A 144,179-nucleotide genomic window follows, 5' to 3' on the forward strand; every position below is an offset into this window, starting at 1 on the left:
TCTAAGTGCTGTTATATGTATTCTTTCATGCCTCAAATTGACACGTGTTCGTAGAGATAGGTATATAAGAAACGTCCGTAAACCTAGTGTTAAATAATATGGCGTTATCAAAGGTTTAATTACTTGTTTTAGTTTAAAATATGGAGCTGAAAACATAATTTTCATACACTGTTAAGGAGATTAATTTGAGCTACGAAATTCGCAAGAAGACTTAAGATATGCTGGATAATTTTGTTCTAGCACTTTAATTCAATTTCATATCTATCATATAGGTTTTTTAAGTGAAAACCTTTTGAATTAACTTTTGCTTCACTTAACCATTGTATAGAAAAAGATTCTCGGTAGAAATATTTTAATATTTCTATTGTTTTAAACAATTGATGACGCTTCAGAGATAAAAAGAAACTAAAAGACTAAAAAAAAAAAAAAAAACATTGTATTTTTAAAATTTGAAAAGTGTTTATAAGTGATGATTGAAGATTTGTTGTTATGAGTGTTTCAGAGTCATAAAATGCTCTCACAGTTAGTGTACTAAGTGTTTTATTTATCACAAAAATACAAGACAATTATTGAAAAGTTATTGAGAGAAACCATGCAAGGTATAAGAATGTGTGGTTCAATACATCCAATAACACCAAATACTAAAAAAGGAAGGAAAAAAACTGACTAGATCATTTGGCTATTTTTTACCAAAGTAGATTTTGCAAGTTACATATATTTTCTTTATAACAAACAGAAATAATAAATTCCTAATTCATAAAAAATCACTTTCATAAATATTTTTTTCACCTTTTAAATACAAAAGTATTGACAACAGATAAGTTTTTTTTTCATCCTGTAAATGATAAAGAGCATCACACATTTTTTTAAAACCTTATTCACTTCAAAATTAAGTACTCTGTATCAATTATCAGTACTTTAAAAAGAAAAGTAACATCGAACAAAATGCTTCCTTTTCTTTCAAACACAGAGAAAATATTTTCATGCATAAACCATATTGCACAACTAATATTCTTTTTAAATAATTCTGCTAGTCTGGGTCAAATCCGTAACACCCACCACAATTTTGAATCTGTTATTAATATGGACAAAACAGGTATTATTAGTACAAATTTGCATTCTTTATTTCATTTATCTGAATTGAAAGAATTTATTTAAAACAATGTGTTTGTTTGATAGATAAAACGAGTGTAAACTTCAGCTGTTTGTTAAATATAAATAAAACCAGATTGCTATAAAGGAGGAACACCATTTCACAAATTATTTTTTTAACAAATTCACATTGTAACAAAAATAATATAAACTCAGATGAAACTGGTCATACAATTTAAGATTCTACTGGGATTTTTAAAAAAAAAATACACGAAAAGAATTTTTTTTTCAATATCTATACACAGTTATACAAGTCTGTATAATGCATAAAAGCAAATATACTTTAATAACAATAAGTACTACAGAGCATCACTAGAGCCACAACAAGCTATATAACATACTGAAATAGAATTTCAGTTTTCTATTTTTCTATTCAATATGCATCTACACCTACACATTAAGGTTAATTCAATATTTTAAGAGTTTACAATTTATGAAATGCATGGTTAAGATACACTTTTCAGATTTAGTTTCAATAAACAAAAAATGGAAAAAATGTTGAGCAAGATAAGCTATTCAGTAGCCAATTATATTTCAAGATTGCTGACTATTGAAAATAATGAGAAGTTCAAACAAACTTAACTTGACTTCAGATATTCAACATTATTTGAAACATTGCATAAGAGAAATTGCATATTTTGTTAGATAAAGCACCTTTGTTTTGCCAATATTGATAATACATTATATACTAAATACTTCTTCACAAATAATTTGCTGACAATATTGCTGCCTGTTATGTTAAGATACAAATCTTTATAAAATTGAGTAAGAATCTGTGCAGAAAATACTTAAAAAATAACATAGGACAGCCTTATATAGGTTAGATGAAAAAATACATTTAATTCGATATACATCACAATAAGAGATGCCAAAAAACATCTGTATAAGTTTGAAACAGAACACATAGGCTTTATAACTTTTTTGCTACTCAAAAGTATTGGAAGGTACTGCTTAGAGCCAGAATAACTGTTATTTAATGTACTGTAATTCTTTATGGTTTAAAACACATAAAAATCTATTATACAAATTTAAAAAGATTAATTTAAAATATTTTAAATAATTTATTTTAAATGCATTTTGGGCTATTTATTATATTAATGGTATTAATTATATAAAATTATATTATAGCTCTTGTCATTTTAAAATTATTAAGAATTTAACTTAAATTTTATTTTAGCAATTATTAAATGATTTGTTGGACTAATATTTAGCATAGAGAAAATGATGTGAATAGAATTTTAGAAATTTAAAATAAATAACATATATATAACATTTAGCATGTAGAAATATATATTTTTGTATACATAGATAGCTGTATATTATATAATAAAATTTAAAATAAAACACAAACCCAAACATTTATAATATACAGATAAGAAAATAACATAACTTTTAAATAAAATATTTCTTCTCAATTTATAAGAAATATGTTAAGATAAGAAGTAATAGCTAATGCATCTGAAAAAACTTAATTTTACACAAGTATAAATAACACTTGCGTCAAGGAATATGTAATACTTTTTGCATTAAGTTTAGAAAGTTAATTATGTACATTTCTAAATAACTTTCTTGGATAAATAAAAATTATTCCTCACAAAGAACCACCATCACTACAGAGTTAAGCAAAAATTGTTTTAAAATAAAACAAAAATTGGTTGCTGTAAGGATAAATATAATCTCTTGAAAAAAGACAACATTTAGTAAACAACATTACATAGTTTAAGTACAATTTCTTAGTTTCAATTCCTTGAAAATAATTATTTGCCTTAGATTGAAAACAACTTGAGGCATTTTAAAATTAGGAGTAAAAAAGAAAATAACAATTACGCAAGACTAAAACAATAATAAAATTTTTTAAAAACTTATAAAGTTTCTCTTTCTATGAAACTTTACTTAATATTAATTTAACTTAAGAAAAAATTTATAATTATGTTGCTGTAAAACTTAAAATGCAGAATCTATATGTTACTAATTCAAAGAAAAGAAGAAAAAAAATTGTCACTGTATTTTTAAAAAAAATTATTAATAACATAAATACAGCAACAAATAAAAAGGAATTTAATAAAATACACATTTATTTTAGGTTATAAAACCGTTACCCAATTAATCCTTTCTGTCGATTTACCCAGGGTTTGATGTATTCAATAACAATAAAATGATATAAGCTATTAATGTAGTAAAAAGTTTAGCACAACAAAAAACATAAAAATTAGCCCAGTTCTGGATTTGGATGATATTTGCCTTTTGTGACATTTTTGTTCAACAGGGGAATGCTTTGAAGGCATTTTGTTGTTGTTGAGATATTAGAAATGAAGTAGTATAGTAGAATCTTAGAGTAAAATCTTGCATATTAATTCCCTTTTTTAGAATTTTTGAGAATTTCCTAAAATTTTTGCTAATTTTCTAAAATTTTTATGAGCACTAGAATTACTGAATTAAACAATTTAATGAATTATCACTTATAATATTCCTCTAAAAAGTAGAGTAATTCAAAATTGTGTTAGTTTTTATAAAGAAACATTTTTCATGTTACACCTGATGAATCAACACAACACAAAAACTATATTGACAGTATTTTTGTTTAAAGTCTGAACAAACAGGGAACTTCTTTTTTATTTTAATGAATTATTTTTGCTATTTTTAAGGTCATTAGGGCATCAAAATCTAGGTTATAAAAATAACCTAAAATAAATGTATGAAATTGAGTTAATCAAAAAAAAAAAAAAAAAAAAAGAAGAAAGAAAAAAAGAAATAGTAGTATTATTTATCTTTTTTTAAAAAATATTTTTTGGATGTTTTGCAGTAGAATTAATATTTTACAGTTAAACTGTTTCTAACAATAACCCACAAAGTGTGCATAGTGTTGAATAAGCGAAAAGGCATATTTTAAATACATTGTAATAAAAATGCATAGGTCAGTTAACACAAAAAGTATGGTCGAAAAATTGGCAACAACAATATTTGTAATAACAATTTGTAAAACATTAAAAAAAAAAAAAAAACTTAGTAAACTTAAAAATAAATGCAGTAAAAATAATCTTAAGTATAAATGCCTAAAAAAATAGGAAAATAAATCCTTCCTAAATAAATAAATACATAAAAATGAGGAGTTTACCTAAAAGTTCATAATTGAAACAAGTAAAGTGATAACACTTTAAAGTTACCACTCCTAATAACTGATGTCACCAGGAACCGGTGGCAATTCACGCCTTTGAACAAAACCATTTGCATTTACTGCATTCCTAGCTTGTACACTTGATCGCAAGGTTTGGGATCCAAAGATATTAGCATCTTGAACTACGGGGTTGATGAAGCCATGAGCACTGCCTCCAAACGTCGAAAAACGTGAATTGGGAAGCTGGATGTTACGCATCATCGAAGAGTGAAATCTTGCATTTGATGCGCAATCTTGATTTAATTGAGATGGGAAGCCTCCTTTCCCATTCCTGTTGGCAGCATTATACGAATTTTCCAGCATGACCACACCATAAGGAGAACATTCCGATCTAGGACCAGGTCCCACTTCTTCGTAGAGAGAATCTGGCGACGGTGGGGAGCATACTTCGTAGATGTTTTCTGATTGCAGAGATCGAGAAGAAGTGTGCCATTGTCGTTTGCCATCGGAATCCTTAAGTTTCTCCATGCTAGGCGAAGGGCTTGGAACAGAACTAGGTGCAAGCTCAGTGTGTGGGAGGACATTTCGAGGAAATATCCAGCATATTGCTAAAAGGCATAGAAAAAAATTCAATACAAAAATCTTAGAGAGGTGTAAGACAAACAAAAATTTTAGTGAGGTATAAGTCTAAAATAATAATAATACAGGGTGCGTCGCCAAATTTTTCAACAAAAAATAAGCACCTTTTAAATACTTTTTCAGCACTATATACATTAACGAAATGCCAAAATAATTTTTACAGATTTTACATGATCATGATAAAATAACTAGCTTCTGACAAAGAACTCTTTTCTTGATTATATTAGCCACCATAAAGATATCAAGAGATTTTACGGTTTGATTTCAGAGTTTTAAAAATGAAGCCTGAATTTGAGAATATCTTTCAAAATGCAGCAGAGTTGCACACGAGAGTGCAAGAATCACACTGAACTCAGCTCAGTATACGCACATGCGGACCCACAAGTATTTCATCAAACATGTAAAATAATTGGCTCTTTCATACGCTACAGACTGACAGTATATCGGAATGGAATATATTGTGGTTGAATGAATCGCGAAACTGTTGAATAAAACAATGTAAAAAGCACGCTTTTGCATAATAGGTGTCGAAAATCGACTTAATAAAGAAAAAAAAATCTCTTTTTCGAAAAGAGAAAATTAAGCACTTTTTAAAAATGCTCAATAAAAAAAGCACCTATAAGGGCTTTCAGAAAACAAAAATCGAAAATAAGCACCTTTAAGTACTTTTTAAAAACGATACACACCATGTAATAATAAAAAAAGACAATAACAGGAAATGAAAGATAAATTTTGTCATTCTATTAAATTCCGAGAAACGCTAACTAGGTGCAAGCTTAGTGTGTGAGTGGACATTTCAAGGAAATGTCCAGCACTTTGCTAGAGAGCATAGAAAAAGCTTCAATGCAAAAATTTAGTGAGGTATGAGTATAAAATAACAGTTACTATAAAAAATGCCCATAATAAGAAATGAAAGACAAAATTTTATAATTTTATTAAATTTACAGGTGATGATTAAAGCTTAAATGCTGGTACATATTATAAAGAAGAGCCTCATTATTTTTGTAAGAATACCATAGTTTCAGAAAGCCTTAATCTTTCATAAAATGTTCAAATATTGACCAATCAAAGCTGAATTATTAATTTCGATGAAATAATGATTATTAATGAAGACAGTTATAAGAAAAAATTATAAGTTCCTTCCTGTACACTGGGAAGAGCTAATATTTTTATAGATTCATTGCGGAATACATTGAAACTTCCATTTCATGATAAATTTTTTATTCATTTATTGTTGAAATAAAGCCAAACAATGAAAACTCAAACTTGCTAGATTCAATATAAGTCTATTTTTTTTGCTGAAATTTTGCATAAGAATGGGAAGAAAAAAAAAATCACACATAATTTGAATTCTTTGAGCAATCGCAGTAAAATATTATGATAGAATTTGTTACTGTGATGGTTTTTCAAAGAAATATAAAGCAAAATTATCTACTCTCTCTGCTGTATTCATCGATTTGTCACTTAAAGCCTGTCATTGCTGAAAAAGAACTTGAATAACCTTTTCAACAGAAGAATCTATATGAAATAAACATAAGCTTTCTTAGATAAAATATTAGTAAAATCTTTAATCATGAAGTAAATCTTTTTTTCTTCTCCTCAGTTTGAAAGAGTATACTTTGTTTGAATTTTTGGACGCTCTGGATATTTTCTCTTAATTCTTTAACTTCAAATTATCCAAGTTTGACCATATATGACAACATCCTCCTGTAAGTTTTGCAGGGTTATTACTGTAACCATTAGGAATAATTTTACAATTTCGTGTTTTATAAGTATTGCAGCTTTTGCATATAAATTGTTTATTTTAAAATAATGACACATATTTAAGTAAATAAATGAAAGAGTTAAATTTATATGTATTTATACATGAGTATAGACAACATAAAATGTTATATTTACCATGAGGCATGAAACTTTGACACCTGCAAAAGAAAAAGGAACTTGTATAAAATTTTATAAAATACATTAAAGTAGTATGTTTTTATCATGATAGTTGCAAGACATTTTTATGTGGTCAAAATGCTCAGTAGTTTAATAAAACTATCTAGTTTGTGAATCTATTTATACTAAAATTATGAGATTAAATTAAATTTTATCAAAATTTATATCTAAATATATTTTATCTATAATAATATATATATATCTAAATATATTAACGGGCACTTTTAATACAAAAAATAACATTATACGCCGAATATAAAAAAAATTATAGATTAAAAAAATTTTAATATAGAAAAATACTTTTATTTTAAATAAATAACATACCTTTACCTATATACTTTATTGATTTTCGTTATTACATAAATAGTTCATTATATTCGTCTTCCGTTATTTCTTCAGGCATATCATCACAATCTGTTTCGTCTTCATCATCTGTGTTACCCTCATCCATAAATAAACAGTCATCTTCTGATCCGTCCAGATTATTTGAAATGCTGTATTTTTTGAATGATTTTCTAACCATCTCAGGCTTAATTTCAACCCATGCTTATAATATCCATTCGCACACTGTTCCAAACTAGCATAAGTTTTCTCGCCCTCCAACATCCAAGTGTTCCACTGTTTTTTTAAATTTGCTTTAAATGGTTTGTTTAAGCAGACGTCCAATGGCTGAACTAATGGTGTCAATCCGCCCGGATTAACTGCCATATCGGTAATACATTCTTTCAACAATTTTTTTGTATTATCTGTCAGCTGGGTCCTTAAAAAAACTTTTTATTTACGATCTTGAAAGACTAGATATTGCACATGTACAACCCAAATTTTCGTGCGCGTTATATGAAGAGTATATTTTAAAATTTAAAAAAAGCATTTGAAATTACGGGTGCGCGTTATGCTCCGGAATATACGGTAATATTATTTTATCTAAAATTATGTGAAGGATAGAAGGAAAAATAACTCTATTATAAAAAAATTAAAAAATATCAATATGAAAATAATTAGGATAAAGCAAAACATAGTTTTAAAAAGTTGGTTTAACTTCATGTAAATATCTTAAGTTTGTCCCTATCTTCAAGATGAGCCTTGGTCATCATCTTGAGTTTAGAGATGGGAAAGAAAATTAAACATTGTTGGTGTCTAAACAAGTTAGGCATTGTTTGCAACTTACTTTTTTGTATACAGAAACAAATTAAATACAGTGGAAAGTCGCGTATCCGGAATCGGCGGGACTTTCCGAAGTCCGGATAATCGATTTTTCCGTATAATAGACCCCCAAGGTAAACAGAGATTAAAATGATCTGAATCTAAGAAGCAAAAATTAAATAACATTATTTTTAGGGCAATAATGATTTAGAATTAGAATGATATCTAATCAATCAAAAACAAAATATTTAAAAAATAATAATTATTGCTATTATAAAAATAAATATAGGAAACTAAAAAAATTTACAGTTATGAAAATATTAATTGCTCTCTCCGCCATTTTGAACTAGAACGTTTCAAGCAAGAAGGGGAAATTCCCGTCATTCATTCATTAAGGTGGGTAGGTGAAGAAGCAAAATTCATTTCCTTCTTACTTGTCATTCAAGTTGAAGGGGGGGAAGTGACAAGTTCTTAATTTCTCTCCTGTCATTGGCTATCAATCAAGCATAAGGGCGTGGCATGCTGATTGGGTTCTCTTTATTTTTTCTTGTGTGACTAAAGGGGATTCCCCCTCCACTTTAACGTTCGCTGTGTTTACCCTTTTTCACAGTACTTCTTTCCCTAACACTTTGTCAAAAAGGTTCCAGGAAATGCCTCTTTTACTAGCCAGCTGCACAGGAAAGAAGGGGGGAGGGGACTCAATTGTGCTCTTTTGAAAACAAATCCCCCCCTTCCCTGTATTCCAGAGGAGGAGCGTTACTAATGGTACGGTCTTGGTAGATCTTCTGTTCTCTTTTCTGTTGATTTATGGGTTTAATGCATAGATCACTAGAAGCTAAGAAAGGAAAAAACCTGTCAAAATACTTTTTTTTTTTTTTAAGAGAGTGGGGAAGATGAAGAAATGTTTGTTTATTTTGATTGTTAAAAAGTGTCCGGGAAATTGACCCTTCCGGAAAAGGGACGTCCGGATATGGGACGTTACACTGTAGTTACTATTTCATATTTATCCTAAGCTTAGTTTATAAGTTACAAGACCTTTTTCATGCATAAAAAGAAAATTTTTTTCATGAAAAAGGTATAATAATATATATTTATTCGATATAAAAATCTACAGAGTGAGGTAATGTTTCCCTTATATTTTTTTTAAGCAGAATTATATGACATCAAACCGTAATTGACAAATCTAATAGTTTAGATATTATGGCGGTTTTTGGGCATAAAATTTTAATCTCACACATAAAACTTTGAACTTATCAACTACTTTAATGATAGATATTAAATTGAATTTTTGATAGATATTTTTCTTTTTTTATTTATTATCCAGAATTAAACAAGATTGACTTTTCCAACCAATTCCTGATAGGCAATAAGCAACTTTTACAATTGACTTATAATCATTTTAGAATAATAACAATTAACAAATTAGGGATTACTAAACAAGGAGAAACAAGGTCTATTGCTTTAATGCTTAATACGTTAAGTGCCCAAAAAGGCATTCAGAGGATAAGCAAGTAATCAAGAAGTCATAATTAATATAATTCCATAAAACATGATTAATGAATGTTATTTGACTACTTTTTAAGTTTCAAATTTAGTATCCCTGCGACAATGTTCTCCAGTACTAACACCTTCCTGAGAGACATTTTTAATAGTAGCAAATCTATATGTTACTAATTTAAAGTAACAGAAGCGCTTTCTGATTACAAAAAAGAGCCTCATGTATTGAATAGTACAGTATATAATTTTTTAAAATTATAAATGCAAGATTTTTTTTTTTAAATCTACATGTAAGAGAATACATATTATAATATTACTGACAATATTCTCCTGCTATAAAAAAAATATTTGTATAGTTAACTTTTTTTAAATTTTTGCTATTTGGAAATATTTTTTATATCAATCTAAAATTCTAGCTAAAGCCAGTCATTGTGGAATTTTTTTTTTATTCTCAGAAGGAAAAAAAAAAAAAAAAAAAAAAAAAAAAAAAAAAAAAAAGACAAAAAAAAAAAAGAAAAGATCACGAGCGTTTTTTCCACTTCCGACATTCGAAAAAGGCATTTTTTTAAATGTAATTCTGTAGAAAGGGGAAAAAAAGTTCTGCAGAAAAAAATATTATTAAAATCTGCAGATGAAAAAAAAACCCAAACTACTTTGCTTCCCAAATAAAAAATCCCTCTGTAATGTTCTGCAACATTGTCGCCGTGTTCCCACGATTCTGAATTTCTTGGAAAGCAAACGCTCTATCCTCTGAGCCACCACGGCTCAGATAAAAAAAAAAACTATCAAAAAATATTATTTACAATCTTACTTCTTAATCTTGAACAGCAATACAATAAGTGTCAAAAGCACAAACAGAATTCCAACTACAAAAGTGGCAGCAACTGGTAGCAATGAAGCATCTGTTACATCTACATAGATATCAGAAATACAACATTATTTTACTAAAAAAATAATAATGAATAATAAATGAAACAGGAAACAGACTCCTTTGACTACATTTTAAGTAAGGTCATGGAGTACAGCTGCAGAGATGTAAGAATTAATTTTGATTTGTTTAATTAAAGGACTTTAGTTTTATAAACTTTCTAAACATAATATGCATAATACAAATTTAATTTCTGTAGAAAAAAGTGATGAGATTATGTAACTAACTCATAAAGGATAAACATTGCATATATTATTTATTTATAATGAATAAGAAATATCACCATTGCTCAAATTAAATCGAAAAGAAACTATAAACTTGAAATAAATAAATATATATATATATAAATAAAAAAACAACATAAAAACAAAAAGACACAAACTTAAGTAAAGTAAAATAGAATTAAAAAAATTAATTAACCAAAAAAAAAAATAAATAAATAAAAAAATAAATAAATAAAAATAATGAAGGTGAAATTTATGAATCATTGTTTTAAGCTTTTGCCATTAGCAGATACAACATTTGTACCAGATTAGCATGCTAAACAAAAAACACAATAAGTAAAATGTTAGTAAGATTTATAACTAATTCTTAAAAACAGTTCTTTTCTTGTACAAGATTTTTTTATTTTAATAAGATCATACAATATTATTAAATTTTTCCCCCCGCTTGCAATCTAAAATGATAATCAGATTCCAATTATTTAAAATTACTAATAAATTTACTATTAAAACATGAAATTATTAAAATAGAAACTAACATCACAGTTTCATATTGTATAAATTACAACCCTTCTCATATTATAAGTATATAAAAGTCTTACGTATTGGTCTGATTTCAACATCTGATAGAACACTGCAGACATTGCAACTGCCAGACAAAATGGCTTTATCTTGAAAGCTGGCAGGGAGAGGTGGAGGTGGACCAATATCTAATGGAGGTCTGCATATATCACACTCATTACGAGGAAGCATTTCTTCAAAAATGTCACTCCAGCCAGCAGGAAAAGGATCCATCATACTATATCTACAAGAACTACAAGAGGGAGTCTTCTGGAAAAATAAATAAAAGTCAAATGAGTTATTATTATTAAATATTATTATATATGCAGACATTATTATTAAATTACAGATACAGTTATTATTAAACATGTAGGAGTTTAAAGGTAAGAAAAGTAATGATTTTGGTTTGATATGAAATAGTTTAATATTAATTTATTATTAAACCAAAAGCAGACATTACTAAAATTTGAGTTAAAATCATCTATTGAGTTATCATTATACATGTTATAATCTGCTATGATCTACGTGGAATCTTAGCAAATAACTAACAACTGAAGATTTAAATTCTGTAATCCGCGGAATGAAAGGAGAAATGACAATAGAGAAATTCTAAAAAGTGAACCTGATAGCACATATAGCATATATTGACATGGTATTTCTAAAAGCTAAATGTTTACTAATGACATAATACTTAGATTAAAAACAACAGTTCATAGACATAATTCCTGACAGCAAAATAGCACACATTTGGTTGACATCCCCAAAAGCTAACTAGGTTAATTTGTTTGTTCTTGGCTTTAAAGCTGATATTAATTTTTGTATTTTATAAGTAATTCAATAAAAAATAATTTTTCAGAGCAAAAATAAATAAAAGCAGATAAATAACTACAAAAAAAGCATGGATGTTTCTGAAATTAATTGCCTCAGTTCTGACAAGAAACTAGATAGATAAATTTTGTTCTATCAATAAATTTATAAATGTAGCTTGTTATAAATAAAATATCACAATATATTAGAAAAAAATCTCACTTTTAGTCACACAATAAAAATTAAAATCACTGACAATTGCATAACTATAAGATAAGATCACAAAATATTTTAATATGTTTGTATTTGTATCTCATTATTACATTTTACAATAACTCCATTTACTACAATTTATAATGAATAAAATATAGAAATTACATTAAAAGAAATAGAAAAAAAAAAAAAAACAGAACACTAAAACGAAGATAAATTACAAATTAGAATAAAAATTGACTAAATTGATACTAAATTCAACGAAAAACATAAATCTTGCATGTAAAAATTTGGAGATTTTCTTTAAACTTTGTGGTTAGTATTTCATGGAAAATAAAATTTTGACATATTTTGTTCTAGGTAAATAAATTTTCATTGTAAATAATTGATAATTTAGTTTCTTTAAATTTTTAAAAAAAATTTTAATCAATGAAGCATAAAGAGGTAATTTGAATAATGAGAGTAAAAATAGAATGGATTTAAATCTAAAGTAATAGTTAAAATAATAAAAAAATTTTCTTAATAAGTATTATTCCATAAAAAGTATTACTAACTAACTAAAAGAAATGTTAACATTTATTATAAGAGATAAAATATGCAAATGACAATATTGTGTATCTTTCATTTAACTTAATTTATATTTACAACCTGAGTGCAACAATGCAAACTGCTACTATGAGAAAATTCCTATCCACAAGAACAGAGTAATGTTACATTGAATTAAATCCTCAAAGTTTTTAATTTGGGTGCTTTTAAGTTAAAACAATTTTGATGGAGAAATGTACACAACCTACATTACATTTGAAAACATTTTAAATCCTTTCTATTGATTTTCAAGAGCTGCAATTCATAGTAATAAAAAATGTTCTTCTGCCTAATGCCATTGAATTTAATTCTAAAAGCCTTCTATATAAAATATTTTTTCCTCCAATTCAAAATTTTCGTTAACACAAATCTTTGTTTAACACAATTACTCGACATGTTTGTGGATGTTTTAAACGTGCTTGACAATTTTAATATTCATATCAGCATTAACATTTATAAAGGTCAAAAAGTTTTCATTCATTCGTAGTCAATAAATACAAGAATGATGGATCGCATACACGTAAAAAATTCGATATTTTATATGAAATCTGGAAATTATAAAATTAGTATATTATAAAGCCCTATAAAGAAATAAATGCATCTATATAGCTAGACAGACAAACAATTGATTAAGATAGTTTTAAAATCCAGTAGACAAAATCTAATAGAAGAAATTCATAATGAACATAATATAACAATACTGTTATGATAAAAATAAAAGAAAAAACTGACTTATAATATAGAAATATAAATTGTTAAAAAAAAAGTTACTTTTAGTAAGGTATCATTAGCAATATTATGGTATCAACCAACATATTGACCTACCCTTTTCGCCTACTAACCTGTGACTGGAGGTATACATCAAATACCAATTTAAGCGACGGACATATTTGCTGTAAGAGATTTTTTTATAAAAATGAAAATATTTAGGATCTATTTGTTTAACATTTACAGCAGAATTATTTGTTAATAAATTTCCGCGAAATTAATTGCATCTGACATGTAAACAACATCCACCACATATAATTAATTTTTAGTTGAAGTGAAAGTTTTGTAATGTAACCAAAAAAAAAAAAAAAAAAAACAAATTTTTTTTCCTTTTAAATTTTGTTTTTCCAATTAAAAGGAAAATTTTATAAAAAGATTTCATGATTTGAGTATTTGAATTTACTGTGCATGGATGCATGGATAATTCTTTTGCCTCGAAAGAATAAAAAACAGTATCTTTATTTGATATGCCAAAATTTGTTTAAGGACAATTTAGTTTTTGGCATCAATCAAGTAGTAGGTTCTGATTTGCTTTTTTTTTTTACGGTACGGTTTCTGGACACGTAAATAATAATAATAAGATTATAGCAGAAAATGTTGTTAACAGGATAAATTCATATTAAATTAATCTATAAAGTTTTAATAGTAAAGAAATTTTATTAAAATTACTATGGCGTCTGTTTTGCGAGAAAAGCAGATTTGTAAGTTATATTATTTTGCTATTTTTTGTGTAATTTTTAATTGTAAGATAAAATAGATAATATTTTATTAATACACTTCAATAATGCACTGCTGAAAAAGCCACCGTTAAGAACTTTATCTTTCTTTTTTTTGCTGTTGTAAATTTTAATTTCCTTGTGTAACATATGTTTCTGTTCTCTAATTTCTGTTATTATGTTTGTATTTCAGCTGCATTGAAGAGAATGCTGAATTTTAATGCTAATATCACTAAAGCATCAGTTTCTGAACCAGTTTGGAAGGTATCAAGAATCGAATTAATATCTTACCTTATGAAATAATTTTCCAAACAACATATTTGATCATAAATTATGTTTAATAATTTATTATAAAGTATATTTGTTAAATGGATTTAAATTTTCAACACAAAATCAATAGCAGTATTCTTATTAATCTTAAAGATTGCTAATGATACACTTATGTTTAATTTAAAAATAATAATCTGAAAGAAAGAAAATGTTTTAGTAATAGATATTACTGTCATTTATTGATGCTGCTTTATTTATATACTAATATACCTACCTGGATATTTGTTATAGGTACTGTGAAAATAGGTTTTTTACGGCCTATCTCATTCAGGATTTTAAAGCAGGGTAACCTGGTAAACACAGGGAATTTAAAAATCAACCAAAATAACTGGGAAAATACAGGGAATTTTTAGTTTTTCTTTGCAAACTTGGAAAATTTCAGGGAATTTTGTTTCTTATTTTAGTCTTTTAAAAAATGGTGACCACTCAAAGCGAAATCTATGGCATATTTAAGGATGATATTTCAGCTATACTAAACTATTTAATTTACTCTAGCATTATTTGTTCTAAATATGTTCAGCTGTACCTTTTTTCTTTAAGTTTCTCCAGCAATTAAATTTAGTATAGTTTTAACAATATAGCTCACACAAAAGCACAGTGATAGTGTGTTTCCTCTTAATATATTGTGTAGTATAATATCTACAGGGAATTTTATTTCTTCCAGATTCGAATGGCGACCATGTAAAGTTAACTTTGAATTAAACTTAAGAAAGTCTGATTATTTTGAAAATTTTTTTTTTATATATTTTTTTTGTATTTTTTGAATTTTTTTTTTATATATTTCAGATTTTGGTGTATGATCGGTATGGACAGGACATAATTTCCCCTATATTGTCAGTGAAGGAGTTACGAGATATGGGAGTCACACTTCATCTGTAAGTATTAATCCTTAGTATAGATTTTCTTTCCTTAAAGTTTTTAATTTCAATTTTAATATTTTTGACATATTATTAAGGAAATGTGTCTTTGTAGCCTTTTACACTCGGACAGAGATCCTATACCAGATGTACCTACTATTTATTTTGTTATGCCAAATGAGGAAAACATTGTTAGAATATCTCAGGTACTGATGGTTTATTTGTTTTTAAATAACTTGAGTGTTTTGATCTTCATTATGTTATTTTTAAGTGCATTCATTCATATTTAAGAAAAAAAGTTAACTCCTTTTTTGTTGTTGTTTCTATTAAGAAAAAATTATGTTAAATATCTCTTGATAATTTAATTCTTTGAGTGTTCTTGTTTTTTCTGAATATAACCTGATAACTACTCTGTAACAACTAATGAATTCCCCTCTTGTTGTTGAATGAAACAATATTGTTCTGTAGAAAAAAATTCTGTATAATTTTGTTTAGTCAAAATGCTTGAGTGCTTTAAATCAATTAAAATCTTTAAAAGCATAAAAGAGTAAAAAAAATTACTTTAAACTTCAAGTTTAAAATAATTTTTTACTAATAAAACCTTTTTTTGATCAAATATTTTTATTATATATATATATATATATATATATATATATATATATATATATATATATATATATATATATATATATATATATATATATATATATATATATATATATGCATATCTTTTATGTTTTGTGAAAGTTTTTTTTAATACACTGGTGTGTTTAATTCAATAATCAGTAATTCATTAATTAGCATCAAGACTCAGTGGATTTTTCAAACATTTAGAAAATTGATCATCAACACAACGATTATTAAATAACAGAAAAATGAATACAACTTGACACTTCCGTGTCTGTAAGCTCACTGTTTTAGTTATGCTCTCACAGAGCCCTCTTAGTAAGGGGATTTCACCATTCTCCCCACTTAAATTTCGATGAAATTTACCAATCAGATAATTAAGCAATAATTAATTAATGCACAAGTTTTGCCTTGTCAGTATATATAAAATAATGAATGGCCATCGAATCGGCAATGGAGCAACTTTGTTGATGGCTCATACCAGAACACTTTGAGAGATCTTAACTGGCTTCTCTTTTACAGGTTAAAATTTCGTGATACATCCCATAGGCCAGTTCATAAGCTTAGCGTTGGAATCCTTTAAAGGGATGAGCTGATTCACTTTCTGATTCACCAAAAAAATGGTGTGTTCAATTTGATAAGCCGTAATTCATTAATCAGCTTCAAGGCTCTGTACTCAGTGGATTTTTCGAATATTCAGAAAATCAATCATGGATAAAATCAAATATAACGAAACAGTTATTTAATAGAGGAAGAATGAACACAACTTGACACTTCCGTGATTATAAGCTCACTGTTTTTGTTATTATACTCACAGCGCACTCTTAGTAGTTTTTTTTTTATCATATACATTAGAGGTGGGTCTGTATCATGTATCTGATATTTTGTGCTTAATTCTTAAAATTATCAAGTACTCTAAAGGAATACATCTGAATATGAATCTTTAAATGAATGAGTTCTAATAGTAATACTTCCCGAAACAAGAAATTTAGTCCTAGTCTTACTACAGTAGAGAACCAATTATCCGGGATGCTCGGGACAATCGCTATCCCGGATGTCTGAATTTCCCGGTTTTCTGGATCGACCAAAAAGTGTCGTTAATCGATGTTTTATCGAACCCGAATTACAAGGAAAAAGTGCAATGCATAAAGTAAGAGAAAAAAGAAAGGTACTCCTAACTTTAAAGAGAAAAATAACATTTAAAAGAATAAAAAAATTTGCAAGTTTAGACAGGAAAAACAAGATTAAAAAAATACGAAATTCTCGTATTTATATTTTAAAAATAATTACAATTCCTAAATTAACTAATATAAACAAAACCAATGGTTAAATAATGCAATATATTTCATACCTAATTATACGGGGGAAACGATAAAATAAAAGGAAAACTTATTGATCTAAATAAAAACACTTGAAAATTATCGAACCGAAACGATAGTTAAAAAAGGCACTAACATAAATATTGAAACCCGGAACAAGGCAAGATCAACGGAATTAAAAAAAAAAAAACTAATGATAAAACTTATGAATAAAAATAATTAATTTATTGAGTGTGAAAAGAAAAAAAAAATCAAACGTAGTGGAATCAGAAAAGCAAAACTGCAATCTGCTTCATAAAATAATCGTATGTTTAAATTAATAAACAATTCTCCTTTTATTTATTTATTTTTTGTTGATAAAAACACGATATTTAGTTGCAGCAGATGTGATTCCACATCAATAAAAACTTGCAAATAATACCGCACTTGAATTTATTCAGAGGAAAAAGATTTTATTTTTATTAATCAATGTCAAATAGATAAACATATTTTTCTCTTTCATCTTCTGTTCACTGATCTGAAGGGCATGCAATGCATTTTCTCCACCCCCCTCGTAAATTAAACAGATAACACACCCTTGAGCTTGATTGACGGCCTAAAGGAGAAAATTAAACATTCCTCCCTTCCCTGCCTTCAAAGTCACGGAGGAAATGATGTTTCTCTGGGTAAATGGGGAAAAATTCTCCCCTTCCTTACATTTTCCTCTACTCAACTTCAAGGATGAGTTCATTTCCACTTTTTTTTCATAATCGTTCTAGTTTAAAATGGCGGGAAAACCGATCAAAATTTTTCCCGGTTTTCTGGTTTCCCGGTTATCTGAATACCGGATAAATGGTTCTCTATTGTACTTACTTATTATTACTTTTATGATGCATGTGAATCTTAGTCTTTTTTTTTCATTATATTTATGAGTAATTTTTATGTCAGTGTTTCTTGTTTTAGGATTTTAGGAATCAGCTATACGATAGTTATTTTTTAAATTTTATTTCACCAATTTCTCGACAAAGATTGGAGGATTTAGCTAGTGCATCTCTTAATGCTGGATGTGTTTCATCTGTTAATTCGGTTAGTACACATGACTTATGACTTTGACACATGACTTTGCTTCTTGTTACATGTTAATATTCTACTGTTTTTCTAGGTGTTTGATCAGTATCTGAACTTCATCACTGTTGAAGATAACCTTTACTTTCTTAGGCATCAAGATCGTTCTTCATTAAATTATTTTGGTAAATACCATTTATCAAGTAGCATAATAATAATTATTCAGTTATTTTAATTTTTATAATTCATTACGCTTAGTAAGTATTTGAACACTTTATTCAAGCAATTCTTTGCTTTCTATATTTATAATAGAGTTTTCTATATTATAACACCAGTATTTTTTTTCAATATTTTGGCTTTAGTTTTATGTACACAGTTTTAAGAACTGTGCTCTTTATATTGTATTGTTTACATTTTCATTCGTATTGTGGATTGACTTATTTATTTTTGAAGCGTGTCTTTCTGCAAAGTAAATTATTTAAATTTTTTAATGTGTTATTACTACACTTAAGTTTTATGTATAAAACTTAAATAAATATAATAACACATTTATTATTTTTTGACCAAAATTGTTATAAATGCTGCTGTTATCATTATTTTGGATAAAAACTTTATTATATTTTTACAATTTATATTAATAAATTACATTTTTCATATTTTCAGCGGTTAATAGAGGAGATATGAAAGATACAGAGATGGAATTTTTAATTGATACTATTGTTGATAGTTTATTTTCTGTATTTGTTACATTAGGTAAGTTAATTGCTTATTGTCATTTTAAACTTTATTATTTGATTAGACATTCCACATTATTTGACTTCAATAAATCATTGAAATAATTATTAAATATGCGTTAAATTAATATATGGGATTTTACTTAAAATCAGAAATTATGTATTTTGATAATTTTCATAACTTTTAAATTTAAGCAAAATTGTGCCCTGTACAATTGCAAGCAATTCAAATGCAACACAATCGCAAACGCATTACATTAATAAATACTAATTTGAAATACTTGAATTTTATGTAAATAAAGAAGTTAAAAACCTAAATATAATAAAAATAAGTTATTAAAATATAATAAATTGATTAAAAGAATCTTACTAAGCGCAAAATTATACCATAGAGAACAATCGCGATCACAAAACATAGCTTTATTGTAATCTGATTTAAAATACTTAAATATTATTAAATAAAATGATTAAAAAGCTAAAAATCCTTACAATAATTAAATGAAATTTTAATAATAAAATAAATCTTGTTTTGCACTAAATTGTACTACACAAAGCAATCACGAATGCATTTCGTTTCTTTTTACTAATTTTAAATTTCTAAAATTTTAACATATCAAATGATACAGTTAAAGACCCTTTAAAATAATTTAAAAAAAATAGAAATAAAAAGTAAACAAATAATCTCCATTTGTGCGAAATTAATGCATAAAATTATTGCGAACACATTATTTCTTTTATGATTAATTTATAATATCACAGTTATGAATAAATCAAATGAATAAAATAAACATTAAATATGGAATAAAAAGAGCAGTTTATGCTTTCTTTTATCCTTGTCTTCATCATGTTGTATCCTTTTAACCGAACATCTCTAAATTTCGAAATCGTACTTTTCAAGTGTTGAAAGTATATGATAAAAATACGAGTAAAAACAATGGAATTGACCTTCAGCCGAAAATATCATGCATTGGTACTTGTAGAGAAATTGACTAAGATCATTTTGTGAAATTAAAAAAAAAAAAAAAAAAAAAATCATGGTGATTTTTTATTCTTTAAAAAAAAAATGAATATATGATTATTTTAGGAGCTGTACCTATTATTAGAAGTCCGAGAGGAAATGCTGCTGAAATGGTTGCTGAGGTAATTTTTAACAAATGTATAGATGTAACATATTAAAAGTTTGTTAAATATTTAAAAAAAAGGTAAATTATGTTTCAGAGCCTTAAGAAAATTAAATTTCCTATTTTATTATTTGTAGAAGCTTGACAAAAAGATAAGAGAAAATCTAAGAGATGCCAGGAATAGTTTATTTGCGCCTGATGGTATGCCTACACCATTTTCGTAAGTATTTGTTTTATTTTATAATTTTGTGTATAATCAGTAAGTTTGGGTCAGTTCGGTAACTCTGTAAGTGTAACTAATTGCTTCAATTTTCATGTTATGAACCCCTTCAAGAAACATCTTAAAGATGATTTTCACTGCTCCTATTGAACCGAGTCTGTAGAAATCCTCCCATTCAGATCCACCATTTTCATTTCAAAGTTTAAATGATAAATATTGTTTGCTCACTCTTAAATAATATATACTATGACAAATAAAAGTAAAGATTATTAAAATATTTTATTTAGAAGTAATTTATTTACGTAAAATGAAAAGAAAGGGTTATCTCTACGCATTTAAAACTGCTGATCTTTTTTGAAATCTTAACAGATATGGCACACATGGTGCGTAGTGTTTTTAAAAAGTGCTTAAAGGTGCTTATATTTGGTTTTTATTTTTTAAAAGCCCCTAAAGGTGCTTTTTTCATTGGTTTTTTGTAAAAAAGTGCTTGATTTTTATTTTTCAAAAATGAGTTTTTCTTCTTTAGCATGTCATTTTTCGCCACGCATTATGCAAAACAATGCTTTTCACATCGTTCTATTCAACGTTTTTACAATTCATCCAACAATCTATTTCGGCGTACCATCGGTCTATAGCATATGGAAGCGCCAATTATTTTACATGTTTGATGAAATACTTGCGAGTCGGCGTGTGCGTCTACTGAGCAGGGATCGGTGAGATTGTTGCACTCTCGTGTGCAACTCTGCTGCATTTTGCAAGATATTTTCCATTTCAGGCTTCATTTTCTACTCTCTGATATCGAAACGAAAAATCTCTTGATGCATTTTTTAATGGCTATTATAATCAAGAAAAGAGTTCTTTGCCAGAAACTAGTTATTTTATCATGATCATATAAAGTCTTTGTAAATTATTTTGCATTTTGCTAATGTATATAGTGCTTAAAAATATTTTTTGAGTGCTTAAAAAGCACTTAAATGGTGCTTATTTTTTGTAGAATGATTTGGCTATGCACCCTGAGCACAGTTTCAACAATCTGGAGCACATTCTATTTAGCGGCTCTGTCTTGAATCTAACCCATTTTAATTTTTTTTGCTTATCTCTATTATTTTTTGTTACAGATTTCAGAGACCATTGTTGGCTATTTTAGATAGAAATCAAGATATGGCAACTCCTTTGCATCATACGTGGACTTATCAAGCTCTAGCACATGATGTTTTGGTAATATTTGAATTAATTTTAACTTTTATATTAACTTATTGATAAGTTTTAACTTTTGCATGTAAATGATACTATTTTTGTAATTTGTATGTTTATTTTTATAAAATGTTAAGTTAAATGGCACAAATGCCAAGAGTAGCTATAATGAAACCCACTGATGTCTCCGTCTTTTTATTTATTTTTTATTATTATTTCCTCGCAGAATGACGATTCTCGGCGCAGTTGTAATAAACGTAGACGCGGCGTTGACACGTACCTCTCATCCAATCATAGCCAATCCTTCGAATTCGTCATTGCTTATGCCCCGCCTCTCTCTTCGGAAGCATCGTTTTCTGATTGGTTATTCTTTTCAGTGCGCGAACGTATCTTCAACAAAGATTTAAGATCAATCTCTCACATTGGGAAGTGAAGTGAATTAATTTTTTGTTTGCTTTGAATTTCGTCTCCGATCTCGATTACGTTTCACGTGGTGCTGGACTTGTTTTGATTTTGTCTGAAAATATTGAATGAAATGTCTGAAAAAAAGAATAAAAAATATGCAACATCATTCAACAAGACCTATTCTGATGAATTTCCATTTATTACTTCATCTAAAAGTGGAGTAAATTATGCCTTTTGCACCGTATGTTCGACAGATATTTTGATAAAGCACAAAGGCAGAGGAGATATAACTCAGCACATTGAGAGAGAAAAGCATCAGCGAATGACAAAAACTCTCGCCGAAAACAAAACTCTTGGCTTTTCCTTTGTCCAGAACGATATGAATGTGATTCGGGCGGAATGTATGTTTACATCCTTTATTATTGAACATAATCTTCCCATAAGTGTGGCTGATCACGTTGGTCCGCTATTAAGGAATATGTTTCCTGATAGCAAAATAGCCAAACAATACGGTTGTGCCAGAACTAAAACTACTGCCATAATAGGGGAAATGACACAGTCTGAAAAGATTGATATTGCCAAAATGCTGAGAACAAACATGTTTTCTATTTCAACCGATGGAAGCAACAAAGGAGATTTTAAGTTATTTCCTATTGTTGCTACTTGTAATGATCAAAACAAGCAACTTGTAGGAACACATTTATATTCTGTTCCAGTTCTGGAAGGGGATGCTACAGGTTGTAATATAGTGAAACTTGTTTTGGATAGTTTAAAAGTGAGTGAAATTCCTTTGGAGAACTGCTTAGCATTAGGTGTTGATAATGCACCTGTTATGGTTGGGGGAAAAAATGGAGTAGGGGGAATTTTTAAAAAGGATATCCCACAATTATTTGTGCAAGGCTGTTTATGCCATCTTGTTAACTTAGCTGCAGAAAAGGGGGCTAATTGTATTCCTGTGAACATTGAAGAATATATAATTGATATATTTTTTTATTTGGAGAAAAGTGTTAAAAGGAAAGAGAAACTGAAAAAGTTTCAAGAACTCCATAATACAGAAATTAGAAAGGTGCTAAAGCATGTCTCTACGAGATGGTTGTCACTAGGACGTTGCTTATCTAGATTAATGCAACAATGGGAGCCATTAACTTCTTTTTTTAAAGAAGAAGTAAAAGATTCATCTTCTGTTGCCTTACCAGAATATACTATTCCAAAATTAAAGTCATCTGCTCATTTACCTAAATTGGAATCTGTTGATAAAGGGAAAAGAAAGATGAATGATAATGTTCAGCCTGCACCTAAGAAGTAGAAGGTATGTGATAATGTAAATTTAGATCAAAATTCTAGTGCAGGTAATATTCTTTCCAGAGTAGAAAGACTTTTTATGTTTTTATCTTCTGACCTTAACAAGGCATACGTAAACTTTTTGCTGCATATACTGCCTGTGTTTGAACATTTTAATGTGACATTACAGTGTAAATCTCCAAAAATTCACATCCTGAGGCAGTTGATGAATGAACTTTTTAAAACACTTTTATCCAAGTTTATGTTACCAAATGTTGTAAAATCTTCTAAATCATTTTTAGAGGTAAATTTTTATTCAAGAGATAACCAAAAAGATGATGTTGATCTAGTTGTAGGACAGACTACGAATAAAATTGTTGAGTCTTTGAGTGATAAAGAAAAGAAATCATTCTATGCACACATCAGAAAATATTTTGTCAAAGTATGTGACTATATGAGACAGAAATTTCCCTTTAATGATGAAGTAGTAATTAATGCTGAATTTGCTAATATGGAAAACTTTGACAAAGCATCTTTTTCTAGTGTCAAATTTTTTATTGATCGTTTTCCAGGACTGTTGAAATCTTTAGGTGATTGTTCAACAGTTGATGAATTGCAGTCACAATTCAATTCTTTGCAGCTGGAAGATTTTCTTGGTTCTCTTGAGTCAGAGCAAAGAATTGATTCTAAATGGGATAAATTGTGTGCCATGTTTAAAAATAAATATGATTTGTTATCTAAATTCATGTTGTCAATACTAGCAATACCACACATCAATTCTGAGTGCGAGCGCATATTTAGTTTGGTTACAAAAGCACACACCCAGTTTAGATCCTCTATGACTGCCAAAAATTTGGAGAACCTAATGACTGTCAAACCAAAATATTCAGAACCCTGTTTTAAACAAAAATTTGATGATGATTTCTTGAAAAGAGCAAAATCTGCTACTGTTAATAAATTTGCTAGTTAATTGTGCTTGTTATGATTTAATTGAAAGTTTATTATTATGTTCTGTATTTACTCTAATCATCAATCAAAAATAAATCTTCTTTCAATAAATGTATACTGATTTCTAATGTAATGGTCTTTAACTATTTAGTTTTTGTAATAAACATATGAGCATTACACTTAATTCCAGTCTTTCACCCCCTTTCCCTCTTTTGGGGTCTCCTCTTTTTTTATTTTCTGAGGTTGGCACATCTGCATATGAATTCCTTTTAAAATTATTTTTCATATTTCCTCCTTGCTTTTTTGTGGGTTATCCATGATTTTTATTGCAGCAGTGTGCTTGCCACTCAATTCCACGGATAATCCGGTTATACTGTATTTAACCTTATGTCTTAATCAGGGATGCAGAAAATTCTCAGAGCCTAATATTATCCCAGAATACAGTTTGTTTGGTTTGAAATTCCTTGCAAAATTATAAAGCTTTTCTTTTTATAGTTATAATAACTTTTTCAAAGGAATTTTAGAAAGAAAGTATAAATTTTGTTAAAATTTTTTGATAAATACTCCTTTTTAGTAAAAAAAAAAAAAAAAAGTTTGATTTTTCGTAGTGCATGAATAAACAGGAAAAATATTGTCATGCAAAAGATTTTTTTACAATAAAATTTTTTTTAGTCTTTTTATTTTTATTTTTAAAATTAGACCAAAGATTTTCAGAGTAGTTCCCGATCCTTGTTTGTGTGATTGGACATATTCTGAACGCATGGTCTTAATTAAAATTATGTTCCTTTTTGTACAGGATCTCCAATTAAATCGAGTATCCATTGAAGAAGTGACAGAAAAAGCAGGGCATGTTGGTGCAAAGCCCAGAAAAAGAACAAAAACTTTTGATTTAAATCCAACAGATAAATTTTGGATGCAGTATAAAGGAAGGTAAAAATCAATATCTCATATAATAAAACAAATTAAGTTCAAATAATATAAAAAAAATTATCTTACTAAAAGATGACAAACTGAGATTGTAAGTTGATTTATTCAACTTAGTACAGCAGTACTTTGAATGTTTCTATGCGAAAGCACTAGAAAAACTCGAAATATCTAGAAACTAGATCCAATTTTTAAAAGCCAACATCCTGAAGTTATCCAGAATTTTTTTAAAAGAAAAACATCATTAAATTATCTTGATGCAGTTACCTTTTTTTAGGTAGTAAAGCATACCTGCAAGTATTCCAATGTTAGTAAAGCTTTGTATAATAATTTAAGTGGTAGCAGAATTGCAATAAATATGGGCTAAAATTTTCTTTTTCAACCTAACTAGCATTTAACATAATAAATATGGCTATCAAGTTTTTTTTATTTGTTTTTAAATTATTTAATTAATGGTGATCCGTGGTGACTTAGGGGATAGCTTTCGCCTTCCTACGAGGTGAACTGGTTTGATTCCCAGCGATTCGTGGTCAATATGAATTCTGCCCCAGCTCGCTCTGACCACAGTGCTGACATAAAATATCCTCTGTGATAGATGGATCAAAGATTAGAAACCCCTTGCTGTCAGACTAATCGTGAGAGGTTTTCGTGGTTTACCTCTCCATGCAAGATAAATGTGGTCTAGTTCCATCAAAAAGTAATTCACAAAGGCAAATTTCTCCCAATACTTGACCCAGGAGTTCCCTTGTCTTCTGGATTGGGTTCAAAAATTAAAATTTATTATCCCCCCCTAAAAAAGTACTTGTAAAATGTAACCATTTAAGAATAATCCTAACAAAGTAAACATTTGTAACAGTATTTAGAATTAAACCAATTAACAGATAATTTTGCCAGTGTATTATCTTAACAGTGAATTAATTTTTTTAAAAATGGAATATGAATAAAAAGGCACTTGCATTTAAAAGGAAGGTACATTTATTGGGATCAAAGAGCAAGTAGGGTGGGCTGCCCTTCAAAAAATGCTTAGGGAGAACACAATAATTTAAAAAAAGCAAATACTGTATGTTGTTGCTTGCAGAAGGGCCAGAAACTGTCATTCATACTATTAGTCTTTTTTTTTTAAGGATAAAAAAGCATCTTGCATTTATGAAGAATATCCTATATTTTTTCCAAATCTTTCTCTTTTTCCCAATTTATTGCCAAAAAATGAGTAAATTTTTAATACCTTGAATTTTTGTTGTTGTTTTTCTTAAAATAACTATAAGCTATTAATCTTCTTCCAATTGTTTTTGTGAAGCCCTTTTCCGATTGTTGCCGAAGCTGTTCAGGGGGAGTTAGATTCCTACAGATCATCTGAAGAAGAAGTTAAGCGACTGAAAGCTGCTATGGTATGTATGTCTACAATTTTTTATATAAGTGACTGAATACCCGCTCTTTGTTCGGTGTGCAAAGAAAAGAAAATAATCAGTACTGAATAACACTTAGAATCATGTATGAAGCTGAAAGATATTTCTTCTTCTTCTTCTTCTTGCTTGAGCTTGTCAGATATGTGGCACCTCTGCACATGTTGCATTTTGTACCATACTCCAAGCCCAATTTTTCCTAGTTCCATTGTCTCGGGTCGCCTACTTTATTATAGTCTGACAGTCCCTTAATGGAATTAAGGTGAAGCTCTTTAGGATATGGATTGCCTAAGGTAGTGAGGCGCGTAAGGGCGAGGGCTTCACATTCGTATAGGATGTGATGTGCTGTGAAAGATATTTACCAAAATAACTTATAAAGCTAAAATAGCTCCAATTTTTTTAAATTTATCACAATGTTTTGTTCTTCCTGGTGTTTTTATATTCTTAGATAAAGCAAAATATAATTTTAGAGTTTATTTCATGAGAATAATGATTATCTGTATTTAATTCGTGAATTTATCACAATCGAGCAATTTTCTCGGGTACATATCCTTTTAGAGATTGTATAAAACCTCTTCCCACTGTATTTATACTAAAACTGTACAGTATTGATGTAGTTTTAAAAGGTACCAAATAAACTAATATAATAATGCATTTTTCCTGTATTAGTGTACTTGAAACAAATAAAAACTACAGCAATTACCATAATACTGGTAGCTCCTATTACCAAAACTAATTAAGCATCATTGGTGTTGATAATAGTCTGGCAATTTTTTTATGTTTCTTTTTAAGAATTAGTACAATTCCTCCATTAATTTTGCTTTTTAGTTCGTAACTTATTTTTTATTTAGATTAATACCTATTATTAAAATTCTTTAAGCATAATTGGCATCAATAATTGTTAAGTCATTTTTTATAAATCTCTTACATGAATTGATACCATTTCTCTGTTAATTAATTTTGCTTTTTATTACATAGTTTATTTTTCACTTCAGCTAGTAACTATTACAAAAACTAATTAAGTATCACCGGTGTCAATAATAGTATGGCAATATCTTATGATTCCCTTAAATGAATAAGTACCTTTTCCCCATTAATTTTGATTTTTAGTACATTCATTATTTTTTATTTTAATTAGAACTTATTACCAAAATTAAACATTGTTGGCATCAATAATGGTATAAGATTTTTTGCACTCTTCCTAAATTACTTGTACTATTCCTCTATTTGCATTTTAGTGCATAGCTGAATTCAAGTAGTACCTTATCCCAAAATTAATCCTAACAGTAATAGGAGTAAAAAATGTGACAAATTTTTGTTTCTTTTAATCAAATGTATCCATTAATTTTGCTTTTCAGTTCACAACTTATTTTTCTTTATTTCTAAGATCATTGATTTTAAAATTTAGTTTTATAGAGTCACCTTTTTATGCTTTTTTATTGCTTTTTTTGTCACTTTTTATGCACTATAATGTAGCTAATATTTATTTTCAGCTCTTTGCAGACAAATAAAGTTTTATCAAAAAATTAAAATTTTATTGTAGGGTTTAGAAATGAGTAATGGAGCAGATGAAGTGATTGGGTCTATGTCAGATAATACTGCTAAGTTAACATCTGCAGTAAGGTAAATTTAAATAATTTTATCAGTTTTTTTTTCTTCTTGTAATCTGTATGTAATTAAGTTTTATCTAAAAACGAGAAAACATGGCTTGGGCACCAGCTTGTAAAGTAGGGGCGATTGGTGCCTAATAAAAACCACATTGTTACCATATACGTTTTTTATTAGCAAAAAATATTTTATTGTTATGCAGGAGTATTTGTGTTGGTTTTAATTTGTGTTGAATTAAATTTTAGTTCCTTACCAGAGCTCCTTGAAAAAAAGAGATTAATTGATATGCATATGACTGTTGCCACAGCTATATTAGATCATATTAAGGTGATTTTTTTTCTATAATTGAAATAATTATATTGTGTAAAATACATATTAAGTTTATATTAAATACATGCTTCTAATATCTTTACTCTAGAGTCGAAAATTAGATGTTTATTTTGAAATTGAAGAAAAAATTTTGGGCAAAGCTATGTTAGTAAGTATCTGATTTTTTTTGATCAATTATAATGCCTTGATTTGTTTTTTTCCATGTCACTATGCTAATAGTTTTTTGTTGTTGCTTGGGTTACAAAGTAATGATTATAATTTTACTATTATAGTTAGTCGGGTTTTTATCCATATTTTAAAATGTGATTGCTTGAATAATACTGTAGTTCAATTTTTTATGAAGCCTTGACTCTTTTATAATGCCTTTGAGGAATGTGTACTCTTATTTTTTTCTTTTACTTAAACAGTATCAATTATGCATTGTATTGTGTTGGAATTTCAGAGTGAGGTCTCAATCTATGCATTGAAATTTATCAAATTCATTTCAGACCTATTAAGTTCTAGATAATGTTTCCCATATAATTTGCTGGTATTTTTAAATAAAACTTACGAAAAGGTACTAAAATTATAATAAAGTATAAAAATTTGTACTTATAGTCATTATTTATAATCTATATAAAGATTTTTTATCCTTCAACATGAGCCATTATGGCTTGGTGGTAAAGCCACTGAGATGCCGTTGTGAAGTTCTTTCATTCGATCCCTTGCGGCAGCTTGATGTCCGCCCATCTTTAGATCAATGGGCACCAGCTTGTCTGGAAAGTAAAGGCGATTGGTCCTCAATACTAACCATTTGCTGCCATTATGTTGCTGGTCATGAATTTGAGAAGCCTTAATTTCCTAGTTTACAGAGGGCCGTAGCGAAAATGTTTTCGTTTTATTTCTTAAAATTTGAGAAAGCTTCTTTCTTTTAATTTTCCTTACATTATCTCAATTTTCAGTTTCCTTTTGTGTTTTTTAAATTCGTAAATTGTAATTCAAATAATTGTTCAGTAAATAATGAAATTTCTTTACAGGAAAAATCATTGATGGACATGATTACAGATCCAGAAGGTAATTATAAATGAATTTCATGTTACTGTGTGCTGTAAATTAATTTTATATAAATCTTAAAATAATGTATATTCTGTCTATGGAAAGAACTACCCTCACCATTTGTCTGGAGCAGTTGCAGTTATGATATTTAACTATTTCGAGTAGGGTTGTTGGGTCAATATATAAGACTGTTTTGGTGTCAATTGAGAAAGGAAATCTGGGGATAGAGAAGCTTCTCTCTTTGAAAGTGCTCTTTTCTATAGCAACAGACAGCCACTTTGTCTGTTGCTATGGAACAGCCACCAAACTATCCCTCTTCATATCTGTGTATTTATGTTTCTAAAATTTCTTTAGCTGGATTGCCAAGTGATAAACTAAGGCTCTTTTTGATCAGTTTCATATGTGGCCCTCCTATGACAGAGGTGAGTTATATTTTATACACATTTTTACTAAACTTTAAAAGAATGCAAGCATCTTTATACTATGGATACAAAATTATTTGCAGGCTGAAGTGGACCAATATATAACAGCATTAAAAGATGCTGGCTGTGAAGTTGAAACTGTTCAGTACATGAGGAGGTGGAAGTGAGTATCTGTGTTTAGAATAATATATTAGATATACACTGCATTATAATAATAGAAATGATACTTTTAGTTTTTGACATTTTTTTAAAAATTTCTAAAGAAATACTCGGGGGATAATTTTGTAATTTTAGAGTCGTTCAGTTCATGCAAATTTTCAAACTTAGCAATAAGATTTAAAGCTTTCTGAGGTTTGAACAATAAAAGAAAACAAGTGATATATATAGATTTAAGTACGAAGCCGTAGTTTTTATTTGTGAGCAGTTTTAGTACCTTTGAACTATTAGTTCTACTGATTTGAGTTTAGTTTTATTTAATTTGGTGTAAAAATGCAACAAAAGTTGCATCTTGTTATTAAATTCTTGTCTTAATTCTTTTTTATTAATGTGATCCAAATCTTTGTTTCGCTGCTCCAAAATTGCATTTTTGTTGCTCCAAAGATGCTCCAAAATTATGTTTTGAAACTTGCACTTCTGTTACTAGTGTAGAGATAAATTAGTGATTTTTAAATTTTTTTTTTTACCCCTTTGAACAAATACTAGATGGCGAGTAAATCCCACTGTGAGTCTGGAAGAAAACATTCACATTGAGCCTAAATCACAACTTTTAAAACATTTTCCAGGTTCTTTCTAGGTTAAGCGCCACATTTATTAAAAGCTGAATCAGTTGACATTGTTTCTACGATACCTAAAGCCTTTACCAACAAATATTGTACTTTGTTAAGGCTGTTGTGTCACAACAACCAGAAATAAGACGTGAGTTGTACCAAACAATTTATTTAAACATTCACACGAAAAATCAATAAATATTACCCCAAAAAAATATCTCTTCGCAGAAAACACTCTCTTTCTCAACTACACAAAAAGAACATCACTTCTCGTGTATGTCTCTCAAGCAACATCAACATCATTTTAGCATAACCTCTCGAGGAATTGATGCTTTTAGCTCAGTTGTCACACACTGTTACGTTACAGTCTAACTCCTCCCTTCCACAGAGTTTTCTTTGCAAAAGTAGGAAATGGCAAAAAAACATACATAAAATTTTGTCAAAACTGATCTATATAGGTTGCCATAAAACTGTTTTGTTTATCGGTATATAGGAAAATAAAACAGTAAAGGAAAATAAACAGGAAAATAAACAGTAAAACTGGAGTCACGAATCTTTTCAGTGAGTAAGTCATCGCTTTTCACCGTTTGCTCAGAAGTAACGATGTGTTCATTGGAATCGACTATACCGAGCTGTACATTATCTTTATTTTCTACTTCCCTCCTTTCATTCATTTTTTCTTGTTTTCGAGTCATTACAGCACTTATCATTGGGACTTCAAACGAATTTTCCATAAGAGCAGCCGTTTTGTTACCCAATAAATAATACCCTTGATCACGAGAATCACCTAATACAGCTGCCTTAGTAACCACTTTTCCTAACTTACAGTTTAATTCAACCACGGCTAATGGGAAACAAAATGATTCTTCCTGTATTGGAGTTTTTATCCAAACAAATTCACCCGTGTACATTTCAGGTTTTACAAATCTCCTAGGAATTAAATCCACGGTTGCGCCAGTGTCTCGTAGTATTGAAATGCCAACGCCATTTACCACGCCAATGCTCGTATATGGTGTCATTATATCAGGAAACCTTGATTCCGAAACGTGAAGCGAAGCCACAGTTTCTGAATTTGTTTTCGCCTTGGGACATTGAGGGCGTAAATGATCATAAGATCCGCATTCATAGCATCTAAGCTGTGTTCTTCTTTCAAATTCTCTTTCGCGAACATTTTCTTTAACATTATTTTTCTGCCAAGTCAACTTTTCTTTAGTTCTGGTATCACTTTGGTTCAGAGATCGCCAAGAATCATTTTGGTTACTTCGATTATAAGACACAGACTTTTCCTTGAAACTGTTTTTTAAACTTTCATAGTCGTCCAATTTTCCGGCTAATTTGGAATAAGAATTCAATTCCATCCAATCTTCAAGAAAATGATCTCTTATGTCATTAGGTACATGACGTTTCATTTGCTCGGTAACCATCAAACTCTTAAGATCATCGAAAGTGGTAATTTTTGCTTCAGAAACCCATTCGCTAAAATAGCAATTTAATTCTTGTGCAAAATTTCGCCAAGATTTTTCAGGTGATTTAAAATGTCGATAAAAATTTTGTTTGAGTTCCTCTGCATTAAGCTTATATTGTTTAAGAATCAATTCTTTTACAAAGTCGTAGTTATTGGCATCATTAGGAGACTCTCTCGCCAACATATTTGAAATGTCGGGTGGTACTACGCTCAATAGGTAAGGCACCCATTCATCTTTAGGAATTTGTGCAATTTCTGCTCGACGTTCAAAATTTATCAGATACAACGACATTTCATCTTTACCTTCATTAAATTTTGGTGTTATTTGTAAAATCTGTATTTTATGATTTGTTTCACCTGATACCGGTCTGTTTTGGTGCTGAATTTGAGAATTTGCTTCTAATTCGAGTTTACGCAATTCCAATTGATGTTGCCGTTCAAGTTCTTCTCGCCGTTCTTGTCTTTCTCTTTCAAGTTCTTCTCGCCGTTCTTGTCTTTCCAGTTCTTCTCGCCGTTCTTGTTTTTCAAGTTCTTCTCGCCTAATTCTCTCCTCCGTTATACGAGTCAAACACATCTTTACATCCTCAACCTCATAATGTTTACTAGTTTGAATTATTTTTTTAATTTCACAAACATTTGCTTGAAGTGGAACAGATTCACCTAATTCGTCGGCCAATTCTATCAAATCCACTTTTTTTGTTTTATTAAGAAAAGCCATAATTTACAACTGATAAAAAACTAAATATACAATCACTGACTACGTTAAATCAACTACTCTTACTATATCCCGCCGCTGCCACCAGTAAAATTCTGTTGTGTCACAACAACCAGAAATAAGACGTGAGTTGTACCAAACAATTTATTTAAACATTCGCACGAAAAATCAATAAATATTACCCCAAAAAAATATCTCTTCGCAGAAAACACTCTCTTTCTCAACTACACAAAAAGAACATCACTTCTCGTGTATGTCTCTCAAGCAACATCAACATCATTTTAGCATAACCTCTCGAGGAATTGATGCTTTTAGCTCAGTTGTCACACACTGTTACGTTACAAGGCATTCAATAACATTGAATCATGTGTAAAATTTCATATTTTTGAAATTTTAAGGCTATACCACAAATACATAACACATACTTTGCTTTTGCTCCTAAGTGTTACATATTAATTTTCAGCACATATTCTTAAAGTTTATATTTTTTCACTGTTGGCAGAAGTAGATTTTAACAGTCGAAATCCAAGAAAAAAACTACTTATTTTAATGAATTCTGAATGACATTAGTGCTATGAGTGACCCTTAAATATTTATTTCTTAACAGTTAGTGTGGAAGCAGTACATCACGAAATAAGTGTCAATGTTGTAGCCTTCCATGTCTTGAAAATTCCAACAAAATCATCAATGCAACTATTTATTCTTAAAAAAACTGGTTCTTAATCATTGAAAACTTATATTACTACAATGCTGTACAGTGCAGTGAAGAGTCGCAAAAGGGCAAATTTTTGAGGCCACCTCAGCTTATTGCAAATGCTAGCATAAATTACAACATAATCTCATATGATGGTATAATTGCTTATTTTGACTTAATATGGTTGATAAGGATTATAGCTAAATACATTAAAATTTTTTTATATAAAATTTTTAATATATAAACATTTAATTATGTAAAAAAATTGTGTCATTTCTTTTATAGAACTTACAGCAAGCTTTCTTCAAATTCAACTAGTCAGTATAGTGGTGGAACAAAAACAGTTAGGTATGTATCTACCTCAAATACTATGCTCTCCATCAAGTAATATATATAATATATGTGTGTACAGTCAGACCTCTATATAAGGTCATCCGCATATAAGGTCACTTTTCCAAAGTCCCGGCTCACTGAATAGGAATTTTTTGTTACAGATTATCGGATATATGGTCAAATTTTAAAAATCGTTACTTCTTATAAGGTCATTTTTATCTGAGGCAAGGGGAGCTCTTTTGTAACAAAAGCTTATTTAACTTGATTACATTTCATAATTCCTCTTTTTATATATATTTTTAATTGTGTTCTGATTAGTATTTCAAATAATCAATTACCTATTTAAGAACAGCTTTAGTTATTAGTTTAATGTTTCTAAATATTAAAAGCTTTACTTATCTAAATTATAGCATCATACATAAAATTTTTAATTATAATATATATATGTATATATAAAATTTTTAAAAAATATTCAAAAATTAAAAAGAATATTTAAAAATTGAAAAATCAAACAAGCCGGAAAACAAAATAAGGAAAAATAATATATAATTGCATCATCAACTCACATGATTATGTCCCAAAAAAAGTGCTTTCTAACATTGTATTAATATAGCCAAAGCGAAATATATCAATATAATAATTATATGTATATATGTATAATAAATCAATAAAATATATATATTTATACATTTTATCTTCATTTTTACAGCATGTTTTCTAAGTTAATGTCGCATGGTTCACAATTTGTAATGGAAGGTGTAAAAAACTTAGTTGTTAAAAAACATGTAAGTATATAATTTTGAAATAGATCAATACTTTTAATAAATTTTTTATATACTATTTTTAAAAAAATAGTTTTTTTTATTCAAATAATGGGTATATGCAGTGCAAAGAGCATTGCACCATTATAATTTTAGATAGCATATCTTGATATCTTAGAGCATGTAGACCTCAAATAGTAAAGCATTATAATGAAATATTGCTCAAAAATGTATATTTTTCTTTTTAAATTGTAAGCTATAATCTGTTAATCTGTATGTCTAGTGCTAAGTACATTGTACTGTTATAATTTTAGGTAGCATATTTTGGTATCTTGGGGCATCTAGAGATGTGTTTTGTTGTAATATTTACTTAACATTAACCATAAATAATACTTTTAAATATAATAAAATAATAGCTTTAAGAGATATTTTAAGGAATTTGTTTTTATCTTAATGTCAAAAATTTATTCTTATTTTCTTAGTACAGTTTATGAAGTGAGTACTGGTTATAGTAATATGCTACAGGTGTGTAATATTGAACATTTTGTAATTATATGTAATGCTATTATAATTATATTTTTTAGAATTTACCAATTACAAGGATAGTTGATTCATTAATGGAAATGAAATCTTTACCTGAAACAGATGATTATCGATATTTTGATCCAAAGCTTTTGCGTCCAACTGATAGGTAAATGTTTTAGTCCCAATTTATTAATGATAGTAAATAAAAATTGCATTAATGTTTTATATTTTTTTAAAACCTGTTCAGTAATTTTTTAACTATCTGTGAACAGATTATTTATGGTTATGATTATCACCAACCTAGTTATGGAAGTATGAAATCCTAAGATTTTTAAATGCATATTTCTAATATTTTTAGAAGTAATCTTTTAAACACTTGCAAACAGTTAACATATTTTTTAATTTTATTAATCTGCATCTTCTTTGTGTAGATTTGTGTTGACAACAGAAATTTTAAATTTCCTTCTATAAAGTTCACTAAAGTGTTATTTTTAACATATTTATTATTTCATATGACTTATACATTTCCATTTTTATTCAGTATAGTATTAAATTTTTTTATATTTTTTATAATTTATGCTTATTCAATGCCCATTTTTTAATAATTTTTGTTTATTCTCCTAAAAGTTTTATTTTCATATTTCTGTGCAAATTATTTTGTGATTGTTTTAAAATGTTAGCTTTGAAAATAGATTTTTTTTTTTTTTGTAACTTAAAATTTTTCTATGATATTTGTTTAATCTTAAAATCTAGTTCATGGTACAATCTAATTTTCCTTCTCACCAAATCTATTTTTTTCTTCTTTTGTGTGTGTTAATACTTTCAACATGAAAATGTTTGCTCAAACTTGCTCTAATAATTTTACAGTTTATTAATTAAAATGTATGAAAATATAGTGACAAAATTTATGCTTAACAATGTGTTGTAGTGTTAAATTTTTCCATATTTTTTTGTCATTGTTGAAAATTAAAAGCCAAGACTTTGTTTCTTGATTAAAGTTTTTTTAACGATTCTTTAAATTTTTTTCTTCCGTAGCTCTTCTATTCCTAGGAATCGATCACCATTCCAAGATGTAAGTTTAATTTCATTATTGATTTTTACTTGAAGTGTCATTTATTATTTTTGTGATACAACCACCAGTTTTGTGACTAGGTTGTTAATTTAGCTTTTACTGCATGTAAAAACATTACCATTATAAGTAGTTAAGTTTTAAAATTTTTTAATTACTATGTTCAAACAAGCTTCTTTATTTAGTTATATTTCGAGTTCAAAACAATTTAATTTGAAGGGTGTATAAAGACTACTAACTTATTACTATAAACTCAGAATAAAGCTTTAAAAAAAAAAAAAGAAATTTGTGTATGTTACATTAAGCTTGAAGGGGGCTACATTCTATTTTTTAACATTTCGAAGCAATGCTTAATATTTTGTGCATTATAAATTGGGTTGTCCTTGTTTAATGTTTTTTATCTGAATAATTATTATAAGAAACAAATCTTCCTTAAAATAATTGTCAATAATGAAGATATAAATATGAAAAGTATTACTTTATTTTTGATATTATTCATTGTTACTTCATTGGAGATAAAAATTTAAACTAATTTATTTATTCTTAAAATATTTTTTAAAAGATCATACATTTTCTCCCTAGTTTAGAATGCTTCAAACTTTCCTATAACTATTGGAAAATTGTGATTTTTGAATTGTGATTTTTGTTTTAGTTTATTTTTCTTTAATCAGTGCTGTTAAACTTACTGTTTCTAGTAATAATTTTTTGTATCAAATTACTTTATAAGTGATTTTTTATTCAAAAAAATTTTGAAAGTTAATTTTATTATTAAATGTTATTGTACTAAATGTTAAAATTTAAAAATATTGACTTAAAATTTTAAATATGGTTCTTGTTATTTACATATATAAAATGACATTTTATTGATTTTGCAGGCTGTGGTGTTTGTGGTAGGCGGTGGAAACTATATTGAGTACCAAAATCTTATGGATTACACTAAAGTAAGAAAGATTTAAAACTTTTTTTTAAAAAAACTATTATTAATGCAAATTTCAGCATCTTGCCTCTATTTTAAAATTAATTTAGCTTTTTTTTCTCTCATCGTGAATTAATTGTTTGGATTTAGGAGGTTTTCAGATTTGAGAAGTCCAATTTTTATTTCTATTCTGTGTATGTATATATAGTTGAGTTATACTATTCAAACTTTTAAATATATTTATTTACATGTATGTTAATAACTTGAGAATGTAAGATCTTTTACTGAAGTTAAATGCATTACTGTACTAAAAGTACGAAAGTTTATGAAGCAGATTACAGTTTAAAAATATTTTTTAATAATTTTTCCTCTTATGTTTGGTCCTAGAAAGTGATGAATTTTGTCATTAATTATGAACATTTTAAGTGGTTATTTAATCTAATTCTATCTTGTGTATCAATAGTCCTATTTATTTAGCTTTATAAAAGAACTAAAAACATCTAAATGAAAAAGAAAACTGTATTTAAATTTTTTTAATTTTATTATTAAAATGTGTTGAATCTTTTTAAAAATAGACAAATTGTGAAAAAAAAATCTATATCACAGTTTACTACTTTAGGCATGTCAATTGTTAATGAAGTAATCTAGAAAATATTAATTTTTTTCAAACATTTTTTTAAAACTTTTTTATTCATCAAAAAATTCTAATGTGTTTATTATTTTTATTTCCAAAACACTTTATAACATATTTAATCTAAAATTTAAAAAACTTTAAGTTTTAACTAAAACTTTTAACTTTGATAAATAAGCAAAGGAAAATTAAGACTTTGTGAAGACTTAAGACTAGAATTGTGTGATGATACATATAGCAGAGCTCCTTCTAGGCAAAAAAAAAAAGGGCAGGGTGCAAAAGTTTAAAAAAGGGGCATTATTATTCTAATAAGGCAATAATTTCTTCATATGGACTTTACACGTTCTATTAAAAAACATTGTCAATTAGTAAAAGATTTTTTTTTTTACTTTACTGAAAGTAGCAAAGCAATCATATTAATAAAATAATAAATGTATGTTTTTAAGTGTCTGTAGTTATGATTTAATAATTAAAATGATTAATAATTATGATTTAATGATAGTGGAAGTAACTGCAAACTTTCCAAGACAAGTGCAACAAGGGGGTGTGATGGCTATTTTTCCTTTCCCATATAAATCTATGTATTGACAGCAATGTCAAACTAAATAAAAAGAATTGCAAATAACAAAAGTTTAAGAAATCCATAGTAGAGTTTGGGAAAAAAAAAGGAAGGGTTGAGGAAAGCAAGGGCAAAAAGGGTATGGAGTCTATTATATCAGGGCACTAATTTACTTCAGGGGCAACAGGGTGGATTCTTTTGACTAAAAGGGCAGCAGGGTACTGCGCCCTGTTTACCTTGCCTAGAATGAACTCTGCATATACCTTTATCAGGTTTTGCTCAAAATTATTGAACCTTTTTTTTTCTTTTGATAATATTTCAATTCATCAGTTTTATCTAATTTAATTAGATTTTAAATAATTTAAATGACTAAATAAAAATATTAAATTATTTTGATTGCTTATTACAGAATATTAGTAATTGTATTATACTTATTAACTTGTTAGTGTAGCATTTTATTTTGACCTATGATTTAGAATACGTATATTAAAAGAAGATAAAAATGATTTATATATTTCAACATTTTGTCTCTTGTTTTTGTCAGGGCAAAACAAATCCAGTTCAAAAGAAAATTGTATATGGATGTACAGATCTTGTTAATGCTGATCAATTTCTAAAACAGGTAAGTTAAACACTCATTTATTTCTAATGTATTAATCTCTTTAATCTTTTATTTGCTTAAACAAGATTTTTATATTCTTATTCATGTAATATATTTAAATACTTACAAAAGTTAGTGGATTAAGATTATTTTTTATTACATAGTATTTTTGGTGTTTGAGTTGAGGATGTTTTGCAAATATGGTTGATTGCACGAGGATCTTGAATTCCTAGGATGTGACTCAGATCTAAGTCTTAAAATTTTTTTTGACAAAACCGGGAAAAATTCTAAATTAAAAATAACCTCCAAGCTATCTTAAAATCTTTTGTAACATTAAGTAGCTATTAAGACTCTAGTATAATTTTTAGATCAATTATAGTAAGTATTGATTACAAATATTACTTTTCCTTCCAAAAATTCATGTGTAATGCGGAATTTTTATATTGTAATAAACTACAGGGTGCATAGCATTTTTAAAAAATGCTTAAAGGTGCTTATTTTCGATTTTTAAAAGCCCTTAAAGATGCTTTTTTCATTGGGTGTTTTTAAAAGGTGCTTAATTTCCTCTTTCCGAAATGTGATGTTTTTCTTGACCATGTTGATTTTCGCCACAAATTATGCAAAAAGACATTGTCCTATTTAATGTTTTCACAATTTATCCAACCTCAATCTATTTCGGCGACCGTCGGTCTGTGGTCTATGAAAACACTATTTGCTTTACATGTTCGATGATGTGTATACTGAACTTGATTTGAGTGGTAAGGATTTTTGTCTCTCATGTGCAACTCTGTTGCATTTTGCAAGAGATTCTCAATTTCAGACTTCATTTTCCACCCTCTGTAATAGAATTGAACAATCTCTGGAATTTTTGCTGATTACGGGGACCGACTAAACATTGGCAATTTTTTTTCTCTATTAGCGATAGAAAATTTCATTTCTCTTGTTAATTTAATCGTTGGTGACGTGCCATCGTCTTCGTCACTGGCAAGCAAATAAAATCATCAATTGTCAAAAACTTGCCAACTCTGTCTAATTATGATATTTTTTAAAAGTGCTTAAAAATATTTTTTGAGTGCTTGAAAAGTGCTTATTTTTTGATGAAAAATTTGGCTATGCACTCTGAACTATTTAAAATTGTAATCATTTGTTGTATCTGAGTGGTTAAGGCACCGATGTTAAGGCATTTTTAGTGGTTCATTTTGAAATACTAATGTTCTATCCTCTCTGGCTACTTGAAGCCCACTCTGCTTCAGGTTGATCAGTACCAGCTCCTCTGAAGTAAATGTGATCAGTGTACAGTGCTGACTGCAATGCTCCCATCATGTTGTTAGTCACAAAATAAGGAGCCTTAAGCTTGGGTGTTACAGTAATGCTCTTAATAAACTATCTAATTTTTTTATTAAAATCGAAATTTCCATATACATATATTTATCATTCTTGAAAAGTCATAGACGTATTACTTTTTTTCATATGTTTTTTTTCCTGGAAAAGTCAAATAACTTGGTCACTACTGGGATAAGACTAGGTGCATGCGTTTACTACGTGGGAAATTTGGGAACACTAGAATTTGAGTGAAAAAGTAGCTAACATTTCTTTTTTATGGGATACTTTAAGAGAATTATGAATGTAATTTACATGATTTAGTCAAGGCTGTACTGAAAGGAGGAGTGTTTAAGGGGCAATCGTCCCAGGGCTTGGGACTGCTGAAGGCCCCGACTGAAATTTTTAAAAAAAAATATAGTGTTTATTAATAAGATTTTTAATGAAAAAATTGCAAATAATTTCTTATACCTATATAAAAATTACAATTCTTTATAAAGGGTCTTAAAAAATTCTACAAATTACGAAAATAAGCATTTTTTTTTATTTGACGGAGGGGCCGAAGTAACCACTTTCCCTACACACATTGCACTATATATATATATATATATATATATATATACACACACACATAAAAAGGATAAAAGATAAGGAGAGATTAACGTTTATTATTCTTGCATTTCCTTGTTTTCATTTTTTTAAATATATTTTGTGTGCCTATGTGCATAGATATATTGAAAATATGTCTATATATATATATATATATATATATATATATATATATATATATATATATATATAATTAATTAAATGGAAAGGTAATAATTTTCTAGGAAATATATTTTAGATATTTATTTTTGTTAACTATTCTATCAAAATCAGTAAAATTTAATATTTTGTATAAATATTTACTAAAAGTAAATGATGTTAAAATTTTTTAATTTGGTTCCTTTTGCTAGTTCTTGATTTCTGGACTAATACTTTGCTTTTGGACTCAACATAACTATATTTATCTGAGTGACCTTGTTGTCCTTTACCTATCCTGAAAATTAGCTTTTTATGATTATACACATTCTGTAAATTTGTTTTGAAATAATAAAAATTTAGACTTTAAAAAAAATGGAATCAGTCAAAATTAGATTTGATTATTTTTAACTTATGCTAAATATATATTTTAAAATATAAAACATTTTCAGTTTTTATTTTACAATTTAAGTATAAAAGCTTTGTGTTAAATCTCAAGCGATTTTTATCTCCAGTATTATTGATTGTAATGATTTTTTTTTCTCCTTTCAGTTATGTCAATTAGGATGTGATATGCACTAACACACATTGCCTTTGAAACAACGAGATTGAATACTCCTTTTGGGTTTTACATGTATATAGACTGTATTATTTACCGCTATATCCTAAGATATGTGAAATATGTTATAAAAGCTGGCTTTTTATTTTCACTCTGTATTTTATATATCATCCAGTTCCATTAAAAATTTATATTTCTTATTGAATTTGTTTTAATAATTTATGATTGGTTATTATTTGTTTTAAAAGTCTGTAGTGATTTAATTTTTCCTCTGTTGACTTCTACATCATCCATCTTTACTCAGATGTTTGTGTTATAGCAGATCCCACTTTTTGAAATCCTAAAAATTCCTTAAATGTTCCCTATTTTCGGAATCCTAAACGGTTACCATTCGTATAATAGAAGCCGGATACTTTATAGATAAAGCTCATCAGCAATGGTGAACATATTAACCAAAGGAAGACAAATTTTTTAAGTAAAATCTGAATGTAATAAACAATTGAATTCACAGCTCTGGATCAGCATCTAGTATAGCTCTAAATTTTGTTTTTCAAGTATGTATAAGCTGAAAATGAATAAAACTAGCTGAATTGTAGTTTTTGTTGAAAAGATACCAAAAAAAAGAACTGTTATAAGTGTCGAGAAAACGGATATCAGGATAACCTATTTCCTTAATGTTGAATTTAGTTATTTTATTTGAGCTGTGATGGCTCAGAGGTTTAGGCATTGAACTGTCACTGTGAAGAACTGGGGTTTGATTCCCAGTGGCAATTTAAAGTCGACCCATCTTCAGATCAATGCATATCAGATTATCTGAAAAGGAAATGTTGCTTGGGTGCAATGCTGACTAAATTGTTTTCAACTTGATTGCATCTTTGTTTTTCAGCTTTTTTTGTCTTTGTTTCTTCTAAGCTGTCATTTAAAGTGGGAAATACATTAAATGGTCTGAAAGATAGATGATTTGTTAGATTTTCTTTTAATTGTAAAAAAAAAAAAAAAAGTCTTATCATTTTTTTAAAAATGCAGTTGGTGTAAACACCTCTCTAAACTGCAAAATTGGAAGGATTAATTGCGCTATTACTTTTCCTAAAAAAACTGAATAAAACGAAATTTCTAGTTTAAATTTAAGAATAAATAATTTTTTTAACAACTTTTGTATGTTCAAAATAAAATCATTCAAATTTCAATAAAAACTTTTGACCGACCTTAAAAAATATTTTTAGTTAATTCATTGATGACAGTTTTTAGTTTCCTGCATTAAACGAATTAAGAAATAGGTCAATTGAATCCTTTGTTGTTTGATGCTTTTTTAGTTTGATGCCAGTTTTCGGCATTGCAATATAATATTTAAGATAAATATTCTTGGATAGTTGAATAATGGATTTCACCAATAATTAATTTTATTTTGCACCCCTTAGCTTAATAATATTTCCTCCATGAAAATTAAACAATATTAAATAGATTGATTTTTCAGCTCTCTAACGGTAATTAATATGTCATGCCATCTATTTAAGGAAGAAACACAAAGAAAGAGTTCCTGCTGCTCAGTGCGTTTCATATTTACAGACTTAAAAGTTGTGGCCAGCTGTATAAACCAATGGGTTAATAGTTTCTTATGTATTTTTAAAGCTATTTATCCTCTACGTTTAAAATAAATCGCATACTTGTGATTGAGTTTAAAAACTAAATCATAACATTTTTTTAAAGCCTCATACAGAATTTAATTAGATAATTACAATAAAGCATATTTAATATATAAATAGCCCTTCCATTTTATTTTATTAATCACATGAACAATAAAAATGTAGACAGCTCATGTTTTTAAAAATTGTATTGGCTATATCCTCTGTAGCTCGAACCATTACGGAAACTTGCATTTAATGCATTTCTTGAGCTGTCATACAGAGTTCTCATGTCTCTAGTTTCCTTTTCAAGATCATCTATAGCTTCACGAATCTTTGTTTCTAGTTTGGCTTGGGACGAGTCTTCATCTAGAGTTAGGCCTTGAAGCCTCATAATCTCTCTCTGCTCTCTGAACATGATGGCTCTATTAACACCAGAGTCGATTCTTGAAGCCATTGCATTTTTATCTTTTGGATCACGACTTCTTCCCCAAGTATCATAAATACCATACAAAGCTTTACCAGCGGATTCGCAAGCATCAAGTACAGCTGGATTGCTATCAATGTAACTCCCTACGGAATTGCTGATTTCTTTAAACACTTCAACTTTAGACACTTGCTGAAAAAATCCATCAACTGCTTCAATCACTTGGGTCATACTGTTGCTGTTGCTTTTTACTACTAACCACATATCTTCCGTTTTTAAAGACCGTGATATTTTGCCAACGGTTGAGTCGAATGTTTCGGAGTGGTAACGACGAATTATTTCCTCCACATTATGGTACTGGGCAAAGCATTTGGATCTTATTTTGTGCAAGGGTTTGGTTATTTCAGCATCATTTTCCATTATTTCTGCAAATGTTGCCATATATTTATCTACATTGCAGGCTTGCACTATCGAATTCACGCCATCCACAGCGTCTGTGAGGAAAACAGCCAAAGAAGCAAAGAAATCTACGTTGGCATTATTTGTATTTTTGAATTCACGGGATGCCATGTTGGCTTCTTTAAACATTAAACCTGTTTTGTTGAAGGCCAACTGATCTTTGTGTACATCAGCCACTAGTTCCTCTAGCTTTGATAATGTGTTCTGTCTCTCTCTCGACCACTCCAAGTAGACCCTACGGAAATCATTCATAGCTGATTCATACGTTTGTATGCTTCCATTGATATCTGAGCAAAATTTAGATTCTGCTGATTCTGTGTCTCTGTTGTCGTCAAAATCGTTTGACAAAAATGGAAGGGTGTTGTTTTTGGCTTTGGGTCTTGCTCCTCCGCTATACTTTTTGCTACGAGGCATTTTGGTTTTTCTGAGTATTTCACCTAGGAAGAAAAATTTTTTTTTTTAATATTAACTAAATAAAAAACATTCATAAAAAACAAGTAACGTTTTTTAATTTTAGTTATAGACATCTAAAATCGAATTGATTGGAACGGGCAGGGGTTGACGGTCAAATGGGTTCCTTAATATTCACCTTTAAACTACAATATTAACTCTGTTTCACTCACCTTGAAAAAAAGGTAAAGAGAGAAATAATAGAAGAGGAATAAATTAAACCTTTTAAACTTATTTACCAAAATGCTTTATTTAAAAAAAAAGAAGGTAAAAACTCTGTAGTAAGAATACTTTATGCTTCCTTACTGCCTTTATTTCCAATTTATCATCAATCTAAATTCAGTGACTTTCTGGCTAACTAAAATGCTCAAATCTCCGCTGGAGCTCTGCGTCTGATGATGACCTTACTAGTTTCAATTGTTTTTTTGAATCGTACTACACATATCAACAAAGGCAATTTTTTAATACTAGTTTCAATAGTTTTCTGAATCTTACTTCGCAATTATCAATAAAGGTAATTCTTGAATACAAGTTTTAACTGCTTTCTAAATCTTTTATCCAAAAAGGCAATTTTTCAATACAAGTTTCAATAGTTTTCTGAATCCTTTATGAACGAAGGCAATTTTTTAATACAAGATTTAATAGTTTTCTGAATCCTTTATGAACGAAGGCAATTTTTTAATACAAGATTTAATATTTTTCTGAATCCTTTATGAACGAAAGTAATTTTTCAATACAAGATTGAATAGTTTTCTGAATCTTTTGTGAACAAAGGCAATTTTTCAATACAAGATTTAATAGTTTTCTGAATCCTACTTCGCATTATCAACAAAGATAATTTTTCAATGCAAATCTCAATCGCTTTCTGAATCTTAATACATATTATGAACTAAGGCAATTTTTCGTCAATCAAAATTTTGCTCACTGTCTAAATAGCTAGGTCGCTAACATTTTAATAGAGGTTGTGTGCTACAGATAATAAGTTTAACTGTTTCTTGATCGCATATCTTTTACTCTATACGAGGATAAATTTTTCAAGCGGTAGGAAAAAGACGATATATAATGGGCAAGTTTTCATTTTATGACGTAGCTAAGTTATTTATTAAGGTATCTTATATGACTAGTGCAAAAACCTGATTTTGGGTAAAATTTTCGAAATCGAGTTTATTATAAATTTTGCATCCTTGTACTCTTAGCTTTCTAAAAAATATTTTACTTTTGTTTCTACTCTAATTATTTGCATAGTTATTGCAGTTTTTGTGCAAAATGATAACAGTGGATAGACTATTTAATTTTAAGTTTTTAATACGTTTATCAGAATTTTTTCTTCACATTTTACACTAAACAAGATTTCTCACGTTGTATTTAAAATAATTGTCTACAATTTTTCATGAATGTTTATGATAGCACAGATGTTTTGCTATGAGGCTAACAAACATTTAAAATGAAACAGCTAAGTGGCTCCGCCCCATTCGCGTTGTCAATTCTTGGTGAAAATAAGTTTTAATAATTTGGAAGGGCTTAATAGTATCGTTTGAACAACATGAACCAAATCTATCATTCATATATATATATATATATATATATATATATATATATATATATATATATATATATATATATATATATATATATATATATATATATATATATATATATATATATATATATATGCTAAGTCCTTTTAAATTAATAAAATCCCAGAATTAAAATAAAATTTATTAATTTGTAATTCCATTTTAAAATTGAAATACTTCCGTAGTGAATGGCAGCTATGTAAACGTTCCATTTCAATCGAAGTTTCGTCAAACTTTTCGACTAGCTAGAGCTCTCGAATTTCAATTGGAAATCTATACGAGACGTTAATGCAAGACTCAATTTGTTTCTAAGGTAATATGAGCAAAATTTATTGCTAATTGATAATTCGTTTACTTTCTTACATGAATGTATTAACATGCTAAACTAAAAACAAAAAATTAAATAAAAAAAATTAAAAATTAATTTTTTTATGTAAGCTAAAAACGAGAAAGTAATTTTTATTTAAGGCCTAACTGAAAAAAAAAAAAAAATCTTAGAACACTTTCCTAATAAAACACTATTGAAAATTCACTCTTTGTTCTGTTGTTCGAAAACGATTTAGCGTATGGATAGTACTGTATAAATAATGTCACGTATGACAAAAGTATTTTTTCCCTTCAAGTATATTTTAAACTTAATTTTTAATTTTCTAAAATTTAATTTAACTATCTACCACTACTTACGTTATTTCGGATAAGAATCATCCATTTAGTGGAATTACACAAATTTTACAAAAATTTAAAACTGATACCAAAAAGTAGTCGTTCGTAATCATCCTTTAAAGGGCCTGGGTATGTAAAAATGTCTAGTGTTTATAAATGTATTAAAATTTCATCGTTGGATTAGATAACAGATCCCCTTCTGAGCAAGATAGCTTTATCTCTAAATGACTTCGGAAAATGATGCCGGATCTGACAAGGAATTTTCCAAATGATTAATAGATTAAATATTTAGATAAAATTGAGAATATTGCTTTTAGTAAAAGATTGTTTTTTTTATTATCAGAAATTATAACTTTTTGCTTGTTGTTCATGGAAAAACAGTTGAGATATTTAAGTAAATACTGGAATTTAAAATTAATCGAATTAATATTCTCAAAAGTAGGATTTCTATAAAATACGGTCCTTTTTCTATTATGATGCAAAAGGAAAATTATTAATACTAGCTTACAAAAATTCAGTTTTAAAAATGATAATTATTAAAAGAAGGTTTTTAGTGAAATGAGTTCTTCACCAATAATATATTAAATCCATAATACAAACGTAGAAAGATACTATTTTAATAATGAAAATTGATTCTTAAAAGTATGATTTCAATAAAATGCGTTTTTTTGTGATAATACAATTAAGTAACAATAAACATAAAATTAATAATACAAAAAATAAATTAAAATTAATTCTTAAAAATCGGATTTTAATAAAATTCGTTCTTCGGAAAAATAAAATTTATTTAACAATTATAAAACATGAATTAATTTTTTCTCCACAGGTCTTTTTAATAAAATCACTTTCGAAAAAAAAAATAGTTTTAGAAATAGGCCAGAGCCTTTATCAATAATTATAATTTAAAAACTATAACACGGAAGTAGTTTGATGAAAACTGTAGCTTGTTTAAAAGTTTTTGGTTTGGTCGAGTATGAATGCATGCTCAGATTCACAGAGATGTAAAATATTATCAGATCATGTGCCAGAATATCCTCGTCTTTCGGATTAAACGTGGGAGGTTTTCGTTGTTTTCTTCGCTTTGCAAACACTTCGAGTTAAATTCACAAAGTCCTTTCCGAAGCTTGCCCCTCTGCTTGCCAAGAGTTTACTTGTCTTCTATGTTCGGTTCCGAATTACAACGTTAGGCAGTTTAAAGTTGATAGACATAAATCCTAAATGGTTAATAGTAATGAAGTTAATGTATTAACTTCAAGGATATGCCAAGTTTGCTGAAACTAGTTTTCAAAAACTTTGAATTAGGGGTAATACGGGCCTTCATTATCCCATGGATGCTTTTTTGATGTCGTACTGAATAATGTCGTTAATTTTAGAACAATACTTTGGTATGAAAATTAAAAAGATTGTAAAATGACAATTATTTCTGGCGGTAACTAGGAGGACAAAATTCACACTTAAACTCATGACTGACGTTATATATATATATATATATATATATATATATATATATATATATATATATATATATATATATATAAATTAGTTAAGACTGAAATAATTAAAAACAAAACTAACTAAACAGATGCATTCGGTAAAAAGAAGAAAAAAACCAAGCAAAGAAATGAAAACGTTTATCAAATCATATTTTGAGAATTGTACTTTTTTACATGATATTGATGCTTTTTTAAATTTATTTATAAAGTTAAGTTAGTTTTAATATTTCTAAATTAAGCAGAAACTATGTCAAACTCTACTTTAAGTCTGAAATATAATATTCACCACGTTTGTAATACAAGTAATATAGTTTATTTTATTTATTTATTTACACATTTTTTTTTTGCACAGTAGTACGGTAGATATGATTAATATTTTAGTTTAAACACATTTTGTCTTTTGTTTCAGACATAAATATCGGCATGTAAGAGCATTCTATAGAATGTATAAATATAGAGATAAACAAAATTGGTTAAAACAAATTACTGACATTATTTTACCGCTATTGTCTGAGTGATTAACACAAGGAAACATTTTAGTGTCCTTAAAAAACGTACTTACTTCTAAATAAGAACTTTACCATATTTCGTGAAAAATTGGTGTTTTAATAATATTAAATTCGATTACACGGAAATATTTTCTTAAAATCTTTCACTAGACGGGAAAGCATAAGATGGTGACGTCAGAAAAAAAACTTGTTTGAGAAAATAATTTTTTATTCTTTTCCTATTAACTTTTTTTACTGGATGAAACACCCAAAAGAGATTTTTTTCCATCAAATTTTATACGTCAGTATATCTTGTAATTTTAAAGTCAGAATATTGATTTTGCTCGGCTGTAAAAAATTCTTTATATCTATCAATTTTTTTGCTTTAAATGTACACTAGATTCTTTTAGAAAACATTACACCGCATTTTAGGAATATTTTTACACTAGATTCTTTTAGAAAACATTACACCAAATTTTAGGAATATTTTTATGCCAAATAACTATTTTATAACATCTTCAGTTTCGCACAAATTTATGATAATAAAATATGACTACAAACTACTGACCGTTGTTTCTAAGAGCACTCTTCTGAATTTAGACACTTCCGCTGGCCACCCAAATCCCCAGACATGAACATTATTGAACATATTTGGGATGCCTTGCAACGTGATGTTCAGAAGATATCCCCACCCCCTCTTACTCCCACTGGTTTATGGACAGCCCTGCAGGATTCATGGTGTCAATTATCTCCAGCACTACTACGAAATTTTTTTTAAAGAATTTAAATTAAATTTATGAAATTAATATGTGCAATAAATATTGTGAATGTTTTTTTTTGCATATGTAAATGTAAAAAAAATAAAAGTTACAGTCAATCCAATAAAATAAGTAATAAATAGTTATTAAACCCTCAAATTGTATAAGTCTTTTCCTTATGATTACGCTTAAAATAGGAACCAAATTACCAAAAATAAAACAGCATAAATACAAAAATTTAAAATATTTTTGAAGAACTCTTAAAAGCTCGGTTTTTGCAAAATCTTAGTTTTAGATTACAAAAAAAAAAAAAAAAAAAAAAAAAAAATATCAGGTGCATTGGGCGTATTCTTTTATTTCACTTATTGTGGCTTATTTATTTATTTACATAGCTAAAATTTGAATAGTGCCTTGGGCTCCTTACAAATTTTTAAAATAAGTAAATAAACTAACATAAGTATTTTAAAATAAAACAATTATTTAAAAAAACAGAACAAAAGGAGACGGAACGTAATAGGTTTTATAATTTAAATCGTAATTTAATAACTTAAATCATTTGTCTATTCTTTCCCGAAGAGTTTTTAAAGTATTTTTCATGCTGTTAACGAACTGCTCGAATTTATTAAAGGGTTTAATTTAAAAACAAAACAAAATGACTTACCTTGAGAAAAATATACCTGCCAACAGTGATGCCAAAAGTTCGAACGGTACCTGGCTGAAAGCAAACACATTAATGGCAATCAATTTGTTTAGTCTGATTTTATTGTGTCAGGTGCAAGGGAAATTCCCCTTTTTCTTCAATACATAAACAAAAAAATCCGTTTGACTTAGAAGGAAAAAAGTGTTATCATTTCAACAGGTGTGTTATCAACATGGAACGGGTGACGTTAAATATATATTAAGCTCACAGTTTCAGAGATTATTTGGAAAAATAAATTTATTCATTTATTTATGCAAATAATCACAATGATAGATTAAATTTTTTCTAATTTTGCATTCACAAATTGTATTAAAATAATCGTTATAAAATAACGGATTTGATAATAATTATCATTCTATCGTTACATTTGAATAAAAGAATCTATGCAAATTTTTAAAATTTCAAAACAAAACGAAAATTTTAAGGACTACGGTCTTGAAGTATATTAAAAAGGGAAAAATAATTTTATTTTATAACATCTGGGTCATTCTCACGAAAAGGTGACTTTTTAAGTCCCTGAGTAATAAATATTAGGAAATACAGCAGATTTCTTAATATTTTTCTTTATCATTTTTCGTGAAGTTCTTAACTAACAAATCATATCTATTTCTGCTAAATGTATTTAATATTTCATTCTTATTTTTTAATAAACATGACTTCAAAATCCCCTCCGGGAACGGCCCTACGTCTGTGGCAGAAAATAATTTTTAATGCCTGTTAAACAATTTAAATGTTATTTTAATGATTTTTGTAGTTTTACCTAGTTAAATGTTTATAGTAACTTTTTATTTTATATTTAAAAAAAAAAAATATTTTTATAAAATAAATGACTAGTAAACTTTGTCCATCAAAAATGATGTCTCCCTCCGTGGACAATTAATATAGTTCTGTAAATATGCAATAAAGGGCAGCATATGCGAAATCCCTATTAGACAGCTGCTGGGAGGGTTAACCATTCCATTTTCTAATGTTAAATATCAGTTGTTTTTGTTCTCTTTGGTGTCAGTTTTAGATTGTTGTGTTCAACTGGGGTTTGGCAAAGTTCTCACCGTATACTCCGTGGACATCATAAAGAAGGTAAGAGAAAATTATTTTATTTTTGATAGATGAATTTTAGATTGCAAAAATAGCATATTTAATAAAAGGAACCGCCCCATTTTTGTAACTTTAACATTAAAAATCAGAAAAATTCAAGAACTAGTTTTTGTCTCCTCCGTGGACATAACAAGTCCGCGGAGGAGAAGACACAGTCAATGGAAGAGACAATGCGTTAGATAACCATAATACAATTTTAATAATTAAAAAACTATTTTCTTTTAATTGATATTTTTTTAAATGGAACAAATGTGTTAATTTGTTTCTTTTTTTTTAAAGAAAATCAATTAAGTTTAACTTTTTCTTATCGGAGAAGTAAATACTGGCAATTTTTCTAAATAATTTCTGTGATGTTTAACATTTTTTTTCTCTTCAAATTTTAGGAAAAAAATTGCAAAACCAAAATTTAAGATAAGAAAGCAATCAAATGTACATATGCAAAAGAGAAGGGAACAGAAAAAACTTAGTATGAGACAAGCTAGACAGAAATTAAAAGAAAACCCTATATTGTTTGAAGAGAGTAAAAAAGAAAAGAAAAAAAAAAGAGCAAGAAATTTTAAAATTTGTATCAGAAAAAGATTTAACAGAAAAATCGTGATTAAATGTACTTAAATTTCTAGAAATTGATAGAGCAAGCCGTTTGTGCCCAGGGAAAAAAGAAACAATAACAAGAAGAAAAGAGAAAAAACAAAAACGTTATTTCGATGACAGTATGTTTAACTTGCATAAAATGGTCACAAAAGAGTACCCTCAACACTCAACTTTCATGTGGAGTCTGAATTTTTATTTCAATAGTTTTTACATTTTAATTTATTAATATTCAGTAAGAGTTACTTAAGAAATTGTACACCTAGGTTAAAAATGGATGTTTCCTTTCATAGCAGCATGATTAATCGGAAGTAGCTCTATCTCTAATAATGAAATATTTTATTATTTACTTATTAATGTTAAACTCATATCAGTTGTGCCCAATAATTAATGAATTAGTCTTCATTGACATTTTATATTTTATAACATAAAATGTCTCCTCCGTTGACTATTACATCTCCTCCGTGGACAAGGCAGAATTTAAAATATTTTAAATCTTGTAAAAAACAAAATAGAAAACTTGACCATTATTATAAGGACATATAACAAAAATAAATAAAGGCATTTATGTAATTTTTATCACTTTTTTAATTACTTTAATTTAAGAAATTGTTTTAGTCTATTTATACCTTTTCAGTGAGAATGACCCATTTAAAACGAAAAACATAGAACACATCTCTTTCGAAATATGTGTAAAGGGTATTTTCGTTAGTGATACAAGTTAATTACAAAAGTAATAAAAATTAGCCTTAAATTTCTGGTTTTACGTCTGACAAAAATAGAATTTTTCTTCTTTTTCATCTATGTAAAAAACGTAGTTTTTGAAAATTTCCTATCTGAGCATAGTTTTTGTAGATCCAAAAAAAAAGAAGAAAAAAATAGAAGAAAAAAATAGAAAAAGAAAGCAGCAATGAAAATTGGCAAAGAATTAAAGTTAGCTTTATTATGTAGTGCATTATTATTTATTTTTGCCACTATGTAGTGCTTTATAATTATTTATTATTTATTTTCTACCGGCGGAGATTTTCCGAAAAATATTTAAAGTGCAAGCTGCATTTTTTGGTTTAAAATTGATTTTAACCTCCTAGAAAAATAAATCACTTAAGTTTTAATAAAAAGGGATTTGAGCCCCACTTACTGAAAGGACTGAATACGATCTTACTTTTTTTTCAACAGTCTAAGAATATCTTTTTTTGGATCTGAATAATGTTTAACTACGTTTAAGTGTGGCTTGAAGTCACCCAACTCCAGATCAATGGGATACCAGTTTGTTTAAAATGTAAAGGCGGTTGGTGCGCAGAGCTTAATTGCATTGCCCTCATCATTTTGTTGGTCACGAAATTGTGGAATCGCAACATTCATAACCCCCCAACTGCGCACATGGGTTGTTTTTTTATTTTATTTTATATCCAGCGTTGAACAGCCGAACCAAATCTAACTTTACGATTATCAATGTTCAACTCCGTAGCCTTGTAATTTTGAGCCCAATTTAGAAGACAAGGAAACTCTTAAATCAAACATTTAGGCAAAGTAGTCATCATGGAGGACTTTTTGAAGGAACTTACTCGCATTTGAGTTACATGTGAGAAAAACCACGAAAATCCGCTGGGTTAAAAACGAAGGCAAGGGATTCTAACCTACGATTCATCTACCACTGAAGATATTTCACGTCAGTACTGTGGTCGGTGCGAGTCGGGAGCATAATTCGTATCAACCAGCCACCGCTGGAGTTCGCACCTGGGTCAAAGAATATATAGGGGTCAAAGAATATATATCCCCTATATATTCTTTGCCTGGGTTACCTCTTTGGGAGATGAATTCTCTATCCCCTGAGCCCCTGCGGCTCGCATGTGAGCTATTGCTGAAATGCTTGACTATATAAAGGACAGTCATTTTATTGTCGTGTCTGTTAGTGCTCGTGAAATTAAAAAAAAAAGAAAGAAAGAAAAAAAAGAAATCAAGTCTACTTTTATTATAATTTGACTACTACTTTGAAAATTGTCGAAAGCTACATGATAACTTCTTGATTCTTAGAATTTGCGATTAATCTTATGAGAGTTAGCCATGTTTCAGCATGAGCATTGTGCAAAAAATTGATCTAAATGAGAATTGAATAACTTGAACTTATTATTTTTTTATATTCTTTAAAGCAGTTTATATCGATAAATATTGTGCAGCATGCAAGAAGATAACAACTTGAATAGCTTTTAATCTGAAGATCTAATTTTTTCAATTTAATTACGAATTTTTATTAACTAGTAAGAAAACATCGTGCACAAAAAAAAAAAAAAAAAAAAAAAAAAAATACATAAATTTTTTCTTTCAAAAAATGTAATTCAGCAACTTAATTTGAGTTGTTCATTAAGAGCAAGTTTAAAAATATTTCCTGAAAATGGTATTTTTGTAATTTTATTTCAGGTTTTTTTTCCTCGTACTGTCGGCTAAGTTTCTAATTATTAGCTAATCATTTCACATTTTTACAAAGAACAGCAGTGCTTGGATAAGGAAAACAAACTGTCAGTTTTTTAGGCAATAACTTGTAGTTAGGAAAAAACCGCTGATGTAGTTAATTTTTTCATCTTAAAGCTGCTAGTGTTAAATCTACTACTGATTTTATTCGTACAATAAACTCAGAGCTCCTAATTTTCGGAATAGACAAAATACTGGTAGTACGAACGCACCACTTTTATTTTATTTTTAATGGAGGAATTATTCTCAAATAGCTTTATTTATTAACAGATGTAATCCGTTTTTTCCAAATGGTGTTCCGTGGAACAGTGAAAGGGGTTCCGCGTTTTAGTATTTTTTAAACCATCGATTATATTTAGATCCTACCTATGACTTATAATTTGTGTGATCCTTCGGTTGTCTTTGGGAAATTATTTCTGGAAAATGCCAATGAAATAAAAATGGCATTTTTTTAAAAGGAAACATAATATTTCTTATAACAATATATTGAATAATTATGAAAAGAACAAGCATTTATAAAATATTGCAATAGTGTTTCCTATCGTGGTTTTCGAATCAAAATAACAAAATAAAATAGCTAAGTTTTTTAATAAAGAAATATGCTTACCTAATAACCATTTTCAACGCTTAGAGCAATTCTTTTAAAACTTTCACTTCTAAGTACTATAATTCGGCTTATTTTATTAATTTTCAGCTTATGTATGTACACCAAAAACAAACTATCATTCCTCTAATCTAGATACAACCCACGCACTACAAATACACGCACTCTCAGACATAAAAGCAAATTTAAGATTATTAATGATAAAACAACAAAAAAATTTTATTCATCTGATTGCTGAAAAAAAGTTAGAAACTGCTGCTCTGTCTTTCTTGTAGACTTGGACTGAATTATTCACGGAGTTGCGAAAATTCTCGCAAAAAATTGACAGCCTAGAATAAACTATTAATGATATTTTACAATAAGGCACGCAAACAATATTTATTTATTAGAATTATTGCAAGATTATGTAGATAGAATACATACAGGGTGTCCCAAAACGACCGCATAAACTCTGCAAAGCTAGATTCCACGTTGGGAGCACATAGAAATTGCCCAAAGAAGCGTTCCTGTACGATCCATAGTTTACGAGAAAAATACGAAAAACAAAGTATGACGTCACTGCCGGAGCAAGAAAAAAAAAACCCTCTATTGGACATATCAGCAACAGTATTTGCCTGCCCCGACATGCATGGCAGACACTTTGACCATCTGTTGACCATCTGCTTCAAATTGTGCATAATATACTGCTGTTGATATGTTCAATAAAGTGTTTTTTCTTGCACCGGCAGTGATGTTATACTTTGTTTTTCATATTTTTCTCGTACACTATGGATCGTACAGGAACCATAGGCAGTTTTTATGTACTCCCAACGAGGAACCTAGCTGTGCAGAGTTTATGCGGTCGTTTTGGGACACCCTGTATACGATAGCGTGAAACATTCAATAGATTATTATAATGAAACACATTAAATAAATAATATTTCATCCACTTATGACCAAACTTTTAAAATAACATAGATGTGACAACTTTTAATGCTGTCTAAAAAGTAGTTCTTCCCTGAGATTGTTCATTTTTTGATTCATTGGTCACCTTTAAGGTAAATTTTCAATAATTTTGGGGATTGTGGCAACGATACGAGTTGGGGCACCACTTCCTTTTACTATTTTCTGCGGCAATGCTGATATATATGCCCCGTACAGGGGCAGTTCTTTCTTAACGGCAACACTCTCCAAAAGGAACATCCCCTTTGGTAACATGGCAAAATGGCAAGGCAAGTTATCGGCGAAGAATGTTATGGCACTCTCAGGGGACAGTGTATCACTTCCGAGTCCTTTTATATTCCGGTTCTCAGCCAACCAATGGCAGGATTCTGCGGACATACCCGGGTAGTGCATTTGGGTTGCGTCTTCAGCTGTATTAACTGCACCCAGGTATGCAGCATGGTCTTTATATTTCTCTTCCCAACCCGTTCTGATTAAGACAATAGTTCCATTAAGGCTTTGACCAGTGCCGGACTCCCACTCTAGAAAATCTTCAATGTTCACTACGGCGTCTGCATTGAGCTTTGCCCGTTCAGTGATGTCTATTACAGCTGCCGGACCATGAAACTGTGAAACGGGCATTTCGTCTATGTTTATTCCATCTGGCACAATGTGGGAGGGGGCGTCCATGTGAGTACCCGTATGGGAATTCTGAGAATATATCTCTGCTTTAAACCTGGAATAGAAAGAATTATCTTAAGGATTGCTGAACTTAAATTTTTTCAATCATCATAGTGATTTAGCACATTTACCAACGCATACTTAATACTACGGAACAATCTCGTTACTCTATAGAGCTTGCGCAGAGCACATGCACAGAAATGTACGGAATGCCATGTGATAGTGGTAAATCGCTCTGTATCATAATTATTATGCAAAAATGTAGTCGTTGTATAACATTTTAAATATTGTTACAGTTATTTTTATAACAATACTTTAATTGGTGATTATGCCTTGCCATGTGATTTAAATCAGATTTAATTGGATTCCTGTCGGCGAAGTCACACGTATGTGTCGGACTTGATTGGCTTCTCAATCGACAAATGCTAAGATTTACGTACAATGGACGACGCTTGCAGGTATTTAACTGAAGAGTTTAGTGGAAGAATACCGAAGCGACATTCTATTTTATTCAACCACGATAAGTTTATAGGTGCAGAGTGAGCTTAAAGCGAACCCGTAGAGTTCATTCCAGTTAATTAGGGGAAGAATGCCAAGTAGTCGGTGAGACTAAGAATCAGAAAGTAAATCTGGAAAACTTATTTGGTGTATTTTTTTCAACATCGTTTAACAGCAGACCCAAATTTGAATTTACGACTACCAATGTTCAGCTCCGTTGCTCCGTAGCCTTGTATTTATGAACCCAATCCAGAAAACATGGGAACTCCTGGCTCAGTACCCCCAAAGGTTTGGATTAGTTATGGGCACTTGGAAGACTTTTTGGGTGCAGAGAGATTTAACTTGCACGAGTTACCTTTTAATGAGTGAGGATTCTTCGGCCAGCTGCATACGAACTTCATTCTCACGAACACGAGACCAACGACCTACCAGTAAGGCTATTCCGTCTCTATTGTGGCGTATTTTATTTTATTTTATATTTCATAACCATTCTTGAACAGCCGACCCAATTTTGGGTTTAGGACTATTAATGTTCAACTCCGTAACTTCGTAATTTTGAACCCAATTCAGAAGACAATTTATTTAAAGAGCTTTTCACTGTCCAAAAGACCAGTTTAGAATTCTCGCCAAAAGAAATTCGCTCATATTTCTAACGCTATAACTTTCTTAACCCCTTGGGGACGGGTGATTCATAAAAGCATTCGTACAAAATCAGAATCAAGTTGTAATTAAATAAAAAACGGTAACTTAAATGTAGTCGTTGCTGATTTGACAGACTTACTTTGCTTTTACTTTAATTATTGTTAGTTTAATCATATATATAATCAATGTTAATTCAAAGTATAACTAAATAGTTTTATTTTGAACAAAGTAATGGTAAATTAAATAAATCAAACAATTATAACTCCGGTCACAAATAAACTGCTAACGAATAACTTTGGTTGCCAGTTTTATCTTTTTACCCTGATTGCAGTGGCGTGCCAGCCGGGGGGGGGGGGGCAGAGGGGGCAGTCGCCCCCTCTGAAATTTTAGTGAGGGGGCAAACAATATATTTCGCCCCTCCTGAAATTTAAACATTCGAGAAAATAAAATCAAGTAAAATTCCGAGTAAAAAATGGTCAAAAAGTAAAATTTTAGAAAAAAGTAACTTTTTAGTTGAACTTTGTAGCTATTTTCCAAGTAAAAAACCTAATTTTCCTCTGAAATTAAAGTAAGAGGTTATAATAAATATGAAGGCAAGAAATAAATTTAGGTAAAATTGGTAATTTTAGGGAAAAAAAAATTTTTTTTTTTCAATTTTGAAACTATTTTTCAAAAAGAAAACCTTATTGTCTTCTGAAATTTAATAAAAGAGCCTATATTGCGCTTCGCCCCTTCTGAAATTTAGACATTCACAAAAATAAAGTCAATTTAAATTAGTAAACTTAAAGGAAGAAAAAAACATTTTTCAACTTTGAAGCGATTTTCTAAGAAAAAAACTTTATTTAATTCTGAAATTTAAATGAATAGTGAGTAATGTACTTCGCCCCTCTTGAAATTTTGCCATTCGTGAAAATAAAGTTAAGTTAAATGGGCAATTTTAGAAAGAAAAAAAAAGAACCCTTTATCAACTTTAGTTGGGTTTTTTTTTTTTTTTTTTTTTTTTTTTTTTTTTTTTTTTTTTTTTTTTTTTTTTTTAAAGCACTATTTCTCTTCTGAAGTTTAATTGAGTGATATTTAGACATTAGACCCCTTTTGATATTTAGACATTCATGAGAATGAAGTCAAGTTAAATTGATAACTTTAGGAAAAAAAACACTATTTTTTCCCCTTTAAAGCTATTTTCTAAGTAAAAAACTTTATTTACCTCTGAAATTTAATTGAAGGGTAAAAAATGTGCTTCGCCCCTTCTGAAATTTAGCCATTCGTGAAAATAATGTCAAGTTAAATTGATAACTTTAGAAAAAAAGTCCAATTTTTTTTTCTACTTTAAAGTTATTTTCGAAATCAAAAACTTTATTTTACTGGGAATTAAAATTAAGGGAGCGAAAAATGTGCTTCGCCCCTTCTGAAATTTAGCCTTTCGTGAAAATAAAGTTAAATTGGTAATTTTAGAAAAAAAAATTTCAACTTTAAAGTTTTTTTTTTTAAACATTTTTTTCCTCTGAAATTTAATTGAGGGGGCGAATAGTGTTATTAACCACTTCTGAAGTTCGGAAATTCGTGAGAATGAAGTCAAGTTAAATTGGTAACTTTTGAAAAAAAGTACTGTTTTTTTTTCTACTTTAAAGCTATTTTTGAAATTAAAACTTTTATTTTCCTCTGAAATTTAATTGAAAGGCGAATAATTTGCTTTGCCCTTATTGAAATTTAAACATTCGTGAAAATAAAATTAAGTTAAATTGGTAATTTCAGAAAAAAAAAACTGTCTAAAAAACTTTCTTAAGACAAGACTTTTTTTTCACGTATAACTTTCTATATAATTAAAAGAAAATCTCATCCCAACTTCATCTCTTTTGCCCTTTCCTGGCGGAAAGAGTAATAAAATGCAACCTTCACTGATAAAAATTGGTTTCAAAGCCACCCCTGACTTTCAACAATTTCCTTTCCACCCACTTTGGCATATAATTCTGGTGGTCAAACCCCCCACAAAGACAGTTATTTGACTCCTCAAAAACAGCCACCTCATGTTACACACTGTGGGTAAAAATACTTTGCTTCTTAAATTTTCATTTTTATGGCCTTTTGCTCCTTTGTCCTCTTTTTAAAATGTCAGATATCCACAGAAACATATCTTATTTGGATACCTCTTCGTAAATCGTCTCAAACAAGCAATTATCTAGATTTTCTGAGAAAACAGGTGTTTTAAGCTTTTAAGGGATCTAAACTGGGGAGGACTTGTTGACATTTTCTCTGGTCTGGTCTTTTTGTGATGAGACATTTCTTAGACTAACGTAAATAAACGCTCTCTGTTAAATTTTTTTTCAGCTCTTTTAATTACCTAATTTAAGTTATCAATTTCAAAAGAAAGCATATTTTTTTTATTTTGTTTAATTGTTTTAAATTATTTGGTTGGTTTTTTTGTTGTTGTTGTGGTCGTTATTTTTTTTTACATCAGTTTGATAAATCAAATAACAAGGAAACGTAAAATAGATATCGAAGGAGGTAAGCAAATGCTTTCATTTCATTAAATTATTTAATGCTTTAATAATTATGCATTTATGTACTATTTGAATTGTTTCAGATAGTTGTTCGTATATCAAATACATTTAAATAGTACATTAGTTCATGATTTTACCGTTTGTTGTTGGTGTATGGATTAGTTTATGTTACGAATTTAATTTTTTTTAATTGTTAAATAATATTTTGAATTCTTTTTACTTTTAAAAACTTTGTTTTTATTCGAAAATGAAATTCAACCTTTAATTTTTTAAGAAAATCCTAGTCAATAAAAAAATAATAAATAAAGTACCTTGAAATAAAAAATTTGTTTTCGTATTTTTGATTATTCTTTCAACTTTTAGGAGGTACATTTTAATATCGGTTCCTTAAGATCATCAATGCCTTTATTTGATTGAAATTAATTTTCTTCTGCTCTTTTGGCACAAAAGTGATATTCATTGCAGATTAATATTCTAAAAATAAATAAATAAAAATGACCGAAAAACTATTGATTCTAAAAACAGGAAAATAACACGATTGAGAATGCATCATATCAGCTCTGAAAGGTGTTTTTCTTTTTCGAATTTTTCAAATTTACTATTTTATTTTTATCTTATATGATAACTATTATTATATTATGTATATCATATGATTACGTTGAGCAGAACTCTAACACCAAATCTGTTATACATTTACTCTCTCTCATGTGAAATAAACCAATTAAAAAAAAAACATTATACATCAACAATAATTTGTATAAATAAGGATAATTCGTTTAAATAATGATAATTTTTATTTTAATACAAACAAATTAACTACCATTTTTATTTTTAACAATAAAAATGTTAAAAAATTATTCTTTAAAAAAGGTTCATTAAAAATTTTCATAATATTTTATTATTCTCAGTAATAAAAACTTTAATTAAACAAAAAACTTATTTTTAAGAATGGGGCAATATTGGAGGGTAAAACACATTCCGTAACATTGGAGGGGAAAAAATTATCCGCGTAATTTTTGTAGTCTTTTTTTTCTTAATCATAATTTTATAGGATGCTAAAATTGTGTTAATTAACTTTGTGAAACATTTTTTCATGAATATTTCTTCTGAATTTAAAGTATTAATTTTCAAAAATTTTAATGCTGAAATTATAAATGCTGTTGATGGAGATTAAAAAATTAATGCGATCAATACTATTGTAATTCATCATTTCTTAAAAATGTGAATATTTCTCTTTATCAATTGAATATTTTTATTTTCCGTTTTAAACATGACAATTACGACTTAAATCCAGATAAATTAAACTGGAACAATATGAGAAAAATACTACACATAAAACTACTTAAATTTCATTTATTTTTCCGCATTTTGTGTTATATTATATGTTATATATGAATTATGTGTTATATATGTTATATATATGTTATTGTGTTATATTTTTGTTTATTTTATTTTTCTCTTTAAAAATCCGAAGCAAATAAAATTCATTGTCAAGACAAGCCATTAAAAAGAATTTTTTATTTAGGAAAAAAGCTATATAACCTTTTTCTTTGGCATTATATTTGCTTTGGAATTTCAAATAAATAAATAGTTCCCTGTCATGATAGTTTACTCATATATGACGTCGCGAATATATATATTTACATGCCTTTCTGATCAGAAGTTTCAATAGGCAAATTATTCAAAAAAGAATCTTCTTTAAAATATAGCCATATTTTTAGGTCCCTGTACACACTGGAGTAACGTAACTTTATTTTTAGCTCGATGTTAATTATATAACTGCTGAATATTTTTTTTATAGTGGCATTTTAAAAGGAGAGCATATGTGACACATAAAACCGTAAAATTCCATCCAATTTCTATAAAACGTGTCGAAAATTTTTAATTTGAAATCAATAAGTAATTTCATTTTTTATAACTATATATTAAACAGATTCAAGAAGTTTTATGAAATTGACACTTCATGACTTGCATTATAATTAGCTTGTTGACTAGGGATACTTTATTTAAGACTTTTTATGATTACTTTATTTATTTAATTTTAAGTTATGAGCTTCCATTGCCCATAAGTGATATATGCGCCAGTTTTATAAACTTAATTTATACAACAATACAGATATTTACTAAAATTGTCCGAAAAATTAAATTTAAAAATAATAATAAAGTAATAACTTAGTTAATTAAATTAGCTCCAACTGTTATTATTCTTTTTTTAATTTTACAATATCATTTAATCTAATACGTCATATGGTAACCATATTATATATAGACAGAGCTATACTTTCTTCAAAGTTTACATTTTATATTAAATCCATTTTTTTTTAATTCTATAAAACCTTCGAAATACAATTTTCAGTGTCTGACCTGTTAATTCCATCATACCTGTCTTTCTGTATACCGGATAATAATAATAATCTGAATCAAAATATTTTGGTTTTATTTGATGGCCTGTAGCCTTAATAGCTTTGTTTAAAAAAAATTTCTTTGATAGACAATATCAATGAAACTTTGGCGTTAAGATTGTTGTTGTTATAAGATTGTTGTTTCATCAATTAACATAAATAACGCACGTCGCATGTCGCTTTTATCATCAGTTCTCAAATTCATTTTATCCAATTTTAAAAGTTTTATAACTAATTTGTTTCTCGTTTAGTTTGCGTAACATAATAAAACTATAACCTATAGTTCAATTAAAAATTAACTTCAGAAATTTTTTTAGAATTTTGAAATTTATGTACAAAAAAAGAAGTTATTTCTTATAAAATAATTTCAGAAAGCTAAAAATATGCAAAAATGAATATAGAAGTATGCACCAAAGAAAAAAATGGGATAATTTATTTTAAGATTTCGTCTGAAAGAGAAAAAAGAAGTCCCTGGGCAAAGTAGAAATCGGGAGCCATCAGCGATTTTATAGTTAATACATTCAATGTCAATTTCTCTTCTACTAATCAATTTTCAGGATCTCTTAAAACGAAAATCTTCGCTTAAGTTCCAATTGTTCATGCGATTTCCTGACAATTTTGAGGAATCTCAACCAAAATTATTAACTGTAGCATTTAGAAGAAGCAAACACATATTCATCGTCGACATTGACACCCAAATCTTAAAAAAAAGTTTAAAACATTGCTCAATTCTATAAAGAATTATTAAAATAATTGAATATCCATTTAGTAGTAAATTATATTTAGTTTTTTTTGCATCACATTATTTTTACTAGAAAAGCGATAAAAACAAAGTTAAAAGAAAGCTATTGTCTTTTCATATTCTAATTGGTCAGTTAAATGTGAAAATTTACGGAACATGTACAGAAACGGCTAATCCGTTCAAACACAAATTATTATTTTGTTCAAATTTAAAAGTTACTTCGTTACTTGAGTGGTGAGGTTTAGCACTTTCTTGTAATATCTCGCATGCTCACACACTTTTAATTTTTGATTCAGTGCAGTGCAGGTAATAATTATTTATGTACGTGAACTAGCGAGAGGCTAAAGTTTTCGATTTTGTAGCAAAATCAAACAATGTATTGAGCGTAAATAAATAAATAAACAAAGCGAGCACTCTTAGATCAAACAATCGCATTTTCATAGGACTCAATTCGGATAGTTCGGGAACCTGACTTTAAATATGCGAAATAATTAGTGTAAGGGTCGACGATTTTAAGAGTCAAGAAATTTCCCCCACGAAAACGTACTTGCTTTGAATAAACTTTTTCAATCAACGTATGCAGGGCCGGGATAGCCTGGTCGGTAGGGCGCTGGGCCCATATCCAAGAGGTCGTTGGTTCGATCCTCGCCGGCCGAAGACTCCCCGTGTAGTATATGGTGACTGATGCACGTTAAATCTGTCGAGTCTCAAAGTCCTCCATGTTCCCACAACAAATCAATACCTCTGGGGGTACTGATCCAGGAGTTTCCTTGTCTTCTGGATTGGTTCAAAATTACAAGGCTACGGAGTTGAACGTAAGTAGTCGTAAACCCATGAAATTGGGTCGGCTGTTCAACGACGGTTATAAAATAAAATAAAATCAACGTATGCAGATTCTTGACCCTTAAAATAATGGGATAGCTGTAATCTGGAAGGAAAAAAAACAGTTCGACAATTTAGTCAGAGCAGTTAGAGCCATCTTATGTTTGCGATTTGAATATTTTTGTTATGCACAGGGCTGACGATTCTAAGGTTGTTCAGTGATGATCAGTAATCTTTTAATTTATTCCTTTTTTTTGTGCGTCAGACATAGTTTAATGCATTTTTTGCAGGTATACCTGGCTCAGTAATTACGATTTTTGTCTGACATTATTTACTTTCTATATTTAGTCATGTAGTATTGAAATGCTTTTTCCGAACATTTTAATTTTCAAACTTCGTAGTTTACTTTGATTATTTGTCAGTTATTTTTAAAAATAATTTTTTTTCGAATTTTTATTTTCTCTATAATAATTTCTATTCCTCTGTCCTTGTTATTTTTCAAACATTTTTAAGCTAAATGGGAATTTTTGTGATTAATTTTGTGACCAGTAACTTTATTCTCATTAATAAAATAATAAGTCTTAATAAAAACTATGTTATAATACAAAAATTTTTTAATAAGTACAGCAAATTTTTCAGATTTAGTCTTTGTTTAGTTGTAATAATTTTTTTAGATTTCATTTTTATCGGATTTTTGCTTTTACGCTTATGTTAATGATATTTTTGTTAATTGTTTGCTCTATATTTTGTTAGAACATTTTAAATTCTTTAAATATATTTCATTCAATTTATACTTGAAAATTTTTAAATATTTTAAAAGTATATAACATAATTTCCCAATATCATTTGGTTTTTCGAAAGATTCTTTGAAATTTCCATTAGTCTTTTTCGCTCTACAATTTTGTTTCGAATAGCTATAATTCAAAAATTAATATTGCATTGTTAAGTTAAAAAAGCACGTAGCCTCCAATATACAATAAAATTTTTGGTTATAATTTTATAATGTGTTTAGATTATACTTCTGTAAATAAGAAACATATTTAAATATGGCGAGCTGGAAATTAATTCCTTCATTGGTTTTAATTTTTTCATCCCTAGTCCTTTATCATGAAAACTTAATATGATAAAGTTAATTCTACTTTATTAAATTACTGCATATTTATATGTTTAAAATTGTATTTTTTTTTCTTTGTATACATTTCAAGCTTTACCTTGGAATTAACCAGAAAAATCAGAAGACTTGTTAAAATTCAAAGTCATTTTAAAATAAGATTTAATTTTAGAAATCAATCTCTTTTACTCCTTCATTTATTTTAATGTTTTTATACCTTGTGCTTATCATTAAAATTATGATAAAGTTAATTTTCCATTTTTTTGTAAACTGAAAATTTATATTCATGATTAAATTCAAATCTATGCTAGAATCAAAATTTAAATAACAAGTTATTTTTAATCCAATATGTTTTTGAGGAGCGAAAAACCATTCTATGTCATTATTATTAAAATGTATCGACAAAATGTATTGCTCAGCATTAACAAGTTTAAAGGAGTAAAATTACAAAATTCATTAATTAAATTTTTTACATTTTAATACACTTTTTTTCTTTTTAATTAGTTTCGGATTGATAAATCATTTTTTGTTAACTAAATTGGTGTGGATGTAATAGTTAAATCATCGTCGTCATAAACAACTGAAATAGTTTAGATAATTACAATTAGACAAATTACAATATTAAAATAATACAACTAACTTTAAAATATTAAATCAAGCAAAGCTTATGACTTTGCATTGGCTCGCCCCCCCCCCCCCCAGTCAAAAAAAAGTTGGCACGCCACTGCCTGATTGATACGGTTTTATGCTGGCACGTATTTGTGACAGTCGGCACGAATGGGTTAAGCTTTCCCGCCGCCCGTCAACTTGTCGTGGTTGAATAATAAAAATGCGACGATTTTTGGTTTCAAACTTAATTTCGACAAATGTATACATACAGCTTTTTTTTTTTACTGTCAGGTCATTAAATAAGAGTTCCTAGACAAAACCTTAATGTAAAAAAAAAAGAGAAAAAAAAGTGGTTAACACGTTGAGCGCCGCGTCAGCCATCGGTGGCTGATACTGGACTTTCAATTTAGGCTGCGTCAGTCACCGGTGGCTGACACTGAAATTGCATTTAGACCGCGTCAACCACCGGTGACTGACACTGGAATTACATTTAGGCCGCGTCAACCACCGGTGGCTGACACTGGAATTACATTTAGGCCGCGTCAACCACCGGTGGCTGACACTGAAATTACATTTAAGCAGCGTCAACCGCCGGTGGCTGACTCTGACCTTTCACATAGGCCGCGAAAAACAGCTGGCTGACAGCGTATAACATGATATAGAACTATAAAATTTACACTCTTTTATGGAATTGCAGAAATTTTATTCAAAATTTACTTACTTATTGTGATTCTTGGTTTAATAAATTCAATTTAGTAGATTTTTATCCTCTACTATTTTTACATAATTCGCAGGCTTATATAATTCACCACTTTTTTCAGATATGTCGTGATAAACCTTCTAAAAAAATAGCAAAATCTGTCTAATATTTGCAAATTTAGTTTGTAGTTAATTACCGTAGCCAGATGGGCAAGCCATGTAAAATTAGAGTGATGTTCAACGTGTTAATATCAAATTTGTGTCTGACTTAATTCTGAAATCGTGTAATGAATGTTTTCTACCTTCATATTTTTCACAAAATTATCTTTACATAATTTATATATATATACATAATTTAATTATATATAATATTATAATTTTTTTATGTCTTTATCATTTTACACTAATTATTTACAGTACTATTTTAACGCAATTGTTTACGCTAACCAACGTTCGCCGTCTAAATCCCGGATTATGTATCATAGCTGCCAACTCTTCCGGTTTTTCCGGAAGATTTTAATTTCGTATTTAAAGTGGTACCGAAACTCATATCATGCCATTAGACTTTTTGAATTATAATAATAATTATAAATGAGTTTGACCACCACTACATGTAAATAATTACAACAAATATATAAAAAGCATACTAATTTTTACGTTAGCGGATTTTTACCTAATGAAAATATAAATATATTATGGAGTAAGATTGTTTTTTTTTTTTTTGGAGTAAGATTGTTTTTCGATGATTGTTTTGCTACCACTTGAAATATCCATTCTCAGAAAGAGTAAAAGTTGGCAGGTATGAAGTATGTAATGGTTTCGGACAGAGAGCCTCCCTTCGCCTTACAATAAAAAATACTTATCAGTTCTATCGGTAACTATGAAGGAAACACATCACCAAACACCAAATAGTACTCTTATTGTATTCTATTGAAATTTTGAGTTTTTATTATCATTGGTAATTTTTTTATTTTACATGACAATATACGCATGACACGCATATGAATCTTAATAGAAAATACCCAATAAATAAATTGTGTAATTTTAAGGCGAAAATCTGTGAACTCCAGCAGAAAATGATTGAAAGGGCCCTGTAAAATATTTTGCCCAAGTCCCCGCAAGGTCTAACGACGGTGCTGGAATAATTTCGTAATTCTCAAATGAAAGCTAAATTTAAGTATTTTTCTATAGTCTTGAAAAAAATCTTAGCTCAAATTCGTTTGTTTTTTCCAGGTCGTGAGAACCCCATACCTGCCAACTTTTAATCCCTTCCATTATCATTTTTCCCAGTGGTATTAAAACTTCAATTTTAAGTGAAAAAATACGTTGTATTTGAGAAAACTTAAGTTGACTACCATGATACATACCTGCCAACTCTCCCGTATTTAAACGGAGATTTTATTTTCGTATTTAAAGTGGTAGTAAATATATACTATTTTTTCTTTTATAAATTAAATTTTTAAATGATTTTGATCACCACTATTCTTACAAAAATTAAGCTTATATATTAATATGCGTTACTATCATGGATGTCAGCTGATGTTTCTTCAAACACAAGGTATTTTTTTTGCTTACAATTGAAATTTTAATTCCATTTTACTACCACTGGGAAAAATCGTAATGGAAGGGATCAAAAGTTGGCAGGTATGCATGATAGTAACGCATATTAATATATATGTACTTAATTTTTGTAAGAATAGTGGTGATCAAAATCATTTAAAAATTAAGGTTATAAAAGAAAAAAAATAGTATATAATTACTACCACTTTAAATATGAAAATAAAATCTTCCGGAAAATCCGGAAGAGTTGGCTCTCCGGAAGATTTTATTTTCATATTTAAAGTGGTAGTAAGTATATACTATATTTTCCTTTATAAACTTAATTTTTAGATGATTTTGATCACCCCTATTCTTAAAAAAATTAAGCACATATATTAATATGCGTTACTATCATGATTGTTAACTTAAGATTTCTCAAATACAACGTATTAGTTTGCGTAAAATTGAAGTTTTAATTCTATTTTAATACCACTGGGAAAAATGATAATGGAAGGGATTAAAAGTTGGCAGGTATGTAATATATGATAGAAGTCATTGCTTTTTTAAATACTTGCTGTTTCACAAATCATATTGATTTGTCATATATTCTATGTATGTTTATTTAAATGTAGTGGTGGTTAAGATCATTTTAAATTTAATTTATAAATACAAGTAGTAAATCGAAAGTATACATTTTACTGTTATTTTAAATATAAAATTAAAATTTTGCTCAAAAGTGATGTATTCAGACTAGTTGACGGCAATCTTTATCACTTTTCTATCTTTATTTTAGGCAAGAAATCCTTTTCATTAGTTTACTAAATCAGTTTTTAATAGCTTTTACTTATATCTATTTCTATTTTAACTATTATTTATTTATCTACCATAAGAAACCCAAGATTTAAAATAAGTTTGCTCGAATTGTAGTTTTAGTACTACCCTGATGATAAATAAAACATGGCTTAAAACTCACCATAAACCATCAAAGTCGTCAGAACTTGAGTTCATTAATTGATCTATCTGGAAGAATTTTCGAAATCCCGGAAACACCATTTCCTTTTCTTCAAAAGTATGTGTCAAATCCAAATAGCGTATAGTTGTGGGCATTGCATTTATGAACCCTACCAAACTTAGAGCGAAAACCAAAATCGGAGACATTTTATTTTCACAATACTATTTCTCAAAACGAAATGATAGAGTTAAAACTCTTATTGAGAAAACATGTTTTGATCAAATTGTTTCAAAATAAATATTTTATATTTCAAACTTAATGAAAACTTCTCTAATCGCAAAAAAGACCTCCACCAAACACTTTCTAATTTACTTGGCGATGAAAGTTTGTGATTTGATTGATGATATTTAATATAAACAAGCTTTTTTTTCGTCAATAAAGATAAGAATAAAAATCTAGAAGTCGTGAAAGGATTTTTCCTTTATATAACAAAAAATTATATAATTAGTATAATTTTTTTCCTTTTCTTTAATGTTGAATTTAATTTTTAAAATAAAATTACTGTATGCCTAACATTACTACATGCCTTATCTATATGTCTAATAATATAAACAATTCAATCGCTATTAATTTTTCTTCGGTTCGTTCGTTGAAGTGGAATTGGGCGTTTGAGGCCTCACGACCCTTTTCCCATTCATCCTCAAATTAGACAAAGAAACATACATGACAAAAATAAAGTTTTGGACGCAAAAGGGAGTTTGTGAGAGAAAAAAAAATTATTAGGTAATAACAAATTTACAAATAATAAAAAAGTACATGAAAAAAGGTAAAATTAAAGTATTTACAATGAGAAAATAAAAACTAATGAATATTTACAGTTTGGGAATATATTCAAAAGGGGGAAGGGGCGAGTTAAAGGTATGAGTGCAGGTAAGTGTGGCTCTGTTAACCCTTTCGCGCCGACCGTCACAAATACGTGACAGCATAAAACCGTATCAACCAGGGTAAAAAGATAAAACTGGTAATCAAAGTATTTCTTTAGCAGTTTATTTGTGGGTGGAGTTATAATTGTTTGATTTATTTAATTCACCATTACTTTGTTCAAAATAAAACTATTTAATTATACTTTCAATTAACATTGATTATATATATGATTAAACAAACAGTAATTAAAGTAAAAGCAAAGTAAGTCTGTCAAATTAGCAACGACTACATTTAAGTTACCGTTTTTTATTTAATTACAACTTGATTCTTATTTTGTACAAATGCTGGTAGTAACATCTTTTCAGTTATAGCTAGTTTTCGGGTGGAGTTTACTTATTCTTTTTTTAAACTATTCAACAATATCTACTTTATCTTGGAAAAAGAAGCAGTTTTACATATATGCTTTATAAAAAGAATCTCGATAGTTCAACATATTTTATTTTTTTCGAAAAAAATGCTGGAATGAAATATCTATACGTACCAGTCTTTTCTCTTTTCCGCCAATGAAGCCAAGGGGGGAGGCGAGGGAGTGCAGATGCAGTCCAAACCCTTGTATATATTGTAAATAATTTTTCCGTTCTATTATCTTTCGTATTATCATCCTTATTTAATGTTTTATATGTATTTTGCGATTTATATTATATAACCCAGTTCAATTTTGTTAACTCATGTACTATGCGATTTCTTAATCATACGATTATATGACGCTCCCCCTTCCCTTCCTCCTCCTTTTTAACCGAGATGAAAGAGCAGATAGCCTTTTCAGGCTAGGTACTCTGAAATAATTTAATAGTTACAGTTACAGATCCGATCCCAAGGGGCAGCTTAATTTTTCCTCCGGGGGAAAAAGCAATTCAATTAAAAAATTTGGTAGTTATGGATATTTTATTACTCCCGAAAAAAAGTTAAAAATGAAATTTGTTTGCTACCAGTCTTTATTTTATTCCATCTTGATACATGTATGGACTTTTGCCAATGGGTTCATTAAAGTAAATGAGCATTCAAACAGCTAGATGCCTATTTCAAGTTATAGTACAGCGGACTACTTAACCCTTTAATGGGCACTTTATTTCTAGTAAAGGTAAATTACAGTATTTTTAAAATTGAAATTGTTTTAAGAACAGTAACTGATATATATATAAAAAAAAATTCATTTAGTTTATAAAAAGGCCATTTTCTTGGTGGTAAATATATTTAACATGACCTATTAGGAACTTACTGACTTTTATTTTTCTTTATTTACAAAATAAATTCCTTAAATGCTACAAACTTCAAAAGGAATTATGTATTTTATAACTTTTATACGTTTTTTAAAAGTGACAAATGGTTACCAATTTTATTCAAACTCACTTCAAGAAAGCTGAAGTTATTGAAAAATGGAAACCTAAATTAAAAGTGGTAAAACGTGGTGGTAAGTATACTTACCACAGCCTTAAAAAGGGTTAATTGTTGATCATTCTCAACTCCTTTTTCCTGTCACATTCTCATTGTTTTTCCACAATGGCAAAGTGCCATTTTTCTCTCTACTTCAATTAGAATTTCTCCCCTTAGAGTAGAGTAGAACTTCCCCCTTACTCCAAAGTATTCTAATATAAAGTTCCTTTTCCTTGGCATTATATATTTGCATTCGTAATCTATAGGATGATAATGCATTAGAGAAAGTTACTCCAAAGTAAGACCAATATATAAAATAAAAAAAATTCCGGGGCATTACGTGTATTTTTAATCCATAGGATAATATTGCATAAGAGAAAGTTACTCATAAGTAACCCAATATAAAATTTCTTTTCAGAAGAATTAAATATTTTTAATCCATAGGAAATAATGTATAAGTAAAAATTACTCCTCAGTTATCCAGGATAAAATTTCTTTTCGGAAGCGTTATCTTCATAACATTTAAATTATTTCTCTGCCCACCCTTCATTGAAACCTTCTCAATGGTTCGTATGAACTATTCTCTGCATTTAAAGTTTTAGGGTTTTATGTAACTTGATCAATAGCTTCTCATACTGATGGAATTATAAGAAACGCTACTGCGCTTAAGTGCAACTTGAAATAGGGACATGATTTCAAACAAGACTTCTAGAACTCCGTGCAAAAAGGTAGATATGTTACGTTACATTCCAAAAGATGCGCTATAAATATTGCATGTTCAATCAAATGCTTAAGCACAAATTGTTCCAAAGTAACTCAATGTAAATTTTCTTTCCCTAGGCATTATGAGTATTTTTAATCGATAGGATAATAATGCATAAGAATAAGGATAATAATGCATAATTTTAGGTATCTCGAATTTTTTCTCCTGTCCCTTCAACTTCAAGATATCGAGGTTTGACTGTATTTAGATTAATTTCTTTGTTCACGTCTCACTGAAATCTTCTCAACGGTTTACGTGAATTATTCTCTGCATTTAAAATTTTAGAGTTGAATGTAACTTAATAGTTTCTGATACTGAGTAAGTAATGCTATTGTGTTTGAAAGCTTGTTGAAATAAGGACACGATTTCAAAGTTTATGAAACTTAGTGCAAAAAAATCGATTTGTGACGTTACTTTCCAGAAGATTCGTTATGGATACTGCACTTTCAATCCATCGAATAATAATGCATAAGTAAATATTGTTCCAATGAAACCCAATATAAAATTTCTCTTCAGAGGTATAATTTTCCAAACTGTAAGTTTAATTTCTCTCTCTGTGCTTCGTTGAAACATTCTCATTAGCTTATATGAATTGTTCTCTGGATTCAAAGTTTTAGCGTTCGAAATAATTTGATCAGCAGCTTCTGATACCAAAGATGCAGATATTGTTAGAATTAGAAGGAATGCAGCAGCATTAAATGTCATTAGAAAGAGGGTGAATATTTGATACCCGATTTTCGAAACTCTGTTCAAAATGGTGGATAACGTAATATACATTCCAATATAATCGTACGCCAAAAACAGAAAAACTAATTGCGACATATGATTATCAATGTTTATCACTAAATCAAATAAGTAATCATGCATTTTAAGAAGTTTCTTGAAGTTCAAATCAGTTTTATTTATTAAAATCGAGTTCAATTTAGATATTTTTTTCCTTAATTGGTAACAAACAATCGTATAATACATGGTAAATGTTGTCAGAGGTTGAAAAATTACGAATACGTTATATACATTCTGAAGAATATCAGCAATTAAGTTAAGAACAGGGTTTTCGAATAGATTTAAGAAATTAGTTCTATAGTAGGACTCGGTATCAAAATATTTCAGGAATATTGAACAGTTCAAGGTTAGGCTAAGAATAAACCATATGCATAGTATCGGTCTCATTTCATGTCGAATAGGCAACTTAATTAAGCAATTAGTTATTTTTTTAATGTCATTATATTTCATTATCAGTACTGCTCGAAATATTATTAACGTAACAATCAAAATGAAAGGCAGAGTTTCCGAAAGATTTCCATGATTAGTTTTAATAATTTTAATATTTGTGATTATAAATGCGACTAGAAAAATGTTGATTATGGCAACAAAAACCTTTTTTGCATAATTTCCTCGCTTTTTGAAAACACATAAAGTAGGAATTGCACTTATCCAAAATAAAAAGTGTATAAATCGATAGATTTTCTCTGCTTGAGAAGGAATACGCTTGAAAAGTGGTTTAGGTTTAACCTTTTGAAATCGGTGTAATTTATACATGCTATTTAAATCAATGAAGCATTAACTTGAACTAAGCTACTGCACAGAAAACCTGTTCTCGAAGAGGAATCTTCATTCTTTAATAGTAGTTTGTGTCTATGGGCGACGAGAATAATAGCTGTGAAAGACTACGAATTTATATTTAAAGTTAACTCAGAAAAGTTTGGTATAAACTAGGATTGGTGTACTCTTTAATCACAAGGATGGCCTTTTGATTCTTTTCCTATTTCTGAAAGCATTCCATGAATGGAAATTGGGATGGAGAAGAATTAATTACTCGTAGAATTTTGACATGATTCCTGTCGAGGGGAGAAAGTAAACTATGGGATTGAATTTTTTTATGTCTATAGTTCTCTATTTAATACATTGTTAAACCCGGCTGGGTCAGAAACTTTTGAAATTTTTCAAAAGGTCACAGTTTGATTATTTATATAATTGCTAAAAGCATCTAATTATAAAACATTTCTGATGCCTTTGTTGGGAAGATAGTACGGCTCACCTGCAATTCTTCTTTCTATTTTGAACAATTTCTGATTTTTTAATTTGAGTGAGATTTATACGATCTTCATACTGGACCTGGCTGGGATAATTTTTTTTTTTACAACTTTATCTTATCTTATTATTGATATAAAGCGTAGATAATATCAAGCATTATCCTGATTATCATCATCTTCCTTAAATTATCACACGTATCACGTTGGACACGTATCACATTAAATTATCACCTTTTTCACATAGCATTATCCTGAGACTGTTTACAATATTTTTTCCATCAGCTTTGAAATTGTAGCTTTAAGGTGGTACTTTCTGGTAACTGGAATGCAAATTGGAGTGAGAAGGAAAATTAAATATTTTGTATTCTAGATGAAAATGCTTTGATACAATAATGAACATCCATTTGCCTGAGCTTTATGTCTCTTTTCAAGTTTTCAAAATTTCATTAAATCCTGCGGCTTCACAATTTACGGCTTTTTTTTAAAAATTGCAATCAAGCCTTGGAATAAAATGATTGAAAAAATCAATGTTGAGATTGCGATGCATGTATCTATGTTGACTCTGTTTGATGTATGTATCGATGTTGACGATGTTTTTTCTTCTCTAAAAGTGATGAGGAAGTGTTACACCAGTCTAAAGATGCCTAAATAAGGATGGGACAGATCTTTGAGATATAGAGTAAGCGTTTAGTGTCAATTTTAGAGTTTTGAAAAAGAATTTGTAGTTTGTGACAGGCTGCTTGTATTTATTGATAATTGATTTTGAAAGATCTTTCCTATTAAACTAGATATATCTAACGAGAAAAAGACATTTTGCGCATTTCACAATGGGGATAGTTTCATTTAAGAGAACAACTTTTTTCTTTCTTTCTGGCAGGATGGTTTTTCTTTTATGTTTGATAACAAGAAGTTGTGATTATTGTCCGTTAACTTTAAACTTTCAGTCTAGACACCAGGGGTATCAAGCATTTAAAGAAAAACAAACCAAAAGACATAATATAGTCTTGTGATTATAAGATAAAGTGATTGTTAAATATTAAAAACAAAATGTTTGAATTCAAAGAACAACTTGTTGAGGTTTGATTTCATATTTTCTAAGAACGTGAATAGAACAAGTACGAGTGTATGCAAGATATATTCATACCCTTTTTCTAACATGCATTCAAAAGAAAGATAATTTCAATCCAAAAACCATAAATAAAAGTGCTTATGAAAAAGAATATGTATTCTTTAAATATTATATCTATGTTTTTTTAATTTATTATTAAGAGCTAACAGCCAGATTGTAATAAACAGCTTTCATTTGGCAATTTAATGATCTAATAAGAATTTAATTTGCATATTATACGTTCTATTGTTCGGGTATATTTAACTTTTTGTTCCATTTTTTATACTAATCGATAAAATCTATTATTATGCTAAGAGATACTTAATATCCATCAACAGATGTTCGTTTTATAAATTAAAATTGTTGTGTAACCTTTAAAGGTTTTGTTAAAAAGTTGTTATTTTTCTAATGAAAGCTTTCAGACAAATTAAAAAAAATAATGAGTCAAATTTTCAAATGTTTATAAGTCGACGGGAGCTTTTATTTTTACTGTTTGTATCGTACCTCGCACGATAAATTGATTTAGTCTAATTAACATTCTATAGTTAGTAGTATTAATATGTTAAGAGCCCAATTCAGACATAAAGAGATTTTTTAGGGATTTCATTTAAAATAGCAGGGTTCGTACAGTTTTTAAAAATTTAAAAAAGTGGTGGCAACATTGTTACAAAAAAGGCTACTAAATAACTCTGGAATCTGTTTTACTGAGCATAGCTATTTAATTTTGAACTGTAAAAGTTTGCAAATATATTTAAAAATTAAACTTATAAAAGTTTGAAAAATTATAAAAATATTTAAAATTTTGTAGTAGGGTTCATTTGATATATAAAAACTTATTTGATATATTTATAAATCCAAGTATGAAATAGAAAAATATGAAATTCATAGCCACTTTTAAATTTAAAAAAATATTGCCTTTCAAAAAATGTGGCAAAAATGGAAGCTATGCTACATTCAAATAATTTAAAAAAAGTTATTTAAAAGGTAATTTCTGCTTTTACTCACAACTTCTAGAAAAATATATTTAAATGAAAGTTTAAATAAAGGATAATGTTATGGAATACAATTAGTACGGAATTTCCGTATTTCCAGGAAGATTTTTTTTTAATGGTAGAAAAAGCAATGCGTTATTATTTTAATAAATGAGATCTAAAAATTACACTCGGAAATTTTTTTTGTTTGTCTCCTGCTGCATGAGATTTTTGAACGGGTCTTAGATATTTTCGAGTAGCTGATTTCATGGCAGCAATCGGTTTCTCTCTACAAGCTATAGTTTTTATTCAATTACGTAATCGTAACGACGAATAATTACTCAGTGTTCCCACTTCTCTGCTACGTAGGAAGTAGAAGGAAGGAGGCGATAATACTTTTCTGTTTACGATGCTATTTGTTAAGGTCGAAATTTCTTTTCTTCTTGTTTTTTCTCTTAAGTGTTACTTACTCTCAAAGGAGCATTCCAGTGTATATGTATTTACATTAAAAATCTCTACTGTAGAGGCTGTTGGTTGCGTCAGCTCAGATAGAATGAAAATCTGAGGTAGAAGGATCGAGGATGGGAACGAAGATCGAAGGTAGGAGGACGAACCGAAATAGTTCCTGCGCGGATGAATACCGGCGGAGGAGCATCAACCGGCGGCCAAGGCAGGGAGTGAAAAGGCTGAAGTCCAGTATTTAAGCAGATGACAGTTTGCCTCCGAGAGAGGTTGTTGTGCAGCGTCCGAGACTTCGTCTCGATATCCCAATTTCTTCCCGGTGACGCCCACCTGCAGTATGCGACATTTACAATCAAAAGTTTAAGTTTTTAATTATTCTTTTAATAACCACTTTTAATGTTTTTAAAGAATAACTTGTTAATTGGAGTTTGTGAAGTTTCGCAGATGGTTTGTTATCTTTCAATATTAAAGAGGATGTTTCTTTGCCATATTGTTTCATTTTTGAAAGTCTTACATCTCCATCACCGAAGCATATACAATTGGTGACCTGTAAACGAATGCGTATATTTCTGTTTCTGCAAACTGCTTTTGAGAAATTCTACTAGTTGATGGATTACGGGGAAATGCTGGTACGTTTCAAGTTTTAAAGTTTTTTGGCAAGCCGTGAGTACAAATTACTTCTATTGTTGGACTTATAAATTTTGGATTAATGCGAAAAATGCCCGAATCTACTGAAACTGCTGATCAACAAATTGCTCGTGTCACTGTAAAGCCGCCACCTTTTTGGAGAGCTAATCCAGAATTGTGGTTCAGACAAATAGAAAGTCAGTTCACTCTTGCGGGAGTAAATACAGAATCAACGAAATTCCACCATGGAGTTGCTGCTCTACAACCGGAGGAACTGGCGATTATCAGCGACATTGTTATCAGTCCACCTGTGGATAAGCCTTTCGCCGCACTTAAGAAAAGACTGTGCTCTCAATATGCTGAATCTGAAGCTCAACGCTTAAGGGATTTGATTTCGGGGATGCAACTTGGCGACCGCCGTCCTTCAAGACTGCTTCTGGAGATGCGGAATAAAGCCGGAGCGAGAATTAACGATGAAATTCTTAAATCTTTATTTTTGCAGAGATTGCCTACTAACGTTCAACAGATTTTGGCGATTTCCAACGATAACCTGGACAAGCTGGCAGAGATGGCGGATGGTATCATGGCTACAACAACTAACGCACAGTCAGTCAGCGTAGTTGCTGATTCGACGGATCAGACGGATTTACGGTCTTTATTGACAGAGATCACAGCTCGTCTCGCACGGTTGGAAGCCCGTACAAGTGACCGGTCGAGAAGTACCAGTCAGAAACGCTCTACAAGCCGAAGCCGACAGTCTGCAAATTCACAGAATTGCTGGTATCATAAAATATTTAAACAACGAGCCACAAAATGCCGACCTCCATGTTCGTTCCTGCCGGAAAACTGCTGAGGCCGTCATCTAGTCATAAGGATGACGGCGAAGCGATGATTCAGCGACTTTATCTGACGGACAGGTCTACATCCTCACGTTATCTCATCGATACGGGAGCTGACGTCTCTGTGATACCTTGTGCTGCTTATGCATCCAGTGACCATTCCTCTCAGATGAAGTTGTTCGCCGCAAACGGTACGACCATTCCAACGTTTGGCTAACGCCTGTTGAAATTAGACCTCGGACTCAGAAGAGAGTTCTACTGGCCTTTTATCATCGCTGCCGTGCCTCATCCAATTATCGGAGCTGACTTCTTACGCAATTTTGGTTTATTAATAGACGTCAAAAATGCTACAGTAATTGATCCTTTGACCAAGTTGCAAACAAGAGGTTACCGGTATACTGGGAATGCTTCAGCAGTAAGGGTAATTTTAGAGAACTCCAAATTCCACAATTTGTTGTCTGAATTTCCTGCTCTGATTAGATCAGGTGTCACGCCAAGAAAAGTTAAGCATGGAGTAGAACATTGGATACAGACAAAAGGACCTCCTGTTTTTTCGAAACCTCGACGTTTATCGACAGATAAGTTGAAGGCTGCAAAACAAGAGTTTGAATTTCTGGTAGCATCAGGGGTTTGTCAGCCTTCCAAAAGCTGTTGGGCGAGTCCGTTACACATGGTGTTAAAGAAGAACGGCGACTGACAACCATGTGGTGATTTTCGTCGTCTTAATGGTGTGACCGTGCCAGATAGGTACCCTGTTCCCAACATGCAAGACTGTTTTCAGGTTTTGGAAGGTAAAAGGATATTTTCTACCTTGGACCTGGAAAAAGCGTATTATCAGATTCCGGTGCGCAGCGAAGACGTACCAAAGACTGCGGTAACAACACCGTTTGGATTGTTCGAGTTTTTGTATATGCCGTTTGGATTATCAAATGCTGCCGCAACTTTCCAACGCTTCATTCATCAAGTCTTAGGTGAGTTTGAATTTTGTGTACCTTATTTTGATGACGTATTGGTAGTTTCGAAGAACGAAGAAGAGCATTTAACGCATTTAAAACGAGTTTTTCAACGTTTTGCTGAATATGGTGTAACACTCAACGTAAGCAAATGTGTCCTGGGACAGTCCTCAGTAGAATTCCTAGGGCATTGTGTAACGGAAAAGGGTATTACTCCGCTTCCTGATAAAGTTTCTGCAATTGCTAATTTTCCTCAACCAGTAACAATAAAAGACCTGCGTCGATTTCTTGCGGTCTTGAATTTTTATAGAAGATTCATACCTAGAGCTGCCCACACTCAAGCAATTTTAAACGAATATTTAAAAGGTGCTAAGAAAAATGATAAAAGCGCGATCAAGTGGTCGGAGGAAGCAGTTACTGCCTTTGAGAAGAGCAAGAAAGAATTGGCGAATTCAACCACGCTGTACCATCCTGTCATGAATGCACAGTTGGCGATGGTGGTAGACGCTTCAGATACTGCGATGGGTGCTGCTTTGCATTAGCAGATCGAGAAAGAGTGGCAACCACTTGGTTTTTATTCAAAGAAGCTTGCACCATCGAGCGAAGAAGAGAAATACTGACAGGCTGTCATGTGCGTGCTGGCATTTATACAATTCTAAGAATATGACGTCAGAACTCTTATTTCAGTTCACTTCAAAAATAAGTAAAAACACAATTGATTAAAGACAAACAGATAACAATATGAAATAAACTTGATTTTACGATGAGCGGCGAACCTATCACCACACAGTATCCCCCCAGTGACAAAGTCACGATACCAATAATGATTGTTAAAAAAACAATCATAAAATACAAAGTAGTAAATTCAAATATACGTCTTAATTACGAAGAAAAAAAATTTAACTTGGAAATTGGAATACAATTAATAGATACAAAATATTTAGATGCTTTTATATTCCATACTCTTTAACAAAATATTTTGGGAAATGCACACGGCGACCAGATTTTGTAACAATTGGCTTTTCTTCCTTTGTTGGAGATAATTGCTTTTCGACCATTGGAATTTTATTTATTTTTAATTTCTCAGATATTTGAAAAGCTGGTTTAATTCTATCTATTGAGACAGTTATTTTCCTGCCATGAAAATCAATAATAAAGGTTTTATCCAAACGTTCAATTACACGGTGTGGTCCGGTGTATGCAGGTGATAGTGGAGGACGATTTTTATCGACTTTTAAAAATATATGAGAACAAGATTTTAAATTAGGATTAATATAGAACTTATTTTTACTGTGTGCTGATGCTGGTACAGGACTTAATTTTCTCATTGCGGCCATTAAATTTGTGACATAATTTTCTGTTACTGGTGGAGATAAAGAATTTGCGTTTAAAAGATCCGAAGGTAGACGTAAGGAAGTACCATAAACAAGTTGTGCACAAGTTGCATTAATATCAGCTTTTAAAGCTGTGCGAATACCTAATAAAACAATTGGTAAAATTTCGGTCCATTTATTATTTTCCTGTGCTATTATAGAACTTTTGAGTTGTCTATGAAATCGTTCTATCATTCCATTACTTTGCGCGTGATATGAAGTAGTATGGATGTGGTTACTGCCTAAGATATTAGTGAGATTTCGAAAAAGAGTTGATTCAAAATTTCGGCCTTGATCGGTAGTTATAGTAACGGGTGTGCCAAATCTAGAGATCCAACCGTGAATAAGTGCTTTTGCGGTGGTTTCGGCAGTCATATCCGTAGTAGGGATAACTTCTGGCCATCTCGTGAATCTATCGATTATTGTTAGGCAGTATTGCTTACCTTCAGAAATAGGAAGTGGGCCAATAAAGTCCAGATGGATATGGGAAAATCTTGCGTCGGGTTGAGCAAATGTACTAAAAGGAGCTTTAGTGTGTTGAAAAACCTTAGCTCGCTGACATTTCTCACAAGAACGAACTTTATTTTTGATATCCACTTTCATGTTGGGCCACACAAATCGTTTAGAAATTAAATTCGTAGTTGAATATATTCCAGGATGAGAAAAATAATGTAAATTATCAAAAATAATTTGCCTGTATGATTTTGGAATAAAAGGTCTTGGATACTTAGTTGAAAAATCACATATTAAATTAACATCTTCCAAAGAAAAGTAATGTTTTTCTAATTTTAAAGATGAATTATTTGAATTTAATATTTCTTTTAATTCTGAATCTTTATTTTGTTCTTGTTCTAGTTTTTTAAAGTCTAGAAATGGAGGTTTTGAAATTGCATTTATTTCTATTCGCGATAGAGTATCAGCAACTGAATTAGATTTTCCTTTTACATGTTTAATATCAGTTGAAAATTGAGAAATATAATCAAAATATCTGAATTGGCGTGGGGAACATTTTTCAGGTTTTTGTTTAAATGCATAAATTAGAGGTTTTTGGTCAGTAAAAATAGTAAAACTTCTACCTTCAAGCATGTGACGAAATTTTTTTATTGACGCGTATATTGCCAATAATTCGCGATCGTATGTTGACCAATTTTGCTGACTTTTATTTAATTTTGTTGAGAAAAATGCAATTGGTTCCCACTCATTATTTTGATATTGCATTAAAGAACTGCCGATTGCAAAATCAGACGCGTCAGTCCACAGACTTAAATTAGCACCAGGTTTAGGATATTTTAATAGAGTTGCATCGGCTATTGCTTGTTTTGCATCAGAAAAAGATTTGTTTGAAGTATCGGTCCAAATTAACGGTAAATCAGATTTTTTTGATGATTTGTTAGATTTCTTAATATTTCGTTGTCCTTCTAAAAACTTGGTTAAAGGTGATAAAATATGAGCTGCATTAGGAATAAAGCGTCTATAAAAATTAAATAATCCTAGAAATCTACGTAATTGAGTAATCGTATTTGGTTTTGGAAAATTTAGAATTGCATTAACGCGATCACTTAAAGGTTCAATACCTTTTTCAGAAATTTTAAAACCTAAAAATTGTAAACTATTCTGACCAAATAAGCATTTAGAGGGATTTATTGTTAAACCAAAATACTGCAGTCTATCAAAAAGTGATTTTAAATATTTTATATGCTCTTCGGGAGATTCGGAAGCTATTAATATATCATCTATGAAAGCGTAAACGCCTTCCAAGCCTCTAGTTACTTCGTCAATAAAGCGTTGGAAAGTACTGGCTGCATTGCAAAGTCCGAATTGCATACGAGTACTTTCGAATAATCCGAAAGGAGTTATTATTGCAGTTTTATGTACATCTTCATGGGCTATAGGTATTTGATGGAAAGCTCGAATTAAATCAATGTGAGAAAATATTTTAGTTCCATGTAGTTCACTAGTAAAATCCATAATATTAGGAATTGGATATTTATCTTTAACAGTTTGAGCGTTTAAAGCTCGATAATCACCTACTGGACGCCAGTCCAAACTATTTTTCTTGGGAACTAAATGTAAAGGTGATGAAAAATTACTTTTGGAAGGGCGCATGTGGCCTAAATCTAACATATGTTGAAATTCCATTTTTGCTATTTTTAACCTATCGGGCGCTAGACGCCGAGGTTTAGCAAAAACTGGTGAACCAAAAGTTTCTATATGATGTACAACATTATGCTTAACAATTTGGTCTGAGCAAATAGGTTTCGTTATTTCAGGATATTCGTTTAACAATTTTTCATAATAATTTTCACCAAGAACAGTTTTAATTGAAATAATGTCAGAAGTTTTAAAAATACAATGAGAATTTAAATTAGTAGTAATATCATTTAAGCAACGTTTTCTAATATTAGGTTTAAGATTAAAATAGTATAAAAAATCTGCACCTATAATATGATTAGTTATATCACAAATATAAAATGGAAAATTAAACTTTCGTCTAAGACCGAAATCTAAAGTTAACAATTTCTTACCGTATACTTTTATGATGGTATTGTTCGCAGCTTTAAAAGTCTGAATAGGAGAAAGAGTTTTTTCTTTTTTATTTGCTGGAATAATTGAGCAGTCACTTCCGGTATCCACTAGAAATTGTTTGTTAGTTTGTCTATCTCTAACAAAAAGGCGACAATTTGTTGGAGGCAAGATGTTAGTCGCATTCACTCTTGCCTTTCTTGGTTTTTCTGGTAGATGCAGGGTTTGACACACTTTCTAGCATCAGATTTAAATTTCCGATGATAGAAGCACATTTTGGAGTTTCGATGTGGAGATGAGGATTGGCTTTGACGATTACGAAACTGTGCATAATTCCGGTTGCGAGACCTGCTGCGTGTCCGCAATGCAGCTACTTCTTTTCGTAGAGCTCTAACTTCTTCTAAAAGTTCAAAGGTGCATTGTTGGTTTGAAGAAACTTCGCTAACTTCACTTGAAGTTGACACTTCCATTACTTTATCAGCGATTTCTGCTGCTCTAGTTGAACTTAGTGAAGGGATTGCGGCCAATATCGACTGAACATGCTGCGGTAGCTGATTTAGAAATAGTTCCAAAAGTAGAGAATCTGAGATTTCGTGGGATTCAGCTCTTCTCTGCATAGTGCGCAAGAGTTCAGTAGGCTTTCTATCTCCTAGTTGCTCTCCGGAGAGTAAACGTCGAATTTCCTGGGACTTTGTTTCCCCGCAGCGTGCAATAATTTCTTCTTTCAGCTTTTTGAAAGGATCCTCTGCGTCAGGAGTAATAATGACGTCCCTTACAACTGCGGCTACTTCAGGAGGAAGATGGGCGAGGCAGTAGTTAAACTTTGTTTTGCTTTCCGTAATCGGCTTCGGTGTCGCAAGCTGGAAAGTTGCTTCGACCATATGGAACCACAGGTGTGGATCAGAGATATTGAAGATGGGAATTTTTACTGCAGACGATTCCGCCATAGTTGCAGTTTCCTATTAATTCGATGATGAAAAATGAAAGTTGCTTGTATCGTCAGACATCCGGGTCACCATTGAAAGATGATGATTCCCATATCAATTTTCAAGAAATGGCTAACAACCAAAAAGGTGACCAGGAACTAGCCGAAATTTTAGCTCAAACCGGTAACTCGTCTTTAGTACTTCAACCATTCGTAATAGGTGATCCTGGTGTGGAACTGTTTTGTGATGTATCTACCAAACGGATTCGACCATTCGTACCGAAAGTGGACAGAAAAAACGTCTTTTCCAAACTGCATGCTATTTCACATCCAGGTATTAAGGCTACTATAAGGTTGGTGGAAGAGCGATATGTATGGCCTGGTATAAAGAAAGATGTTAGAACATGGGCTCAGCAATGCTTAGCTTGCCAACGTTCTAAGGTAACACGTCACACACAGAGCAAGCTTGGTACATTTGTTCCACCAAATGCCAGGTTCGAGCACGTGCACATCGACATCGTAGGTCCCTTGCCGCCATCAGAAGGTTTTCGCTACTGTCTAACTTGTGTTGACCGTTTTTCCAAGTGGCCAGAAGCTTACCCGCTCGTAGATATAACAGCCAAATCGGTTGCTGAGACTTTCTATGCTGGATGGATTGCTAGATTTGCAATACCTCTACGAATCACAACAGACCAGGGAACACAGTTCGAAGCCTCACTGTTTGATGCCCTGACTAAGTTCCTGGGTTCGGCCCGTCATCGAACAAGCCCTTATCATCCCGCAGGAAATGGTCAAGTGGAGAGAATTTCATAGACAGATGAAGGGAGCGATTAGAGCCTACAGTACAAGTCGGTGGACCAGAGTTTTACCTACCATTCTTTTAGGTTTTAGAGCTGCATGGAAGGAGGACTTGCAGGCAACGACAGCGGAAATGGTTTATGGAACTCCGATACGACTGCCTGGAGAATTTATTATGTCCGTCTACTGGTACAGCGGATCCCGCAAACTTTGTTGGAAAACTAAAAGAGACCATGCAGGAGTTGCTGCCAGTAAAGTCCAGACATCAGGGCCATAGAGCTGTTTTTGTAAGTAAAGACCTTTCGTCGTGCAGTCATGTTTTCCAGAGGTCCGATGTCATAAAGAAAGGCCTGCAACCACCATACGAGGGTCCATTTCAAGTGCTGAGTCGAGGGGAGAAGGTTTTTAGGATTCTTATTCATGGCCGGGAAAGTACGGTAAACGTGGATCGTCTAAAACCTGCATATGTATCCCGAGATGAACAGGACATGTTTCCTAAAAGCGAATCAACAGCTATGAGTGAATCTACAGAGGAATCTACTATCCCAGAGCCTAGTGACATGCCAAGAGAGGTTAAGACACGACCAGGCCGTCGAGTTAAGTTTCAGGTAAAGTATCAGCAATGAGCTGGAAAAGTCTCGCTAGCGCTGGTAGGGGGCTACTGTAGAGGCTGTTGGTTGAGTCAGCTCAGATAGAATGAAAATCTGAGGTAGAAGGATCGAGGATGGGAACGAAGATCGAAGGTAGGAGGACGAACCGAAATAGTTCCTGCGCGGATGAATACCGGCGGAGGAGCATCAACCGGCGGCCAAGGCAGGGAGTGAAAAGGCTGAAGTCCAGTATTTAAGCAGATGACAGTTTGCCTGCGAGAGAGGTTGTTGTGCAGCGTCCGAGACTTCGTCCCGATATCCCAATTTCTTCCCGGTGACGCCCACCTGCAGTATGCGACATTTACAATCAAAAGTTTTAAGTTTTTAATTGTTCTTTTAATAACCCCTTTTAATGTTTTTAAAGAATAACTTGTTAATTGGAGTTTGTGAAGTTTCGTAGATGGTTTGTTATCTTTCAATATTAAAGAGGATGTTTCTTTGCCATATTGTTTCATTTTTGAAAGTCTTACATCTCCATCACCGAAGCATATACATCTACTTTCTTTATAAACTTATAAATTTAGACAAAAAATAAACTACACTAAAAATATCATTTTGCACACCAAAAAAAAAAAAACAAATTTCAGATTGGAAATACCCAGACTCAAATTAGGTAAGATCAAGTACTTACAGGTATTCCACAGGCGGCTAAAAATGTAAAATTGGTTATTAATAAAAATTTATTGAAAGAGATTAAAATTAGCTACTTTATCCAGCTTATTTTCTTTCATATTACTATTGAAGATAATTGCAGATTTGTTTTTTAGTGCACCAGAGATGCTAACTTGCTCCGGACCTCGAGTACATATTTTAAAGTGGTAGTTTATCAATTGTGATTCTTGGTTTAATAAATTCAATTTAGTAGATTTTTATCCACCACTATTTCGAAATAATTTGTAGGCTTATACAATTCACTGCTTAGCACTCTTGGGAAGATACTAGAAAGAATAGTGCATATACTAGGCTCAAACCATACTTAAGTTGCTTACCGGAGAGCAGTACGGGTTCAGGGCGAAACTCGATACTACTAAACAGTTGTTACGCATAGTTGACTATGTTGGCAGAGGATTACATCTGAAACAGACTTCGGCTTTGTTGATGCTTGATATTAGTAAAGCGTTTGATAGAGTTTGGCGCAAAGGTATTATTTACAAATTGATTGAACTTGAATTCCCGAAAGGATTGATAAAATTTATAATCAGTTATTTGGCAGAGAGAAATTTTCAAATTAGAATGAAAAACGTATGCTCCACGATGAGGAGTATTAGAGCAGGCGTACCGCAAGGTAGCATACTCGGAACAATTTTGTATATCCTATTTACACATGATTTCCCAATCGATAGGGGCGATTGGAATAGTCTAACTGCATTCTATGCAGATGACACGGGTGTCATAGTAAAATCTACTGACCCAAACATGGCTATAGAAAAACTGCAGAATAAGATCTATGATTACGAAGAATGGTGCTTAGATTGGAAATTCGAAGTAAATGCTCAAAAGTCCCAACTATTGATTATTCAAAAGAACAGGAAATCAATTAGAGACCATAATGACCTAGTACTTTTTAACCAAGTGATACCAAGGGTGAACAAAGCAACCTACTTAGGTCTAGTCATTAACAGCAGACTGACTTGGTCGGATCATGTAAAAAATGTTAAAAATAAAGCCAATGCTGCAACTCGAAAACTGCAAGCAGTTATGTACAGTGGAAAATTGAGCATAAAACTTAAGAAGTTACTGTACACCACCATGATTAGACCAATCATGACCTATGCCTCGCCAGCATGGTATAATGCTACAAAAAGTGAGCTTGGGAAACTCACAGCAACTCAGAATAAGATCTTGAGAAAACTAACTGGCGCAGAATGGTATCAAAGAAATGTAGACATTCACTCGGACCCAGAATTGGACAATTTCGAACATCAATTTCACAAACAAAATCGAAACTTTTTTAAAAAGGCTCTAGACTGCAATGCAGCAAATTTCGACTCTATTTTTGAGTACGAAAATCTAGCAGAAGACGCCTCCCTGAGGCCAATTGCACACTTTTTTACAAGTGATGTAATTCTGACCATGTGAGTTAAACTCAATGGCATTATTTGTGGCAAAATCAATACACTAAATGTGGAAACCTAACTCGGACATGACTTGTAAATATTATATATATATACACTGACAAAATCTCTTTGATTTGTTTTAAAATACTGACTATGCTTTGTAATGGGGCAAAATATATAGAATGAATGAACATTGTAAATAATGAAAGAATGAAATGTTTGATGTGATATAGAGAAATAACGTACAGTAGATGTACAATATGACAAACTTCTTTCTAGAAGTAAACATTTTACGTTGGCTTAAATATTCGATATATTTTTACTATAAATAACTGGCACTACAATATATATGACAAATCCTACTTGGAAAAAGAAAGTGATGCGCTGACAAAATCATTATGATTTGCTTATAAGGGCAATAAGAGATAGAATGAACGAACCTATATGGTTAGTGAGATTGAAATGAGCATATTTTGTACTAGGGGCGTACAATATTGGACAAACTTCTCATTAGAAGTTAAACCTTTAATAGCTATTTATCTTATCAATATTTTTATGTAGTATTTTACTGTATTTTATGTACTTTTATCTTATAGTATCTTTATATATGTATGTACAAAATGTATCACGCCATGTGATTTCACATGAGCAATTTGCTCATTACTAATTTTCTACTCTCAATTTTAGATTTTCCCCACCAGAAGGAATCACCTCAAGGACTCCATCTCATGATGAAGGGGTAAAGGGCCGTTCCGGCCTCAGGTACCCCGGCCAACCAACAAGACAAGTACTTGCGTTATGCTATACCTCTTAAGAAGCAAGCAAAAATAGTCAAATATTTGCAAAATTTTCTTTGTAGTTATTTACCGTTTTTTAAAAATTATTTTGGCGTATCCGGAGCAGCTGGCATCTCTGTATTCATTAGTGCTTATTTTTCCATTGTACTTTAATTTTACCTTTTTTCATGTATTTTTTTATTACTTGTAATTTTGTTATTGCCTAATAATGGCAAAGTGCTATTTTTTCTTTCTTATCTCACGAACTCCATTTTGCTCCCCAAACTTTACTTTTGTCATGTATGTTTCTTAGTCTAATTTCAGGAGGAATGGGAAAAGGACCGTAAGGCCTCAGACGCCCAGTCACAATGAATGAACGAAGCTACCAGGTTCACTTCTTCGATAATAATCTGAATCACTAATATTTTCACTCCGTTTGTAAATATGTATATGTTACCGGCAAAGTTTGAAATCCGGCATTGTATAAAATGCCTAAAATTAGCCGACAATGTATGAAATGATTTATATTTCACACATTTCCTAAGCATTCTATAGAATGCCAATGAGAAACAGGCAAAGTATGAAATCTTCTGTGGCCATGCTAGTAAAGGTGATGAAATGGATATTTTGTGCAATATTTGTTTCTAAACTGAAAATAATTGTGACTTAAATGGGAATTTTTTATACGAAAATTTTGCTTCCCTTAATAAGAAAGGCATAAATTATGTTTTGTACAGCTTTCATTTTTCTTTACCCATTTTGAATTAATTTTTTTTAATGGCACTCTCATTATTTTTTCAGAATAACATTTTTGTTTTTGAGAAATGCACATCATTTACACAATAGCCTCATCAGGACGTTTTTTTTCTTCATACTTTGCCTAAATAGCATTTGCCATTCTATAGAATGCCTAGGTATTATATACAATACCTAGGGAAAGTATTTAATATTTCTCATATTTCAAACCTTGCCTAAAAACATCCGGCAATGCCTAGACATTTTATAGAATGCCGGGGTTGCATACTTTGTCGTTCACGTATACACTAATTTTTCGGATTTGTAATAAATCACTCCGTTGTAAATATGTACATAGTAATTTTTTCGATTATGTATATATTTTAATTTATTCGGACTTCTCGCATTCGTACTTGTATTTTACCAAATATTATTCGAATCCGTTTTTTTTGTTGTATATATCTTTCATATTACTGTACTGTTTATTTTTATCACTAGATCGCCTACTGCCGTTGCCTTTAGCAAATATTTTTTGATGAAGAGGCAAACCTCGCTCAATACCCTCACATTTAAGCATTCAAGTTACCAGGCTAGCCTGAAATTAAAAACAAAAGGTGGCAAATAGAAAGCAAAAAACTATGTAAAAAGATTAGAATTCGCAACTTTTTTCTAGTATATTTCTGTCAGTTTGCTATTGCATGTGAGAGCAATTAATATTTTCGTTTCAAATATATCTAATTAACAATGTAATAATGGTGACATAATGACAGTTACAATTTAATGACTATATTGATTAAATAAATAAAAATGAATTAAATTTCTATCACTTGTTATATTTTCATTCGCGTGGCAAGCATCACTGATATCATGAATGCTAACGTGTTTCTTATGAATTTAAGTATCAGATTTACATTGCTTAACGAATATTTAACTTCCAATCACATTAATTTAACAAGTTACTTACTTACTTTATTTACAAAAATTGGGCACCTGGGCCACTTAGCGGCCCCTATCCCATACATCTAGAAATTTACAGAAAATTTATAGTAATAACATTTTGAATTTAGCAGTCGATGTGGTAGCTTTGCTTGACTTGAATAAATATAACTTTGCTTGAGTAAATATAACATTGGAATATCTGATTCATGGAATCTAAGTTGACATATATAAATATAAACATAATTTGACATATATATATATATATATATATATATATATATATATATATATATATATATATATATATATATATACATAAGTTGACATAAATGAATATTAACATAAATTGATACATATTTCACTAATTAAATTTCTATATTTTAACTAGCACATATTTAATTATGACATACATTGAAGTTCACTCGAATACATTGTGGTACCCATAAAAAAAATCAAGACGTTTGCTTGTGAAATAATAAAACAATGAAAAAATTTAATATGACAAATTGACGTTTTTACTTAACACTAGAAATATTGATTGTAGACTTAAATTAAAAATAAAGATAAAACATGATTTGATATGTACAGTAATTGATTTTTGAAAAATGAAAGGCATAATTGATGATAATTTAACAAGTAAAATTGATTTATCCTATGTTTTTATGTATGTTCATTTAAATGTAGTGGTGGTTAAAATAATTTTAAATTTAGTTTATAAATGCAAATAGTAAATAGGAAGTATACATTTTACTGCTGTTTTAACACTTTCACGCCGGGGTGACCCACCGGTGGGTCAAGCTAGATTGTCTCACCTTGGCAGCGCAGCGGAGTATAAACTAGTAACAATAAATTTCATTTTTTAATTTTTTCCGGGAATAATAAAAATCCATAACTACCAATTGTTTTTAACGGATGCAATTTTTATATTGAATTGCTTCTTCGCCATGATAAATTTCCTTTCGGTGAATTGTCATTGTTGAGAATAGATTAACTCCTCCCGAATATTATCTAACATTGAAATAGTTCTTCTACCAGTATTTTCTCTTTTCCCGTACCAGTATTTTCACTTTTCCCGCCGTGAACGTGTCAAATATAAAACTAAAATTTTGCTCAAAAGTGATGTATTCAGACTAGTTGACGGCAATCCTGACACTTTTCTATCTTTATTTTAGGCAAGAAATCCTTTTCATAAGTTTACTAAATCAGTTTTTAATAGCTTTTACTTACATCTACTTCTATTTAATCTATCATTTATTTGTCTACTATAAGAACCCCAAGATATTATAATAAGTTTGCTCGAATTGTAGTTTTAGTACTACACTCATGATAAATAAAACATGGCTTAAAACTCATCATAAACCATCATAGTCGTCACTTATTCACTTGGCAACCACTACAGATTCAATTCTCAAAATATATATGACAAATTTCTCTCAATTACTTTTATAAAAGGTTTTGGGTTCATGCGCACAACTGGTGCACACTTTCGAAATGTTCTGATCGGACTACTTCCATAAAATTATCCAATTAATAATTATCCTCCTTGTAATATTTTGTCGTACAAAACTGGCAAAAAAAATTATTATTGCATTGTTATGTTATTATTTTCTTTATTATTTTGAACGCCTTATAATAATCTATACTAAAACTGAAAATAAGGCTTTTTTCATCATTATTTTTTATATTTTTTTAAAATTATTTAAAAAAAAAATTTTTTTTTTTTAGATTTTTGTAGTCTTAAGGATAAATAAACTTTGAGTTAGCTTCAAAATAAATGTGGTATTCTCATTTTATTCCCATTTGTATTATGTTTATCTTATAAATCTGAAAGAGTTTATGTTAACATGCTATAAAACAACAGTTTATACATACGTATACATTATTCATTCAAATGTATCTTACATAAAAATATATCAATTACTGAGATGTAACTCATTGAGTAAAAAGAAAAAATGATTTTAAAAAGGCTTTTATATTTTTTCTATCTAAGTTTTTTTTTTTTAAATATTACGATTAACAAAAAATTGTATACAAGTTGAAATGCAGTTCATAAAAAATATTCAATATTTTCTTGTCTTTTACTGTGCTTAATTTTTTTAAATTATTGAACAATTTCTGTTCTGAACTTATAATTTTCTAGAGGAATCTCTATTTTGTGATATTTTTTTAACAAATTTTATAAGAAAGATTGTCATCAATAAGTTAATATGCCAGAAAAACTTAAGATTTGAAAGTACGTCACCTTTTCATAATAGTCAACAAAAAATGGAAAAAGCTAAATTTATTTTATAAAATAATAAATGCTATCTTCAGGACCGAAATACTATTTCAAATTATTTATAATTTATTTACTATCGTAACTTTATCATTACTATTATTTAAGCACTTAGCTAAATTATTTTGTTCTATTTTTATATTATACTTGTAAATAATTACAGCGCTTATAATATTTCTATTTGGAATAATATTGCTTCATGTTCATTTTATTGATTTATAGCGTTATAAATAACATTGAATTATTCTCATAAAAAGCTAAAAATTCACCGCTTAAAAATACTTTATCGCTATTAAATTATATAGCTCAGGCAAAAATATTTTACGTCACTCAAAAATTTGAACTATTTATTATAGTTTTCTCTTAATAGAAATCTGAATACCCAGTTCGCTAACACTTCCGGCGATGACGTCTCAACAAACCATCAAAGACTCTCGGTAGCTATAAATGTGTATGATATGAGCTAAGCTAAGTCAGGTCGTCATCAACCATGGTTGTAGTACGATCCTAACTGTTAAAGTGCAGAATATTGTATTTCTAAGTGAAATATTGTTTTAAATTTTAGTGTTTTCTTAATTCTAAAAAATATATTGGTATAATTTTCGTAACTAAATGATGAGTTAAAGGAATTATTAAATTAAATAACTAAGCACTACGTTGTACTTCTGATTGCATAACAAATTTCATTTATAATTATTCTATTCAATATTCAACAATTATCTGTCGTTAAAGTATTACCTATTACGAACACATTCCAAAATTATAAATATTTTACATTTCTTTGAAATTGAATTCATAGTGAAATGATTTGGAAACGCCTACTTTTGTCTTTTCACGTCGACTCATGATAACAGAGAATGGAGACGCTTCCAGCGATCAGGGATGAAAGGGAGGCGGAAAAGAGGAAAGGCTGACAGCGTATAACATGATACATACCTGCCAACTTTTGATCCCTTCCATTACGATTTTTCCCAGTGGTAGTAAAATGGAATTAAAATTTTAATTGTAAGCAAAAAAATACGTTGTGTTTGAAGAAAAATCAGCTGATAACCATGAACGTTGGAAATGTATAGTAACTCAGTATTCGGTGCGAAGCGCCGCTAACTGATTCATCTAAATTTAATAGGCATAGATTAGGTAGTCATAAATTGAATAAGGTACAATGATATGATTGAGTGAAAAAAGGTTCGGAGGGACTCCATTTAAGAGATAAATCTATATACAAGCACTAGCACAGTTAATTAATTAATTATTTACAGGATGAATAAAATTAATAAGCAAAAAATATTAAAGTCAAGGTAAACTATATACAAAATTATTTACAAATTACTTGAATAGATACAAAATTATTTACATTATAATACATGGGGTAAACTAGGTAGCAAAAAACCATTGGTGTTATTGTTAATATAGTGACCCGGCCGTCCCGGCAAGTCACCGCTCGTGCCGGGTTGCTCACTATTCTTAGGCTTACAAATCTCTGGCTCCCCTGGATCGGACCCTGCGAACAAGGTTGCTCCTTCACCAGGTTTACCAGAGTTCAGGTGTAGATGTGTTGTTTGCGTGTGTAGTGTGAATTGGGAATCATGGGATGTTATAATACTTTGATAGAATGCAATCTGATGAGAGAAATGCAGCGAGTGGACTGTAATTTGAATTTTCGCTGATAATATCTGTGTCGAATATCTTATTGAAGTTTGCATCAGTGCAGTCCTGGGCTTTGTTATAGAATTTCGTATTAAGAGTGGCCATATAGTTAGCAATGTCATCTATTTTCATGTCTTTCTTCAGTAATTTATTACTTATTGCCCTTGGGGCCCCAAGCATGGTCCTTAAAATTTTGCCCTCAAAATTTGAGAGTTTCTTTTTTAAGTTTTCAGTCATGGTCGTAAGGGCTGGGCATGCGTATGTTAAAATAGGCCTAATAATTTGTTGATAACCATGATAGTAACGCATATTAATATATAAGTTTAATTAGTTTAATTTTTGTAAAAATAGTGGTGATCAAAATCATTTAAAAATTAAATTTATAAAAGAAAAAATATTATATATTTATTACCACTTTAAATATGAAAATAAAATCTCCGTTTAAATACGGGAGTGTTGGCAGGTATGCATGATATAGAACTATAAAATTTACACTCTTTTATGGAACTGCAGAAAATTTATTCAAAATTTACTTAATTATTGTGATTCTTGGTTTGATAAATTCAATTTAGTTGATTTTTATCCACCACTATTTTAAACAATTTGTAGGTATATATAGTTTATAGTTCACCATTTTTCTCAGTCATGTCACACATCAATTTCAATTATGTCTTTCGTTTTTTAAAAATCAATTATTGTACAGATCAAATCATGTTTTATCTTTATTTTTAATTTAAGTCTAGAATCAATATTTCTAATGTTATGTAAAAACGCCAATTTGTCATATTGAAAATTTCATTGTTTTATTATTTCACAAGCAAACGGCTTGATTTTTTTTTTATGGCTACCACAATGTCTGCCAAATTAATGTATTTTACCTTACCTAATTTAATGATGAATGGGATAGGGTCCGCTTCGCGGCCCAGGTGCCTAGTTTATATAAATAAATAAAGAAAGAGAAATGTCACGATAAACCTTCTAATAAAATAGCAAAATCCGTCTAATATTAGCAAATTTAGTTTGTAGTTATTTACCGTGGCCAGATGGGCAAGTCATGTAAAATTACCATGGCGCTCAGCGTGATAATCCATAGGATAATATTGCATAAGAGAAAGTTACTCTTAAGTAACTCAATATAAAATTTCTTTCCGAAGAATCAAATATTTTTTATACCATAGGAAATAATGTATAAGTAAAAATTACTCCTCAGTAATCCAGGATAGAATTTCTTTTCCGAAGCGTTATCTTCATAACATTTAGATTATTTCTCTGTCTTCATTGAAACCTTCTCAATGGTTTATATGAACTATTCTCTGCATTTAAAACTTTTGGGTTTTATGTAACTTGATCAATAGCTTCTGATATCGAAGATTCTCATACTGGTGGAATTATAAGAAACGCTACTGCGTTTAAGTGTAACTTAGAATTAGGGACATGATTTCAAACAAAACTTCTGCAACTTCGTGCAAAAAGGCAGATATGTTACGTTTCATTACAAAAGATTCGCTACAAATATTGCATTTTCAATCAAATGCTTAAGCAAAAATTGCTCCAAAGTAACTCAATGTGAAATTTCCTTCCCTAGGCATTATGTGTATTTTTATTCGATAGGATAATAATGCATAAAAGAAAGTTACTCCAAAGTAACCCAATATAAAATGTATTTTCTGAAGCATTATTAGTATTTTTAATCCATAGGAAAATAATAAGCAAAAATTACTCAAAAATAAATCAGAATAAAATTTCTTTTGAAAAGGGTTATTTTCACAATATGTAGATTAATTTCTTTTTCCATGTTTCACTAAAATCTTCTCAACGGTTTACATCATAGGTTTCCAAAGTGGTCCAGGTGGACCCCCAGGGGTTCATAGGAGACCACACGGGGGTCCACGTAGACGTGAAAAGAAAACAGGGGTTCACAAGTTGTAAGTGGGGGTCCTCGAAAAATTTTTTGGTTTTCATAATAAAGAATAAGAATTTTGGTTTGGATTTACCTATCAACGTAGACAGGTAGGTAGCATCATTCACTAGGTAGGTACTCAAAAATATTCGAGACTCAGTTCAAACACAGAATTGAATAGAGCAATAGATAATAGTGTACACCACATGTCGAGACTTGCAAAGTACCGCCCGCTCGTCCGCGATGCTTGTTTAGATCTGCAAAGGGATGAAATGCGACTTGCGCTGTGCTTGCAATCTACATTAGTATAAATACGAATGCCAAGAACAAAACGTTATTCATTTGTTTCCGGGATTTTGAGCATAAAAGTGTGAGTGAATCAATGTTAGTGTTTGCAGTGCCGGAAAAAGAAGATGTGCTACTTTTTTCTTCTTCTTCACTCCCCCAATTTAGGGTGATATTTTTTAAGAGTTTTGGGAATACAGTAGAAATGTAGCAGCAGGGGGTTTACCGAAAATAGTAAAACTTTGTGAATGGTCCACGAGAAAAAAAAGTTTGGGAACCTCTGGTTTACATGAATTATTCTCTGCATTTAAAATTGTAGAGTTGAATGTAACTTAATCAATAGTTTCTGATACTAAGTAATGCTATTGTGTTTAAACGCTTGTTGGAAATAAGGACATAATTTCAAAGTTTCTGAAACTTTGTGCAAAGAGATCGATTTGTGACGTTACTTTCCAGAAGATTTGTTATGGATATTGCACTTTCAATCCATCGAATAATAATGCATAAGTAAAAATTGTTCCAATGTAACCCAATATAAAATTTCTCTTCAGGGGTATAATTTTCCAAACTGTAAGTTTAATTTCTCTCTCTGTGCTTCGTTGAAACATTCTCATTAGCTTATATGAATTGTTCTCTGGATTCAAAGTTTTAGCGTTCGAAATAATTTGATCAGCAGCTTCTGATACCAAAGATGCAGATATTGTGAGAATTAGAAAGAATGCAGCAGCATTAAATGTCACTAGAAAGAGGCTGAATATCTGACACCCGATTTTTGAAACTCTGTTCAAGATGGTGGTTAACGCAAAATACATTCCAACATATTCGTACGCCAAAAACAGAAAAACTAATTGCGACATATGATTATCAATGTTTGTCACTAAATCAAATAAGTAATCATGCATTTTAAGAAGTTTTTTGAAGTTCAAATCAGTTTTATTTATTAAAATCGAGTTCAATTTAAATATTTTCTTCCTTAATTGGTAACAAACAATCGTATAATACATGGTAAATGTTGTCAGAGGTTGAAAAATTACGAATACGGTATATACTTCCTGAAGAATATCAGCAATTAAGTTAAGAACAGGGTTTCCGAATAGATTTGAGAAATTATTTCTATAGTAGTAGGACTCGGCATCTAAGTATTTCAGGAATATTGAACAGTTCAAGGTTAGGCTAAGAACAAACCATATGTATAGTATCGATCTCATTTCATGTCGAATAGGCAACTTAATTAAGCAATTAGTTATTTTTTTAATGTAATTATATTTCATTATCAGTACTGCTCGAAATATTATTAACGTAACAATCAAAATAAAAGGCAGAGTTTCCGAAAGATTTCTGTGATTAGTTTTAATAATTTTAATATTTGTGATTATAAATGCGACTAAAAAAATGTTGATTATGGCAACAAAAACCTTTTTTGCATAATTTCCTCGCTTTTTGAAAGCACATAGAGTAGGAATTGCATTTATCCAAAATAAAAAGTGTAAAAATCGATATATTTCCTCCGCTTGAGAAGGAATACGCTTGAAAAGAGATTTAGGCTTAACCTTTTGAAATCGGTGTAATTTATACATTCTAATTAAATCAATGAAGCATTAACTTGAACTAAGCTACTGTACAGAACACCTTTTCTCGAAGCGAAATCTTCATTCTTTCATAGTTGCTTGCTTCTATGGGCGACGAGAATAATAGCTGTAGGTAAAAAAACAAGTAGGCGAAAGACTATAAATTTATATTTAAAGTTGTTCTAACTGAGAAAGATTTGGCTTAAAGCTAGGGTTGGTGTAATCTTTAATCAAGTGTGGACACTAGGTTCTTTTCCTATTTTTGAAAGCATTCTATGAATAGAAATTGGGATGGGGTAGAATTACTCGTAGAATTTTCACAGGATTCCGCCCAAGAGGAGAAAGTAAACTATAGGAAAGTAATTTTTCAAGTAATTTTTTTGAAAGTAAATTTTTCAAGACTATAGTTAGTTCTTTGTTTAATATACTGTTAAATCCGACTGGCTCAGAGACTTATGAACTTTTTTAGAAAGTCGTAGTTTGTTTATTTAAATAATTTCTAAAAACATCTATTTATAAGATATTTCTGATGTCTTTGTGGGTAAGATACTACGGAGCACCTATAATATTTTTAAGCAATTTGTTTTGAACTATTTCTGATTTATCAATTCGATTGAGGTTTAAACTAACTCCATGCTGGACGTGACTGGAATAGACTTTATTTGTGTCTTTTTTATTATAATTTCATGTTAGCTTATTATTGATATAAAGCCTAGGCAATATACAGCATTATCCTCATTATCATCCTTAAATTATCATCATTATCCAACGGCTTCAGGCAGTTTATTCATACTCATATGTGGTAGTTATCTTAGCATCAGCTGAGGCAGTTTATGATCCTTTTTTGATCCCTATCTTGAAATTTTAGCTTTAAGGTCGTACTTCCTGGAAACTGGAATGCTACTTTGAGTAAGAAGGAAAATTAAATGTTTTGTATTCTAGATGAAAATGCTTTGATACAATAATGAACATCCATTTGCCTGAGCTTTATGTCTCTTTTCAAGTTTTCAAAATTTCATTAAATCCTGTAATGCATCTCAATTTATGGCTTTTTAAAGTAAATTGCAATAAAGCGTTGGAACATAATGATTTTGAAAAATCATTGTTGAGATCGCGATGTTGACACCTTTTGAGTTTTTCTTCTTCTTCTTTTCTTTCTAAAAGCGATGAGGAAGTGTTACATTAGTCTAAAGATGCTTAAATAAGGATGAGACCGATCTTTGAGATGTAAAGTAAGCTTTTAGTCTCAATTTTAGAGTTTTGAAGAAGAATTTGTAGTAGGCTGCTTGTATTTATTGATTTCACATGATCTTTCCTATTAAACTAGATGCTTCTAACGAAATTAAGATATTTTGCGATTTGACAGTGGGAATAGTTTCGTTAAAGAGCACAACTTTTTTTTCTCTTTTTGGCAGGATGGTTTTTCTTTTATGTTCGATAACTAGAAGTTGTGGTTTTTGTCCACTAAATTTAAGCTTTCAGTCAAGACACCAGGGGTATCAAGCATTTAAGGAAAACAAACCAAAAGACAAAATATAGTCTTGTGATTATAAAACAAAGCGGTTGTTAAATATTAAAAAGAAAATTTTTTGAATTCAAAGCACAACTTGTTGAGGTTTGATTTCATATTTTCTAAGAACGTGAATAGAACAAGTACGAATGCATACAAGACATATTCATACCCTTTTTCTAACACGCATTCAAAAGAGAAGATAATTTCACTCCAAAAACCATAAATAAAAATGCTTCTGAAAAAGAATACATATTCTTTTTAAAATATTATATGGATGTTTTTTAATTTATTATTAAGACCTAACAGCCAGATTGTTATAAACAACTTTCATGTTGCAATTTAATGATCTATAAAGAACTTAATTTGCATATTATACGTTCTATTGTTCGAGAATATTAAACTTTTTGTTCATTTTTTATACGAATCGATAAAATCTATTATTATGCTAAGACATACTTAATATTCATCATCAAATGCTCATTTTTATAACTTAAAATTGTTGTGTAACCTTTAAAGTTTTTGTCAAGAGGTTATTATTTTGCAAATGAAAGCTTTTAGACAAATTAAAAGAAAATATTTAGTCAAATTTTCAAATATTTATAAGTCGACGGGAGCTTTTATTTACACTGTTTGTGTCGTACCTCGCACGATAAATCGATTTGGTCTAATTAACATTCTATAGTGCATTCTACAGTACATTCTATAGTATTAATAAGTTAAGAGCCCAATTCAGACATAAAGAGATTTTTTAGGGATTTCATTTAAAATAACAAGGTTCGTACAGTTTTTAAAAATTTAAAAAAGTCGTGGCAACATTGTTACTTACAAAAAAGGCTACTAAATAACTCTGGAATATGTTTTACTGAGCACAGCTATTTAATTTTGAACAGTAAAAGTTTGCAAATATTTTTAAAAATTAAACTTTTAAAAGTTTGAAAAATTATAAAAATACTTATACAATTTTGTAGTAAGGTTCATTTGATATATAGAACCTTATTTGATATATTTATAAATCCAAGAATTAAATAGAAAGATATGAAATTCGTAGCTACTTTAAATATAAAAAATATTGCATGTCAAAAAAATGTAGAAAAAATGGAAGTTATGCTACATTCAAATAATTAAAAAAAGCTGTTTAAAAGGTAATTTCTGCTTTTACTCATAACTTCTAGAAAAATATATTTAAATGAAAGTTTAAATAAAGGATAATGTTATGGAATACAATTGCTACGGATTTTCCGCATTTCCAGGAAGATTTTTTTTTTGTGGTAGCAAAAGCAATATGTTATTATTTTAATAAATGATATCTAAAAAATTACACTTGGAACAGTTTTTTGTTGTTGTTTTGTTTTCTGCTGCATGAAATTTTTGTACGGGTTTTAGATATTTTCGAGTAGCTGATTTCATGGCTGCAATCGGTTTCTGTCTACAAGCTATAATTTTTATTCAATACAAGCTATAATTTTTATTGTCTATATAATCGTAACGACGAGTAATTACTAAGTGCTCCCACTTCTCTGCTACGTAAGAAGTAGAAGGAAAAAGGCGATAAGACTTTTCAGTTTACGATGCTATTTGTTTTTTTTTCAAAATATGAATAATAAAATTTTAATAATTTTTTTTTTTTTAAAATATGAGTAATTTGAAATGTGAGTTTTAGTAGTAGTTACGATTGAATAATTAAATAGGCAATAAATAAACAAAACGAAATAAATTACTTTCACTTTCTACATTTTTTGTCCTTTGCGGCACCCCGGTAAGTGCAAAAAAAAAACCTTCCAGTGTTAATGTTTATTATTGTATTAACTGCTAGCTTTTTCATTTTCCGGGGATGATTTCTTCATTGTGTAGTTAAGTGATAACCAAATTACAATTAGGGGCAAAAAAAAGTTTTTTTTTTTTTTAAATCAGAATTTCAACAAACCATGGTTGTATCAATCATTTTTTATCACTGTCCATTTTTTATGACGGTTTAGAAATTTTAATAATTAAGATTTAAAGAATTAAATTTTTAAATCCAAATAACAAAGGAAAAAGGACATGACTTCTTTAGCCAAGTTAAATATAAAAAATAAAATCTTTAAAGTAATCTGAAAGAATTTGCAGCTATGATACATATAAAAAACTTAACTGGTTGTCGCAAGCTTTTAATTTGATCGTTCACAGAAACACAGTTTTGTTTTTTTCAATTGGATAACTGCAAGTGACGTGGCACTTGCCGATTGAGAAATCAATCAGGTTCGAGACACACGCTTGACGCCGATTTCGGACCTAGAGTGACGTACCTTCTGTCGTATCCAATTAAATCTGATTTAAATCACGTGTTTAGGCATAATCTCTTCACTTATTCTCGAGTTGCAAGTACTCACTTGTTTATAACTGCCATGTGAAATTGAACGTCAGTCGCATGTTTGGAAGTGAGAATTATCATATTTTGCCACACTTTATCCAAGAAAACTGTCTATGGCTGCAAACGTCATGTACTCATCAAGACATGTTATCTGAAATCTTGCATCTTTCTTAACAGTGCATTACTGAATAATTAACAGTTGTATATTAGTATAGTTCGTACTAATTACAAGGAATATACACAGGGGAAGAAAGCTAGCTTCAATAGACATAATGTAAACCGGTCTCACAAGGATTGATGTGGTTCCTATGCAAAAAGTAAACAGTACCATTTAGGGGCACAGCAGCAGGGGTTTTGAAACTGGTTTCTACCCTAATCTCCTCCTAACCAATACGGGAGTTTGGGGGAGTTGAAAAGTTTTCTCTTTTTTTATTGACTGTTGGTTTGTTTAACATTTTTGCACTATTTATAAACAGTACTGTATTAATTAAGATATTTCTTTGAGAATATCTTTATATTATAAATGTTGGTTAACTCTGAACACATTTTGAGATAGAAAAAAAGAATTAGATAGTGGTTGGCGGGAAACAGTGTTTCGTAACCATACTTGTAGAATAGTTCGACAACCAGTTAACAGATGACGTACTTCCTGTCAATTTGCTTCGTATGCGCATGTACTGGATTTCGGTACACATGATGTTCTGCTATATCTGAGTATTTTGCTCTCCCTGTAAGTTGTTTTGCAGGCATACCGTACCGTACCGATCAGTTCTCGCGTAAGTTACGTATTCGAAGAGTTAGATTTCTGTAAATTCAGAACAAAAAGATATTATATTAGAAAACTTAGGAAAGCCGTGTTTTATTTTTTTATTGAAGCACAAAGAAGGAAAATAAACTATATTTGTTGACCCCATTACAGACGGGTTACTTGTAAAAATACAAAAAACAAATAAAATTGATCTGACTATTAGTTTTCTCGGACATTTATACGCATTTTGTAAATGACTTCAGGAATTGAAGCAATTATTCTAGTTGGGGCGCCACTTCCTTTACCTACCTTCATTGGTAATACGAATAAATTGGCGCCATAAATTGGGAGTTTATCTATGTTGGCAACATTTTCCAGAATGAAAAGTTTATGCCCCAAAATAATAGCATGGGCTGGAAATGTGGTCGTTGAACCTTTGTCGATAGACGCTGTTTCTGTTCCAATTCCTTTGATGCTTCGATTTTCAACTAACCACTGGCATGCATCAGCGCTGATTCCTGGAAAATGCAACGGAAATGTGCCATAATCAGGATTGCCAAAAAATGCCTGACTGTCGTTCCATTTCCGCCCCCAACCTGATTTTAATAGAATGATAGCACCGTTTAGGCTTTGTCCAGTACCAGCCTCCCATCGCAGTAGATCTTCCGTGGTAGCTTCAGCATCAGGATCAGTTTCTGCCTTTGCAGTTATGTCGATTACGGCAGCTGGTGCGAACAGGTCTTCGAGACGAATTTGCTCGACTGTTATCTCGCCTTTGATGTTATGAGCTGGAGCGTCTATGTGTGTACCAGTGTGGGTTGTAGAAGAGAATTCTTCGAATTGTAACCTAAAACGACAAAAATGAAAACAAATTGAATATGGAATAGCTAGCAAGTTGTTCAATGAGTGTTATTATTTTTGAAGCACGACAATAATTTACAATGCACAGTGCAACCTAACGGACCACCCTGAATAACTTTTGATCTAATGATCGGATCCTTACGGTCTAGGACACTGTCTTAATGGTTCGAGGGGATGACCTCAAACACGCTAATTGATTAGTGCAGACGATATTTAAAGTTGCGAAATCAGTCACAAAAGCTTGCTTTCTCTCACTAAATGTATCTTTTTTTGGACGGAATCTTATTTATGACCATTAAAATATAAGGGTTAGCCGCAGTTTGGACAGGAGAGCGGTCAAAAGTTTTTGACAACTTTATGTTAGTTTTACTTTTTGCGTACTGCGCCATATCTCGAGAACTTTTTTAACGAATTTAAAAGCTTTTTCACAGAATTATAAAATTCGTTCATCCAAAGATAATCTTCCACAAAAAATAAATTGCTGTAAATATTTATTATGTTTCATTACTTTATTTAGCAATAATCGGAAAATTGTTGAATCTTAAGACTTGCGATTTCTTGCATTATTTTAAAGTATCTAATTTTACATGGCAGGATAAGAAATTTGAGCGAAATCGGATGAATAGATTTTGAGAAATCGAATGTTAAATATAAAACTGTTTCCGTTTTTTTTTTTTTTTTGGAACGCTGTTTACCAACTATGATTCGGTACTAATCTGATACCCAAAGACATAAAACACGAAAGAAAAGTTCAGCAGTTCTTGATACAAATGACGCTTAATCAATTGTGGCTATAGGTGTTATTGGTATTGTGGTAATAAAGACCTTGAAACTATTTTATTTTAGTAATATCCGTCGTTGAACAGCCAACCCAATTTTAGGTTTACGACTACTGATGTTCAAATTCGGTACTAACGTATTACGGCCACCGCCGCTACAGATTTGGCGGTTTTTAAGTGCCGCCAATTTCCCCTAAAATTTTTGCGACAATTCATAAAATAAAACACTTTATTTAAAATCAAAATAGTTAATTGGATTTCGGTGGAAAATGAGCCGATATAGAGTTTAGCATAGATTCAAAACAATCATATCGCCATATGAACTCTGATGAATAAGATTCCAAATGAAATAACATTTCCAAAACGTACGTTTACCAAGATAAAGTTTCATGTTGTGGGAATTGGTACATTTTCGTTTTTTCGGTAAAATATTTCCCTCCTGAAAAAATAAAATTGCATCTTGTTTTGTTTTTGGCAAATCCCAAAGACGAATTTTTGTAGCACTAAAAATGGCGACAAAAAAGAATTGTTTATTTGTTTTTGTTTCGTCAGCATTCTTTGTTTTACGTTTCTTAGTTTCTAAATAATGATTTTTATTGAAACTTGAAATTGTTTGATAAAAATTGTTGTCAAAAAACTTTGTTTACAAAATTAAATTTCATAAAATTATGAGGCTTATGTATACTTTTTGTTCATTTTAATTTTTGAGGTAATATGATTTTTAAAACTATAGAATGTAAAGTTTAAAAGGGCCTTTCATGTTATATCATTAAATTTAGTAATACTATTTCTCGGGCATTAGGTTTTAACTCTTATAAGAATATACATATTTTTTTCTGTTAATGTACAAATATTTTTCCGATGTGTTTTGGATGTTCCTTCTCTAATAAAAAAAAACACCATTTTGTTTTCGGTTGTACAAGAAAGAAGATCAAGCATTTTTCTTTTTTAAATTTAATAAGCCACATTAAAGAAGGAACGTTGCAATGCTACACGCTACATTAACGACGTCTCCAGAGTAACTGAATGACGGTTCATATAGAAATCGCAGGTATGCGTCTCATACAACAACGCCCCCTATAGTTCGTTGCGATCGCGAATATCGCTACAAAAATTATCGTCTTCGCTTAAGAAAAAAAATAGAGCGTGACTAATGCGAACTTTACAATTAAATTATTAATTCCTTCGTATATTATTGGTTTAAGTTGTCGAAAATTAATATTTCAATTGTAAGGTTCGCATTAGCATACATTTATAAGAGTGGGGAAAAGTATATGCATTTTTTAATAGTTTTTTGAATATGGCTCTTTGAAGACGAAAAAGCAGACGAAAAGCATAGACTTACAAAATGACTGATAACTAAATAACTAATCCAAATTTTTGAAAAAGAAAAAAAATACTTCTTCATTATGTCAAAACACAATTATGTGCCGAGTTTCGTGCCTGGGCGAGGCTTCTGGGGCGATATATTGTGATTACAGACACACACACACACACACACACAGCCGCTTTTATTATTATGTATAGATAAATTGCAGAAATGTTGTAGATTGTTTGGTTACATTTTCTTGGTTCATATACTTTTTAAATTTTCAATTTCCTTGTCCACTTTCTATGGACTGTAATTAAGAAAAGTAACGCCTCTAGGTTTAGTCGAGATGTTAAGTCGTGTCGAGGTTTAGCCGAGATCTGTTGAAGATATCTCGGTGTTTTCCGCTATCTGGTAGAACGATTAGGTAGAGGGGAAGGAGCTTGAGTTCCTGGCCGCGCCTCTTACTCAGATGTTCAATTCTGATTGGCCGTTGCTCTAAGTCTGCTAGTTCTTTTTGGAGATCCGAGATCTCGATTTCTGAGCAAGTTCTCGGACGAGAGCTTTCAAATTTCTACTGATGGTTTGTAGGATTTCTATATGTTCATTATTTTCAGCTGGTGTCTCGACGATTTCAGGGGCTGCAGTTGTAAACGATTCAGGTGTGATTTCTTCCACCGTAGGTGTGGAGGCGATCTTTTTCTTCCGGTGATGAGTAGAGATGGGTCAAAAGTAACGTAACAGTGAATTGTCACAGTGACTGGAGCAGTCACTGTGACAGCCTGTTCCAACCAAAAAGTTGTCACAGTGACTGCTCCAGTCACTGTGACAAGTCACTGTTACTGTCACTGTGACAAAAATCACTGCTACTGTGACTGTGACAGATTTCACTGCTACTGTCATAGTGACAAATTTCACTGCTACTTTCACTGTGACAAATTTCACTGCTACTGTCACTGTGACAATTATCACTGCTACTCTAGCTGTTCCAAATGCCACAGGTATTTTCACTGCTCCAAAAAACATACTGAAATACCAGTGAATAATGCCGGTCGATGCTCCAGCTTCATATCGTACCCTGCAAATGGAAGTATTTTCGTTGCTTCTAAATTCAAGCTGCTCCACTGTGAATAATATTACTGTTATTTTTGATCAAATATAACGGAGTCCAGTTACTATTTCAGTTTATAAAAAAAAGAAATAAAAAAAACCATGATTTCTATTTTTGTTTTGATCATTTTTATAATTTACTATTAGAAAAATTGTTTGATAATAAAAAAATCTTAACAGTAATCTTAATACAATATTATATATGAACAAGTTATAATTCGAATATATAATGTTTTTGTATATATTTAAACGTAGCCTAGTTTATATTCATACTTGAAATTTAAAACAAATTATAATTTTTATTGATTTTTCTTCTTTAAAGGGAACTGAATTTTCTGTCGTAAATATCAATTATGCAGCATATAAAAACGTAAAATTAAACAAAGTATATAGATATGAAATAGGTTCGAAGAATCAGATATTGTTTAAAGACTAGGATTTTTTGCATCAATTTTTGACACAGCAAACATTTTTATTTATATCTTAAGGCGTGAAAAAAAATAAAAAATTTTATCTTCTTTTTTTCCCCTTAAATCGAAAAGTTAGTACAAGTTACTACATATCAACGATGATAAATAAAAATTTCAAGAAATATCTATAAATATTTAAAAGTGCGTAATAACGATTTAATTTTTTGTAAGCTATCTTTCACTGGAAAATAAAGTGTATAGTGGGTACAATGCCGCGCTAGTATGTGAAAGGTCTGAAGTTCGATACCTCAGAAACGGATGTATTAATTTTATTTATAGATTTATACCTATCAAATTTTGCGACTAATATTTTCTATTAAATTTATTCAAGAAACTTAATACAAGTCGATATCAGTTTCATACATAAAATTTAAATATTTTTTGAATAAATTATTTTATGATTTTTTTAAAAAATAAATAGTAAAATGTCAGGTTCAAGAAAACCTTTAAAATGTCTACTTTATTGGAAAAAAAAGTTTGCTTGAATATTATAAAATGAAAATTTAAAAAAATAGATGTAATTTCCAAAATTCTGCCAATAACTGTGCGTAGTTAGTTAATTTCTGTGTAATTTTGATCATAACATTTTTTTTTTCATTTAAATTATTGTAATTCTACCACAACTGGGTGAGAAAGACTGATGATATTTACTTTTTATCTTAATTTTTGTTTAATTTAAGAACTGTACAAATCGTGAAGAGAATAAAGACTGCAATCAATAAATGTCAAATAAAAAAAACTAAATTAACCTCTTTGAAAACAACTAAGTAAATTTAAGCTTTACCCCTATAAATGTAAATGCGAACCATAGATGGCGCTACGACACTACCTATCTAAAATTCCTATTTATTTTGTGCTTGGCTACCAGATTTTGTGTATAAGTAAACTTAGGCGATAGATGGCGTTGAGACATTTCTTTAAAAGCATTTTTTCCTTCATGAAGAATTATATATTTAAACATGGTATGGTTTAAACTTGGGTTGCCTGTTTCAAGACCTACACAAAAGTATGTGTCTTAAATAGGCAAATTTTGATGATTTTATTTTCAAAAAGCGAGCGATTTTTATTACCTGCCTTGAATTAAATTGAAGGTGATTTGAAGATTAAATTGAAGGTGTTAGATAGATTTAGTATTACAATTGCTTTTGCTCCTTTGGAACAACAATTTATGAAAAAATAAATGAAACTACGAAATAAATAATAGAAGTTTACATTTATTGTTTAATTCTATTTATGAAATTGATATTATTTTGCTTTATTTTCGTAAATGTTATTTTTGCAAAATTTTATTCCGGACAATTTTTGTGAGAGAATGAGCTCGAGATTTCTTCAAAGAATTCTCCGCATACAGATTTTCTATAAGAATATAAAATGAAAAAAAAAATATATATTAGAACTAACTGTCAAATTTGTACGACTTGCAAATTTTTAAATAAAATAATTTTTACATTATAAAACGTTCAAATTTGTAAAGCACTAAAAATTTATTCATATTCTGATTCTGCAGAGTTCGAGGGAAAAAATTATTTCAAATTATTTTCTTATAATATGTTATTTTTGAAATACTTTTTTATCTATCTCTTTACCTTCAGATAGAAGCTCCGTTTATGCTCATAATATGAAATTTTATAATATTACATAACATAAAACTATACGTAACCATTACAATATATGTCCAATTTGTTATTATTTAAAAAAGTACCAGGAAATTTAAAATTATAAATTTGTATTAAAAAAACATTCTAAATTTTGAGTTTTAAACTTCTTTTAAGTTTCATGATTTTACGAAGTTTACGGGTACTTATATTTTTTTAATTAGAACAATTATGCAAAAGTATAACGTTAAAAGGCTGTTTTTCGAAAGCTCTGTAAACTCTTTGCAAATAATATGCTATTTTCGAAACTGTAAAATTGCAACAGTCAGTCATAACAGTCACGTTCGGTTAAACTTAACTCACTTTCAGCCAGCATCCTCTATGTTTATTCTAAAAAAGGCACAAAACGTTAATATGAAGAAAAGCAACTATTTCTGGAAAATAAAAAGAGTTTGTGGTCTAGTTTTTTTTTTTTTTTTTTTTTTTTTTAATATTTAAGAGTTTATTCCAATTCTGCATTATCTGGGATTTTAAAAAAAAATTGAGAATAACGCATTAATTTTGATAATTTTCGTCTACTATCAAGATGTAAAGAAACTGTTAAAAAAATGGGCTGACCGTTGTCTAATAAACCTTATTGCCCTTAAATTTTTTTGAAAATCATGTTTAATTCATCACAAAACATGAGGCAAATTCTCATATCTGAGAAATTCAATTTCATGTGAAGAATGATAATAATACTTTTAAAGTTTCAGTGAATAAGTTATGGATTAGAAGTTTCAAGTTTTAATAATTTCTAGAAATTTTTAACCCCTGTTCGCTGCGCTTGCCAAAATCCAGAGCTGCTTTTGCAGTTTATTTAGGATTGTTTAGGTTTAAAGACTAAAAGAATAAGCATGAAAAAAAGATCGAGAGTAACGAAGTAGAAAAAATTGCAGCAGTATGCAGAAGCTAAAATAATAATAATAACAATTTATATTGACTAAAATAGTAATATATTTCTTGTGGACCTCCACTAATGAAACGCATCTTTCCCCCGCATTAATTAATATTTAATCTAAAATTTAGCTTCTAATTATTATGTTACCTGGTAAATTATGAAACAAAATTAAAACAAAAATATAAAACAACTTTTTCTTGTTTATAGGAATTCCCCGCTTTGAATCTTTCATTTCTGCCCAATTTATGGTTCAATTTGTATCAGATTTTTGTTACCAGTTTGAGAAAAAGAAATTTAATATGTTTTGTGATAATGTATTAGTATTTTACAGAGACAGATCTAAGCCTTTTTGAATCCGATGCAAGAATTAGTTTTCTCGCCTGCTTTCCCCTGTATAAACTGCATCTACTATAATAATTAAGTGAAGAGTTAGTCTGTGTGTGTTTCGGTCTATTTCTCTTATAACTCCGGTACCGTCTGTTCAATTGTCCTGAAATTTGGACTGTTGATGAAAGGGGCAAATTTTGCCCCAATCCCAAAAATTTTTAAAAGATCAAATTTTAATTCTATCGTTGAGGTTAAGAATGGTAAGAACGATTTGGAAAATGGAATTTTTTCGTCGTTTCAACCCTTTCCATTGATAAAAATTAAACTTTAGACTACTAAAAACGTGCTTTTTTAATCTAATCGTAAAAGTATCGACAAGAACAAAAAATAAGAAAAATAAAATTGAATTATTAATTAACTATTAATTATACCTTTATTAATTATATTGGTATGTGTCTTTCAGTTTTGTGAAGGATTTTGTACTATTAAGATAAAATTGTTTAGTTTTATGTAGATTTTTTTGTCACCCCTTACAGAGAACGAATATTCAGCTAGTTTATAATAAATATCAAATATTTTTAAAACTGCATTTCTCTAGTGGATATCTAGTGGATCTAAATAGATTATCAGAAGCATCCCTAAGGTTTCATCAGTCAAATCAGACATATTTTAATGTTTTCAATCCAGCCTTTCTAAATAGTGATTTGCTTGATTTAAATTATGTTTTTTTTTTTCTGTAATTGTGTAAGTATATATTGTAATTTTGATTTCTTTTTTGGCAAGGATTCTAAAAGTATACATTTAGGGCAGTGATTACAGCAACCCACGGATATATTTTTTCAGTCTTTGTCCTCAAGTAAGCAAATTATGGAGTTCAAATTTCCTTTTTTTTTCTTCATGAAAACAAAAGATGAACTTCTTTGAGAAAATAAATACCTTATTAAATTATATATTGTTTGACTAGTACCAATACCTTCTGTCATTTTTCTAGAAGTACTTATTTTACGATTCCGTCAATTCTATCAAGAAATCTTGAAACACCACTAAAATCATAATTTTAGAGGTGTTTCAAGATTTCCCCATGTTTCAATTAGAATGGTGTAGTTAGAACTTAACTATTTAAGGGAAGAAATATAGCAAATACTACTTAGATCTTTAGCTGAATAAACCTTCCTTGGAGGAAAATAAAGACTTATATGAATACAATAAATACATTTAATATTCGGATTATAGCTCCGGAACGTTGTTCCGGTGTGTTCCGACGATACTACATGTAACTTTCTAACCTTGAAACTTACATCGTCAGCGCGATCGGAGCTGCAGTTGACACGACACTCTATCCAGTCAGAAAGTGGTTGAAATAACAATTAACGAAACATTTTATTTGGAGGTAAAATAGCGACATTTCTGCTGTCAAGAAATAATTTGAAACTGTTATTGATCATAAATTATATTTTGTAACATTACGACAATAAATTCTTCTAGTAGCGGCGGAAAAGCGATTGCAACTAGTGATATCATTCAGAGCATAGCTTCAGTTAAAATTTGTGCAATATAGCTATTTAGGAAATGGTCGGAAATTTAAATGACAATAAATTCTCTGTGGCGATAATATCTGTTTAATGTGGTAAAGAAATGATAGAAACTTGCACTATCCTCCAGAAATAGCTGCAGTTGAAATTTGGGTGCTTTAGCTAGTCAGAAAGGTGAAGAATTTCGTTTGATGGTTAGTTCATTCTGATGATAATATGATAAATTTGGATAAAAATGGTCAGATACAGAGTTGCAGTAGAGGTATGAGAGCTCTATGTAGTCGTAAAGCTGTCAAAATTTCAACTGCATCATATGCACCCATGCACACATGAAAGTGATTTAATAATGCATAGTAAAATAACGATATTTGCTGAAAGATGTTAATTATTACAATAAAGTCGCTGCTGATAAATACATTAACTGTTTTTAATTCACATTTTTAATGCATGCATTATAGAAAAGTATTTAGAATAATGTTAAATCTATTCATTCTATGTAATTTAATGTTTGAACATACAATTGCATTTCTCGACTGTTTCAGATTGAGAGTTCTTTTAGAGACTGAATTTGATATTGTACCATCAAATAACCAAGTATACTTTTTAGAGCAAGGCAAAAGAAAAATCAGCTTCATTCTCACATTTTTTCTACTTCGTAAATTAAAATATCACTTAAAAGGAATTAAATAGCATATGTGAGGTTACCCCCTCGATTCATTAAGATTGAGTCTAACATCCGATGATTGGATTAAAAGTTATTCAGTGTGGTCAATTGTTTTTGGCGTACTGTAAACAAAAATAAGTAAAAGAAAAGAAATACAAAAAAATCATTTAAACCCGTTTGGTGGGGAAAAGAAAATTGTCATTTTGCTATGTCTCAATATTGAATATCAGTATTTTACTTTCTTTATCCATTTTAATTTTAGATATGTCTTTTTGCACTGTAAATTTAATTAATAAGTTATACTCATTTGTTGAAAGAATTTCTTAAATTTATCAGTTAAGCATACATTTTTGAATAATACGAAACAAGACAAAAAAAAAAAAAAAAAAAGAAGAAGAAAAAAAAAAGAAAAAAGAACAGGAAACTAATTTTTACCATTATACAAGAAAAACGTATATTCATTAGATAAAGCCAGTATGGGAAATGCTAGATTTAAATATAAAAAAAAATTTTCAAATAAATATCAAATAAATTACTCAATATTAATTTATTTTTGTTAAAAATTATCTGATAACATTCAGGTGGATATTCAATTACATTTTATTCAGGATCACGGGCTCAAATCATATCGTATAGTTTTAAGACTTTTATTCTGACAGGATAGCCTCTGAATAACAAATAGGAGGTCGCGAACCAACTCCCGTAACCCAGGTGTTACGCGACCCGTGCCTTGGGTGAATGGCACTGCGGTTATAGTGTCTTAACGGAGCCTCTAGTTTGACTGGCGAACATCTAGAGTAATTGCCTTACCCAGTAACTCAGGCAATGCTGGGCTGACTTTCTTTACCTGAGCTTTTTATTTGAGGTAATTTATGGCTGAAAATGACAAAAATACAACTCAAATTACTGCATTTGCAGGTGAAAATCCCAAAGTAGACCTTTCTGCAAAAGAAAAGGAAACTAGGGAAAAACCAACTGAAGGAGATAAAATGAACCCTTCATCAAAAGAGGTAGAAATGACCTCTACCCAATCAACATCTCAAGTGGGGCAGGAAGCTATTAATAGCATGACTGCCTCCATGGATGGGATCAAACTTAAAAAAAGACTATCTGGTGCACAGAAAAAGAAACTTGCCCGAGAAAAGAAGATGGCTGAGGGTACCTGGGTAGAAAAACCCAAACCAAAGCAGAGAGGCGAGAAAAGACAAAGCCAAAGGATGGAACAAGATGTAGCCCCAAAGGCTGCCAGGAAAGAAGGACCTGAAGGTATAACCTTTAAGGAAGCTCTAACCGCAGTTAAAATGGCTGTGATTCTTGAAGGACATCCTCTTGAGCGCTTATCCGAAGAACAGGCCCTAGACCTTGAGTTCTTGATAACTGAAAAAATTTCTAGAAATGAAGAGGGTTTTGTCCCCACTTTTCTTTCTTGCAGACTAGAAAATGGGGCACTTATCATCAATTGTGCAGATCTGGGGAGCTCTAAGTGGCTGGAACAGATTGTAGTTGAGATAAACCCATGGCAGGAGCAAACTCTCTTGGTAGGAGAGGCAAGGAAACTTGTCAGAACTACTAAGATCATTGCTAAACTGCCGAAAGTCTGTAGTAAACTGGAGTCCAAAGAGGTTCTGAGAAAGATTGAGGCACAAAATGGTGGGCTTACTCCAACTGAATGGAACATACTTCATCGGAAGAATGAACCATCAGGACAGACCATCGTCCTTAGCGTGCCTGAACTGGACGCGGCTACACTTGGCAAAAGGGGATATAAATTTTATATCGGACTTCACCAAGTTCAAGCCAAAGTCCTAGACAAACCTTCCAAAAACGATGGGGGTGAAGGTTCTTCAAGCCAACATCCACCACAGTAGAAGTGGCACCACAAACCTCACCAAGAAATTTCTTGATGAGGATTTTCACCTGGCCCTGATCCAAGAACCTTGGCTTGTCAGGGGAAAAATCAGTGGCCTCAAAGGAACAAAAGGTAAGCTCATTTATAATCTTAATAGTGAAGCTAGAACATGTATCCTAATAGATAAAGATATTAAGGTTCTACCTCTAACAGATTTTATTCATAGGGATTTAACAGCAGTGAAAGTCAGACTCAACATAGAGGGAAGAGACCGAGAAATTGTTTTTTGCTCAGTCTACCTACCCTATGAAGAGAAGGCTCCACCTGACCAAACACTGCACAAACTCCTGCAGTTTTGTGCAGAAAACAGCTTGCAGGTAGTCTTAGGGCTGGACTGCAATGCTCACCATACTGTATGGGGCAGCACAGACACAAATAAAAGAGGTGAATGTCTTTTAGAATTTATTCTTAATTACAATTTAGATATTTTGAATAAAGGCAATGACCCTACCTTTATAACTTCTAATCGTTCTGAAGTAATTGACATTACTATAGCAACACCGGCTATTAGTAAAAATATCACGAAATGGAAAGTAGATGGGAGACCATCAGGTTCCGACCATCAAAATATCCATTTTGAAATAAACTCCAATATAAATATTGACCGCTGCTTCAGAGACCCCATGAGAACAAATTGGAAGAAATTCCAAGATGATATCATGGGGCTGACTCAACTGGGAGAAAATTATATTAGAGATAATTATGATCTAGAAATTGCAGCAGAAACTCTGCAGAACGAAATTCTAGGTTCATACAATAAAAATTGCCCAATACGTACCAAAAGAGCAAAGCCCCAATGTCCTTGGTGGAACAACTCCTTGGAAACTGAAAGGGCAAATGTTAGAAAACTCTTTAATAAAGCAAAGAAACATGGTGAGTGGGACAATTATAAAAGAGCCCTCACCAACTATAACAAAAATGTCAGGAAAAGCAAACAAGAATCCTGGAGAAAGTTCTGTGAAGAGGTAAATTCTATCTCTGAAGGAGCTAGACTCCAGAGAATCCTTAGAAGGGATGAACCCATAATGGTTGGCACCTTAAAGGATGAGGATGGCAACTTTGCTACCACTGGAAAGGAGATAATGGAAGTTATGGCCAAAACTCACTTTCCAGGAGCCATTGATATGGATAGCAATGAAGGACAGCATTTCATTGGATCTGTAAAAAGAATACAAAGAAATCAATGGACCTATGCTAAGAACGTTATCAATCAAAACAATGTCAGGTGGGCTATCTCCACCTTCAAACCACTTAAAAGCCCTGGACCTGATGGAATCATTCCTGTAATGATCCAAAAGGCAGGAGACCCTATCATCCCTGTGTTAACCAGAATTTACAGAGCCAGTCTGGCACTGGGACATATTCCAAAGCTATGGCAAAAGACCAGGATTGTTTACATTCCTAAACCTGGCAAAAGTAACTATGACCAGGCTAAGTCTTTCAGACCAATTAGCTTATCTTCATTCTTTCTTAAAATTATGGAGAAAATTATTGATAGGCATATTAGGGATTACCTGGGTAGCAATAACCCCTTGCATAATCTACAGTTTGCCTACCAACCTGGTAAATCTACAGAGACAGCCTTACACAAGCTAGTATCTAAGATTGAAGACACCCTGGAGAGAAAGGAAATTGCATTGGCCACCTTCCTAGATATTCAGGGTGCTTTTGATAATACCTCTCACCCATCCATCCTTAATGCCTTAAGGGAAACAGGGATAGACCAAACTTTATGTTTATGGATTAAGTCCCTACTTATGGATAGAGCCATTCAAATGAATATCTTCAACGAGACATTAGAAAAGAAAACAACCAGAGGCTGTCCACAAGGAGGTGTACTATCACCATTACTTTGGAATCTGGTTGTAAATAGCCTAATCAAACATCTAAATAATACAGGCTACTATACCCAGGGATATGCGGATGACATTGTCATACTCATCCTTGGCAAAGATTTTCACATAACTTGCCAACTTATGCAAAACGCTCTAAGTTATGTAAGCAAATGGTGCAGGGATAGGAATCTGGACATAAATCCACAGAAGACCAATCTAGTACCATTCACTCGTAAAATAAAAAGGGAAGGCTTTTTTATCCCAAAACTTTTTAACGTTGAAATCAATATTGCCTCTGAGGTGAAATTTTTAGGCTTAATTCTTGACCAAAAACTCACCTGGAATAAACATGTTGATTACAAAATCAATCAAGCAAAAAAATGCATAATGATGTGCAGACGCATGCTTGGTAAAAACTGGGGATTACAACCAAAAATGATGTTTTGGATGTACACAGCAATTGTCAGGCCTGCTTTCACATATGCTTCAGTGATATGGTGGTGTAAAGTGGAACAGAAAACTGTGAAGGATAAGCTGGGAAGTCTGCAAAGACTAGCCTGCTTGTGTATCACAGGTGCAATGTCCACGGCCCCTACCAGAGCACTTGAGGCAATTCTGGACCTGACTCCTTTAGATATCTTCATGTGCAGCTCTGCCAGAATGACTGCATATAGAATGAAATTGCAATATCAATGGTATGACAAGCCCTCTTCTGGAGGTCATACCAGTATTACTAAGAAAATTTACCATCCAACTCTCCTTATGCCTTCTGACTGCATGGAGAGAAAGTACGTGTTTGAAAGACCATTTGAAGTAGTTTTTCCTACCAGAGAAGAATGGGATAACAACACGATCGATACAAAAAATGATGATCTAATCTGGTATACCGATGGATCAAAGAAAGGTAACCTCTCAGGACTGGGTGTCTGTGGCTTGTCACCAAGATTCAACCTTTTTGAAGGTCTTGGGGAGTATGCTACTGTCTTTCAGGCGGAGGTACTTGCTATTGTAAACTGTCTGCAGATAAATATTAAGAAAGGCTACCATGGTAAGCGGATTCTTATTTTCAGCGACAGTCAAGCAGCCTTGATGGCTCTTTACTCATTTCAAGTAAAATCAAAAATTGTTCTGGAATGCAAGAATCTCCTAATAGAACTGGCAAAAAGGAATAAAATCATTCTTATTTGGGTACCAGGGCATATGGGAATTGATGGTAATGAAAGAGCTGATGAACTCGCAAAACAGGGATCCTCTTTCAATCCAATAGGAACGGAACCCTTCTGTGGAATCAATATGAAGACTACAAAGAAGGCTGTCCTAAAATGGGAAAAACAGGAGATGAACAAAGTTTGGCGCAATTCTCCTGGACAAAAACATGCTAAAAGCATGATCAGCAGCCCTTCTGCAAAAATTGCTTCTGAAATTCTTAGGCTCCCAAGATTGAAGATTCAAACAATTGTAGGCTTCATCACTGGGCATTATCATTTCAGGAAACATCTACATAGATTGGGACTTTTCGAACAAGAACCAATATGTCGGAAATGCCGTGAAGAAGTAGAATCAGCACATCACATCCTATACGAATGTGATGCCCTCGCCCTTACGCGCCTCACTACCTTAGGCAATCCATATCCTAAAGAGCTTCACCTTAATTCCATTAAGGGACTGTCAGACTATATTAATAAAGTAGGCGACCCGAGACAATGGAACTAGGAAAAATTGGGCTTGGAGTATGGTACAAAATGCAACATGTGCAGAGGTGCCACATATCTGACAAGCTCAAGCATGAAGAAGAAGAAGAAGAAGAAGAAGAAGAAGAAGAAGAAGACTTTTATTCCCGTTTTTCTTCCCCTTTTGTTGACGTTGTTTTTAAAATTTTGGTGAACCTAACTGTGATTCTACGTTTCTTTGAGTGTATTGAATAATCAATATTTTTACATTTTTAAAGATTTCTTTTTTTAAGTTGCTAAAATATATCTTTCAGAAAACAAAACTAAATTATCTATCTCTTATTCATCCTTAAAAATTATTCTCGTAAACTCATTAAAATAATCTGTTATAAGAAATACAATACATATACAAAACACAACTATTCAATAATATAATAAATATTACTTTTAAAATAGAGATTTATTATAGCTTAAATATAAAAAGTATTCTTACATTTTATTACAAATGTCTATTATTTAGTTAATTTCATTCAAATTGTAACCTATTGTAACAATTTGGTAAGTACTTCGGAAATATCCTTAATAAAGATTCTTTCTTTTAATCGCACAAGATTTAATGTATTTATTTTGTTTCTTTTCATTTATGATTTTCAACACTTATTTTTCATATTATTTTTGTTGCGAATTTTCTTTCGTATTTTATAAATGTACAAAATTTTATTTCTGTTTTTTATTTACGCGTGAAATAAACGTATCTGATGCACCGAAATTTTAGTAATTTAAGCTTTGTTTCAATTTTAACATGTACATTTTTCTTTCCGAATATAATGTAAGGGATTTTGTTTCCAAATTACTGTTACTGGAGAAATACATTAGAAACTTTCACGGAGATACGATAGCTTTTCTTATTCCTTCAAAATTATTCGATTCCCCTTTGCATTGCTAATTACAGTTCTTGGAATGTGGGGTAGGGAAGAGTTCTAAAGAAAAAAGGTTAAAAGGTCAAAACTCTTATCTCCATGGGCAACTGGACATCCTGTTTCTCCCCCACTCCTCTGACATTCTTTGCATTAAAATTTTCTCAAAGCTGACGTACTTTTTTAAAAAAATACTCAGTTAAATTTTACAGAGGATCCTTAACTTTCTTAATACTTTTAGTTTTTCACGAAATCGAACGTGTGCTAGGAGTTGCCTTGTCTTCTGGGTTAAATTTACAATTATTACAAAAATGCAGAATTTATCAATAAGAACGACAAATCTACCATATCGATTTTCTGTTAAAATTTAAATGCTCAGTACTTCTATTCAACAAATAAGTAAAACTTCTATCAAACTATTAAAAAACTTTAAAGCTTGAACTACTTTAGTTTTATAGCACCTAAGATAGATTGATTATCATTGAATAGTTAAGCAACTAATCGCCAAGGTTTTCTCAAAGCTGACGTATTTTTTTAAAAACTAAATTGAATTTTATAGAGAATCCTTAACTTTTATATTATAATACTTTTTGAAATTCTTCGTATAAATAAAAAGAAAGAAAATTCTGAATCAACAATATCAGAATTATTCAACCATGATTTTTGAAGATTTATTCGAAGATGATTTTTTAAGAGAGATGGTTAATCTTCATAAGTTAATATTCAGGATGTATAGAGAGCCCTACAATTATATGGTTACTTAAATTCTCGGTATTAAAACTTTCATAAAGCAATCATCGTTCTTTTAATACTTTTTTTTCTATCCAGTTTTTAAATAATTTAAGCTCACATCACTAAGTTGGGAATTTTAAGTTTCACTATTGTGCAAATCTTAATAAATTAGGAGAAATTAGATGAAAAAACGTAATAGAACGCTTTGAAAACAAAATAAAATATATCCACAACAAGACCATACTTTAATTTTAACTGTTAAATCTTATTCAAAACGTTACAAAATTAAAGTTAAAATATTAGAGTTCTGTTTTCGTATCTTATTTAAAACGTTACAAAATTAAAATATTAGAGTTCTGTTATCGTAAGGTTAAGTGGGGACAGTTTTGATGATTTTCCACCCTAATTAACGTAAATACCGAGTTAATTTCACTAAAAATAGCTTTTATTCAATTTGTATACCATTTTTGTTTTGAAATTCAAAATTGTATATAATTTAAAAAGAAAATTTGCAATTAGAGATGTTTCGTATTAAACAATGATAACTGCTTTTTATTTTGAACTAATGTGTAATTTGTATTAGAAACCGTTTTAAGTGTTTTGCAACTTGATTATTTTTCTTTATTTTAGATTTTTTTTGAAAGTCATATTAGTTTAGTTGCATTGAATATTTCTTTAATTGGAATGTTTGATCAAGTTTTTACTGCAAATATAATTTGTTTTTATAATGTTAAGAATGTTTTAATATTTGATATTTCGAATAAAATTATTATTTATTTTTTATCATTTAAATCACTTGTTTTTAATGTTATTTAAGCGCAAACATAATCGAATGGTTTTCTATTGTGCAAAATATGTCATTGTTTCAGATTTTTGCAAGTTTGCAAGATCAGTGGGAAACTTTCTTTAGTACCGTAAAGTTATGTTATAGTACATATTAAAAAAAAATCATTCGATTCTAATTTTTATTAATACTTTTTATTTATCTTTTTTTTTTTTTTTTTTTTTTTTTTTTTTTTTTTTTTTTTTTTTTTAATTTTTTAAGGAAAGAGAGGTTTTAGAAAAAAATAATTCGTCTTCAGGCCATTTTTAATTATGACAGAACGCTTCGTTAGTATGAACGTGGTGTTAAAAAATAAAGCGTAATATGAACATAATTATGGTTACGAAATGTTTACATATTTTCCATACTTAGTTATTTTTGATCATTTAACAAATAATAAATATTTTTACTTATAATTGGTTCATTGTTGCAATGTTAAAAAAAAATTTCTTTTCTTTTTATGTACATATCCTTAAATAAGGAATAAAATAATAAGGTACAAATTAGTGAAAACTTTATAAAATGGTTTCTTTATTTTGATTTATTTATTTTAAAAAGTTGTTATACATTTTCCAATTACAATAAAAGGTTGTAAAGGAAATCAAATTTCCATTTTAAATAAGTGATTAGGTTTTCGTGACTGGCGTAATATACATGCAGGCAGAATCCAAAAAATTATAATCGGCCGTATTTTGGTAAATGATTTTTAAGAAAAATATAAACTTATTGTTTTTTTTATTTATCTATATTCTATTTTTATCCTGTTTAGTTCAAGATGAACCCGTTCCCTAAGGGATTCTGGATACATCACTTTTAGGAGACCTTACATTCAAAAAATATTTAAAAAAAACTCAAATCGAAATAATTAATTTTTAAACCATTTCATAATATTTTACATATAATTAAATACTTGATTTCGAGAAAATTAATTTTTAAAATAATAAAACTAACAGTTTTTAAATAATTAAATCCCATTTCATATTCATTCAATATTTAAATTCTCAATTTAATATATTTTCCCTCATAAATATCAGGATTTTCATATAAGTTATTATGTTTATAATTGTTCAATTGAAAAAAAAAATCGAAAAAGGTAACAACAGCACTTTTAAAAATGTATTTCAATAAGAAAAAAAAAATTTCGGGAGGAATAATTCATGAAAAACTATTATATACAGATAACTGAATATACAATTATATCAAAATTTGTCACAACCATTAAATGAATGAAATTTACAAAACTCAACTTGCAACACTTCTGCGAAAAAGACATAAATAATTGCTTTACAATATATATTATTATTTATTTCTATGATATTCGTTAAAAAGTTATTGAAATTTTCAGTAATTTTTTTTAAATAATAAGATTTAAAAAAAGAAATTCCGTTCTCGCCTATTTTGCAGAGAGAAAGTCTAAGATCGATATAAAAAGCCGTGGCAACGAAAAGAGCCAAAATATAAATTCAGTTAAGTTTTGGTGCTTTTAACGATTTGGTGATAATTCGCTTTTGAAGTATTTACTTTGTTTTTCTTATCCTTTTTTCGTTTTGAACTCTAGGGTATTTGTTGCGTTGGCAACTAGTTTCAGAAGCGCCACCTGTATTTCATACTTACGATAATTTATGTACATAGTTTTTCGAATGGCAACGTCAGTGTAAAATACAGAAAAATAAAAATTAAGTTTCGTTTGCTTTGCTTCATTTTGTTTGATGAAATATATAAATTAAATTTAGATAGTGAAGAGCTTTTATTGTCTTATTCAACAATTGGTGACCTACGGACTTGATAGATGCCTTATTAAGGTCAGTTATTTAGAAACAAAATTTGCAATTGCCAGTACATAACGAAATTAAACAATGGACGTACTGGTGAGAAAGAGATCGCCATTAAGAGCGACAGCGACATTCACAAAAGTGTATAATCAATTAGTGATTATATTAGAAAAAGAAACTATTACAACTTCTGATTTGGAAGTTAAAATTGCTTCATTAGAAAGGTTAAAAGCTAATTTAAATGAAGTAGATGAGCAAATTTTAGAAACTTTGTTAGCAGATGAAACAAAAACTGATGATGAGTACTCCACTGAATACGAATCCATTGAACAATATAATGAAAAATATGATGATGCACGGATACGTGCAGCTTTGATTTTACAAACTATTACTGATAAGAATGCAGAGTCTATTATTTCAAATGTTGAGAAACCAAAACTAAAACTCCCCAAAATTGAACTCATGAAATTTGGAGGAGAAGTGAAAGACTGGCTATCCTTCTGGAGCCTATTTAGCAGAATTCACGATGATAAACTTATGGAGTCAGAAGACAAGTTTCAATACCTAATTCAGTGCATGGCTCCAGGTACACGAGCCAAAGAAATCATTGATAGCTACCCACCAACGGCCGAGAATTACTTAAAAGCTGTAGAAAGTTTAAAGAACCGATTCGGTCGTGAGGAACTATTAATAGAGTATTATGTACGTGAATTAATAGGACTGGTAGTTAAGAATGCTACAAATATTAAATCTAAACCTAGTATAATGCAGCTTTATGACAAAGTAGAATCCCATTTGAGGTCTCTTGAATCTATTGGAATGACATCAGACAAATATGCAGCCATGCTATTTCCGCTGGCAGAGTCCTGCATACCAGAGGAGATATTGCGAGTTTGGCTAAGAAATCCATCACTAAATGCAGAAGATAAATCTTATAGTAATAAACTCTCTCAACTTCTGTTATTCTTTAGAGCTGAAGTAGAAGGGGAGGAGCGCATAAATCTTGCAAAATCTGGTATAAAACAAAATATAAAGCAAACTGACTATAGTTTTAGAAAAATTAAATCTCAAGAGTATGAAAGTGCTATCCCTACAGCAAGTGATTTAACTGTAAATTCAAAAGAAAGTTTTAAAATTAAGTGTGTATTTTGTGACAAAACTCATTCAAGCAGGGATTGTTTTTATGGAAAAAAGCTAACATATGATGAGAAATTAGAGTTATTAAAGAATAAAAAGTGCTGTTACACCTGTTTAAAGATCGGTCACAGATCAAAAGATTGTCGAAACAATATCCAATGTATGTTGTGTAATAAAAGGCATTATATTATTTTGTGCCCTGAATTTAAAGCAAAAGAAATTACTTCACCAAAAGTGAAAGATGAAGAAAGTAACGTTTTATCTAATATGTACAGTTCTCCCGGGGAAGTCTATCTTCAAACTTTAGTCTTGGCTGTGGTTGTAGATGGGAAGAAACGCCCACTTCGAGCGCTTCTAGACACAGGCAGTCAGAACTCTTAACTTAAGGTCAAAGGCGAAGGAACTTAAATTAACGCCCTATAGCTATACTAAACTGACTCATGTTGTTTTTGGAGGTGAAAGAACACCCACAGAACATAAATGTTTTAACATTAATGTATGCAATTTACATACAAATTTTTCTTGTGAACTATCTGTACTAGATCAAGAAGTTATTTGTGGAAACATACCTAGTGTCTCTGACAAACTGTTCACTAAGGAATTGAGAGAAATGGGGATTTCCATCACAGATATGAAAAATAGAAACACACCCATTGAGATATTGATTGGGGCAGATTTTGTCGGAAAGCTTTACACGGGAAAGATTTACAAATTGGATTCCGGACTGACAGCAATAGAAACTCATCTTGGATGGGTGTTGATGGGAAAGACAGAAATTGGTATTACCAGAGAATCTATGACAGCTGTTACATTACTAAAACACAATAATAAGTTATCAGAAATTTGGGAGTTGGAAGCCATTGGAATTAAAGATCCTTATGAACTGAATAGTAATAAAGAAATTGAAGTAGCAGTCATCGATCAATTTAAGGACACAGTCACTATAAACAATGATGGAAGATATGAGATTAAATTACCATGGAAAGAATTTGGATATCTCCCCGATAACAAAGTTATTGCTGATAAAAGATTGGATAAACTTACATCAAGATTAATTACAGAGGGTAATTATGATTCTTACAATTCTATTTTTATGGAGTGGCTGGAAGAGGTACCCTTAGAAGAACTTTCTAAACCCTCTTATTATTTTCCTCATCGTGGTGTAGTTAAAGAAAATTCAACAACTAAGCTTAGACCTGTCTTCGATGCATCGAGTAAGCAGAGAGGAAGCCCTTCTTTAAACGACTGCTTAGAAAAAGGACCTAATACTATTGAACTGATACCTGAAGTACTTCTTAGGTTCAGAGAAAATAAGATAGGACTGATTTCTGACATAAAAAGGGCATTTTTGCAAATTTCTATTTGCAAAGAAGACCGAGACTTCCTCCGTTTTTTATGGTGGAAAGATATTAATAATGAAGAGAAACGAGTTTTCAGACACCGAAGGGTAGTCTTCGGAGTAACATGCAGCCCTTTCATTCTGGGAGCTGTTATTCGACACCATCTTGAGAAAGTAAAGCATGAAGGTAAAGATGTTACTATAAAATTAAATAAATCATTTTATGTTGATAACTGTGTCACATCAGTGGACTCAGAAGAAGAAATGCATAATTTTGTTAAAGTGTCTGCAAAATTGATGGCTAAGGCAAAATTTGAATTGAGAGGATGGGAGCATACCGAATGCAATAAATCAGGAATTCCCAATGAAGCAACCCCTGTCTTAGGTTTATTATGGGATCGTAATGAAGATACTTTGTTTTGTGATGTCAGTACTGTAACTAAACCAGAAAAACCAATAACTAGGAGAATTTTGCTCTCATTGGCTCAAAGAGTGTTTGATCCCATTGGATATACAAGTCCAGTAACTCTCCTTCCAAAACTGTTGCTTCAAGAAAGCTGGAAATCAAAAGTGAGTTGGGATGCAGAAATCCCGAAAGAATTGGAAAATAAATTTTTAAGTTGGCTTGATGAACTTCATCTACTTACCCTGGTGAAAATTCCAAGATACATATTGATTGATAATCACACCACAATAAGTTTGCATACATTTTGTGATGCTTCCGGTTTAGCTTATGCGTCAGTCGTATATGTAAGAAGCGAAAATGAAACAGAAGTAAAAATTCAACTGGTTCTTGCCAAGTCAAGAATTGCTCCATTAAAAAAGATGTCTATTCCAAGATTGGAATTGATGGCTTGCAATATTGGTGTTAGATTAGCTCTTTCTGTTAAAAAAGCCTTGAACCTTGTGGGTGTGAAGGAATTTTTCTGGTCAGATTCTTCTACTGCGTTGCATTGGATTCAAAAGCAAGAGCAATGGACAGTGTTTGTTCAAAATAGGGTTAAAGAAATCAGGGAATTTTCAAATCCCCAGGACTGGAGGTACATACCTAGTTCGAAAAACCCCGCAGATCTGCCTTCGAGAGGTTGTTCCATAAAGAAATTAATTGACTCCCGTTGGTGGGAGGGGCCATGGTGGCTCAAGAAAAACGAAGAGGAGTGGCCAAAATCTAACACAGGAATCAAAGAAGAAGTATTTACAGAAATGAATGCGAAGTCACTGAGCATGGTAGATGACACGACTGAGGAAGGATGGTATCTTACATATTTTTCAAGCTGTAGAAGAATAGTTAGAATGGTTGCTTGGATACTTAGATTTGCAACTAACTCTCGAAAAACTAAAGAAGAGAGAATGGAGGGTGACTTATCCACAAAAGAACTTTTAGAATCTGAAGGAAAGATTGTAAATTTGATTCAAAACGAATGCTTTACTGAAGAATATTTGTCAAAATTAAAATCAATTTCTCATTTTAAAGATCAGTCTGGAATAATTCGGGTTAGAACAAAACTGACAGAAAGGAAAGACTGTGAGAAATTCAAAACGCCCATTTTGTTACCGAGTAAGCATAGGTGGGTGGAGCTGTATATACAAGAACGGCATTTAATATTACTACATTGTGGATTGAATACTCTATTGATGGATTTACGAGAAAAGTTCTGGATCATCAATGCTAGAAAAACTGTCAGAAAATTAACTGAAAAATGTATTCGATGTAAGAGACATAATGCCAAAACAATTACAACAATACCAGTTGCCTTACCAGAAGACCGAATCCGGGATGCTTTGGTGTTTGAAATTTGTGGCGTCGATCTTGCTGGCCCTCTTATTCTTAAAGGAGGTGTAAAGAATTGGATTGTGCTTTACACCTGTGCTGTCTACAGAGCAGTACATTTAGAACTTGTACATTCTTTATCAACTAAATCATTTATACTCAGCCTAAGAAGATTCATAGCCCGTCGAGGCCGTCCTCAAGTCATTTACAGTGACAATGGGACGAATTTTGTCGGTACAAATAATCTGTACAAATCAATTGACTGGAGAGAAGTAGAAGTAGAGGCTAGTTTCAAGAAAATAACATGGAAGTTTAACCCGCCAACAGCAAGTTGGTGGGGCGGTTTTTGGGAACGCCTTATACAGATTGTGAAGAAAGTTCTGCGACGAGTCCTTGGCAATGCGAGTTTGACACACGAAGAATTAGAAACTTTGATTTGTGATTGCGAATCGATAATCAATGCAAGACCTATTACATACATTTCAGAAAACTCGGATGACTTGCAACCTTTAACTCCGTCAATCTTCCTGCAACCTATTCAAGAAGTGGGCGTTCCTGATCTTGATCATATGGATAAAGTAAATTTTACGAAAAGAATTCAATATCAACAACGTCTCAGAGAACATTTGAGACGAAGATTTAGATCAGAATATCTCGGGGAACTATTGCTTAAACCAGCGGTTCTTAACCTATGGGTCGCGACCCAAAATTGGGTCGCGAAGCATATTTCTTGGGTCGCGCTGAGTCGAACCAAAAAAGTTAGTAATACACCAAATAATAAGTAATACCAACACCTCCTAGAAGAAGTCATTGTGGCTTACTCAGCCTAATTTTGACTTTTTTTGGGGTCGCGACCTGAACATATTTCTCAAATTTGGGTCGCGGCTTAAAAAGGTTAAGAACCACTGGCTTAAACGATCAACAAAACCCCCTGGGCAATCATTAAAAATTGATGATATCGTTATAATTGAAAGTGTAAATCAAAAACGTGCACTTTGGCCTTTAGGGCGTGTCATTCATATTTACCCTGGTAAAGACGGTAATAATAGGTTAGTGCGTCTGAAAACCGCGTATGGAGAATTATTAAGACCTGTTCAACGAGTGTGTTCTTTGGAAATTCCATCTTCCAATAGTGAGAAGGAGGAGCTTACTGATAAAGAGGCGGAAGCTAGTTCACAGAATCTTTCGAAAGACATTGTACACGAAGTGCTCAATAGAAAAATCTCTAGGAGTGGTAGGAACATTAAAACGCCAATGAAATTTAAAAACTATGAACTCTAGATTCGTGTTTTAGATTGTCATATTGTATTTTGTATAGTTTTGATAAATGGTATTTATCAAAAGGTGGGAGAATGTTGCGTTGGCAACTAGTTTCAGAAGCGCCACCTGTATTTCATACTTACGATAATTTATGTACATAGTTTTTCGAATGGCAACGTCAGTGTAAAATACAGAAAAATAAAAATTAAGTTTCGTTTGCTTTGCTTCATTTTGTTTGATGAAATATATAAATTAAATTTAGATAGTGAAGAGCTTTTATTGTCTTATTCAACAGTATTCGTCTATAATACTCTAGTAGAGTTCAATTATTACTCATAGATTCTTAATCACACATCTATGTATGCCTAAGAAACATATTGATAAATTGCAATTTACTGAAATAAATATAAATAATAATTGTATAAGGAAGTTAAATTTTTTATTACATTATAAAAATTAAAACATAGTGTTTATTTTTCCTTTCTGAACAGTAAAATATAAAAGAAAATGTTTAGTGGCGCTATCTGTTGACTCTTATAACAGATCCTGGTGTACGAAATTAATGCTACCAGCAGAGGATAAAATAAACGCAAAATTAGGGAAATATCTAAATTCCTCATCATAACAACAAAATTAAATAAATTTTTGTTTTCATACCATGCATTCTTTTCTTTTATAAAGGAGAAAAAATTTTCATAAAATTTTGAAAAGCTATGAAGAATTTCATTAATACGGTGATATTTTTTGTTTGACAACACTACTAAAAATTTACTTGCGATTAAGTTTGCATTTTACTGTACATTTAATGAAGAAATCAGTATTTTATAGTATAAATTATTGAATTAATGTCATCATTCATCGTTTTTAAATGCTCAACTACAAAATTTTTAGATTAGATTTTCACTGTAATATCATTATGAAAATATTAGTAACGCGATGAATTATGAGTTTTTATTTAATATGTTATCTGAGATAAAAGCTTTGATTTTGTGATTTTAACATTTTACAAGAATTAAATATTAGTTATTAGTTATTAAAAATCCATATTAGTTATTAAAAATCATACTACTATATTGCGCACTACGATATGCATTGTTTATAAAAAATCATCACTTTCCATAAAAATGACTCCTCAGTATAAAGATTAATTATTTTAATTAACTACATTAAAAACTGATGATACAGATTATTTTACTAAAAACTAATGATGTCGATTAATTTTGCAATAAAAATTTTATATCGATTAAATTTACTAAAATCTAATCATATCGATTATTAATCGAAATATTTAATCGATTAATTTATATAAAGTTTTGATTAATAGAAACGATTAATCGATATAAGATATCGATTATTTATATATCGAAATAATAACAGTCACTGCTATTTGTCACTGTTACTTTTGGGTCCCAGTAGCAGAAGTAACAGTGACTGAAAAGTAGCAGTTTTGCCCATCTCTACTGTACATGACGTGCACATCAGGTGGTAATCTTCAACTTGATCTCACTCACATCACAATACTCTGTAACTTAGTAGAGTAGAGTGGAGTGAGCAAGCTTTAACCCCTTGGGGACGGGTGATTCAGAAAAGCATTCGTAGAAAATCAGAATCAAGTTGTAATTAAATAAAAAGCGGTAACTTAAATGTAGTCGTTGCTAATTTGACAGACTTACTTTGCTTTTTCTTTAATTATTGTTAGTTTAATCATATATATAATCAATGTTAGTTCAAAGTATAACTAAATAGTTTTATTTTGAACAAAGTAATGGTGAATTAAATAAATCAAACAATTATAACTCCGCCCACAAATAAACTGCTAAAGAATTACTTTGATTACCAGTTTTATCTTTTTATCCTGATTGATACAGTTTCATGCTGTCACGTATTTGTGACAGTCGGCGCGAAAGGGTTAATAAAGGAAACGTAATTGTTTTATCCTTCCACAACACATAAACGGTACGGTATTTTCCCGATCTCTTAATTTTTAAATATATATTGGTAGCTTGTTTATAAATATTATTTTGAATTATGCAATGTAGTAAAGTTACAACTACTAAACCACACAGTTAGCAAATTTTATAATTTCATTCTATTTAATAAATGTAGATCCTTTGTTTTATTACATTTAAATTGCAGAAATGTTGTAGATTGTTTGGTTAAATTTTCTTGATTCATATACTTTTTAAATTTTCCATTTCCTTGTCCACTTTCTATGGACTGTAATTAAGAAAAGTAAGGCCTCTAGGTTTAGTCGAGATGTTAAGTCGCGTCGATCTTTAGCCGAGATCAGACCTGAGAGCGAGACGGAAAAGAGAAAATACTGGTAGAAGAACCATTTCAATATTAGATAATAATATTCTGAACAAGAAACAATTCACTGTAATTAATTTTTTTTTTGGCAAGGAAGCAATTCAATATAAAAATTTTATTCGTTAAAAACAATTGGTAGTTATGGATTTTTATTATTCCTGAAAAAAAGCTAAAAAATGAAATTTATTTGTTACCTGTTCTTACACTTTTCCGTCTTGATATATATGGGCTTTCAGCCCTGGCCGGGAATTAGCTATTTATTTAGAATGCAGCTTTTACGCGTTTAAGGTATCTAACTGGTTTAAATATAACTTTAAAGAAAATAGATAAATAAAATTAAAAAAAACCTTTATTTCCAATTAAAAATCTTAAAAAGGCTTATAAAAATGCAATTTAATGTTTGCTAAGTAGATGTCCTAAAATTATAAATTTGAATTAAAGTACCTAAAGTTTCAAAAAAAAGGACAAATTTAAACTTAAAAGCTCAAAAGTTTTCATGTCACGCTAGCAGGTCTACGACAAACAGTAATACATATGTTTCAAAATGTTTTTTTGTATATCAGCAATGTGATTACGCGTGTTTCGAACTATATTCATTAAGAGACAATGAAATAAAGCTAAATATTTTGTTTAATCTTTAATTTTTAAAGAAATTTTTTAGATATTCTTGATTAAGACTGATGAAAATAACAAGTTCACACTTAGACCTTAGTTTTTATTTCAAATAACCGCTAACATAATGTAAAATTTACATACGAAATTTAAAAAAATTGTATAATAAACTTTTTTTGTAATGTTCGTTAGCGTAAAAAATATTTCTCAAAAAAAAAAAAAAAAAAAAACCCAACGTTCTTCTGAATATGCATTTAAAACGCAAAAAAATTCTTAAATGTAAGAAATTTAGAGTACAAAAGAAAAAAAAAACTATCAGTTCGAAAATTTATTTCTGACAATGAATTTTCTTTGTCTTAAAATTATAATTTATTCAAATGAAAAAAAAAAAGAATAACAAAAACATTTGAGTCTTGTTTTCTGGAGTTTATTGCCGATTTCGGTTTTAATCCGTCAGCACACGAAAACTTTAATATAACTTTATTTCTAAGCATCAGAGATCAAAAACTTAAAATTGAAACTAATGAACCAAACTTAAAGAAAAATAACAATAATAATAAAAAAAAAATTGAATCATTCGTCGAAATTCCCAATTTTCAGTCGGATTTATTAAAAAAATGGACCTTTCTTGAAATGTTTATTTAAAAGAAAGAAAATGCGTGTTAACCCTTTCGCTACCACCGGGACATATATGTCCCGCAGGCAGTTTCAAATAACCCTATGGGCTAAATATGCTTTGTATTATTATGAATGCATGTCCCACTGGTATTTCTTGATATCACTGACAATTCAGTAATTTTTTCCGTTTTTCAGAATTTTATTGATATTTGCATTGTAACCTAGTCCTAGTGTTTAGATTTTACTGGGCACCTGGGCCGCGAAGCGGCCCCTATCCCATTTATCTGGAATTTTTGAACAGTTTTGGTTGAGCAATGAGGTAAGCAGGCAATGGAGTCGCTTTTATGAATGTTTCAAGCTCTTTGCTTGAATAACTAAAAAGGAATCGAAAATAAATTGAGCAGCTTGCTCTAAACTGTGTTTGTTTGATTTTGGAGTTGTTCAGAATTGTATCAGCATGAGTAAACGTTATTTTCAGAAAGGTTGATGAAATTATTTGTTTTGATAGTTATGATATGAGGCGTCGGAGGTGAAATGTGCAGCTATTGGTCTGTAGTTCTTATCTTTGATATAATTTCAAATTTAAAGATTTCATTAAAATTTGCTGTTTTACATTCTATGGCTTTATCGAAAAAATCTGCGTTTAGCTTGTATATATGCTGTGATAGAGTTGGTATTTTTAGGTCTGCATGCATATTGGTATTCCGGATGAACCATCTTGCACAGGTTATTTTTCTAAGGATCTTGTTTTGGCATTGGTTTAATTTCTTCAGTAGATGTTGAGGTATCGTTGTCCAGGCAGGTGAGGCATAGGTAAGTATTGGGCGGATCATTGCTGTATATAGTAGCTTCTTTAGTTTAAGTGACATATTCTGATTATATATTAATGGTTGTATGGCTATTATTGCTGCATTTGCTTTATCTATTGTGCTTTTGATGTGATCATTCCAGGTGAGTTTGCTATTGATTATAAGGCCAAGATAATTTGCTTTTTTAACTATTGGTATTGGTATGTTGAACATTTTTGGTTGAAGTTGTGGAAGTATTTTAATTCTTCTTTTTTGTATAATTAATATTTGTGATTTTCCAGCATTTACTGCAGTTTTCCATTTTAAGCACCAGTCTTCTATTTTGCATTGTAACTGCATACCTGCCAACTTTTACGCATTTGGCGTAAAATTTTATTTTCATATTTAAAGTGGTAGTAAATATGTACTATTTTTTCTTTTATAAACTTAATTTTTAAATAATTTTGATCACCACTATTCTTAAAAAAATTAAGCACATATATTAGTATGCGTTACTATCATGGCTGTCAGCATAAATTTTTTCAAACACAACTTATTTTTTTGCTTAAAATTGAAATTTTAATTCCATTTTAATACCAGTGGGAAAAATGATAATGGAAGGGATTAAAAGTTGGCAGGTATGTAACTGATATATTTAAGTACTTATTTAATTTTTTTCTCAGAAAAAAAATTGGTAGTGAATGGGTTAAGGAAAATGAATATAGTATGAAGGAAGTTCTTGGAAAAATAAACACATGCTTAAGTGAACAAAATGCATGAATAAGTAAATGAACATAACTATCTGACAATAGACATAGTTTCTTTTTGACGCAACAAATCCTTATTTCTTTTGACAATACGAAAAAAAGCTTATTTTTTTTGACAATATTCAACAGTTCTTATTTATTTTGACAATACACAACAAATCCTTATTTCTTTTGACAGTACTCAACAAATCCTTGTTTCTTTTGACAATACTCAGCAAATCCTTATTTCTTTCGACAATACTCAGCAAATCCTTATTTCTTTTGACAATATTCAACAATTCTTGTTTCGACAATACTCCACAAATCCTTACTTCTTTTGACAATACTCCACAAATCCTTATTTCTTCTGACAATACTCAACAAATCCTTATTTCTTTTGACAATACTCAGCAAATCCTTATTTCTTTTGACAATACTCAGCAAATCCTTATTTCTTTTGACAATACTCAGCAAATCCTCATTTCTTTTGACAATACTCAACAAATCCTTATTTCTTTTGACAATACTCAACAAATCCTTATTTCTTTTGACAATATTCAACAGTTCTTATTTTTGACAATGCTCAACAAATCCTTATTTCTTTTGACAATATTCAACAATTCTTGTTTCGACAATACTCCACAAATCCTTATTTCTTTTGACAATACTCAACAAATCCTTATTTCTTTTGACAATATTCAACAGTTCTTATTTCTTTTGACAATACTCAACAAATCCTTATTTCTTTTGACAATACTCAGCAAATCCTTATTTCTTTTGACAATACTCAGCAAATCCTTATTTCTTTTGACAATACTCAGCAAATCCTTATTTCTTTTGACAATACTCAACAAATCCTTATTTCTTTTGACAATACTCAACAAATCCTTATTTCTTTTGACAATATTCAACAATTCTTGTTTCGACAATACTCCACAAATCCTTATTTCTTTTGGCAATACTCAACAAATCCTTATTTCTTTTGACAATACTCAACAAATCCTTATTTCTTTTGACAATACTCAGCAAATCCTTATTTCTTTTGACAATACTCAGCAAATCCTTATTTCTTTTGACAATACTCAGCAAATCCTTATTTCTTTTGACAATACTCAACAAATCCTTATTTCTTTTGACAATACTCAACAAATCCTTATTTCTTTTGATTCAGTATCATTTAAATATATACTTTCAAATAGAAAGGCTATAGTTAGTTTTACATTAACTCCTAATTTGAAAATAAAGTAAGTTATTTGCATTATTATAATATTAAATTGTAATAAAACGAATAAAACGATGAAATAAATGAATAAAACGACGTAATTGTAATAATATTGTAATAAATGAATCGTATATTGTAATAACTGAATAAAACGACGTAATAAAACGATAAATTCCCATTACATGTTTTTAATATAAATGAATTTAAAGCGGCAAAAATTCCCATTACATGTTTCTTAGATTTAAAATAATTCATTTGAAATTTTAAGGAAATTTAATATATAATTGATAATATAAATATGTCGTTATTTATTCTTTTTAACAAAATGCTCTTGTTTTTAGAAAATATTTTTATTACTGAGGGAGATTTTCTAATATTTCAGAAAATAATTTAATTTTTGTGAAAAATTTCTAGTTGTTCAAAAATAATTTTTATATTTTTTTAATAAGTTTCTAGTTTTTATGAAACTTTTTGGTATTAATTATTAAAAGGTGTATTTTTTTATTGAATAGGTTAATAATAGGTAAATAATAATTATAGTCATTTATATCAACTGTATTTATGTTAAAAATAACTAAAATTAAGAGTTATTAATATAGCCTCTTTCTAACATTTTAAGTATAGATGACACCATTAGAATTCATATAGTATTTCTTAAATTATTCAAATTTATTTTATTAAAACCTTAAGTTTTCCTCTGATCTCTGTACATTCACAGGATACTGGTTAACGAAACCAATCCCACTATTTGTCGTCGGACTAAGGGTAGGAGGTTTTCGTAGTCTTCCTCCTCATATAACATGGGTACTCACAAAGTCCACTTCGAAGACATGTATTGTCTCAAGATCTAGGAGTTCCATTGTCTTCTGGGTTCAAAAATGACAACATTGATAGCCGTAAATCCAAACGATAGGGATAAAAATATCTAATCGTATAAACTAATATTTATTTATTTAAAATTAATATACCTTTAATTCTAATATTTTTAATATTCACAGTAGACATACTTAATAAATTTTAACAAATAGGAAGTTAATTTAACAAATATTAACTTCATTTAGATTACGTAATGAAAAAAAATATTACTAATTTGTAACTAAGAAGATGAGTAATTTTTATTATTAACAAAATAAAAATAAGTAATTAAAATGTACAAAACAATTTACTTTCTCTTGGTTAATTAAAGATACAGATTAACGCATCTCAGTAGTTTTATAAATAATACTATTTAACATTATCAATATACTATTTATCATCAATATAATAAAAATAGCGTATTTATAAAATTTTTAAAGTTAACTAAGTTTTGTCACATGCTCTGCCTAAAAACGAATTAGTGCTAGAAGTTAAAGTAAAACAATTCTATTAACAATAAATTTAAGAGCATAGTAAATTACTAAGAAATCAATAGTACTTACTTCAGTTTCAGCATGTTTTCTCTTTAAATAACCGTCCATAACGAAATGGTGAATTGAAAAACTTTTCAAAAACTTAATCGAGACACAACAGAAGAACAAGTGAAATACTAATATAAGAGGGGGGTAGGGGAAATTAAGTCACTCTATCCTTCTAGTTGCCAAATCATGAAAGTATAACTCTAACAACCAATCAGAAAAATGTTAAACTGTCACATGCTTAACTATTTACCAGCGCAAGTGAAAGGAACTGAATTCAACACATGCGTCATAGCCCAAGATCTAGCTTGTTATATGTTATCAGAATGACTCGCTCTGTAACCAGTAGTTGTGTTATCACACAAAACACGTCAGATCTTAACATGTGTATGGTCAGTACCGTTGCCACCCAGAGAAAGTTATAATAACCTTTAGAGGGGCAGAAATAATTATTTAATAACTGTCAAAGGTTAAGTGAAAAATATATCGATGAAACTGTAGGATGATATCGATATCAAATCCTTTTCATTTATACACTTCAGAATACAAAAGTTTAACTTATTAACACATATCTAACCAAGCATTCGTGGGTCAGTGGTTATGATATCCAACTACTGACCCACGAAGGCTTTTTGATTGGCGTGAGTTCGATCCTCAGCCTTAATTATATTTAATAAATAATATTAAAACAAATTTAAATATTAGAATAGATTCAAAGTTATTTTATTTCTAAAATTCTCACATAGAGGGAGCCACTAGAGTAAAAGTATGATATCATTTATTTATTATGTAATAAGAGATGACGTCATAACTTCATAATATACAATATCTCCCCAAATAACAAAGTTTCTAAGTATTGCCATCTTTAAAAACTAATATTAAAAAATAATAAGTGTTGCCACCCTCAAAAAAGCAATAAATAAAAATAATATTTTAAAAACGAAACTATATTAAAAACAGAAACCGAAACTAAAAATATATTAGGCTTAAGAAAAAAAAGAAATAAGCTCCCCATGACGTTGCAGACGAAGTTTCGATTTCAGGCGGGCAGAAATAAGCAGACTTCCGGTTTGTAGATGGGCAGAAATAAGAAACTTCCGGTTTGTCGACGGGCAGAAATAAGCAACTTCCGGTTGGGGCAGAAATAAGCTCCAGTTGGCTATGCCGTCACTTCCGTCCCCTATAGTGCGTGGCCTACTACTGACGGTTTATCGGATCTTTACAGTACAGTGTTGTAAGTACAGTGTTATAGCAATATCTTAAAGAAATCTTTTAATTTATATGAGTAAGAATTAACTGTTACTCTAGAGAAAAAGGCTTATTTTAACGGAAAAACGCAACTTTTATGAAGAAACATATCAATGTTGTTAGTTTTAACTTAGTGTGCAAAAATAACCTCTAAAACTATATTATTTCATCAATTTCTGTCAATTATGATGTCTGCGAAAACAAATGATCATTTAGCATAATGGAATGTCTCCAATAGGTGGGTGTCAGTAGAAGCTGATTTACGTAAAGTACAGTCGAACTCGTTTATAACGAGCACAAAGGGACCGTAACATTGTACTCGTTAAATCCGAGTGCTCGTAATAAACGGATCCTTAAGGCAGGCGTGCAACCAGAACACAGTGAGCCAGCGTCCAAGGTTTCGTGGCCAAAATTAATATTTCGATAAAATTTGTTTCAAAATTTGGGGGTTTTTATGTGCAGGTAAATTGAATTCATAGTTGAAATTTTGAAATACACTAAAAATACAAGGAAAAAAAACAAAATGGTGGCTAAAATAGGGCGAGCAGAAATTAAAAAAAAAATATAGTACGCTTAAATAATTAAATATAGCAATGAAAATATAATAATTTTCGTAATTTTATATTAAAAATGAAAAGCAAATTATATTTCCGAAGTAATATCACAAAATAACGCTAATTAATTACAAAATAACGCGAAAACAGGAAAAAACACATAATTTTTGTTTTCCGGTATATTTAGTCCACCTTTGCAATATGGGCAAAATGGGGCAGGTTTTTTCGAAAGAAGAAGCATCAAAGAAGACAACAAAAAAATGTTTAGCTAATTACCTCGTGGAACTTTTTGGAGATAAGTTTCGAAAGTGAGTCAAATATTGTAAAATGTCAAATGATAAGATATAAACTATAAGTTTGTCAAGAGTATTAACAAATCCAACAAATTGAAAAATTGTACTATAATTTCAGTTTAAATACTGTGATAAAAATGTAACAGTAATTATATTTCTGAATTATAATATATTTCTGAAATATGAATTTAAATGTTACATTGAAAGAATTTTTTTTAAACATATTTTTCACTACATTTTACTCTCGTCGGTCCAAAAAGTAAATTATAATGTTTGAAATGATTATAAATACTTAATTTGGGCGATATTGAAACTGTCTACGCATATTTTAGTTGAAAATTTAATTTTGACTTTTGGCCAGAAATCTTGATCTTCTGGCCCACTGTGCAGAAGAGGGAGGGGGGCTTGGGAGGTCAAATGATTAAGTTTACTTAAAATTTAATTGATATTTACTTACTTTAATTACATTAATTAATTTAATTAAATACTTTTCTTAATTTAATGACAACTAACCTCCCCAACCTGCAAAAGATTAGAGCGATAAGGGCAATTAAATTTCAGTTCGTGGTTTTTTTTTTGATTTCACGCATTTCTTATCATTTTGAAAAAAAGATAAGACAGAAAGGCTAGAAAGATGAGAAAAAAGATTGTCAGACAGAAAAATATTGCTCGCTAAAACCGGGTCTTGCTCGTTAAAAGCGACTTCTGTTCCATAGACTTAACATTGATCCAACCAAATATTCTCGTTTCCCTCGGTAAATCCGAGTTCTCGTTAAATCCGAGCTCGTTATAAACGAGTTCGACTGTATTACTAAAGGAATGAGCAGGCTTTAAATATTTCTTTGCGCTAATCGTAAGAAGTGCGGTGAAGTGAAATGTAATCCCAAATATAAGAAATAAATAAAAAGTGGTAGCTAGATTTCTTAAAAATATACTTCATCTCAATTTGAAATTAGTGTAATCTCGGATAAATATAATAAACAAAAAGTGATACTGAGATTTTCTTTTTAACTGTTTTAGTTGAAGTAGGCGGAGGGAAATTGCGTTGACATAACATTCCACTTTCTTGATAATTCTTTCTTAATCAGTTCACTTTCAGCTGAGAAGAAGTGGTTATTCCGAGTCACAGAAAAGTGGTAATCGATAACGATTAAATCAAAGTTAAATTTACCTATTTCAGCAACCATTTTAGCATATATATATATACACCGAAGAGCCATTATATTATGACCACCCTTCATCTATAACAATGGGCTCGCTCAGGTTTTCATGGTTTCTCGCCCAGGAACAATGCTTTCAAGGGGCACATTAGGACCCATAATCCTCATAGAACAATCCCTGACGTCTGTAAGCTACTTGAACATAGTTGTAGACCAGGTTCACCAATCACTTCCTACATCAGAAAGCCTCCACACGATCTTTTATAAGTAGTCCGAGCAGACGATTTAAAAATTGAGCCAGTTGTGCGCCTGAACCCAAAACCTTTTATAAAAGTAATTAAGAGAAATTTATCATATATATTTGAGAATTGAATCTGTAGTGGTTGACAAGTAAATGAGGCAAACCAATAATATTCATAAATTAAAAAAAAAATTTTAGATATATATTTGTTACCACTTTCTTATTTTAACTAGATTTTGCATTAAAGGACTCGATTTGAAAGTGGATATCCTTCACAGTCTGATCGGACTACCTATAAAAAACCGTGTGGAGGCTTTTTGATGTAGGAGGCGTTGGTTCACCCATTCATGGCAACAGTTTTTCCTGCGGGGGATGGTGTTTACCAACAGGATAATGCACCATGTCATAAGGGTCGAATCGTCATGGATTAGTTCGAGGAACATTCCAGTGACTTTCAAGTCATGTCTTGGCCCCCAAATTCACCTGACCTTAATCTAATAGAGCATTTGTGGTCCTATTTGGAAAACCAAATTCGTGCTGCCACACTCGCAATGTGAGGGAATTGCAGGACCAGTTGGTGAGCGCTTGGTATTGGATACCTCAGACTACCTATTAGCACCTTGTGGAATCAAAGCCACGGCGGGTGCTAGCAGTTTTGAGGGCTGAAGGTGGTCCTACATGTTATTAGCAGAGTGGTCATAATGTAATGGCTCTTCGGTGTATATATTAGTAAACAATGTATTTTTGCAGTTATGTACATAATTGTACCCAACCAGATTCCTTACATAAATTATCTTAACTTAGATTACCTTCTAACTTTTATTATTTTTGATAACAAATCAAATGATCCGTATCTACTGATAGCTACTAATCCGTCATACACCCAAACCCTTTCTCTATTCTCACGTCCGTCAGTCTCAGTCATAGAGTAAAGAGTATAGGTAGAGTTGACATGAGAAAGTAACAGTGAAGCCATCACTGTAACCGGTCGGCCATATTGGTTTATGCAAAACTTTCGAATGCTGCTATCTTCTGCACGTTGAACTTGCTGATCAATGTTATTTTTATCGTTTTTTTTTTCTATTTCTCTTTAACGATTTTCTTTATTTTACCTTTTAAACATTGATTTTAATTATATTTTGCTTGTAAAAATGACGAACTGTGTTGCATACAGCTGTACGAATCGATGGCCAAAGAAAATGCCTGGAATTACATTTCATAGGCAAGTGTAAATTCAATTCTCTTAATCATTTTCTAATTTAGTATTTTTAAATTCTGTTCTTACAATAAACTGTATCGTTAATGTCAGAATACTAAAGATTTTTTTTCTTCTTCTTAACTATTAGCTATTCATTTCAAACCCAACCAACCTTGATTCTTAGCAATTTTTATTGAAATGAATCAAAATAGAACTTCTAAGTGGCTTATAGAATATCAAAACTATGAAACTAATTGTAGATAAGATAATGTGATTTCGTTTACTTTTATACTGCTTAATTGACAATTAATATGGCATAATTATAGCATCATGTGTTATTCGAATTAATGGGAATGGTTAAAAGTATTTATTTTATTTGCTACAATATTTTTTGCTTTTATGAAATTTAATTTATCATGAAGAGTTTCTCAAATAATTTTGTGTGTTTTTCTGTTATTTACTGTTATTGATCATTATTTCGTAATCTAAACATTAAAAATCAGCACTGTTGCTTTTACAATTGTAATTCCAAACTGTTGCTCTGCTATTAAGTGGAATTTCAAAATATGATCGTAATGTCTAGTTTGTCAACAATTTGATTTTTATTCAACTGCTATTTTATTTATGGATCACTCTTGCACTGATGAATGACAGGAAATTTTTTGAGAGCTTTTAACACACAAACATAATTTAAAAAATTCACCCAAATTGTTATTTTTTTTCACTTTTATAACCTTGGTTCAAACTTTTCCATAAATTTTATAATAGAAAATCCAGTGAACTATAGAAACCGGCAAAAATCTGCCATACTCTCATTTTGCGAACTACTTCAGTTCTTGCATTTTATTAATAATTGATATACATTTAGGTTAATGAAATAAATTAAAAGTTTCAGTTGTAGGTAATCTATATTGGAGTCGTGGGTTTTAGTTGAGCATAATGGACTGAAAACAGATTATTTGTGCTACTGCATTTATTTTTTTTGGAAATTATCAACTGGATTAACTGTAATTATCAAAATTTTAATAAAGTTGTTTCTAATTGCTAATTATAAATCTTTTGAGTCGGTTCTTTAAAAGACTTATATAGTTAACGAGTTTTTATGTTCATGCTTTTAAGTTGGAATTTTATTTGCAGTTTTCCTAAAGATGAAAAACGTAAACAGTTATGGATCAAAGCTGTGAGACGAGTTAATTGAAAATCTTCTTCGTGTAGTAAATTGTGTAATGAGCATTTCTCAGAAGATGTGATTGATAGAACAATAAATTTGCTTGATGGTCTTACAGATTCATTGATTATTGTTAAATAATTTAAATATCTCTTATTGTTAAATAATTTAAATATTAATTTACTCTTATAATTATTAAACTATTTGTCGTTTTCAATACTATTGCAAAAACCATTTACAAGATCGTGACAAATTAAAGTATTAATTCAAATTTTTTAACAAATGTATGAAATGTTTTTTACAACTCTTATTAAAATTCAATTCTTTTCAAAAAAAGACAATGCTTCAATTGAGGGATATAATTTATGAAGGGAAAGTTTTTCTTCTAAAATTAATAAATGAATGAAAAAATTGTTAACAATAAAGTTACGTTTTTTTAAATTTTGTTTTTTGTGTACTTTAAAATATGTGTATAAATAAGTGTATATTTTTAAATTCTTATCACTTGTAATACATTTAATGCAATATTTTACTGCCGAATAACCAACATATATTATTCATATTTGTGAGTGAAGAATTATTATTCTTGACTAATAAACTCTGATAGTACTTACTTTAAAAAAATATGGAAATTGATTGTATATAATGTAAAAATAAATAAATGATTTATTTTTCTATTATGTCTGTGTATTTTTTAAGAATAAAATAAGAAGTTCATTTTCATGAACTGAGAAAAAAGAATTTAAAGTACAGTGTTATTCTACTAAATGAAAGAAATATGTAAGATAAATATAATAACATATAAAGTTTTTAATTAAATTTTTTAATGAATATTAAATTTTTTTACAACTTTTATTAAAGTATAAAAATTCAATTATTTTCTATGATGATTCAATCAACAAAAAATGACTGCTTCAATTGAGGGATATAATTTATGAAAGGGAAAGTTTCTCTTCTAAAATTAATAAATGCATGAAAAAATAAATAACAAAAAACTTAAGTTTTTTTTTTTTAAATTGCATTAAATAAAAAAATAATAGTTTAAAATGAAAAGCGTTTTAATTCAAACTACTTTTTTTTTCATTTATGTGTCAAAAAATAAATCTACATACATGAAATATTAGATTTTTTGGCCTAAAAATGATTCAATTTAATCTTTAGTCACGTTATTTTTATAAATATTAAATTGTAGTAAATGAGGCGCTTTTTTTTTCGTGTAACTAAAAGCAATAAAAAAATTAAGTTTTGTTTGACACTTAAAAACTTCCATTAATTAGCCATGCAACTATAGGTTACAATGAATGCTTTGCATAATCCAAGATGGCCGACAGTTACCTCAGTTTCTATTCATAGGAGGGTGGGGCCCACTAACAGGGGCAGGCACTTCAAATCAGCATGTATCAAGTCTTTCTAATAGGGAGAAAATATCTTATTTTTCACAAATGTAGTTGGAAATAAAGAATCGAAGTCACTTGAAGCAAGGTATAGGTTTTGTAGGATGATGATTTAGAGCAGTGCTTCCCAAAGTGTGGTACGCGTAGCCCATACCTGCCAACTTTTAATCCCTTCCATTATCATTTTTCCCAGTGGTATTAAAATGGAATTAATACTTCAATTTTAAGCAAACAAATACCTTGTATTTGAGAAAACTTAAGTTGACTACCATGATAGTAACGCATATTAATATATGTGCTTAATTTTTGTAAGAATAGTGGAGATCAATATCATTTAAAAATTAAGATTATAAAAGAAAAAATAGTATATAATTACTACCACTTTAAATATGAAAATAAAATCTTCCGGAAAATCCGGAAGAGTTGGCAGTTATGGCGTATCCCCAGGGGTACTGGAACAGTTTAGCTGGGTTGCACGTTCTTATGCAACAGCTTTTCGACTACCGAAAGTTTCGAATTTTTTTTATTTAAAAACGGAGCTAGCCATGAAAATTTACGATTACGTATTTTTGCAACAGTTAATAATTAGTGGTGTCAACAGCTAGTTGCGATTTTTAACTTTTGTGCAATTTTTTTATAGTAAAGAATGCATTCATTTTTTTTATTAGTGGTACACAGCGTTATGAAAAATTTAGAAAGGGTACACAAAAATCATAAGTTTGGGAAACACTGATTTAGAAAATAGGGTGAAACACAGCTTCAACTGTTTCCACTAAAAAGTGTTAAATTTCAATCATAAAATCCGGTTGACTCCCACAGAAACGAGTTTTTCTGAAGGTAACATCTTGGAAAAGTAAAGTGTGAAGTAGGACATCGTATACCCAATTGAAAAACATTGCCCACTAATCAGTTTCAAAAATGCTATTTTTTAACCCTTTCGCGCCGACTGTCACAAATACGTGCCAGCATAAAACCGTATCAATCAGTGTAAAAAGATAAAACTGGTAACCAAAGCAGTTTATTTGTGGGCAGGGTTATAATTGTTTGATTTACTTAATTCACCATTAATTTAGTTCAAAATAAAATTATTTAGTAATACTTTGAACTAACATTGATTATACATATGATTAAACTAACAATAATTAAAGTAAAAGCAAAGTAAGTCTGTCAAATTAGCAATGCCTGCATTTAAGCTACCGTTTTTTATTTATTTACATCCTGATTCTGATTTTGACCGAATGCTTTTATGAATCACCCTTCCCCAAGGGGTTAAACATCATGTTTAAATATCAAACGTTGTATTCATCTAAAATGGTGTAAGGCTACGTATGACTTAGCGTGCTTTTTTTGCATCGTGAATCTTGCGTTGGCTGAGCTGTTTTGAGCACCATTAATAGGAAATTTTTCTTCCTGCCTATTTAATAATTTTAAAAAAAAAAGGATTTGTTGCAGAATAATCATTACTATTATTTAACTTTTGTTCTATTTAAAATTTTTATAACATTGCTTTACTTTATTACTTTATTGATATTACAAACATTTGCAGGCTTGTGTGGCCCATTTAGGCTTATAAACTTTTGTCAAAGAGAAGAAGAAAAAAACATTTAAGCGAAGAAGATCACGGAATATGCAACTAGAGTTGCGGCGAGATTCAAACCCGCCATTTCCAAGCTTCGAACAGCTTTTAGAGCGCGATACCGCTCGGTCAAGGATGCCCCAACACTTCTTTATTGAGTTTATAATATAATTAAAAGAATATGTATAAGGAAAAATACTGTCAAGTTTATAAAAACTCAAAGTACAAGGAAATTAATATAGTTCTTGCTATTTTTAATTTCCAAAGTGAAAACGATTAACTGAAAGTTTAGCACATTGTTGGTCTTCGAAGTAACCCTTATCGGCATCCTCCTCCGGTGGAAACATTCTAAATAGAATAGTGGTGTGGTGTTTTAAAGTTTATGGAATAAATTCTTATATCTATAATAATAAAAAAGGAGGTCTTGTCTGTACATGTTCGCTCTTGTAAATCCAGAACTGCTTGTGCAAGGC

At 30.1% G+C, this 144,179-nt stretch overlaps 9 protein-coding genes across 13 annotated transcripts; 4 read left to right on the top strand and 5 right to left on the bottom strand.

Annotated features, from left to right (window-relative positions):
- Positions 1–523: 523 nt before the first annotated feature.
- On the bottom strand, positions 524–13,886 carry LOC107438337 (uncharacterized). 3 transcript variants are annotated; one of them, XM_071184807.2, is made up of 5 exons: positions 13,645–13,886; positions 11,239–11,467; positions 10,299–10,398; positions 6,806–6,828; positions 524–4,875 (listed from the first exon to the last, which is right to left on the bottom strand). In XM_071184807.2, the coding sequence occupies exons 2-5, from the start codon at positions 11,432–11,434 to the stop codon at positions 4,322–4,324; spliced, it is 873 nt and encodes a 290-aa protein (XP_071040908.1). In that variant the 5' UTR covers positions 11,435–11,467; positions 13,645–13,886; the 3' UTR covers positions 524–4,321. The 3 variants fall into 3 exon arrangements, with proteins under 3 accessions (XP_071040908.1, XP_071040909.1, XP_087019890.1); XM_071184808.2 differs by having other exon boundaries at positions 3,452–4,875; positions 13,628–13,848; XM_087163764.1 differs by lacking the exon at positions 13,645–13,886 and adding an exon at positions 13,574–13,594 and having other exon boundaries at positions 3,937–4,875.
- Positions 13,887–14,071: 185 nt separating this feature from the next.
- On the top strand, positions 14,072–41,952 carry Slh (sec1 family domain containing Slh). Its single transcript, XM_016050642.4, has 25 exons — positions 14,072–14,271; positions 14,480–14,550; positions 15,403–15,491; positions 15,589–15,679; positions 18,362–18,484; positions 18,561–18,648; positions 19,127–19,216; positions 20,282–20,337; positions 20,456–20,538; positions 21,657–21,756; positions 25,163–25,296; positions 26,588–26,678; positions 28,237–28,316; positions 28,547–28,628; positions 28,720–28,779; positions 29,648–29,684; positions 30,021–30,088; positions 30,172–30,251; positions 34,015–34,077; positions 34,772–34,847; positions 35,408–35,514; positions 36,384–36,420; positions 37,293–37,358; positions 39,068–39,145; positions 41,741–41,952. Exons 1-25 carry the CDS (start codon positions 14,241–14,243, stop codon positions 41,768–41,770), a joined length of 1,911 nt encoding a protein of 636 aa, XP_015906128.1. The 5' UTR covers positions 14,072–14,240; the 3' UTR covers positions 41,771–41,952.
- Positions 41,953–43,443: 1,491 nt separating this feature from the next.
- LOC107438367 (uncharacterized) lies at positions 43,444–50,527 on the bottom strand. Of its 3 annotated transcripts, none has more exons than XM_087163762.1 (2): positions 50,346–50,527; positions 43,444–44,692 (listed from the first exon to the last, which is right to left on the bottom strand). In XM_087163762.1, exons 1-2 carry the CDS (start codon positions 50,413–50,415, stop codon positions 43,569–43,571), a joined length of 1,194 nt encoding a protein of 397 aa, XP_087019888.1. In that variant the 5' UTR covers positions 50,416–50,527; the 3' UTR covers positions 43,444–43,568. The 3 variants fall into 3 exon arrangements, with proteins under 3 accessions (XP_087019888.1, XP_087019889.1, XP_015906143.3); XM_087163763.1 differs by lacking the exon at positions 50,346–50,527 and adding an exon at positions 49,001–49,128; XM_016050657.5 differs by lacking the exon at positions 50,346–50,527 and adding an exon at positions 46,967–47,097.
- A 5,486-nt stretch (positions 50,528–56,013) lies between these two features.
- LOC107438383 (uncharacterized) lies at positions 56,014–69,621 on the bottom strand. The gene is made up of 2 exons (XM_071185662.2): positions 69,278–69,621; positions 56,014–56,797 (listed from the first exon to the last, which is right to left on the bottom strand). Exons 1-2 carry the CDS (start codon positions 69,460–69,462, stop codon positions 56,173–56,175), a joined length of 810 nt encoding a protein of 269 aa, XP_071041763.1. The 5' UTR covers positions 69,463–69,621; the 3' UTR covers positions 56,014–56,172.
- Positions 69,622–77,669: 8,048 nt separating this feature from the next.
- On the top strand, positions 77,670–78,431 carry LOC147809028 (uncharacterized). Its single transcript, XM_087162746.1, has one exon. It carries the CDS (start codon positions 77,670–77,672, stop codon positions 78,429–78,431), a length of 762 nt encoding a protein of 253 aa, XP_087018872.1.
- Positions 78,432–78,466: 35 nt separating this feature from the next.
- LOC147809029 (uncharacterized) lies at positions 78,467–79,114 on the top strand. Its single transcript, XM_087162747.1, has 2 exons — positions 78,467–78,608; positions 78,753–79,114. The coding sequence occupies exons 1-2, from the start codon at positions 78,467–78,469 to the stop codon at positions 79,112–79,114; spliced, it is 504 nt and encodes a 167-aa protein (XP_087018873.1).
- Positions 79,115–82,329: 3,215 nt separating this feature from the next.
- On the bottom strand, positions 82,330–84,343 carry LOC147809030 (uncharacterized). Its single transcript, XM_087163766.1, has one exon. The coding sequence runs from the start codon at positions 84,211–84,213 to the stop codon at positions 83,452–83,454; it is 762 nt and encodes a 253-aa protein (XP_087019892.1). The 5' UTR covers positions 84,214–84,343; the 3' UTR covers positions 82,330–83,451.
- An 18,192-nt stretch (positions 84,344–102,535) lies between these two features.
- LOC107438392 (uncharacterized) lies at positions 102,536–103,341 on the bottom strand (the record flags this gene model as incomplete). The annotated part of the gene is made up of 1 exon (XM_087162748.1): positions 102,536–103,341. A coding segment is annotated over one exon (690 nt), but the record flags the coding sequence as incomplete, so codon positions are not given.
- Positions 103,342–121,761: 18,420 nt separating this feature from the next.
- Positions 121,762–127,205, top strand: LOC147809031 (uncharacterized). Its single transcript, XM_087162749.1, has 3 exons — positions 121,762–122,692; positions 123,357–126,502; positions 126,819–127,205. Exons 1-3 carry the CDS (start codon positions 121,762–121,764, stop codon positions 127,203–127,205), a joined length of 4,464 nt encoding a protein of 1,487 aa, XP_087018875.1.
- Positions 127,206–144,179: the final 16,974 nt, after the last annotated feature.

This window comes from Parasteatoda tepidariorum, chromosome 5, assembly GCF_982258835.1.
Source record: "Parasteatoda tepidariorum strain Cologne lab strain chromosome 5, Ptep-v5.0, whole genome shotgun sequence".
Classification (NCBI taxonomy): domain Eukaryota; kingdom Metazoa; phylum Arthropoda; class Arachnida; order Araneae; family Theridiidae; genus Parasteatoda; species Parasteatoda tepidariorum.

What these genes read in the sequence shown, in the direction of transcription:
- LOC147809028 (XM_087162746.1), top strand. Translation starts at nt 77,670, where the DNA reads ATGCCCGAATCTACTGAAACTGCTGATCAACAAATTGCTCGTGTCACT.
- LOC107438367 (XM_087163762.1), bottom strand. Translation starts at nt 50,415, where the DNA reads ATGTGTTTGCTTTCAGCCAGGTACCGTTCGAACTTTTGGCATCACTGT. An exon ending in GCAGGTATATTTTTCTCAAG is followed by an intron (nt 44,693 to 50,345) that starts GTAAGTCATTTT and finishes TTTTCTTCCTAG; the next exon opens with GTGAAATACTCAGAAAAACC.
- LOC147809030 (XM_087163766.1), bottom strand. Translation starts at nt 84,213, where the DNA reads ATGGCGGAATCGTCTGCAGTAAAAATTCCCATCTTCAATATCTCTGAT.
- LOC147809029 (XM_087162747.1), top strand. Translation starts at nt 78,467, where the DNA reads ATGATTCAGCGACTTTATCTGACGGACAGGTCTACATCCTCACGTTAT. An exon ending in GAAGTTGTTCGCCGCAAACG is followed by an intron (nt 78,609 to 78,752) that starts GTACGACCATTC and finishes GTTTATTAATAG; the next exon opens with ACGTCAAAAATGCTACAGTA.
- LOC147809031 (XM_087162749.1), top strand. Translation starts at nt 121,762, where the DNA reads ATGGACGTACTGGTGAGAAAGAGATCGCCATTAAGAGCGACAGCGACA. An exon ending in CATAAATCTTGCAAAATCTG is followed by an intron (nt 122,693 to 123,356) that starts GTATAAAACAAA and finishes TATCTGTACTAG; the next exon opens with ATCAAGAAGTTATTTGTGGA. An exon ending in ATCTTGATCATATGGATAAA is followed by an intron (nt 126,503 to 126,818) that starts GTAAATTTTACG and finishes CGGCTTAAAAAG; the next exon opens with GTTAAGAACCACTGGCTTAA.
- LOC107438383 (XM_071185662.2), bottom strand. Translation starts at nt 69,462, where the DNA reads ATGTCTCCGATTTTGGTTTTCGCTCTAAGTTTGGTAGGGTTCATAAAT. An exon ending in GACGACTTTGATGGTTTATG is followed by an intron (nt 56,798 to 69,277) that starts GTGAGTTTTAAG and finishes TTTCTATTCCAG; the next exon opens with GTTTAAAGCAGAGATATATT.
- Slh (XM_016050642.4), top strand. Translation starts at nt 14,241, where the DNA reads ATGGCGTCTGTTTTGCGAGAAAAGCAGATTT. An exon ending in GGTGGAACAAAAACAGTTAG is followed by an intron (nt 34,078 to 34,771) that starts GTATGTATCTAC and finishes TCATTTTTACAG; the next exon opens with CATGTTTTCTAAGTTAATGT. An exon ending in CTGATCAATTTCTAAAACAG is followed by an intron (nt 39,146 to 41,740) that starts GTAAGTTAAACA and finishes TTCTCCTTTCAG; the next exon opens with TTATGTCAATTAGGATGTGA.
- LOC107438337 (XM_071184807.2), bottom strand. Translation starts at nt 11,434, where the DNA reads ATGATGGATCCTTTTCCTGCTGGCTGGAGTGACATTTTTGAAGAAATG. An exon ending in TGTTGAAATCAGACCAATAC is followed by an intron (nt 10,399 to 11,238) that starts GTAAGACTTTTA and finishes ATATCTATGTAG; the next exon opens with ATGTAACAGATGCTTCATTG. An exon ending in TCAAAGTTTCATGCCTCATG is followed by an intron (nt 4,876 to 6,805) that starts GTAAATATAACA and finishes TATGCCTTTTAG; the next exon opens with CAATATGCTGGATATTTCCT.